Source organism: Malaclemys terrapin, chromosome 4, assembly GCF_027887155.1.
Source record: "Malaclemys terrapin pileata isolate rMalTer1 chromosome 4, rMalTer1.hap1, whole genome shotgun sequence".
NCBI lineage: Eukaryota > Metazoa > Chordata > Testudines > Emydidae > Malaclemys > Malaclemys terrapin.
In genome coordinates this window covers 41,498,082-41,625,218 of record NC_071508.1, presented here as the reverse complement: position 1 = coordinate 41,625,218, position 127,137 = coordinate 41,498,082, and the positions used below count along the sequence as shown (strand labels likewise).

Below are 127,137 nucleotides of genomic sequence, written 5' to 3'. Positions count from 1 at the left end.
TACAGGAAATAGAAAAGATGCCCAGCCCTAAACTGTGCTTTTTTAGATCCCTTGTGTAAATGCTTATTCAGAGAGGCAGTAAAGGAGAGTAAAAAAAAAAAATCAGAACAGCAGCAAATTAAGCATCAATAAAGTCAGGTTGGGAACTCTTGCGGTGGGGGAATCCAGTATCCTAATTGCCATTGGTTTCAATGGTCTCAGGATCAAGAAAAAAATTAAACACTGATATGCGTATAACTGGTGATGTGTTCCCATGTAGACAGGGCCTAAAAGTTAGCCTGTGCCCTGATGAGCTCACAGAGAAGGCAGATGAAAGCCTTGTCTACACAGGAGAATTTCTCCATTTATGCCAGCATAACTGTCCATGTGGACACTCTTATTCCAGAGTCAGAGTGGCTTTTTTTGCTTTAGCTTAACCCCCTTCCTAAGCCACATAAACTAACCCAAAAGAGACTTATACCATAACAAGAACAGCTACATAGGGATTATACAAATTGCAGCAGGAAGCTACACAGCTTGGCTTCAGGCCTATATGCTGCCTCAGTTTCCCTCACTCCAGCCAACCACTGGCAACCAACACTTTAGGTGCTGGGCACTAGTCAGACCTGTCATCCTCCCTTGGTCACAGGGCTCACCACATCACCTCACTAGATGACAATACAGTCTTTCCATCCTCCTCACACACAACAGCAGTATGGGGGCACCCACATCCACTCTCTACTACAGGTTCCCGATCCTGGGAACCCTCCATAACAGGGCTATCTAGCCTCCCTCAGATAGCCTCATTGTGGGTTTCCGATTTCCCAGGGCCTCTTCCTGGATTCACTCTCCTCCCACTCTTTATAAAGCACTAATTCCGACTTCCTCGGATCTCCCAGTTCTACTGCTGTTTGCAATTCCTCCCTGCTCATGCTCCACAGGCTGTTCGCTCTCCGGCCCCAACAAGCCCGGTTTAGTCACAGGCTCTTTGTCACATGAGTTCAGCACTTAGCTCCTTCATCTGGGGAGGAGAGCTAAGCTGGGACAAGTGCAGTGGCCCACAACTCTCTTAAAGGGCTAGCTCAATTTGTGACCCCATATCACAGAATCAAAGAATCATAGGATTGGAAGGGACCTCGAGAGGTCATCTAGTCCAGTCCCCTGCACTCATGGCAGGACTAAGTATTATTTAGACCATCCCTGACAGGTGTAAGTGTATTGGTTTAAATTCATACTTTAGGTTATACTGAAGAAAAAACAAACTTTCTGCTGTAGGCAAAGCCAAAGGAAACATTCCTAGCCACATTTTACAAAGGAGAACCGAGGCACAGAGGGTCACTGCCTCAACATCACATAGGAGTTGGGACTTAAATCCAGATCCCTTGAATTCTAGCTCAGTGCTTCAACCAAAAGACCAAATTTCCTCTCAGGCTAATGTTGCTTCTGCCTGTTTTTCTGCACCTTGTAAACTGCAGGGTTCAGTCTGTATCTGAGAAACATCTCCTCAGATGTTTACATCACTCAGTCTTTGGCCTTCAAGGTTATACGACTGAGGACTTATTATTGCCTGGCAAAATAGCACAATATTGTTATGATTGTTGCAATAAACAGTGTAAATGCTATTTTCTGGCTGAACACTTCCTGGATTCTTTAGCTGGTAAAAAAATGTTGGCAAACAAAATAATGGTGACGTTTTTCTCCCAGGTGGTAATCCTCCAAAGCCAGTGATTTTTCAGTAAGCAACCAGCGACAGGGAAATCTGTGTGACCCTCAAACGTGTTGTGTCAGCAGGCTTTACACCATTGCCTTTCTGACATGTTGAATGCTCATCAAAAACTGCATATTCATTCATGCCCATTGAATGCTCGGTATGCAGTGAGAAAGCTTTTTCTGCAACCTTTTCATTACATTCTTGTTAGTCACGTGGGTTACATACAATTAACATGATGCTATTATTATGGTACAGCACATACACAAACAACGTCGGCTTCTCTTTTTTATGACATTCATATGTTACAGCTTGACTACACAATGTTCCTTTAGACAATCCAGGGCCTGATCCAACTCTCATTAAAGCTGAGGGAAAGACTCCAGTTGACTTTCTCCCTATTTTAGGATTGCCTTTGTGCATTGTGACTGTGTATTAGACCTTCGTAACACAGCTCTGCTTTACTAGTCTATGCCAGGACAGAGTCTTTGCTTTCATAGTACGGCAATATTTGTTCTTACAACTACTTTTTCCTTTAAAAAAACAAACCCAAATTTAATGCAGGTAAGTGTAGGCTGGAGCAATAGCCTGGGGAGTCAGACTCACGCAAGATGGGCTCAAGCTACGGTGCTAAAAGTAGCAATGTGGATGTTGTGGCTCAGGCAGCAGCTCGGACTCTTAAGCTCACCCCACACCCTGTCTCTGAGCTTCTGTAGCTAACCAGTCTCCACCCCAGCCCCAGGCTCCACATTGCTATTTTTAGCATGCTAGCTTGAGTCTGTTCACCTGAGCTGGGAGGCTTGCTCCCAGGTGCACTGTAGACCTACCCTCAGTGACTCAATGGAGAATACTAATTGACTTGACAGATGCCACCACGGAGTCATCACTTAATTACTATTTCCAGTAGCACCTGGAATATACCTGGCAGTTTCCAAATAGAGAAGACGTCATGCTTCCTGCTCTGAGGTGCTCGCAAGAAATGATTTTCCGTCAGTGCTGAGCTGGAGTAGAATATCCCAGAGATGAAAGTTTCCATCTCTCACCACCAACCGTATTGGCCGAGCACTCTCCCTTGCTAGATATTTTATGGTAATCAGTTACCACCATAACCTCCAGGATAAAGATTTGGTTCTCCTTCCTTTCCCAATATTGTACCTTTGGAACAGAGCTTGTGCCATAGAATGCGCCAAAGTGAGCCCTGGTCCTGACATTGGGATACATAAAGAGAAAGGGATATCTTTAGAGGATTATAGTGTATACAATATACCACAACGTTCTGGGCCTTACCTGTGGTTTCAGTAGGAACAAGCCCTTGTCCTTATCTTTTAAAGCACATTTTACGATGATTCATGCAAGAAGCATTAGCACTGCAAAGAAGGAAGCTACAACTGAAAATACAGAATAACATCTATAGAGACAAAGCAATGGGCCAGATTGCTCAGTGGTAGACACCTGCTGAAGTCAATGGAGTTAGAACTATGATTAATTTAACCCAGTGCACTAGAGGAAGCTGATGGAGATTTCTAGACATAGCACTCTGATTATAAACCAGTTCAGTGTCAACTGGAAAGACTGGGAGTTGGGGAGAATAGATGAAAACACTTTGCTTCCTTGCTTGGAGTAAACAAGACAGACCAGATGGTCTGCTATTGAATTGTGAAACAAGCATGCAAACTTCCTACATACCTAATTGCTTAAAACATACATAAGTCCCCCTCCCTCTGTAAGCTTCATGGAATGTTATGTAAAGTGTATTGCCACCTTGAGGGTATTCTGGGAACTCCACCAATGCAGTATTTAACAAGTGCTGGTATGTTCAGAACACAGAAGTGGTCTCTGCACCCAGGGGTTTACCATAGACTAGCCACATGCTGCAGACAAACAGAGCACCAAGTGATCTGATTATATATTTATCACAAAGTGATGTGATGTAGTCAGTTGGTTTTTAAACACACAAACCTGAGACTATGCTTTCCAGGGCAGATTAGTTGCATAAGGTTTAGCAGAAATGGTGCATTTTCAGGAGGGTTTTGGAGTAGATGGTAGGTGGCCAACACCTCAGGTTAGGTTGATAGCTCCAGGCCTAAAGAACAGCGTGGGAGGACAGGTGAAGAATGGGAGAAGGACATTTGGAGTAGTTAGGCCTCTTGTGCAGAGCGCAGCTTATACAAAGGGCTAGACTAGGAGCCATTGAGACTTGGCTAGGCCAGTTATCAGCCTGTATCTCAGCTGCCTTTTCCGGTTACAATTATTGAACAAATAATGACAATCAGGTGGCCGTAGTACCTTTGGACACTTGTTAATTTGGGGGCATGGGACAGAGCAGCTTGTTACATCAGTAGATAATTTCCTGGCAATGGGCCAAGATTGCATCACCACCCTGACATTCTTAGAACTGCCAGCTGCCTTTGATACTGTTAAGTATAAGGTGTGTGGACTGAGTTGGGGGCTGTACCAGGAGTGAATGGGGTTGCTTTGGGGTGGAACCATTCTTGTATAAGTAAGGGCTCTCAAAGGCTGCTGGTGGGGCCCTCCCAGGGAGTGCTACAGGGTTCCATCTTGTCACTTGTCCTCTTTAGAGAGCTATGGGGCAGTTACAAGGGTCGGTGAGGCGGTGGAGATTGCTGTGCCTTTGCTATGCTGAGGGGGCCCAGCTCTTTTATTTTCTGACCAGGCAGAAGGGACAAGTGCCTCAGCTGCTGTTTGGATGAGAACGAGCTGGTTTACTGTTGGTTCACAGAACATAGAGAGGATACTGATTGTAGGGGAACAAGTGGAAGAGATGGCAGAGATAATATCACCTCCTTTGAGTGAGGGAGGGGCTAGCCGCTAGCCCAGCATTTGTGGGGCAAGTGAGCAACCTAGGAGACTGGCTGGCCTTCCAGCTGCTATTAGAAAGTTAGGTAGAGGCTACAGCCACAATCAGCTTTTTTCAATTACATACAAGCAAGAGGCTGTGCCTGTTTCTTTCATAGACATTTGCAACTGTCAACTGTGCTTTCATCCTCTCTTGTGCAACCACTGTAAGATGATCAGTGGTGCTACGTGTCTTAAATCTATCCAGAAACTGATGCCAGGTTCACTTGTTATGGACACCTCTTGCCTTGACACCATTGCAGGCCCTGGAACAACTGGCTATTTATTACAGTGGAACTGTAGCACAGTTAAGGTTGCATCCCAGATTTCAGTTCAACAGGAACTTAAAACCTTTATTTTGTACAAATCTCATTGAAATGGCAAAAAACGAAGTCAGTTATCTGTGAGCACTGCTTTATCGTCTCATGGAGGGCTGATGAAAAATGGAGAGAATAAAGTTAAAAAAATACCTCTTTTTGGCAAATTTCCACTCTTTTCTTTGTATCCTTTTATAAAAAACCCAACACTCTGGGGGCCTGTCCATTGACCACAATATTGGTCGTCTTATGCTGATTATCTATGAATAACTGATAATTGAGCAGTTTATGGAGTATTTTATAACATTTTAGCCTCAGAAAAGAGATGCAAAGCAGAACCAACCTACTTTAAATGAGTCAGACAGGGAACCTAGAGAAAAGGTCTGAGCTGGGAAAGAGAAAGTTATTTCAAAACCCACCTGTTTAAATTTCCATGCAATTTAAACTATCCTTAATATTAGCCAAGCTCACAAACTTTAACCTAGAAGGCAATCAAGGAAGAGCTGTTGAATTCCCCCTGTTTAAAATAAGTTAGCACAGAGCCTAGGCAAGGACGGTGCATGCATGAAACCTAGGTCTCTAATGGTAAGATTTTCAAGAGTGCCTAAGCAAGTTAGGCACCTAAATTACTAGTGACTGTCAGTGGAACTTCAGTGCCCAAGTCAGGGCCAGTGCTACCATTAAGGTGAACTAGGTGGTTGCCTAGGGTGCCAAGATTTGGGGGTGCCAAAAAGCAGTGCCCCCAATTTAAAAAAAAACAACAAACAAAACACCAGCGTTCCTCCCCCAGCGCGCGGTCGCCACTCCACTTCTCCCGCCTCCCAGGTTTGCAGCGCCAATCGTCTGTTTGGCACCGCAAGTCTGGGAGGAGAATTAGAGCGGGGACAGCGTGTTTGGGGAGGAGGCGGAGCAGAGGTGAGCTGGGGTGGGGAGCTGCTGTGGGGGGCCATGCAAGGTGGAAGTTTCACCTAGGACGTGAAGCTTCCTTGCACCGGCCCTGGCCCAAGTTACTAAAGACCTTTTGAAAATGGTACCATAACTTGACAATCCTATCCCCCACACAATGCTGCCTTTCATATTTGAGCCTGGTCTACAGACAGATTTTCTATCAGTATAACTATGTTGGTTAGAGGTATATTTTCCTGAAAATTATACATATATAATCCCTAATGTGGATGCAGTTATACAGTTGTAAAGGCATCTTACACTGAACTTCCTCCCCTTCCCATACAGGAATAAGCTCTACTGGTATAAGAATCTTTATACCAATCTAGAATTGCATCCTCTAGTGGATGGGTTGTACCATTTTAAATATACAAAGTTGTACATCTCAGCTATACCCGTATGTTGACAAGACAGCATAAGACTATACCTCACTTCAGCAATGTTAGCCACAATAACTTCCCAAACACATGGAATGCAAGTCAGTCAATCTGTGGTCAGAGGTTCTTAAACTTCATTGCTCTGCGATCCACTCCTAACAAAAATTACTACACGTCCCCTGGAGAGGGGACCAAAGTCTAAGCCCTGAGCCCCAGCAAGTCTAACCCCAGCACTGATAATCCCATTAAAATGGGGTCAAAACCCACACTTTGAGAACTGCTAATGTAATTGATATCAAAACTATGAAGTGATTTAAGATTTTATGTTTGCACATTTGATGAAGTTGAGGTATGCATTGCTTTTAGAGATCTGTTGGAGGTGGAAGTGAAATCCCTACAGAATGTGTTGCTGACAGCATTGTAGGCAATATGCAGGTGGAAAGGAATGCACAAGTCTTGGAATAAGATCCAAATCGGCAAAGAAATCAGTGCCATTTTGGTCATTTACAGAATATAATCATTTAGGAGAATTAGCTTTGAAGTGATGCAGAAGAATTTACAAGCTAATTCTGATTTTCTGCCCATTGGGCTTCACAACATGATTTAGCATCAAGTGCATGTTTAGGTACCTCAGAGTGGGGTTTCAAAGGCATCTAAGTGATATAGGAGCATAAGTTTAATTGGCTTCACCAACATGCAGAATCAACGAGGCTACTTAAGATTTTTTTTTTCCCCTTCAAAGCCCAAAATCAGATCACTGTTAGACAAGAGATGAAAACTCCAGGGGCATTAGGGTTATTATAACAAAACACCCCAACATCCATTTTAAACAAAATATTTTATTAGCTTCTGTAGCAAAAGTTTAGTCAAATAGGCCACATTCCATGTCGTTGTCAGATTCCTCCTTCTCCTCAGCTGCAGAGAGAAAAGATTTAAACAGTGTTTACTCTCATCTGGGAATATTTACAGTACATTTTGGACATTGCAGGTGTGAGAAGATCCCAAAACACATTCTCTTCATGGAAGCATATCTTCCAATTAAATGGACACAAGTCACCCCTTTAAGTTTCAGTCTCTATATCTACTCTGTGCAGTGCTAACGGATTCAGTTTCTTTTTAACCTATATGTTTAAAGATTAAGTGCCAAATTTTGCCTTCAGAGACATGCACAACTCAAATTACATCCACAGGAGTTGCATACACATACCTGAGGGTCCATTTTGGCTCTATAGACTTAAACCAGAACAAATTCATGAAGGTGAGGAGCAAGCAACTGTGTATAACTTACTGGTTGGCTGGTTTTACCTAACCGCCTTCTATGCACACCACTTTAACAGTTCATTCCCAGGTACAGTGCAGAGATTGTCTTCAGCACTAAACTATGTCAGTTAATATTTCAATCTCAGGACAAGAAGCCAAACTACAATAAAAGAAGGAAAAGCTTCCTAAATTTACATGATGGAAATTAAGGCACTAAGATTTTAATGTATACTCACCAGCAGCAGGAGCAGCAGAACCTGGTCCAGCTGAGACTGCTACAGCTCCACCAACTGGCATGCTGGCAAGTTTGCAGTTACCTGTAAGGAACAAAAGGGTGGAGAATAGTAATTAAGCACTCAGAGTAGACCTGGCCCTGCAAATACTGCAACGTGCAAAACCAAAGTTATGTAGTAAGATGGCACCTAGTCAATATGGTATATGGACATGTCTATGATAGGATGAAATGAATGAGAAAAAAAAATATAAAAATACATAAGGGATGTGATTACAGGCTAGCCTCTGACAAATTAACCCACACTAGCCACTTGCAAGGAACAACAAGTTGCCGGGTGTTTGTTTAAAATACAGCATATTCTACAACAAGATTCCAGAGTTTAAGACTGAAATGCTGGGCAGCTAGCCTACCAAAAAAATAAAATAAAAATCAATCTGGTGTTGACAATAATTTTGGGCAGAATTTTTTTGCCTACAAAATCCCCCAAAGCTCTCTAAATCCATATTAAAAAGTAAGACAACAGCAAGCAAACTTTACTAAAGAAAGAAAGGTATCCTTCGAGAAGAGCATTTCCAATATGATCTCTGCTAGGTCCTGTCTAGTCTATATTGTCTACAATGTGCTACAACCTTGGACTTTGCAGGAATGCAGCACTGTTTGGGAATATGATTAGATTCCCAGGTATAGAAGACCAAACAACATTTTAGCTGTTCCAAGGAGTACTGTGTAATAACCAGGCCCCTCCAACACAGTAGGAATTACATTACAGATGGGGACCTTTGAGATTGGTGAACTCACTTCTGCTTAATGTCTCCAATTTCTGGAAAGTTAGCTCTCTGCCTTTTCTCTTGTGAATACTGAGATTCCCTCTGCTTTCAAAGTTTGCTTACCCAGTCTTTTTGCTTGTACTCCATTTCTAAGAATCAATTTCTAAATAATTCCTTAGGATTTCAGATTCCTATAACTAGCAAAATAAACATGTTTTATAATCATGTCAGATATTCTAGGAAGCCACATACAGTAGAACCTCAGTTACAAACATCTCAGGAATGGAGGCTGTCTGTAACTATGAATGTTCATAACACTGAACAAAACATTATGGTTCTTTCAAAAGTTTACAACTGAACACTGACTTAATACATCTTTGAAACTTTACTATGCAGAAGAAAGATTCTGCTTTCCTTTTTTTAGAATAGTTTATGTTTAACACTGTAATGTATTTTTTTGTTTGTTTCTTTGTTTTTTATTGGGTCTCTGCCACTGCCTGATTACGTACTTCTGGTTCCAAATGAGATGTGTGGTTGACTGGTCAGTTCATAACTGAGATTCTACTGTATTTCTAAAATAAAATTATTCCATCAGCAGTCAACTAAATTATTTTAAGTCTGTTGGGTAAGTGCATGCATAATGGCTCTCTCAGATCTTTATACAACATTCACAGAAGTAGCTAATAACTGCTGTACTTACTGATAATCATTAAGGCCTGATTCTGTGAGCACTTAAGCAGATAAGCATGTGAGTAAAGTTACAAAAATAAGTGTTTGAAGGAATGGGGATTAAATCATTAGAGCTTTGGGCTACTTGAAGTATTCCACATGCTATCTAAAAACAACGTATTTGGTCAGAGCAAAATATTCCACAAGTGGAACATTCAAATTGTTGTGCCTTTCTAAATTCATATTTATTCATTTTGCACTGAAAATAAAATATGATTTTTCACTTCAGTGTTCTCTCTCAATAAGATTGATCATTTCTAGGTCTCCCTGAAATAAAGAACAGAAGGCTTGTGAATGAAGTGTTTAGTTCATGAAGTGACTTCTCTGCAAAAGAAAGTTCAAGAACACAATTGGGTAAACCAAGAACTACAATTTAGAATGCTAAAGTCTGGCTCATTCTCCCACCTAGCAACATATCCAGAAAACTCTTGTTACGAGCAGACTAACTGTAAACTCATATTTAAGAGCACTTTCCAGTTTAATCTGGTCCACAAGTGAAACCTAGCAGGTACTGGCACTGACCTGCAGGCATTAGGATGGACCCCTACCCATTATATGATTTATCCCAATTTGTATCTTAATTGAGAGCCCTCTAAAGCAAGTCTGATTTAACGAAGAAAAAACAAAATGAGGAAAAAACAAAATCTGGTAATTCTCTGCCCTTAAGGGTCTTTAAATTAGTAAATGAACTAGAGAGGCAATCATAAATGTCACCCCATGCCAACGCCATGAGATTTTACTTACCCTGAGCAATGACATCCTCTATATTGTTTCCGTTCAGTTCACCAACAACCTATGGAAATTACATACAAAGTATTAAAACAAATTGTTTGAATAACACTTAAAACAGCTTATCAATCAGGCTTCTGTGCAATACCACCTAACCAGCTGCTTGTAAGATTCCATCTTGCCCTGTTTCTCAGGAGAAACAATTAATAAAGGTTTTTTTAAATAACTTTTTTAAAATTTAATTTTAAAATTGACAACTTGTTAAGACCTAAACTTATGACCTATTAAAATAATTTAAATAATTATAAAAATAGTATTAAGTAGTACATGTTTGCTGTTGGAGGTTTTAAAGAAAGTTAACTCACTGAACTGAGGAAAAAGCACTGGTTAAGCACCAGGAACCAGAGTTTGTTGAAGCACTAAACCAGATTTTGACAGTAGGAGCCTCTCTCCAGAGAATATTTTCTTCATTTCACTTTATTCCCCTAGTTCAGATCAATGACTAGTTCATTCAAAGTTAAGAAACCAATTGGGAGCTGAAGAAGCAGGAAAACTTGTTCTCTTCTTCCAATCAATGAATAAAAGTTAGGTGTGACGATGAGATCTACTAGTTCTAAAAATAAGGACACAGTGACCAGAAATCAGTTCAATTCAACAACTATAGATAATATTTCCTATGTTTAACAAATCAGTTTTAACTGCAAAACATGTTTTGATAAACCTAAGGAAGAAAGTATCAAGCACATTCAAGATAGTTTTATTTTATCAAAAATTAAATGCTGTTTTTGTGTTTTTAAACTGAATTTTAATTTCCATCCAAATAGAGCCACAAGTAAAACATTAATCTAGTAAATAAAAACTGTGTCATCCATCATTTTCTAACATAAAAATAAATGCAAGTTGGGCTATATAACTGCTTATGTAAATATAGTGTGTCCACATAGTTAGCAAAGAGCAGGACCAAATTTAGTATAAAGCCTTCTACAAGTCACAAAACAGACCCTCTGCAATGGTTTGTTAGGCATTTATGAGACCGATGCTGTACCCCCCTTCCATGTGCATGCTCTGCAGCAGGGATCCTGAACCAGCATCCTAAGTGCTGTGTGTTCCTCAGTACTCTGACATATGCTAAAGCCCAGCTGATCATTTCAGCTTTTCACTGGAATGGAAAATTTTACTATCAAAGTTGGAGTCCAGGCTGGGAAAGATTAAACAGGAAAACAAACTGCTACCATCTCAGAAACAAGCATTAAAGGTCAAGGGTGCTGCAGCTTCTCCAGGTGTGTTTCAGCTATTGGATAGCAGTGCAGGATAATGGAGAGCCACAAACCAATGTAAACAACGGAGGCAAGATTCTAAAGATAGGAACTGTAATGTCAAAAGTACATTGCAGCTCAGCGATAGCAACATATCTAAACAACATTTTTCAACAACTAATCTCCTGCTCAAGTGAAGCATGCACTATATGAATTGCCGTGTTTGTGTTTATTTACTCTGAAAGATGCGTTTGAAGAGTCCTCTAGAGTTATATTGGAGTAAGATCCGGTCAGTGTTAACAAATACAGATAAGTCAATGATGACAAGAACAAATTCCAACGTAACATTGTGGGAAAGGGATGATCAGTGAAAGAGGTTATGAAGGCCCTGGAAACCATAATAAAAAAAAAAGTGTCAATTTGAAACACACAACTGAATAAGAACCTCTATTTCAGAGTGCAGAACTATATCCTAGTACTGCATGGATTCTGGTTGCACAGAACTAACCACTCTGTTGGTTGGCTTTCTGACGATTACAACTAGGGTGACCAGATGTCCCGATTTTATAGGGACAGTCCCGATTTTTGGATCTTTTTCTTATATGGGCTCCTATTACCCCCTCACCCCCATCCTGATTTTTCACACTTGCTGTCTGGTCACCCTAATTACAACTATCCATCTGAAAAACCTAGTTTCCAATATCATCTCGCAATGCAGCTCTTGTAATATCTGACACACAGTGTCTGCAAATAAGATGATTTCTTATTGGAAAAAATATTATAGAATTTTATCAATTGTTTTCTTTTCAATACCCTTTAAAACACACAAAGAATGAAAGCTCCACCACATTGAGAAGTATTTAAATCTCTCCTCGCTGACACTAACCCTGCAGAATCTTGTCTGTTTTTTCCTAGATATTGTATCATCTGGGTATCTCTCATTTACTTCCATGCCATTGCAGGGGTCTCAGACATTGGTCCACCTCAGTGTCTCCTATGCTCTGCCTGTGGCACACAATAGTTTGTCTCCATTTTTTGAAAGACAAACCAGGCTGTGCCATGGCAGCGCTTTAACGTGCCATGTGTAGTTGCAGCATAACGCTGGGAGAGAGCTCTCCCAGTGCTTAAAATAAATAAATAAATAAACCCCCACAACCCACACACCACACCTCCGTGAGCGCAGCTCCCAGCGCTGGTGCACTGTCTACACTGGCACTTTAGAGCGCTGCAAGTTTGAGCACTGGGGGGGGTGGGGGGGGGGAGGATGTTTTTTCACACCCCTGAGTGAGAAAGTTGCAGCGCTGTAAAGTGCCAGTGTAGACAAGCCTTAAGTGTTTCCTAATATCGAACCTAAACCTCCTTGGGTGCAGATTAAGCCAATTACTTCTTGTCCTACCTTCAGTGGATATGGAGAACAATCACAGTCCTCTTTATAAAAAGAGCATAGCTGAAGACTTATCCAGTTCCCCCTTTTCTTAAGATTAAACATGCTGAGCATTATTTAAGCTTTTCTTCATAAGTCAGATTTTCTAAACCTTTTAACATTTTTGTAGGTATCCTCTGGACTCTCTCCATATCTTTATGGAAGTGTGGCACCCAGAGTTGGACACAGAATTCCAGCTAAGGCCTCACCAGTGCTGAGTAGAGCGGGACAGTTATCTTCTCAAGTCTTACATACAATGCTCCTGTTAATACAGTCCAGAATGATATTTGCCTTTCACAACTGCACTATTCATTCAATTTGTGATCCACTACTGTATAGCAGTGGTTCTCAACCAGGGGTATGCGAACCCCAGGGGGTTCGCAGGGGTCCTCCCAGAGGTACATCAACTCATCTAGATATTTGCCTACTTTTACTACAGGCTACATAAGCACTAGTGAAGTCAGTACAAACTAAAATTTCATAAAATGACTTGTTTATACTGCTCTATTTACTATACACTGAAATGCAAGTACAATATTTATATTCCAATTGATCTCTCTCATTTTTACTGTATAATTATGAAAGTAAGCAATTTTCAGTAATAGGGTGCTGTGACACTAATTTTTGTCTGATTTTGTAAGCAAGTAGTTTTTAAGTAAGGTAAAACTTGGGGAAACCAATCAGACTCCTGAAAGAGGTACAGTAATCTGGAAAGGTTGAGATCCACTGCACTATAACACCCAGATCCTTTTCAGCAGTACTGCTGCCTAGCCCAGTTATTCCTCATTTTGTATTTGGGGATTTGAGTTTTCCTTCTTAAGAGCAGTATTTTGCCCTTGTTTTTATTGAATTTCATTTTATTGATTTTAGACTAATTCTCCAAATTGTCAAGGTCATTGACAATTTTAAGACTGCCCTCCCAAGTGATGACAACCCCTCCTAGCTTGGTGTCATCTGCAGATTTTATGAGCATACTCTCCACCCCATTACCCAAGTAATTAATTCATCATCACATTATCAAATCCAGAGCACCTCCAGTCATCACAAAGTCCTGGCAAGTGAGAGAAGAATCACACCCATAGTATTCTTATTTTCTGGAGTCTGGATGGCTGAAGGAATTGTTGACAGGATAAGAAGTTTAGTTTTCTGCTTCAAATCCATCTTGAATTAGCAGTAACTGAAAATTATCACCTCCTGATGGATGTGTTAAAAAAAAAGTTTGACTGTTTCTGGCCAATTTTCTAGCAGATAAGAATCCACATAGCAAGAACTGTGATTCATCATCATGGTTGGCAATCTTGGCAAAGAAGCTAAGGACTAAAATAGGCATGGAGACTCAGTTAATATTGCTATAACACGCAGAAGCCCCAGTTAAGCTTGAAACACAATGGTGGAAGTATTGCAGGGAAACATACTGCCACTGCTCATGCTGTACCTATCCTGGATACAGGAAACAATAAAACTGATACGCAGTTATAAGCACTTCCAAGTTACATGCTATTGGAACTAGGTGCCTTCTATAAGCAGCTCAGACACTGGACTATCTGACTGAAGTAAAGCTTCAGAAAAGCAACATGGTAAATTAAAACACACATTGCCATGAGTATGACTTCGTTAAAATCAGTGTTAGGGGCTGCAAGGGTCATCTAGTCTAACCCCCTGCCAAGATGCAGGATATGTTGTGTTTAAACCATCCAAGACAGGTGGCTATCCAGCCTCCTTTTGAAAACCTCCAGTGAAGGAGATTCCACAACTTCCCTAGGCAGTTTGTTCCATTGTCCTACTGTTCTTACAGTTAGGAAGTTTTTCATGAGATTTAATCCAAATCTGCTATGCTGTAGGTTGAACCTATTACCTCTTGTCCTGCCCTCTGCAGCGAGAGAGAACAACTTTTCTCCATCTTTTTTATGGCAGCCTTTTATTTATTTGAAGACCGCTATCCTTTTGCTACCTCCAAGATCATAAACCTTCCTGGAGGCACTGCTGAACCAATGTTTACCTTTGAACAGAAAGGGGGTGGGATCCGGGAACCATATGTCACCTGCATATCCCAGGTGGACAAACATTTCCCATTGCACAGCAGTACAATGGTGGCCCAGGGTATAGATGTGCTGCTCGGAAACCTGCAATTATAGGAAATCCTCCATTACATGCTACTTACAAATTGATAATAACATGTGCCATGGTTAGACTGAGTCAGAACATGGTATTATGCAGAGTTAACACCTGTCTGATCCAGGAAAAACCCTCTAGTAGCAACTTGGGTTTGTAAAGTTTCTTTTTTTCATGACAAAGTTTAAAACCGAAATCTACCTCAAAAATAAAAAAACATTTTATTTTAGATTGAAAAGTTCAAAGTGAAAATAATTTATCAAAAAAGTTCAAACTTCACAAAACAATCTGATTTCTTCAAATAATTTGTCAAAACCAAGTTGACAAAAAAAGTGTTGCTTTGCCCAGTTCTAATTGCAAGAATAAACTTGCAACCTTGCAATGTTTATAAAAAAGAAACAAGCAAACATTCATTTGAGGACAGAACTGCACCTTAAATTTAGGAAGTGAAATAGAAAAAAAATGCAATGTTGATTAGTACATCTTTGTTCTTTGACAAGCCTGCAAATAAACCAAGTGCAGTTTTGCTCTGAAGCTGCAAAACTGCTCTGTGGGGTTTATTCCTGCACTAAAAACTGGTCGGATTGGTTCATGACCAATTTGATGTGCAACATTTTTTGATAGAAAATATTTTCATTATTGTAACCCTTCTGCTCCTCTGAGTTGGCAGCAACAAGGGCCAGGTTCAGTATCTCTGGGTTCCGTTTCAATAACGCAATGCAACACCGGCTTGAGCCCCCACCCAGTGACCTGGGACAATTACATACCACCCCCCGGGCGCCTCTAGGAGGCAATACTTCCCCTCTCGCAAGCACAGACTCTGAGTGTAACAAAAGCCTTTTAATAAAGGAGGGAAACAATGTGGCATTATGTTGGGGAAACACCACAAACAGGATTCATAACACAAACCACAAGCAAAAGACCCACCTCCAAGTAAGTTTGGCAGTGTCCTTTTCCCCTCAGGGTCTTAAGTCCAATCACCCCAAAGTCCAACAACCCAAAAGTCTCTGTCTCTGGTCAGTGCCACCCCAGAGTTCAAAAGTTTCTGCAGAGTTTTACCCTCCCAGCCTAGGTGGAAATGGGGCGGGGGGGGGGGGGGGGAGGTACACACAGGGTGTTAAGGGGCACCTTACGTGGTCCAGGGCTGACTGCCCCACCACTCCGTGGAGTTCTACTGCAGCCTTCACCATGAACAGCTCCGCTCTACCAGCCGCTCCTCCAGCTGTTCCCACAAACTGCTCTGCTGTTCCGTGGGCCGCTCCAACCGTCTCACAAACTGCTCCACTCTGCCAGCCACTTAACAATATATCTTCAGGCTCCCCCACTAGTTAACACAGCACTCAGTGATGTCAGCTCAGTAATTTTAGCTCTTTTAGTGATTTCAGGTTGTGGTAGGGGAGCCCCAGTGCTGGTGCACCGTTGGTCCAAAGTGAGTTCAGCTCAGCAGTCTCTAGCTAGACTCTTAATGGAATCAAAATTAGCTCTGCTATTCAACAGTGAAGAGAGAAGATGGTGCAATTGGTGTTCCAAGCCCTCAAAGGGGGGGGGGTCCATACCATCAGGTACACATACCTCTCTCCATTCACTGGCTTTTGGACCATGTCCCTTGTCTAGCAAGTGCTACTTAGCTGATGGTGAGACTCTGTCATAAAATAGTTTCATTGTCCTTATTCACATAATCAGGGTAACAACACTTTATTCCTCCTGCCCCAATAACAGAGAAACTGGGGATCCCACAGCTGCCAAAGTGACCATTTTGGGCTGCCATGGGCTCATGCAAGGCGAGGTGGGTGTACCTATGCAAACGAGATCAGCCCCTAAAGTGCTTTTCCACACTCACCATAATTCACCACCAGATGTCAGGGTAGAGCTCATCCTGACTCTGCTTACATTATAGTGGAGTATTTTTTTGACCTACTAAAGTTAAAGACTTTTTTTAGACAAATTTCCATTTTAAAGGTTTGTCATGCAAAAAGAATCTTTGTGAAAAGCTTGGATGAAAGAAAAAACGTTCATTACTACATTTTCAGCCAGCTCTATTCACAATGATTTCCAGAGAAAGTTTGCTCACTTTACAAGTAAAAGCTGCTTTTTCTAACTGCCAGCCCTACAAACCAGAACTGCAATCAGCAGGTCCTTCCTGGACAATACATCTTGAATAAAGCCCCATTGTCAGACATTACTACCCCTGTGCAGCTCCCCTAGCTTCAATTGGGTTATACAGATAAACTTGGAGCAGGAGACTTGACATGATAATTGGAATTTAATTAACAGTCTGTAGATGATGCATGAGCCAGGACAGAATTCAGCTCCTGCTCTCAGCTAGGTGGCTCTGAAGAGTTAACATTAATTTTGAACCCTGAAGTAAACTAAACAAAGATCTGTTGAATAAGAAAGTAGCCATTTTATATAGGTCTGTTTCAGAGTAAAACAACAACAAAAGAAAAAAGAAGGGGGAGCATAAGGACCCTACAGAGTGGTCTGATGGCAGCATGAGCATGTTTCCTTGTGTAGGGGCACATGACTAGAGGAGCAGAGTTTTGTGGGAAAATTGAAGAGACCAAAATCCAGCTCTACTGGTATTTGCTACAGCTGCTTTAGCATCAGAGCACCTATTGACACCCTAGGAAGTGTCAAATAAAATGACTGCATAAATGAGATGTAGAGAAGAAGCATTTTGACCCCTGAATAGTGAATAAATACCTGTAAATAAACCACTTGCAGCTGAAGAATAGGTACAAGGGGTTGCACTTTGTATGTCAAATAGATTGAAAGTGGGCTTGGAAAGAGTTTAAAGCACAAACCCATACAGCTTATGTGTATTAACAGTGCACCTAGACCAGGGGTTCTCAAACTAGGGGTCAGGACCCCTCAAGGGGGCACCAGGTTATTACATGGGGGGTCCCAAGCTGTCAGCCTCCACCCCACACCCCACTTTTCCTCCAGCATTTATAATGGTGTTAAATATATAAACAAGTGTTTTTAATGTAGGGGGGGGGGGCAATCACACTCAGAGGCTTGCTGTGTGAAAGGAGTCACCAGTACAAAAGTTTGAGAACCACTGACCTAGACAATCAGACAAAGCACTGGTCTTTACAGGTAACACCAGATAGCCCTAGAATCTAAACCTGACATCCAATGGTGGGAACATCTTACCCTATTATCACAATCCACAAGCCAGGACAATGGTTTAATAAAAACCAAACCAGGCCCCCATAATATTGATATGAACTCTATGTATAGAGAGACACATAGAATCCCATTTAAGCCAATAGGGAGTCTCTCTACAAAGTACTCATTGCAAGATGCAGACCCAAGCCACTGAAGCTAAACACAAAGCAAATGATTTCTGACAGCCAGAGGTCAAAACAGTAAAGCACTCTTGAAGTCCTCTTCTTCAAATATACAGCTTTGAGCAAATTTCCTTCCAAGCAGTCTTACCATATTTCCCTACCACACAGGAAAATACATTACCTACATTAATACCACTCCAAACAAACACCACCAGCCTTTCCTTTTTATACTCCCTGAATGACCAATCATCTTCTTTACCTGAGACCAGTCTCATTCTTGCCACCTTCCCCTCATGGCTGAGTTGTTCCTGTTGCACTTGTTGTCCCTCTAGTCAAAGACAGAGTTTAACTCTCTCTGAATTATAACATCACATTGTTATATCAGGGCATTCACACTGTCCTGTACAAATATGCTCAGATGGCATTCTGGATTAGATTAGAAAGCTAAATTACATTGGAGCTGGGACCATGTTTTCCTGTGTATTTGTGCAGCACCTAGCACAGTATAGCCCTGATCCTGCTGGGGCCCTTTGGACACTATTAAAATGCAGAAAATAGTGTTATGCTGGAAAGTAAATGGCTGCCAATAATCATAGACCTAGTTAAAACTGATGAGTGTGCTAACAGTCTTTCATTCAGGCTTGATGGAAAGAGCAGTTAGGCCCCTTTATATAGTGATCACTGGGAACAATAGGAAGCCACTGCCCAAGGTAATAGGCTGCATTAGAAAACCTGAGCAGAGTTAAACCATGTACCTGCAAATAAAGGGGCTAGACGGGGATTGATTGTTTGCTTGCAGCTATGTGTGCCTGTATGTGTGAGAGGCAGAAAGCCAAGATACACTACAGAGAGAGAAGTAATGGTGAATGTGGCCCTGGAGAGAAGCTGTGGTATAGGGCTTATGGTACAGTACTTCCTGAAAAGGCAGATTTGGATTTCTGAGCAGAGAGACTGCCTTTTGTGGTTTGTTTCTATTTGTTCAGGGAAACAAGTTGGTGTAGATTCTTTGTGAATAAGCAGAGTTGCACCCAGAAATACCTGACTCATATCGTTAATTTCTCTCAGCAATACCCCCTAATATTGACTAACTGCTTGGGCCGCAGAAAGGGTACCAATAATAATGGCTGTTTCCCATGTAGGTGCATGGAGCTGGCTTATGAATATAGCCCATATGTCATTATGTATCCATATGTTGTCTCTTGTCTTATACTTACTGTGACAGATACGGCACTTCCCTGCACTATCCTGGACAAACCTTACTGAGTTACGTTAAACCTTACTGATTTAAGTTGAAATATCTTAGGAGTTCATTGTATTTTAAATGCAAATGTTTATATATTGCTGTGGGATTGTATGTAATTTCTTTAAGAGGGAGACAGGACTAATGTAAAGCTTGGGAAGTATTATGAGCTTCAAAAGGACTCTCTTGAAACAGACCAGACAAGATTTAGGGCTAGTCTACACTGACAACGCTAAAGCACGAGGACTTAAACATGGCTTTTGTGGTTGCGAGGGGCGTAACTACCGGCACTGTGAGCACAGCTACCAGCTACCAGCGCTGGTGCACTGTCTACACTGGCACTTTACAGCGCTGAAACTTGCTGCGTTCAGAGGGGTGTTTTTTCACACCCCTGAGCGAGAAAGTTGCAGCGCTGTAAATTGCCAGTGTGGACAAGTTTTTAGTTGAATGCATTTCCTAGGAAATACTTGAGGAGAATCCCATTGTCTGTGTAACACTCCCTCACTCACCCCGGGGGAGGGAGACCCCTGGAGGGCTGCGGTAGCCCACCTCCAGGCTGATCTCTGCTTAGCTGAGTACTGGACTTGCCTGGGCTCAGGCAGCCAGTAACCGCCTCAGTATTCAAGGTAGACTGGGGCCTGGGCTTACAGGGCTCAGGCAGCCAGCAAATAACCATCTCAGGGGGTTGGCTACAGCTTGGGCAGGGCTCAGGCAGCCAGCAGACAACAGTCTCAGGGGACTGGGGCTACTCCTCTTCAGAATGGGAGCTCCTTGCAGAGGAATGAGGGTCAGCCACCCACAGGGAGGGGTAGGGGGACACAGGCCCTCCCTACTCCACCGTGTCCCAGTTCAGGACTCTGGCAGAAGCAACACCAGCTGCCCCGGGGTCGGCGGGGATCACGCTGATGCTGGAGGTCTGGGCTTTGTGGCCAGCCCTACAGTAACTGCCCCTGGGCCACTTCCTGCCTCCCCTGGGGTAGGTACCTCTGGTGTCCAGGCATTGTCCAGCTCCTCCGGGTAAACAGTAGCGGGCACTCCAGACCAGTCATCATCTGCATTTGGGGCCGTGGACTGAGCTAGGTGGGGAATCCACTTCAGGCTGCTCTGGAACCAGCAGGACATCCTTCTCCTTTGCAGGTTTCCCCCCAAATGGGCTGCGGGGCTGGTCTTTTATACTTCCGGCCCTGCCCCTCTCCTTCTGGCAAGGGGGGCGGGGAGGTTTAGGCTCCACCCTCCAAGGGGTGTGTAACACTCCCTCACTCACCCCCGGGGGAGGGAGGCCTGTCCACCTCACTACAGTCTGGCTGAAACAATGAGGAGTCCTTGTGGCACTCTCTGCATATCAAAGACCCCAATTGGATAAAGGAGTGACTCAGATTCATGGGGGTGCTTGTTCTGAGCCAAGGCCATTGTGAATTTGTAACCACAGGAAAATCTCTTGGTGGGGTTTGAAGGATTGACTCCTATCAGAGCCCTTGCTGGAGTTGGGGTGATCTCTGGTAAGCTTATTAGCAGGTGGGTAACTTCTTTTATCGTTTTTCATATACACTTCTACCCCTATATAACGCGACCTGATATAACACAAATTCGGATATAACGCGGTAAAGCAGTGCTCCGGAGGGGCGGGGCTGCGCACTCTGGTGGATCAAAGCAAGTTCGATATAGCGCGGTTTCACCTATAACATGGTAAGATTTTTTTGGCTCCCGAGGACAGCGTTATATCGAGGTAGAGGTGTATTTTCTCTGTAATGCTTTTACATTGAGAATGTGCTTCCTTAGAAAGAGCTGTGTGGTAATTGAGCTGTGAGCAATTATATTGTTTACCATCTCAGAGGAAAAAAAAATAAAGCAGGTCTTACTTGTCTGACTTTACTGGGGAACTGTGCATCCTGGAAAAATCCCAGTGAAGAAGTAGAGATACACAGGTCACCACACAAGAGAGAAGATGGCTGTGGAGCCTAGAGTTGATGGCCAGTATGGATGGCTGGCCATTCTTATGTTCTTATAATGTCAGCAGATAATATCAATGTTTATTTTTAAGCATTTTTATCTATTTAAATTTTCACAGTTTGGGGAAATTATGGAGGATCAGACAATAATTATTTAATAACAGTAGATACTGAAATTCAAAAAGTTATACTTTATTATTATTAAAACACAAATTGTCAACATCACATGTCAAAATATAAAAAGTAAATAATATCCTTAAATCAAACTCTTAAGTTCTCAAGCAGTGGGTTTTTTTTAATTTGCCTATATGTAAATTTTGATGATCAATAGCAATATGTTTTGCTGGTTTGTGTGTGTACAGTGAAATCAATGTTTATTGACATTTACCAATAAAAATCAAGTCCTATCAAGCCTATTTATACTGCAGCATTTAATTTTTGTTTGTTTGTGGCCTAAAGAAAGAGAGAAGTGTGGAGAACGCATGCACATGATATGGAGTACGAGCAGGAGCGCCGCCAGCTTTTTTGCCGCCCTAGGTGGCGGAAGGTCCCACACCCGAAATGCCGCGCCCGACAGAGGCGGCAGAAGGTCCCACCCCCGAAATACCGACGATGACCGGGGCGTCCGAAGATCCGGCCGCTGCGGTCGCCGCCCCCCAAATGTTAGTACCTTAGGCGACCGCCTAGGTTGCCTAATGGGTTGCGCCAGCCCTGAGTACGAGAATTTTGTTTGCCTCTTAAGTGTTTGGTAAAAAACACAGATGTTGCTGTTTTTTCTCAAGCTCGGAAGCATGCAGGTGACTATAGAGACTGAGAAATTATCTCTGAACGAAGTTCATAGGAGATGTGTGTTTTAAAGTTGAAAACTTTAACTTATGTTGGAACCATGCATTTAAATACATGTAACAGCAACAAAGTGGGGCAAGTTTGTGATCTGATCTACACTACAGACCTATATTGGGATAGCTATGTTACTCAGGGGTGTGAAAAATCCACACCTCTGAGCAACCAACCTAACCCTTTTCTCCTCTGTGTGGACAGTGCTCTCTCCCCCGGGGTACAGAATCTTCATTAAAGCAATACAAATGCAATGTTTTAAGTGTAGACATGCCCTGTATAAGGCCTAGTAGACTTACTACCTAGCAGCTTTTGTTTAAAAATTATGCGTGAGTACTCCAAATACTATTTACAATGTTTTTGTGTGTGCTAATATTTGTTTACTAAGTAATTGTACTGTACACCACTCACTCTTTGCTGATTGCAAATTGTAACAGCTGCATTTCATTAATGCTTTCTGAACAGGCATAACTCTGACTTGTGCTACAGTACAGAGTGAAGCTGAAGTACAGGAAAAGTGGGAATGTAAGAGAGTTACACATGAGGTTGCCTCAGCACCCTCTCCCTGCTACTGCAATTGGAGTATGTCTACACGGGCAATAATAAAATGCCTGTTGGTCCATGTTAGCTGACTCAGGCTGTAAATTGCAGTGTAGCTGTTCACGCTGGGACTGGAGCCCAGGTTCTGGGACCTTACACTTCAGTCTAATCACTGGCAGAAAGGAGGAGGAGGAGGATGCAAACTCATTGCTGGCTAAATCAGTTTGGTTTGGAAGTGTAACTCCAGTGGTACTCCCCCCCCCAAATATAAATAACCCCCCCTGTGGGTGCTGCTTTAGGAGGGGGTGAGCCAACAGGCCCGTGCACGGTGACTCTATGCATCCGAAGAAGTGAGGTTTTAACTCACGAAAGCTTATGCCCAAATAAATCTGTTAGTCTTTAAGGTGCCACCAGACTCCTTGTTGTTTTTGTAGATACAGACTAACACGGCTACCCCCTGATACGGTGCACCAGCGTGTCTGCACATGTGGCCAAGCAAAGCTGCCTGTTTCCCGCTTCCTCAAGCCGCGAGCAGCCGCCTGGACCAGCCGGGAGGGGCCGATCCCCGGGACGCTCCACACTGGGCTGCAGATCGCCCCCCGGGGACTGTCCCTTTAAGAGCGGGGCGGGCTCGGGGCGCTGCCGGGTGCAGTCCCGGCCCCGTCTTCTCTCGCTGGGTAAGAGCTGCGCGGGGCCCCGCTCCCTGCCCGCGGCCACGTGGGGCTGTGGCGGGGCTAAGGGGGCAGGAGAAGCTGCTCCGCGCCGCCTCCCAACTTCCACCAAGTGCGCGGGGGAAGCGGGGCTCGGCAGCCCCGGAGCAGGAGCCCGCTCCCCTGCCCCAGGCAGCGTCGGGAGGCGGGGTGAAGTGGGGCAGCGTTAACGCCCCCCACCCCGGGCTCTGGCTTTGCCCCCGATCCCTGCAGCCGGGCCGGGCGGCGGGGGGTACAAGGGCCCTGTTCTCGGCCGCTTCCTGTGTCCGCGGAGCAGATGGGGCCACGTCCCTCCCGCCCTGCTGGGGCTGATGGCTGAGCTAGTTTAGTTCCCTCCCTCCGAAATTTGCCTTGCTTCTCCCAGCTGCCTGCGTCCCCTCAGCCTTAGGTGAAGCCGCGCTGGGTGCTCCTCCCCCAAGAGCCCATCGCGGCAGCTTCTGGGCTTGCCAGCGTGTTACCAACCAGTCCTATGGGGCTAAACTCCCCATGGCTATGGGCCTTGCCTAGGGCCGTGAGTCTCAAACTTTTGTACTGGTGACCCCCTTCACATAGCAAGCCTCTGAGTGTGACCCCCCCCCCTTATAAATTAAAAACACTTTTCAATATATTTAACACCATTATAAATGCTGGACACAAAGCGAGGTTTGGTGTGGTGGCTGACAGCTCGTGACCCCCCCATGTAGTAGCCTTATGACCCCCTGAGGGGTCCTGATCCCCTGTTTGAGAACCCTTGGCCTAGGGAGAGTCACATGCTATTCCTGGGTCTGCCATCGACCTGCTGGATGATCTTGGGCAAGTTGCTTCTCGCCCTGTGCCTCACTTTCTCCTTCTGTAAAGTGGGGCTAATGGTACTGACTTCCTTTGAAATTTAGGGCTTAATGTTAACACCTGTGTAACTGCTAGCAAAGTAGAATGACTAATTGCATTTTGCATTCAAATTACATGGGTATATCAGTGGTTTTCAACCTGTGGTCCATGCAACTCTGGCTGGGCTTGCAAACTAGGTCTAACATTTCAAGCACAGTCTGCACCTCCTTTTGTAGGGGTTTGCAATTGAAAAAAGGTTGAAAACCAGTGGTATAGATGACCACACAAGGTGAAGGGGACAAGGGAGAATTTATCCCACATTGGTCTTTCCCTCTTCTCCCACCCCCATAATGTGGAAGGCTGTGTGTGCTTCCCCCATGGCACTCCTGGTCCCAGCTAGTGTATAAATGTGGTGACCCCCCCCCCCATCACTGCATAGTTACATCACAAGTTGTGTTTCCTAGTCCTTGTGTTGATGTGAGCCAACCCACCTCTGCCTTTCTCTTCTCTGCAATTTCATCCCATTGCTCCTAATTACACAGTCAGTATGGCCTATTTGATCATGTACTGGCCTAGGACTTAGGCACAGAACTCAGGTCTCCTGGCTTTGCCCTTGGCCTGCTGGGTGACCTTGGGAAAGTTGCTTTGTCTCTCTGTGTCTTTGTTTCCCTGTCTATAAAATGGGAATAATGATACTGATCTCCTTTGTAAGGTACTTTGAGACCTACTGATGAAAGGTGCTATAGAAGAACTAGGTATTATTATTATCCTAAGCAAGCCTTCTCCTTTGATTACACCCTTTACATTTCTGGAGATGACTGTTTTCTGGCTAGATGCACCAAGGTGGCTGTTCTACCTCATTGCTATACCTGGCACATAGCTGATCTGCCACTGCTAGCAGCAAATATCTCCAATGCCCAGTGATGAGACACTACATGGGGAGGGTTCTAAGTTACTACAGAGAATTCTTTCTCAGTGTCTGGCTGGTAGGTCTTGCCCACATGCTCAGAGTCTAACTGATCACCATATTTGGGGTCAGGAAGGAATTTTCCCCTGGGTCAGATTGGCAGAGATTCTGCGGAGGTTTCACTTTCCTCTGCAGTAGGGTGACCAGATGTCCCGATTTTATAGGGACAGTCCCGTTATTTGGGGCTTTGTTTTATATAGGCTCCTATTACCCTCTACCTCCTGTCCCGATTTTTCACACTTGCTGTCTGGTCACGCTACTCTGCAGTATGGGGTACAGTCATTTGCTGGTTTAAATTAGTGTAAATGGTGGATTCTTTGTAACTTGGAAGTCTTTTAAATCATGATTTGAGGACTTCAGTAACTCAGTCAGAGTTCAGGGGCCTATTACAGGAGTGGGCGGGTGAGGTTCTGTGGCCTGCGATGTACAGGAGGTCAGACTAGATGATCATGATGGTCCCTTCTGGCCTTAAAGTCTATACCAACTGCCCCTAAAATCTGTAGTGACATGCTGTGTGTACAATCCCCATGCATCTTGTTGCGGCTGGAAGATGCTGTGTTTATAAGCTTCTTCTAGCCAGGCTCTGCAGAGGCAATAGGGCTTCACTGTGTGCTCATGTCCCCTTTCAGAGCATCCTTTCTCGTCATCACGGCTGCCTTGTGATGCTGCTAGTGCCTGCCTGCCTGGCAAGTCAAAACATGCTCCGGCCCCAGTGGACTAACAGCAGAAGATGGCAGAGCTGCCGGAGGTTGGGGAGGCTTTGGGGGAGGGCAGTTTGGTGACTGCCACACTTGAGGGCTGCCGCCTTGCAGACAGGGCCGGCTCTAGGTTTTTTGCCGCCCCAAGCAAAAAAAATTTTGGCTGCCCCCCGTCCCAGGACTGGGCTCCTTGACGCACCCCCCTGCTGCCCCAGCCCTGAGCTCTCCCCACCCACCCTGCTGCCCCAGCCCTGGGCTCTCCCCTCCCTCCCCCACCTGCACCCTCCTTCTGCCGCAGCCCTGGGTCACTGGTAACTCGCTCCCACGGCAGGTCATTCAGCATGAATTTTAGATGTGCACAGAACACAGAAAGGATTGGTTCCCATATGGTTACAGAACTGCAGTAAAGTGGAACAATTTTCAGCTTGTGTGATTGGAGGATATCTGGATGCATATTATAAGACTGTCCTACATAAATGAGGAAAAGTTGAGGTGCCTTTATTATTCTTTTCTTCCACTCTTTCTTGCTATGGGGAATTTGCCAATGCAATATCACTGTCTTCCTTTTAAACAAACAAACCAAACAAAAAGGCAATGGCTGTTGAAAATAGCAATTCCAGTCCTAATAACCACTGGGAAGCATGTCTTGCTCAATTTTATCCTACTTTTTCTACAGCAAGTTACAGTGGATCAGTATATTTGATTTGGGAGAAATGAAGTAACAGCTGCCCAAACTGAGCTTGAGCACTCCTGAATTTTGAGGTGTTCAAATCTGGAAGGCAGGTGCTGGGGGGGTCTGTGGCTCCGCGGGGGAGCACGGCAGCATGTATGCAGCAGTGTGTCTGGCACTGCACGGAGCCAGATATGCTGGTCTGAGTGGCACGGTAAGGGGGTTGGATGGGGCGGAGGTTCGGGGGGGCAGTCGGGCAGGGAGAAGGGGGGGTTAGATGGGTCAGGGGTTGGGGGGGCAGTCAGGGGACAGGCAGCGGTTGGATAGGCATGGGAGTCAGGGGATTTGTCAGGGGACAGGTAGGGGGTGGAGTCCTGGGGGGAAGTTGGGGCGGTCTCAGGAGGGGGCAGTTGGGGACAAGGAGAAGGGAGGCTTAGATAGGGGGTGGGGTCCCAGGAGGGGGTGATCAGGGGACAGGGAGCAGGGGGGGTTGGATGGATTGGGGTTTCTGTGGGGGGCAGTCGGAGGGAGTGGATGGTGGCAGGGTGGGGCTACCCTCTCTGTGGACTGTCCTATTTTTTGAATGTTAAAATATGGTATCCCTACCCTTCAGAGTGCAGCTCTCCATTCATAGCAGGCTGCAGCATGAGGTCTCAGCTACCTCACTCCCTCTCCCTCTTTCCTGTTGGTAGTGGCCAAGGGAATGCTGGGAAATGTAGTTATTTCCCTGCTCCAGGGCTGGCTCCATAGGCAGGGAGCTAACCAAGGAACTACAGCTCCCAGGGCCCCCTGTTGGTTCTCAGCTCCCATGCTTGATCCCTGCCGCCCCTGCAAATGGGCTGCCCCAAGCCCCTGCTTGCAGGCAACAGGCTGAACCTAGATGTGTACCCTAACGGCTGTTGCCAGTTCCTCGAGCTGTTTGAGAAACGAAGGGAAGAGGTGGCCCAGGTGGAATTCCTGCGGCTGAACTGCAATGAGGCCCTCATAGACTCCACGCTGAGCAGCCTTCCTGTCCTGAAGTCCCTGGTGCTCAAAGGTAAGACATGGAAAAGCATCCCTGCACATTCGTCTGGGCTTGGCTCTTTCCATCTGCTCCTACGGGATGGATGCGCTTTATGGTTTCCATTGTGCACTAGTGCCCCTTGCAGCGGCTTTGGGTCCGTTAGCCTTACGGGGAGCAGCATGCAGATTCAGCAAGATCCAGCACAGGGGCTGTTATTCTCATCCTTTGTTTCCACAGCTGCTGGGGACCAATTTCCTCACTTGATTCAGTCTGACAGGTGCAGCCTTTTATTTGACTGTCACTTGAATGGAGACTGGTTGGATCTTTAGTTGTGGAGAGTCTGATTGAAATTATTTTTGGTGATTATTTCCCACCCCCTGTCCCCTTATGAGACGTAATGATTCCTTTCACTGTGTTTCCTTCTGCTGTACCTTTCTGAACAGACCCTCGTCCTGTGCCCTGCAGCACAAGCTGGGAACATGGTTTGAGAATGAATAGCAAAGAAACTAACTTATCAGGAGCAAGTATTGGAGTGGATATGCCTATGATTTGTAGCCCATGGCACGATGACATTCAATAAATACCTGTTGACCATTGTATTGCTTCTTTGGCTTCCCAGTTTTTGTATGCTAGGAGGCTGTGAATATGAATGGTGTGTCTTTACTAATTTTGGAAAAATGTTGAACCACCTAGTCTTCTGGGGGAAACTGTATGTGCATGTCAGAGAGGAAGGATGGTCCAGTGGTTAGGACACTAACTTGAGAATCAAGAGACCTGGTTCATTTCCCCTGCTCCACCAGAATGCGACGTTAGGCAAGTATCTCTGGCCCAGATCCACAAAGGTATTTGAAATCAAGGGAAGCTAGAAGTCTAAATACCTTTGTGGATCTGGGCCTCAGTTTTCCCATCTGTAGAATGGGCATATTAATACCTCCCTACCTCCACAGATTTATGCTGTGAAGTGCTCAGATACTCTGAGTATCCTGAAAAAAAGTAGAAAAACTTGGTTCGCTAAGAATTCCTTATTTAAGCCCTACTATTTGCTAATCCAGGGTTTCTCAAATATTAATCTTTCTTCTATTGTACAACAAAAAAATCCAGTGATATCCTCTAATGTAAGCATTTAAAATTGCACTGCAGGAGGGTGGTGAGTAGGAGGGAGGGAGGATATTGGTACATTTCTGGAAGTGTGAATTTAAATAATGTGGCTGCCACATTTTTTTTTTCCCCTCTCCCACGAGTCACTTGCCCTGGTAGTCTCAAGCAAGCCAGAAATCTTTTGAATATGCTGGATTTGTTATTTGGAGCACACCTCCCATCAAACCTAGAATTGTTGAAGTTAGAGATGGGGAAAGCTATTAGACCATGCAGTCCCCCTCCCTGCCAGTATGGGTTATCACCGATGTACTGCTGTCCAGGCTAGTTTTAAATGTCCCAAGCAGTGAAGCTTCTATCATTTCCCTTGGGGAAACTGTGCCCAGCCAAATATGGCTCCCTCTCAGAGAAATTTCCCCATCTTCAGCTAAAATTGCCTCTTTCATAAGTGCATCCTATAACTCCTAATTCTCCCTTCTCCCACTGTGTACCAGATAAATCTCTCCTCTCCTCCTCGGCTGTTAAAACACCAAAATTTTAGGTGCCCAACATCCAGGGGTCAGATTGGACCAAAAAAAAAAGAATGACTGCTAAAACAGACCCCTCATACATACAGTGCAGATGCCCTGCTCCACAGAATCCCCCCGCCCCATACAGAGCCCTCCACAATTGATATAGCCCATTTTACAGATGGAAAGACTGAGACACAGAGAGGTGAAGTCATACAGGTGACTCACCCACCCAGTGACAGTGCTGGGAATAGAACCCAGGTCTCCTGAGCCATACTTTAGTGCACTAGCCCTTAGGCCATGTATACATCTTGCTCTTGTAATCCGCGTGCATGCACCAATCCCTCCAGCCCCCTGTTAACATTGTCCAAACTTCCAGTTTGCCATGCTGTCGATTTCAGAGCGAGCTGTATATGCCTATCTGATGCTAGTTTAGCAGAATCCATGTAACATGGACTCCTTTTTCTCTGTTTTTCCGTGCCCCCAGGTGGGCATGCCCAGGATGAATTTGGTGCTTGTCAGCAGGGTTCCCTGACAACCTTGCCACAAGATTTTGGGAGTCTGCTATGTCTCACTCATCTGGATCTCAGCTTTAATAGCTTCTCCAGGTTGCCCAGCTGCGTCACTGACCTTGCCAGCCTCCGTGTGCTCTTGGTGTGCCACAACAGCTTGGTGGAGCTGCCCGAAGACTTTGGCCAGCTCAGTAAGCTGACTTTCTTCTCTGCCATGAAAAACCAGCTCCGGGATCTACCACGGAGCATCGGGGAGCTGGCAGCGCTGCAGAGACTGGACCTGTCTGAAAACACCTTGCAATCACTTCCCAACGAGATTGGGAGTCTGTATAGCTGCATGGAGCTGGATCTCTCAGGGAATCAATTGATGGGCGTCCCTGATTCACTTGGTAAGAGGTGCACCCGGAAGAAAGAGAGAATGAACATTCCTAGCTCCTGACATGGAATGGGTGGGTTTTAGGGAGTCTTTGAAGAGGAAGACATGTAAAACCTAGCCTTTAAATGGGATTCGGTGTCTGTCACTGCCCCGCTTGCTTCATCACCCCCAAGCTGGGCTGTGGTATCTCTTACACGACTTGCTAGGAGCAGGATATTGTCTAGATGGAGCCCTGTCAATTTAGTCAGTGAGCAAACTGGGCACTTTGAAGATTCAGAAGACTCTGGTCCAGATCCTGAGTTGTTATAAATCAGGATAACGCCATTGCCTTCAAACTGACCTACACCAGCTGAGGATCCAGCCCTTTGGCAGCTAGGGCACTGGCTCCTGGCAGGATCCCAGCTTCTCTGCAGTTGCTGATGTGAGGCAACACACTGAGGGCTAATTATATTGATGGGTTGTTCGGTTTTAAATGACATCTGTGTTGAGTCCAGACCAATCCAGAAAGCCGTTCAGTGCTGGACTCTGAGATCTCAAACCTGTATTCTGAATGGGCCTATTTCCACAGCTTTGATTTTTGCATTACTATGCCCAGGTTTCTGCCGTGGTTGTTACATTGCCGTAGCATCTAGAAGCCCCAGGCATGGACCAGAGTCCCATTGAGCTAGGCTCTGTACAAACAGAACAAAAGGACAGTCCCTGTTCCAAAGAACTTACTGCTGTCCCAACCTGCTAATTCTCTGAACCCACGAGCTTTGTGCCTCTCTCATGATTGATTTGTGTCTGTGTTTGGGGGTCTGGTGCAGGCAGGCTGGGGTGGTGCTCTGGGTGCTTGCTGAGGGGAATTGGGGATGGATGTGTATGATGTTGGGGGTTGTTAGAATCACTACTCATGTATTTACCGAGTTGGGGAGGGAGCAATTTTTCTTCTTGTTCTAACTTGCAGCCAATTTGCGGTCTCTGCAGCAGCTGCATCTTCACAGCAATCTCCTGGTGACTGTCCCCGCATCCCTTGCCAGCCTTCCCAACTTGTCCAGGCTTGACTTGCAGAACAACTGGCTCCGCTCCATCCCCCCCGAGATCCAGCGCTCTCCCTTTGTGCACCTGCGGGGCAATCCGCTAGGAGAACCTGAGATCCCCCTGCAATCTGGTAATTGAGTCCCTGGCTTGACTGCATCTCAGACAGCTGCTCCCAGGCTCTAGCAAGTGTCACAAGCTGGTGTGTGAATGTGATTGTTGGAGATGAGGGGGAGAAAATGGATCATTATTCATATGGCATCATTGCAGGTATATTTGGCACTGCACAGACACACACAAGTGAGCTCCTCGCTCAAAGAGTTTACAATCTAAGTTAGATGTGGGCTTCCTTGTATTAGAGGGTGTATAAGGGAGAGGAGGCTATCCAGAAGTTATGACACTAGGTTGCCAGTGTCTTCAATTACAGGCTGTGCTAGTTCTGCGGGAGGGATTCTAATTTTTTGAGTCAGTTCTAAGGTGTAAAAAAAAAATCTCTGGAGATGCTTTTGCTCAGCCTGATCATTGGAAAGGTCTTGCTGGTGATGCAGAAGTGGGGTTGTGGGAAAGTCAATGGGCAAAAGGAAGTCAGCCTCTTGGGAAAGTCCTCAAGCTGCAAGCAAAAAGATCCCGAAAAGCATCTGCTATTTAGATCATAAACAGGCAGCGACGTATTATCGCCTAGGCTGACAAATTTGCAGGGGCGGCAAATTTGAGCACCCACGGAGAAGCTCCCCTGCTCCAGCTCGCCTCCTCCGTGAGAGTGCTGCCGCGTCCTGTTTCTCTCCCCTCCCTCCCAGCACTTGTGCCGGGAAACAGCTGTTTCACGGGGCAGGGAGGGAGGGGGGTACGAGGCACGCTGGGGAAAGAGGTGGGGCCGGGGCGCGGATTTGGGGAAGGGATCCAATAGGGGCAGGGAGGGGGCGGAATTGGGGTGGGACTGTGGGGAAGGGGTTGGAATGGGGGCGGGAAATGGGCGGGGCCAGGGGCGGGCGGGGCGGCAATTATTTCAGGGCTTAGGGGCGGCAAAATCATTAATCTGCCACTGTAAACAGACAGAGGTAGGGAAGAGTCAGCGATGCCAGTACAGCCCAGCCAATAGCTGCTAAGTGCAGGAAAAGAGATGCATCAAAAGTTCACTGACCTCTGTCCATCCTCCCGTGGAACCCGATACAAAGCCCATGGGGGGGATATGGAAAATCTCGCATTGACTTCGCTGGAATTTGGATCCAGCCCCTGATGAGCACAGTGTTGCAAGAGGAATGCTCCTTTATCACCTGCACCCCTCAAATCAATGGACTGTCTGCCTCCAGCCTGCCTGCTACCCACCCCTGTTCACTTCTCTTCTTCTGATTCACTGCAGATGAATCCAGCTCAGGAGAGCTAGGAAGAGTGTTCCTTGTACCCAATGAGGACAGGTATTTCACGCAGTGTCTCTGTTATTTTTGTTACTATTTATTATTTTGTATTGCAGTAGCACTTAGATGCCTTAGTCAAGATTAGGGTCTCATTTTGCTAGGTGCTGTACATACACATTATTAGGGATAGTTTCTGCCCCAAATTGTTTCCAGTCCAAATAGACAAGTCAGAGTTTTACTCCATTACATGCAGGTCACGAGACACAGGAAAGCAAAAGTTTAATGGCGTGTGATGTCACTGGAAGACAAGGTGGGTGAGGAAATATCTTTTATTGGACCAGCGTCTGTTGGTGAGAGCAACAAGCTTTCACGCTACACAGATCTCTTCCTCAGGTCTGGGGAGTGTCACAGCTACATGCAAGATGGAACAGATAGCTTTTTAGCAAAAGTAGTTAGTGCATATTCTAAGGGACCAGTCACGTTGAAGTGGCCCATTAACACCCCTATAGTCATAGGATAGAAAGGGGGGTTAGTGCGTTACAGATTAAGTTGATCCAATAAAAGACATGACCTCACCCACTTTGTCTCTCTAGTATCCTGGGACCCACACGGCTCCAGCAACACTGTATACACCAATGCGAGTCATTGCAAGATGTCATTCATGCATCTCTTCTTTTTCATTAGCTTTACTGTGACCCCCGATGGCTGCAAAGTCATCCTGACCTGCGGCATCCAGTTTTACTTCCCCCCGGGTGCTGCCACCTCCTCAGTAACGATCCATTTCCAAACGCTCTCGCCTGACCCGCAGTGGGTGAAACTGAGGCACCATGACATCCTGCTGAGTGAAGTCCTGGAGCTGCGGCCTCATGGGGTTGTATTCCAGCAGGAGGAATTCCACGTGAGGGGCAGGACGGGGCTGGGCAGAACTCTGTGTGTTATAGCCCATCATGGGTTCATATGTGCAAATATGACGGGCCAGAAAATCCTTGTTTGTGGCCTGAAAGGATCATGTTGTGGGGCTGCCAGGCCTCAGTAAGTTGACTGCTGGGATCCCTGAACCACAAATCGCTGATTGTAAATAGTCCCAAGGATCAAATTTGAAAGGGATTCTCAGCACCAGGGCAAATCCCCAAAAGGCCAGTGTCTTCCCTCCAGCAGCACGCTGTCCCCGCACCTTCCCCATCCCTTCTGCTACGATGCAGGCTGTTCTCTCAATGAGAACCTCCTCCCTCCCAGCTCATGAACTCCTCCTAGGGGGAGAGCCGGCCCCTGGGGGTGATCTCCGTCTGCCAGAAAAAGGATTTGTGCCCGATTGATGGACACTTACATGAGTAGCCCAGTAAAGCCAATCATGGCCAACAGGAGCTCACTGGCCTGTGCATGGAAAATCCTCAGCTTTCTTGGAGGCCATTGCACAACATCCCCACCTGAGCATTGTCCGGAGCATAGTCAGGGAACTGGGGGCAGCGGTTCTGGCGGAATCTGGGGCTGGTGGGCTGCAGGAGAGATCAGTTTTCATAACCACCCCCCACTCTCTGCCTAAAATCTGCCTGTGATGGATTGCACTTACTCCTGTGACCGTCCCCCAGTTTCTGGGCGTGGTGTTGCTGCTCTCATCAGCTCCCAACATGCCTGGCAGGCTGTCAGCCTTCCTCTGTGGGTCTTCTGTGGCTTGGCCGGGTCACACAGCTCAGATCCCTTCTAGGGTACAGCCAACTTGGATAGAAGCAGTCCCTTGCCCTTCAGGGCCAACCATAAATCAAATGGTTTCTTACCCTTCTGGGGCTTAATTCCCTTCCCAGAATTAAATCAGCAGGGTTCTTCCTGAGCCCCACCTGCCGATTTGTGGCCAGCAATGGGCCCTGGCCCAGTGTGGTTCCTTTGTCTGTAACCTAGAGAGCATCTCTCCTCACACCACGGTCTCCAGCCAGGAACTACCTTGCTAGCAGCAGGCAGCTCCTTTTCTTTTGGCCTTGTTTGGGTGTTGCTGGAGAAGAAGCTCTCCATGGTTCCCACAATGCCTGCTCCTGCGATGCTTCCCTAGGTAAGCCTAGAGATCTAGTGCTCACTGCTCTTTTCCTCTCAGAAAGCTGTTTCCAGGGGTGGTGGGGAGCACGGAGGCTTGCCACACCCCATCACATTGGCCTCCCCTGCTTGCCCAGGTAAGGGAATGTCTCCAGAGTAAGGGTGCCGTTCTGTTGGTGTCTCATGGAAATGCCCTGTTGTCCCCTCCAGGAAGTGCAGATCTGGATGCCTTCCAACTCCCCTCTGACACTGCGTGAGCGAGAAGTGGTAGTTCGGACCGTCAACGGGCAGAGCTGGAGCGACCTGCAAACCAAGGTGGAGCGGAGAGGAAAGCCGAAGGTGAGCAGGTTGGATTAACTCCTGGTCATAGGCAGGAGATCTGACTTGCCCTGCAGCAGGGGGCAGGACTTGACTTTGTCCAGTCCCCAGGGCTCGCTTGGAAGTTTCTCATGAACCTGAGATGTGTCCAGTTGGTATAAAGGGATTGCACCTGCAGCCCTCATCTCTAATACAGAGGCGTGGCTACTAGAGCAGGGGTTCTCACAACAAATTTTTTGATGGCCTCAGAGTGCGGCCACCAACTCTCACTGGTGGCCACACTGACACTTATACTTAATTAACTTTAGGAAAAACAATTAAATATGCACAAATTCACATCCAAATCATTGTAATGCGTATTTGTAGGGTTTTTTGACAGACTCAATAACAAAAATAATGCTGCCTCCCCTTTCGGCCCTTCTGCCCCATCCAGGGTTTAGTGGATCCTGGGGCTTGCTGTGAAAAGTGATATTTGTATATTTGTTAATATCACAGCACACTTAGTAGCTGCCTGGAAGGCTATGAAAAGTGATCAGTGATATTAACAAACATACAAGTATCACTTTTCACAGCAAGCCCCAGGACCCGTAAAGCCCCGGATGGAGAGGCCGAAGGGGGAGGCAGTGGGGGTCCAGGGCAATGGGGCAGGGATGGAAGCAAGGTCAGGAAAGCAGAAGGGTCCGGGGTGTGGAGGAAATGGATACAGGGCCATGGGAGGTAGTGGGGGCCAGAGGCGATGGGGGTAGGGGATGAACCCCACTGTTGCATGGCCAGGGCCTGGTCCCTGCGGCCAGGGCCGGGGCTTAGTACCCGTGGCCAGAACCCGGAGCTGGGGACAGGAACTGCATGGCTGGAGCCAAGGATCACAGCCTGCTGCCATGCAGCCGGAGCTGTGGGTCAGTGCCCAGGGCTAGTGTCTGCACCGCACGGCCAGAGCCCGGAACTGGGTGCCGGAGCCCAGGAGAGCATGGCTGGAGCCAGGAGTCGGCACCCAATGCTGCGTGGCTGGAGCCAGCGCTCGCTGCTACGTGGCCAGGGCCAGGGGTTGGCACCCAAGGTCAGCTCCCGCCACCGTGTGGCTGGAGCCCGGGAACAGAGCTATGGGTCCTCGTTTGCTGCCTTGCAGCTGGAGCAAGGGATCAGCACCAGGGGCTGGAGCCACGTGGCTGGAGCTGTGGGTTGGCGCCTGATCCATGCAGCTGGGACAGGGGATCAGCACCAGGGGCCAGGGTCGCATCGCTGGAGCCCGGGACCAGCACCCGCCACCGCACGGCTGAAACTGGGGGCTAGAGGCCAACTGAAGCTCCGCAGCTGTAGCCAGGGGTCAGCACCTGCTGCCTTGTGGAGAGAGCCAGGGATTGGCGCTCAAATCCCCATGCTTGGAGCTCTGTTGCCCTGCGTCTGGGGCTGGGAGTTGGCTGGAGCCGGGAGCCAGCGCCTGCCGCCACGCAGCTGGAACTGGGGGCTGGAGGCTAAAGCCGTGCACCTGGAGGCCAGGGCTGCATGGCCAGAGCCAGGGTGGGGTCAGTACCTGGCGCCGCGGTCAGAGGCCAGGGCCTCATGGCCAGGTTCCTGAAGTCCCACCACTGGAGCCTGCTGCTCAAATCCCCTCCACCCAAGATGGGTCAAGAACTCACCTTGCTCCTGCAGCGTTGTGCCCAGGAGCAACAAGGAGGAAGGGGGAGGGGCTGATGCTTTGCCCCCTCCCATCACCACCCAGGAGGCTGTCGTGGCCGCATGAAAAGCCCCTGGTGGCTGCATTTGAGAAACGTTGTCCTAGAGACTACAAGCTCCGGAATGCAATTTTCCATCTCAATTTAGCATTGGACTGAAAGATCTGCTGGGCTGCAACCTCCTCTTACTCCATGTTTTGTGAAGTGCTGTGGGGTACTGTGCTAAATTCAATCTGTGCTCTCCCTACCACCTTACCAGCAATCAATACCAGGAGCACATGTGCTGCAGGTTCTCGTGTCCAAAATGTCTAGGCTGCTTCTGCAGTCTGTGCAGTGTGACTTATACCAGGAGTGGGGTATGAAAAGTCACCTCAAATGCCAGCTCTGATGGTGAAAATATCTTCTCAGGTATTTAAGAAAATAGGCTTTATTGGTGGTGCTGCTTTGCATTTAAATGTGTGCAATACATCTGCATATATAGCGATGAAACATTATGAGCCATTGATTTTTTTTCAGTGACTCCATTGACTTCAACTGGTGTCAATCAATGTGTCTGAAAGATACTGTAACGTGTCACTCAGCTGTGTTTTCTTTGTTCCCCACCTTTTTGTAACAGAAACACATGGCTTGCTGTAGTATCCTCACTTCTCCTGATTCCTTGTCGTCTCTGCATTTATTCTCCACAAGCCGAGTGTCCCATCAGAGGGAACGTGGCTCTTTTCCACAGTGGATCCAAGCATCAAAGTGACCTTCCCTCCTGGAGTCACAGAGGAGACTCGGAGCATCACATTGCAGGTGTGTATACATGTTAAAACTAAAACACAAGCTCTGGTATTACTGCTGGCCTATGCTGGAGATGAGAATAGGCAATAGGATACATGCACTAAATGAGAGAGAAGGATAGGCCAAGCATCAGCCTGGGAACTGGGTCTGACTTGGCTTTAGGCACATCACAGAGCCTCCCTGCCTCAGTTTCCCCCACTGTGAAATGGGCTGGGTCATTAGCTGTCTGGCAGGGGTTAGCACTCACATAGGCCATATGTGAAGCATTGTAATCTGTTAGGTTTCTCCCAACAAATTTTTGGTGGCCTCAGAATGCAGCCACCTACTCTTGCTGGTGGCCACTTGACAATTTTTCCGAAAAACTTAGTTAACTTTAGGAAAAACAAATAAATATGTGCACATACAAGTCCAAATCATTGTAATAATAAGGTGTTTTTTTTGCAGACTCAATAATAATAACAACGTACAGTTGTCTCTATTCTTTACTGGACCTAAACAGAATAGAAACACAAAGAAGGTGCTTTGCATGTTCTTGTCTTTTTGTTGCTGTTGTTTCTTTTGCTTTTTTGGTTGCTGTTTTTTGTTTGTTTAAGAATTGCTAGCTAGTAGGTCTGCTTCTGTGAAAAGTGATATTTGTATGATTGTTAATATCAATTTTCACGGCAGCAGACTTGTTAGCTAGCTGGGAGCAGTGAAAAGTGATATTAACAAACATACAAATATCACTTTTCACAGCAGACTTACTCAGCCCTGGCAAGCTGGGGGACAAATTAAGCCTTGGATGGGGAGGTGGGTAGGGAGGCAGTGGGGGCCAAGGGTGATGAGGGGATTGGTGAGCCCAAAGACCAGCGGCCGGAGCCTGCTGCCTGCCACCACAGGGCTGAAGCCAGAAGCCTGAGCCCCACCGCCCACAGGAAGATGGGGAACTCATGCTGACTGTCTGCTCCTCCGGTGTTTGTGATTCCAGAGGGGGTTAAGGGCCCGTCCCCTCCTTGCAGAGTCTCCCATCCCCTCCCCGCTCGTTATCGCCCAGGCGGCTGTGACGGCAAGAAAAGCCTGTGGTGACTGCATTTGAGAAAGGTAGCACATCTTGCAGAGGTAGGGCCTGATTTAATACCCAGTGGAGTCAATAGGTGTTAGGTTGGGCCCTGAGTACCTCACTTCTCAGAGTGCTGAATGCCTGCAGTTGCCACTGACCTCAGCTGGTGTGCTGGGTGCTGAGGAGTTCTGCACTCATGCATTATGGCAATAATTTGCAATGTTCTTCCCTTTGTGTCCCCCACCTCCTGCCACATTCCCCAAGGCTTTGACCTTTCCAGGCTATAAATATATCTGGGCGGGTCACAGTCTGGGGCTTGTGGGACAGGGGAGTCGGCAAGACCAATCCTGTACCCTGTTTAAAAAAACATAAACAAACCTGTCTCTTTCCCCTCTCCCATACAACCGTCCTTGATACAGTCCTGGCCCCTCTGTCCTTCTGTGGGGAAGGCTGAAGGGGGTTCTGCTCAGAGCCCTGCTACCAAGGCTCTCGATAAGCCAGCAGGCAGCACTGTCAAGGGACGTGCAGCTTTAGCCTCTTGCTCAGTCTCCAAGAACGAAAAGCATGACAGACCAGCTCAGCGAGTGAGATTCAGAGGGTTAAACTTTACTCTTATTCGTGCTGTTCTAACTCTGAAGCAGCCCCATTAAAGTTAGGGGGGTGGTCATGGTAGCTGTTTAATTAAATGTGTGACAGTAGCACCAAGAAGACTCAATCTGGATCAGGGCCCTGTTTGCCAAGTTTACACTAGTATAACTGAGCAGAATATGGTTCAGTGATTAGGATTCACACTCCCACTTGGCAGCCAGCCAGTGCCACTGAGTCAGGCCTGGCATTTGAGCCGTTGGGGCTTGTAACCGTTCCTTCTTGGGTCACAACTGAGAGTGCCAAATTCAGGACACAATGCTGAGAAATACAGCAGATACACTCCAAGACTGGTGGCTAATCCCTCATAGGATATACCAAACTGGCAACAAAAATAAACTTCTGTTTCACCACCCTGGCTAACAAGAAGTCATAAAAGCAGTTTCCTCAGGCATTCCAGTCCTTGTATTACCACCGAAAACACTAGACTTAGAGATGAGTGGTTCTTTAAAACCAATCTCTGCAAATAAAAGGTTCTTCGGATCCCAAAGGACCAGCCATACCCCCAGGTCAATATATAACTTAGATCTTACCCAAAAATCACGCTGGTTCCAGTCCTTAGTATCTAAAGGTTTATTCATAAAAAGAAAGAAAGGTGAGAGCTAAAATTGGTTAGAGGAATCAAATACATAAAATAAATGAACCTCCTTGGTTCAGGCTTGCAGCAGTGATGGACTAAACTGCTGCAAGTTGGTAAGCCAAGTCTCTGGCTGCTTCCAAATCATTGGAAAGTCCTCCGTTCATTGGTTAGAATGCTCCCATTGGCATAGTCCAGAGGTTTGGGCAGTAAAGAGGCAAAATGGAGGAGTTTCCAGGGCCTTTTATCTCTTCTGCCATGTGGCGGGAATCTCCTTGTTCTTACTCTTGAAAAATAGAGTAACAAGATGGTGATTGGAGTCACATGGACAAGTCACATGTCCATGCATTTCACCTAGTCATTGCAGGAAGCCATTACCTATACTTCAAATGGAATGTCTGCAGGATGTAGATGGGCGTCTCCCATGGCCCATTGTCAGTTAAGTGTTTCTTGATGAGCCACTTAATTTGAATAGTCCCTCCAAGATGTGCTGGCTAAATATCTTGTGGGCTTAACCCCAGGAGCAAACATTTGAAATCCAGGTATAGAGCCAATACTCATAACTTCAAATACAAAAATGACACATGCATACAGATAGCATAATCAGAACTAGCAAATCAGAACCTTTTCATAGACGCCTCACTTGATGACCTTTGTACAAGATTTGTTGCAAATATATAACAGTGGTTGCAACAATGATTGATGTGGTCATATTTTAATCAGATAACGTCACAGGGCCATTGCCCTCTTTCTGCCCCAATGAACTCAGGTATTCAGGCATCAGACGTTAAGCTGATTTGATTATTGTTCAACCGCCAGGTGTTGCCAGTGTCGGCAGAGGAGCTGGCAGAGATCACAGATGATCCAGAGTCCAGAGCCGGTCCCCTGCTCTGCCTCTCTCAGAATTCCACTGTGGATTTCCTCAGGCCAGTTAAAATTCAGCTCCCACTACCTCCAGGGGTCACAAGTTAGTATATGCCCAGAAATGGCAATGGAAAGCTGTGCTAAAATCATACTACTTGCTAGGTTATTTTTCAATTTCCCCCAGGGAATTGATGTAATAAACTAAACTGTGAACAAACGGCACCTTTCAGGGTTTGTGCATTGGACCCTGATATTCCTAACCACAAAGCTTAGTACATCAGTAGTAGTAGAACTGTAATAGGCTGCTAATATTTCCCACTGCTTTCTGAAGAGTGTTGGTGGGATAGGTCCTCTTTCATCATAAAGGAATACTGACACCAATGCCATCCCATGAAAACAAGATATTCCTCCCTCATTCCAGAGTAACGGATCAAAAGAGGTTGGGGAGGTGGGAAAACACTTATACTTTGCCATCTACAGAAAATGCTCCCTTTTGATTTAATGCCTTCTGGCTCCCCAAATGCTTCACAAATATTACATGCTGTTTAAATGCACAAGAGTAAATGAAAGCAACGGTAAGGTTGTAAATTTGGTGTCTGATTCCGATCTCGGTGTGAATCATGAGTGACTCCACTGGAGTTGCAAGTAGAATCAGGCTTTCCAACGCTAGCAATTCAGGAAATGTAAAGATGTAGGTTCCAGCAGTGCGCAGAATATGGATTGATTATATTGTGAACCAACATCAGAGACTGACAAGCTGCTCTTTAGCTGCAATATTCGCCTAATAAAGGTGAAGCAAAACTGGACTGGGTACATCCTGGTGATGCTTGGGAAGTGGTCTTTTTTAATACAGGATCTAGACCAATAAGGGTGATCTCTGGTACATTTCACAACGTATTCATCAAAAATATTATGGCTGTTTTGGATTCCCAGTTCCCATTGATTTTAAGCAGTGCTTTAATCTGTTTTGAAAATCTCCGCCCATCATAGTAGCCAGGCTTACAATGTCTATGCTCCAGTCTTCAATAGTTGGTCATTTTTTTGGATTTGCATTTTTGTAGTACTAGCCTTTGAGCAATTATTAGTGCTCTGCTTACCACAGTTTTTCAGGTGCTTCTAGTTAACATCCATTAGGTTTAAAAGTACATGTTTAGCTGGTAACCCAATTTTATTTCATTGGAAAAAATTAACTCTGCAATTAAGTTCTGCCCAAAACATACACATTCCCAGAGCACACGGGTTAAATTAGCACCTGTTGAACCACAGCACCAGCATTTGTCCGACTTAGTGGCACCTGTTTTGAACAGTTAGGGAGTGATCCAAAGAATCCTCTGTATGATTTTCTGCTGGAATAATCTTAAATGAAGGTCCAGGGAAGAGTTTGAAGCACTGGCTAAAATTCGTTTCCATTGATGAGCAGACAGTAATTGGCCTAGTTCCTCCTCCAATTGAATGTAAATTTGCTGGCCAAGTGTGCATATAGTGTTGTGCCATAGGTCTTGGCAATTGGAGTAATATTTGGAGATATGAAAGCAGTTCAGGTGGGTCAGAGGCATCGCAGATATCAAAGGCCAAACAGATGGGAGATGGTGTGTTTAAGTTGGATATATTGCCACTCCTTCTTAAACTCTAGATTGAACCTTTCTTTTAATATTGATAGTCAAAATCCCTTTCCTAATCCAGACTTTCCAAATGATGGGGTTGCCTGCTAGAGTTTCAGGTTAGATAGAGACCCTGGTATGTAGAAGGGGGTTGTTTTTAAATTCAGTAGACTTGCTACGCCGGGTATTTTTGCCTCCACAATAGCTGGTAATTGTTCTTTAGCGAATCGGTAGTAATGTGTGTGCAGCACCATGGGAAAGGGAAAGAGGAAAAGGAGCAACCAATTCTGCTTCCAGCTGGAGCCAGTCTGGGGCTTGACAGCATGAGGGAAGGAGCCACTGTGCTGCGTGGCTAAGAATGTTTGCCTGATGGTAAAGTTTAAAGTTGGGAAATCTCAAACCACGTGTTTTGATCGGGAGCTGTACTCTTTGCAAGGCTACTTTAGTTTGTTACCAGCACCCCACAGAAAGCACCTGACCATGTCGATTTTGGTAAAATAAAAGGGAAGACTATGGATAAGGAGGGAATTCAAAATAAAAAGGCTCCTGAGAAGGGCATCCATTTGAATTGTTTATTTTCCCCCCAAGGGGGAGAGGTAGTGCCTGTCATCTATTTAAATTGCTTATTATTTACATGGTTAATGGGGTGAAGTTATCCTTGACTGTTTTTAATTTCCTTTGGGAATAGGATGCCAAGATATCTGAGGTTTGTCTGTTAACATCTATATGTCCCTATAGGAGAAGCCACTTACAACTAGATCTCCTGGGATCTTCACTGCTTCAGACTTATCCCAATTTGTACTGGAGCCATAGAATTTGCTAAAATTGATCATTTGTAGGATGTTTGGAATGGATCTGGAATTTTTAATAACCAGGAGAATGTCATCGGCATATAGAAATATTTTTATTTATTTATTTATTGTCGTTTTGTCTCCTGAGTCGCTGATTTGATCTCTTGAATCTCTTGGTGTTGCTAGTCTTGGAGGGGCAGCATCTCCTTGCTCAGCCATCTTGACTGCCAGAGGGTTGTCTGACAGCTTCTGCTCTTGGGGATTTTATAGAAAATCTGGAGATGGAGCAGCATCCATAATGGTATTAAATTAAAAGCAAAGAGTTGTAGAATAATCTCTGATGAATATTAGATGGGGGGAGGGGAAGTGATTCAATTGCCAATGGTTGTGGACTTTAGGAGGTGAGGGGGGAGCTGTAAAGCTATGCAGCCACCATTCCCCCAGTCTAGAATTATTATTATTACAGTATCACACAAGGACCCCAATTGAGATTGTGCTAGACACTGTCCAGATGAGTAATAGGAGAGACAGTTCTTGCCCCAGAGCATTAACAACCTAGCTAGAAGCCAATCTGCAGGTTTTCCCAGAGTGCCTGTTGCTGTCTGCATGGGGGTATAACGTGGTCACTATTCATCGAGGCTCAAACCTCACTTCATGTAGCTTAGGACAGGAAGTGAGGCCTAATGCAGCCAACTGAAATGGCACACAAAGACAATTGCCTTGACAATTTAATTTATCTTTGGTTAATTTATCTTTGATTTCCTGCTCACAGAGACATTTTTCTGGATGAGATGGGGGTGGTGCGTAGGAGGGGATGCTGGCAAATGGAGTCGTTTCGCTTGTCTAAGCCTATTAATTCCGGTTTTCCTTTGATCTCCCTTGGCTTTCTTGCTGTTTCTATTAGCATAGCGCACAACAGGCTGTGACGCTTCCCAGAGGTACTCAGGGTTGTGAGGCACCTCGCTTCCCCCTGCCCTTAGTGTGAGGAAACCTTGTCTGTATTTGCTATGGGTCAGCTCCCCAACTCTGCCAGCCATGGGCAACACAAGCACTTCCCTCTCAGCCCATGTGGGCTCTGCTGTCCCTCTGCAGGTTAGCGATAGTGATACCAGTCAGCCCTGTATTCTTGGGGAACCAGGGTGCAGTATCCAGCCTGACTCATGAAAGACATCCCCCCCCAGCCTCTGCTTAAACCAAAATCCATCAGAGGAAAAAAACTTGCAGAGAGCAGTGAAGGGCATTGGGAGACACATCTAGACCCCTCCTGACAAGGGTGACAAGATTAAGACATCTCCATTTGCATACAGAATGAAGAACAGAGACAACTCCCCTAGCCTCATCTGCATGAAAGATGGGACAGGGAGACATCTCAATTTGCATACAGAATGGAGAACAGAGAACCGCACTGAACTCTGGGACCAGAAAAGCAGGGACACACTGCATCATGGGAATCTCTGCTCCAGATGTTAATGAACCTATGCCTGCCGACACTCAGCTCAGCAGTTATCAGACCAATTCTAGTAAGGAATCCTTGATTGATATCTAAAATACTGAAGTAGCCTCGCTGCATTGTGAGCTCCCTGGAAGAAAACACCACCCATAGCCAAGAGTGACCAGCTCCTATTTTCTAGCCTAAAGAAAACCCTTGAGTCATCAGTTTACCTAGAAACAAATCTAGTGTTCTCCCTTGAACCACTGTATTTTCTCTACAAAAATTCCTACTCACTCTCCAGTAAGTGTTCTGATGCTTAGATCCAAACTCTGCATCAGTTCCACTGGGACTCCATCTTCTCCTGACTGATCGTGCTGGGGGCTCTGCCTGTCTCCAGCATTCAGGACCCTGAGCTGCTACCACCACCATCTGGGACCCCCGACCAGTTCAAGCCTTATGGAGTGCGTGAGATCTCCCTCTTTCTCTTTCTCTCTCTCTCTCTCTCTCTCTCTCTGTTTTCCTTTCTACCTTAGGTATTAACCTTTAATAATTTATGTTATGTTGGTTTAACCCTCCTTGTGTAGTTATCACTATTATTTAATAAATAACTTTTGTGGTTAAGTTGGTTGCTTCTCTCTCTCTCTCTCTTGCTGAACTTTACTCTTTTGTGTTTTTAGCTTCCCCCATTCACTCTACAGCAATGCTTCTTTTACCTAAGCTAAAGATCCCTGCAGCACCCAAAATACTGTGGGGTTTGCTCATCAAGTAGGTTACTGCCAGTACAATTGTGATGAGAGAGTGGGGATAGGGACGTGCTGAATCTGGGACACATAAGGGTAACAGCTTGAAAGTGCTGCTTGACCCAGTCCATGGAGCCCAGGGGCATATAAGGAGAGGCAGCTTGAAAATGCTGCTTCATCCAGCCCAGTGAGTCCAGAGACATAAGGGGTCAGCTTGACACTGCTGATTGACCCGGTCTGCTCAGGCTTGCTCTGTTAATATACGTGGGTGTGGATGTGTTCATCCGGTTCTGGAGCTGGAGAAACCCAGCCCTAGGGAACCTAGGTCCTGCAGGATAGCTCCATTGGCAGGGGACTTGCAGAAGGGAGAAGTAGAGCTCTGTATGAGAACACAAGTGACACAAGCAGTACATTGATCGAATTACAGAACCCCCCTCTTCCCCTCCCCAAAAGAGTAACCCAAATAAATGAGCATATCCCAAAGTAACGGGCAAATCTGTAACAATAGGCATACACCAGCCCCTGAGTCCTCCAAGTGTCCCCCTGCAGTGTCCAACCCCTGTTCCACTGGAGACTCACAGAATTCACAGATCCACTGCTCCCAAAGGAACAGTACCCCCCGTCCTCCAGCTTGCCAGTTCCACCTCATCTCACAGCTCCACTTACCACACAGCACGTACCGATGATTACAGTGAAAACAAGTACAAGTGTATTTAACACAGAGAAGAGTCACATGATAGCAAGTCTCAGCGTATTAGAAACAAAAGGTTGTCTATATAGTAAAATCATAACTCGCATTCTAGAACCTAGACTTATTTAACTAGTTACTTTTATGTCTTCTAGAGCTAGGCTCACCCCAAATCCTTCCAGTGTATTTCAGCCAGGCTTGGCTGTGCCCTTCAGTTTGCCCTCTCAGTGAAAGATCCTGGGTGCACCTCTGTACCCCCAGTGATACCTCCACGATTCCATTTATAAACTTATAAACAGGATGCTCCCCATGCTGATTGATTTTTTTTTTCCCCCTGTGAGTTTTTTTTTTCTTGTCAACTTCACAATCTCTTAACATTTGGTTCAGTCTGTAATTAGTTCTCCACAAGGACACGGACAATACACACATGACTAGACAGATACTTGTCTCTTCCCTCCTGCCTGGTAGGAGCATGTTTATCACCTTCTGGTGACCTGTCGTAACTTGCATATCTTAGGAATGTATTTTTCAGTATGGATACACAACTCCTTAAATAGTATTTGTACATACATCTCACAGTGATTAGGATGACCACTGTGTTACTGGTTGTTGGTAGAGACTTTATGTGCCACCCTTTGGCACTCTATTATGTAGACATCGGGCCCAGGGAAGCCCTTTTAAAATCCTAGGCATCTCCTGTGCCCCCTGCCATTTGGCATCAAGAGGCCCCTGGGACACATGGGGGGCCCCCATCAGGATTGGGGCCTCTTTGTGCCAGGTGCTGTACAAACATAAAGGAGTCAGAGGTAGAAAAATACCTCTTAGGTCATGCAATCCATCTGCTTAGGAGGTAATCAAGTGGCTGACACGTTAAGGCTAGGAGTCCCACTGGAATAGCAATTCAGGATATTTTTCAAAGAAGTGCCCTGGATGAGCTGGAATTTGGCATTTCCCAAATGTAAGCAATTGTGGCTTAAAAAAAACAACCCCCCCCCCCCCCCAAAAAAAAAAATTTACTTAAGGCTCCAGCTACTTTGCACTTGGATTTGTAAAGCAACAAGCGAGGCAAAAAAATCCATGTTCATCTAAAACTAAACAGGCTTGTGTCTCTTGATTTTTAGGTCTCACCCTAGATCGTTCCAGGCTGCATCTTCTTCACGGTAACCTGCAAGCCCAAACCTGGGATGATATCACCAATCAGGTGGTGCTGGAGTTCACCCACCTCTATGCACGGTTTGAAGTCACCCACTTCTCCTGGTGAGCTCTGACCCACTCACGGACAGTGTTTGAAGAAGAGGCTAGAAGGTGTATAGCTGCACCTTTCCCCAGACCAGGGGCCGTGCTGCCGCTGTTCCCAGTTTCCCTTCCAGCGACTTGCCAGGATTGCTCTTTCCCCTTAAGAAGGATGGAATGCCGTAGCTTTATACCTCCAGTTAATGCTCCCAATTCCTCGGCACACAGTACAGCTGCACTGGGGAAAAAAGCTGGTTTTGTGTCCCGGCAGGGTTCTATTTCTCCTCACTTCATGTCCCACCGGATTGCAGTGAGCAGATTCGTGGTTGCCCTTGTAGGCCAGGTTTCTTTGAAGGGGCCATGCTCAAGCTAGTACATTCCCACTCAGAACCAATATCCATTCAATAGTGAGGTTCCTGGTCACCACTCCTCCCAGTTGCCGGAATCCTTCCCTCGTCCATAGGCTGCTGATGCAACCTTTGCCCCTCATTTGAAAGTTCTCTCACTCACTCTTGGGCTGGGAATCTGCTTTTTGGAGGATAACCTGTGTCAAGGGGACAGGATGGTGCCTGTGACTAAGCTCCCTTGAAATCCAGATTTTCCTAATTTTTGCCTTTCCCCATTGATAAAAAGGAAGCGTCACTTTAAGATCCACCCCCTCAGCTTTCCATCCGTGCCCTTGGCTTCTCTGCTGGCAGACGAATCCCTCCCTCATTTGCTCCCTTCCCCAGGTACTGGCTGTGGTACACCACCAAGACCTACATCGGCGGCATCGCCAGGAAGGTGTACGAGAGGCTGCGCCTGTACCAGGTGAACTTCATAGCGCTGCAGAGGAAGAAGGACCCTGAGCAAGTTTTGCTGCAGTGTGTCCCCAAGCACAAGGTACTGCACGTGCTGCCCTGCCAAGGGGCCTCAATCCAGAGCTGTTGGAGAGTGGGTGATGGGAGCAATTGTGCCTGGCATATTCCCCAAATGTCTCTGTCCCTTTAGCCCTCGGCTGTTTGATTGATTGAAGGTTCTTGTTGCAATGGTGGTTTTTGTGCCGGGGACACCAGCATATTTCACACAGCTGTCTGGTGCAACAATCACCAGTCTAGTTCAGCCTGACGACTTAATGGTGAAAGCTGTGCTGTCCCATTATAATCCCCTGGGCTGGTCCCACTTATGTATAATTCTTGTGTATTGGGCTCCAGTATTGAAATAAAACACATTGATAAACACCGGAAGGGAAACATCAAGCCTTGGGTGTCAGGGGTGAAATCCTGGCTTCAGTGAAGCTAAAATAGCAAGACTCCCGTTTGACTTCAGTGGCGCCAGGAGTCTGTTTTCCTAACAAGGAAGTTGGTCCCAGAGGGTTCACTGGTAGGATATTACAAATCCATGTGCAGGATGAGATAGGCTGCACAGTATCAGCCTAACTCAACCGGTCTTTGAGAAGTAAGAGCTTGTAATCTTTGGGTATTTGCATGCTGCTACCCTAGGATGAGGCTTTCAGCAGAGACACAACAATCCTGGCCTCAGCTAAGTGGCATTGCAGCACAGGAGTTATGTGTGGAAAATATCTCCCCACGACTAAACGTTCTGGAAAAAGGAGAGTGAATAACTTCTTGGTTTTGAAGGGTTACTGACAGGTTAAGATCAATCTGCTCTAACACCCAGACACTACAGTTGCTAATGATGCCAAAGGACTTTTCAAACTCTGATTGCAGCATTGTTGTAATCACATTGGTCCCAAGATATATGAGAGACAAAGTAGGCATGATAATATCCTTTATTGGACCAACTTCTGTGGGTGAAAGGTACAAGCATTTGAGCTACACAGAGTTCTTCTTCAGGTCTGGGGAAGAAAGTCGAGAGAAAAATAAGAATCCAAAATAAATACAATGAAAGTTTCTGTCAGTTACTTATTTGTAAAGGTATTTAGGCTATAAAATTTGTATTTGGAGTATTTTTAAACATACTCTGATACATTTAATGTCAAAGAGTAAAGGCCTCCGATGGTCAACTTGTTGATAAACTGGTGATAGCCTTTGGTGGCTGTATGCAATTGTTTAGTATTTAATTCCAAAATGCAACCCTTTTGCAAATTTAAAAGAGATGTTTCTGCAGAGATATCTTCTGGGCCCTCCATTAACAATATTTATTGTGGGGGTAGCATGGGTTTGGTTCCAAGCTAATCTATGACAAAGAAGTGGAGATGAAAGATAAACTCAGGAAATGTCTTTTTTTTAAGAAAAGAAAGGCTTAAAGATGCTAAATGGCACACCTGTTCCCACAAGTTTAGGCTTTGATCCTGAAAACACTTATGCATGTGCTTAACTTTATGACCTATGAGCAATCCAATTAACTTCATATAAACTTTTTCTTATCAGATGTGCCTAACCCTGTGACAACTCTGCTGGGACAAATTTTCCCAATTCCAGGTAAAGTGGATCTCAATGAACAACAGGTGAGGAAGCCTTTTAAAAAAAAAAAGAAGAAAAAAGTAAATATACAGTCATATCTTCTCTTAGGGTTTCTCATTTATTCATAAAATGGGATATTCATTCGACTTAGGGAAGTAACCAATACATTGTAAATTCTGTAAAGACCCTTTAAATCGGAGTATCTAGCTGTTATGTACATGTTATTGTATAATGCTTGGCTAGCTCTGCATCCAGTGTACAATAATCTTAGATATATAGGGGCCTGTGATTTCAATATCATTTTTGGAAGAATGAAGGTGAACCCAGTGTTAAGAACATACCTTTTAGCAAGAATGTAATTATTACAGTGTCAAGATCTTGAATTTGGTGTTCATATATGAGCTGTTATAACTGGAAAATGTTTCAGGTGTTGTCTACACACTGCCACAATCTGGACTATTGGTGTGTGATTTGTAGAGCTTTTTGAAGTGTTCCACTCTAACTGCTCTGTGACGACCCTTCTGGCTTTCATGATCTAAAAGTTATCTACTCTGAGTTAACATAGCAGGGCCGGCTCCAGGGTTTTGGCCGCCCCAAGCAGCCAAAAAAAAAAAAAAAAAAAAGCCGCGATCGCGATCTGCAGTGGCAATTCGGCGGGAGGTCCTTTGCTCCCAGCAGGAGTGAGGGACCATCCGCCGAATTGCCGCCGAATACCTGGACCTGCCGCCCCTCTCCGGAGCGGCCACCCCAAGCACCTGCTTGCCAGGCTGGTGCCTGGAGCCGGCCCTGTAACATAGTCCTGTCTGAAACAGGACTACATCAATGTGAACTAGGTACCTTTTAGTTCATGTCAGCAGAGTTTACACAGGGTAGTCAGAAAGCAACAGTTTAGTGTGCTCTACAAATCACACACCTGTAGTGGCACCATACAGACAAGGTGTTAGAGACTTGTTTCTGTTTGTAAATGAAATCATAACTTCCTGATTTTTGCCTGGAAAGGCGGAAACTCTAACTTTTCATCCAGAAGCTTTGAAAAGAGAACATGAGCTAAGAATAGCAGTCTGAAAATTCACACTTGTGAGGTGCCAATTACCATTCAACTCCCATTCAAATCTGTCAGAGTTGAAGGTGGTCAGCACCTTGGGGGATTGAGCCATAATTGGAAGAAATTCCCACCATATATAAAATATGAAATGGTTTTGGAATTAAAACTCACTTTTGCCTTCTGTGTGCGTGTGTGAGTGTTTGTTTAAAATGTCAAATTTTTAAATGGAGCAATCACAACCCAATGCATAATACGTATGCTGGGCCTTAATTTTTTCTGCCATTGTAAGCACTCTGGCAAGCATCCTCCGTTGTACTTCAGTAGGATTTCCCTCTCCTCTACTCACCCTGGTTAGGACTTAAAATGTTCATTGTTATTACTCTTTATAAGTATTCAGGTTGTTATCCTTGTTATTTATCTATTATCACCGCGGTAGTTGTTAGAACAGTGTGTTAGTTTAAATAAAACAAAGGGACAGAAGCCTGATAAGAAGATAGAAAGCCCTGAATTTCTAGTCTGTCAGTACAAATAGAGTTAAAATCAATAGTAACTGGGAGTTATTACCTGATGACGTGTGATTTGAATGATATGAATTTGAATGAAATCTGTCAGATGAATTTGTGGCTCAGGCGAATTCCTAGTGGATAAATGTCTATATCAAAAAAGAGAGGAGAGAAACCCCAAGCACTGAATGGAGTAAGGCGCCTGAAGTGTTCTCTTATCATAAAGATGGTGTCTGCAGGTCAGGGGTGAGACACACTGGAAATGTGGTGTAAAGAAATTTGCAGTTTTGTTTTCCATATCTTTCTGTATCCTCTATATTTCGATGTAAGCAGAGTCAGGATGAGCTCTACCCTGACATCTGGTGGTGAATTATGGCGAGTGTGGAAAAGAACTTCAGGGACTGATCTTGTTTGCATAGGCACATCTACTCTCCTGGCATGAAACAACAGCAACTGAAAATGGTTACTTTGGCTGGTGGGGATCCCCAGTTTCTCTGTTATTGGGGCAGGAAGAATAAAGTTTTGTTACCCTGATTCTGTGAATCAAGGCCAGTGGAACTGTTGTATGACAGAAGGACTGAGTGAGTCCTTCACCATTACCTAAGTAGCACTTGCTTGACAGGGGGCATGGGTTACAAAACCCAGTGAATTGAGAGAGGATGGGGACAGGTATTTGTACCCAAGGGCTTGACACACCAATTGCACCACCTCCTCTCTCCACTGTTGAATGTCAGAGCGTGCTGAGCTGAATTCACTTTGAGCCAATGGTGCACCAGCACTGGGGCTCCTCTACTATGAGCTGAAATTGTTAAGAGCTGAAATCACAAAAGAGCTAGTTATTAAGAGCTGAGATCACTGAGTGCTGTGTTAACTAGTGGGGGAGCCTGAAGCTATATTGCTAAGCATCTGGCGGAGCAATTTGTGGGGATGACTGGAGGAGCAGTGAGCGGCGCGGAGCCTGGTGGGGCCGGTTGCAGCGGCCCAAGGAACGGCGAGCGGAGCTGTTTGCGGGGACAGCTGGAGCGGCTCACAGGTCGGTGAGCGGAGCGGAGCAGCTTGTAGAGCGGAGCAGTTCGTGGGGCGGCAGGAAGTGGACTGGCTCGTGGTGAAGGCTGCGGCGGAACCTCACGGAGAGACGGCCGGCCGGCCTTGGATCACGTAAGGTGCCCTTTAACACCCTACGTGCCCCCCTTTTACTCTGGGGCTGCATTGACCAGGGACAGAGACTTGGGGGTTTGTTGGACTTTTGGGACTTTGGGTGGTTGCTGGACCCAAGAGACTTTGGGGCTGTTGGACTTTGGGGACTCTGGGTGATTTTTGGTTTGCTGGATTCAAGACCCAAAGGGAAAGGACACAGCCCAATTTGCTGGGGTGGGTTTTTTGCTCATGGTTTGTGTTATGAATCCTGTTTGTGGTGTTTTTCCAATTTAATGCTGATGTCGTTTACCTCATGTTATTAAACATTTTCTGCTACACTCAAACTCCATGCTTGCGAGAGGGGAAGTATTGCCTCTTAGAGGCACCCAGGGGATGGTATGTAATTGTCCCAGGTCACTGGGTGGGGGCTCGAGCCGGTTTTGCATTGCGTTATTGAAACGGAACCCCTAGATACAGAACCCGGCCCTTGTTGCTGCCAACTTAGATGGGCAGAAGGGTTACATCTACATTCCTTCCCATCCTCTTCTTCTCAACAGTTCCCTGTTTTCTCCTTCCATCTGTATAACCTCCCAACATAGCCCCAGCCTTTCTTTCCCTGATCCTCTCCAAAAAAGGTCCTAACCGTTGTTTCTCTTTTTAAATTTCACATTTTCTGGGGTCAGTCAAAGGGTTTATTACATTTAAACTCCATGGAAAACATCAGTGGCAGTGGCCAGTGGCTACTGACTGCTGGAATTAAAAAGAGATTGGACCCAGACTAGACAGCAGCATGAAAATACTGGGCCAGTGCTGAACAGCATAAATGAAACTTACTGCTAGTTCTCTGTAATAATGAGGACAAGGGTCCTGGCATATCGAACCTTTCTAAAGAATGTGATTACATATTTTCCCAAGATCTGTGCCTCCATTAGTTTTATTAGTAACTTTTGCCTGATTAAACCAGACCACTGTTCTCTGTCTCATTCTCATAGTCACAGACATGATTTGTCTTTATTAAAACTTAGCACAAACAGAATTTTGCTTATTATTTTGAATAGCTTGAGAATGGATCCTTACAATCAGTAGCTAACAGTGCCACATTCCAATCAGAAGTAAATCTTCAAGGGCCAACAAAAATGACTTTAGTTGGGTAAGAAACACAAAACCTTTAATTTTCTACTAATTTCAGTGTCAAGTTATTTTGTTTCAGAGTGGTAGCCGTGTTAGTGTGTATCAGCAAAAAGAACGAGGAGTACTTGTGGCACCTGAGGGTACGTCTACACTACCCGCCGGATCGGGTAGCGGATCGGCGGGTAGCGGTCGATCTATCGGGGATCGATTTATCGCGTGTAGTGTAGACACGATAAATTGATCCTCGATTGCTCTCCCGTCATCTGCTGAACTCCAGCTCGGTGAGAGGCAGAAGCAAAGTCAACGGGGGAGCGGTGGCCATCGAACCCGTGCCGCGAGGACGCGAAGTAAGTGATTCTAAGTCGATCTAAGATGTATCGACTTCAGGTACGCTATTCTCGTAGCTGACGTTGCGTATCTTAGATTGATCCCCTCCCAGTGTAGACCAGGCCTTAGAGACTAACAAATTTATTTGGGCATAAGCTTTCGTGGGCTAAAACCCACTTCATTGGATGTATGCAGTGGAAAATACAGTAGGAAGATATATATACACAGAGAACCGTCGTAATATTTCTTGTCATTTTGGAGAGTTAACTTCGAGCACTGTTATTGTTGTTCTTAATATGTCTTTTCCCCTCTCTTCTTCAGCAAAACTGAAACTAACAGGAAAGTGAGGCTTTGCACTGGGGAAGGGGCAGTGCTCCAATCTTTAAAGGGACAGGCATCACATTTCCCCACCCTACTTTAAAAAACTTCCCTAATCTATGTACATCATCATGTATGTGGCTAACAGGAAACACCTTAAAGACTTAACAGTGAGCTTCACTGACATGTTGCTCATCTGTCCAACTTCTTTTTCAAAACTTTGGAATGTCTGCCCAGTGTTTCTTGATTTCAAGTTGCTTTTGTTATCACCTTGATCTTAATCCAATTCACCTTGAGCATCTCAATTCAAGATCTGCCTGAGAATGGTGGATACTTTCCTTCAATCACATACAAGGGTAAAACAACTGATTGTCCATGAAGGTTAACTTTCATCTGGAGTATCCCTTTGGGGACTAACTTATCTCCAGTATAAGTCTTCAAAACCACGGAGGTGTCTTCCAGAGCAGGGGTTCTCAGCCTTTTTCTGAGGCCCACCTAACATGCTCTAAAATCTCCATGGCCCACCTGTGCCACAACAGTTGTTTTTCTGCATATCCAGTAGATTAAAAGCTACGCCCGGAATTAGGGCGTAGCAAGCAGGGCAATTGCCTGGGGCCCCACACCACAGGGGGTCCTTTGAAGCTAAATTACTCAGGTTTTGGCTTCAATCTGGGCAGTGGGGTTCAGGCTTCAGCTTCAGCCCGCAGACCCGAGCGAGTCCAAACTTTATGAGACGAGGGCCATATTAGATTTTTGAAGGGGCTTCGCGGGCCAAAGCGACTGTGAAAAAATTAAATATATGCAAAATCGTTAAAAAATATATTATTTTAGGATTAGTGAGAAGTATGGTACTGATGTTTTTCTGACAAAATTGCATTTAGCTGTGGTTCAAAGTTAGTGTTCCGTATCATCAAAATTGATTGTAAATGTTCATCAGACAAGGTTGATCTGTAGTTGGATTTCACATATTTCATCATCGAAAATGTTTTTTCACACACATAAGTAGTGCCAAACATGAGCATATTGATCACTTGGCAGGCATTTATAGAACTCTACCAGATTTCCTTCCTTATATTTGTCCTTCAACAAGTCATTGGATTTCAGATCAATCACTTCCATTTGAAGTTCAGGTGGCAGTTTTTCGAGATCGCAATCAAATGGGTTTTGGAAGATCCATATTTCTCCTTCATTCACATCAAGGTCAGAGAAACACTCCTAGAACTGTAGTTTCAGATCAGAAATGATTTCTTGTGCAAACCTAGTTGGGAATTATGATTCAGTTTCTTGGTTGAACGTTTCACAACGCATAAAATGAGCAAAGCAGTCCCTCATCAGTTGGGACTCGAAAAGAACTAGTTTTTGCCTGAATGCTTTCACCTGGGTGTACGTGTCACAGATAAGCCCGTTTTCCCCCTTGTAGTCTAAGACTGAAGTCATTCATGTGCTTGGTCTAGTCTACAAAAAAAAGCTAATTTCCAAAGCCATTCACTGTGAGTAAAGGTAGAGGTCGTTTTTTTTTATTTAAGAACATTTCAATTTCAGTTCTAAGCTCGAAAAATCGTGACAAAACCTTTCCACAGCTAAGTCATCGAACTGAAGTGTGGTAGGGCAAATTGTGATATTCTGATTCTATTTCCATCAGAAATGCTTGGAACTGACGATGGTTAAGTCCATGCAAGCGAATGAAATTCATGGTCGAAACTACGGGTTCCATAACACATGACAAATCCAAATATTTCCCACACAATGCTTGCTGATGAAGAATGCAATGAAGAATCATAGGCTTTCACAAGCTTTGTAGATTTGTCCAACCAAACTTTTTTTTGAACTGCACGTTTCTACCTCCATCAGTTGTAACGCACTTCCGTTGTTTCCATTGCAGGTTGTATTGAGAAAGTGACTTTTCAACTTCTTTGAAAATCTCTTCACCTGTGGTTGTTCCATGCATACTATGCACAGAAGCTAGTTCTTCTGTAATTTCAAAATTACTGCAGACCCAGCGAATAAACAACAGCAGCTGCAACAGAAACATCGGTTGACTCGTGAAGTGTGAGGGAAAACCATTCAAACTTCTTAGCCTTTTCATTCAGCTGGAAAATTATATTACTGCTAATGTCTTCGAATCTGCGAGCAACTGTGTTCGCCGAAAGACTAATTGTCTTAAATAAATCTACTTTTTCTGGGCATATTGCTTCGGCTGCTTGAATCATACATATTTTAACTAGCTCACCATCAGTAAATGGTTTTCCTCCTTTTGCTAATAGGTGTGCCACTTGGAAGCTGGCTCTTGTTGCAGCTTCATTCTCAGTTTTCTTCTTCTTAAATATAAACTGTTGTGACAATAAGCCACCTTTCATGGATTCTAATTTATCTGAACGTAGCTTTCACATAAATTGAGAGTAGTTCGACAAGTGCTTAGTTTCATAATGTCTATGAATGTTGTATTCTTTTAGCACTGCGATAGTTTTGTTACATATTAAACACAATGCTTTACTACCTGATTCGATAATGAAATAGTCCACACTCCATTGTTCTTTAAACACGCGACATTCAGAATCAACCTTTCTCTTCTGTCCTTTTCCCAACATAATCGCCCCAATAGCAATGGACTAAAACACAACAAATATATGTTTGTCACTAGTCTGACATGCGCTTGCCAGCCGGGGTCCCACCATGGACTCCTGCCAACTGGGGTCCCGCCTCCCGATGCGATATTGGTTGGGGGGCCGGACAAATCGATATGGCCCACGTATTGGAGACCCCTGATGTAGGGCATCACTTAATGTTTGTTGGAACTGATAGTGTTCTGACAACATCCTGAGAGCAGCAACAAATTGTGCTTCCAAATCTCCACTTCCCTGATGTCACTGATGGAACTAATATTACTCTGCTTCATCAGCGGGGTAGGAAAAAATGTTCCTGGATTGCTGCAGACGTGGCAGTTCAGGGCACAGTTGGAGACAGTAGGTCATACAGCAGTCCATATGCCTTTGAACCCATCATTGTCAGCAAGATTGAAACTCTTTGCATGTCTGAAATGGAGTTGCAAGCAAGAAATTGCTCAAAACGTTCAAGGTACACTACCCATGATTTCTGGTTTTCATCGAACTCACCAACATTGCCCACAAGAGTTGCCATTTCTCTGCTCTCCTGTTGGACTTCACATTTCCTGAAGGTCTTCTTTCCCACAGTGAAACTTTTTTTTTCTATTTTAGTGTACACGAGCTGCACTTAATCCGCCTCTTCTGGCTGTGTCTACACTGCAGAATGCAGAATTCTTCCTGTGGTTGCGCTTGGGCTCCCTCTCTGCTTGCTTCTCCCTCACTGCTTTGTTTGCACAACACCAGCTGTAATTGTAGAACCCTTTATCCTTTGTTCAATTTTATTTGCCTGCTTCTCCCTCTCTAGCTAGCTGGCTCTCACAGTCCCAGCAGCAAAAAGCAGCAGTTTGTCACTTTGTGCCTCTGAGTCTAGATTAACTTTTTTCCTTTTGATGATGATGATGATGATAATGATAATTGTCTTCTTCAGGCAAAGGGAGCACTAGACACTCATGGGATAAAAATTCCTCATCACTAATATGTTCTATTTGAACCCAGCACAGAAGGAGATAGACACAGAGGGAGCTGATAAAAGCACAGCTTCCTCTGTGCTGCTCTATTTAGAGCACTTAATTTCAACCACTGTTTGTCATACTCTCCAGTACTGTATTGGTCCCATTGATTCCCAACATTCTGTTTGCTTTTTTGACTGCCGCTGCACATTGAGTGGATGTTTTCAGAGAACTATCCACAAAGACTCCAGGATCTCTTTTTGAGTGGTAACAGCTAATTTAAAACTTAACATTTTGCGTGAATAGTTGGGCTTATGTTTTCTAATGTGGATTACTTTGCATTCATCAACATTGAATTTCATCTGCCATTTTGATGCCCAGTCATCCAGTTTTATGAGATCCCTTTGTAACTCTTCGCAGTCTGCTTTGGACTTAAGTATCTTGAGTAATTTTGTATCATCTGCAAAATTTGCCACCTCACTGTATACCACTTTTTCCAGATTATCAGTTCAGATCCCTTGGTGACCACTATTTACTTCTCTCCATTCTTAAAACTGACCATTAATTCCTACCCTTTGTTTCCTGTCTTTTAGCCAGTTACTGATCCATGAGCGGACCATCCCTCTTATCCCATAATGGCTTACTTTACTTAAGAGCCTTTGGTGAGGGACCTTGTCAAAGACTTTCTGAAAGTCCAAGTACACTATATCCACTGGAGCACCCTTGTTCATATATTTGTTGACCCCCTCAAAGAATTCTAATAGGTGAGGCATGATTTCCCTTTACAAAAGCCATGAAACAAAGCTTGTTTTATTTTGAGATTTTTTGGATCAGTACATATATCTTCTCCCTTCTTCACTCCAAACTCTTTGCAAAACTCTCTGTAGTGCTGCAGATTTATCCCATACTCTAACTCTTCAGTAAAACCCTAGCTGAAAACTTCAATAAAATCCAGATTCTCCTCTCTCCCCATCACCTTTCCGTAGGCCCAGTCACATTTGGGGTTCTTTCCTTTCTTTCAACTCTGAAATATTTCAAGAATTTGACATTCCTTTATTTCACGCTAGATTTAAAAAAAAAATGAAAACCTACATAATATGCTTTAAAAAAAAATCTGTGTTTATCTGACATCTCCTAACCTGTCCCATAGGCCTGGTTACAAGCATAGTGCATGCTAGGCATCACTTGGAGTCAGTGATTTGGACTTTGGGGACCTGAAAGAATAAAATATGTCAGTTTTAAAAGTTAATTTATATGCTGATAACTCTAAATCTAACTATGGGGAATTCACCATATAATTCTATAGCTAATGAATTTTCTTAATTATGCTGTATTTGCAAATCATCTTTAAATAATATTGATACCTGATGCTAAAAAGTCAGTATTTGTGGTTTGGGGAAAAATAATCATAATTAATTTTCATAAGTTTTTACATTAAAAGATCATCTAATATCTTTTTTCTTTTTTAATCTTTATAGATTGCCTCTTAGTTCATGGGATACAAAGTCTAAAAAAAGTGTAACTGTACCAAATCTCAGTGTTTGAAATTGTTAGTAACTAACCAACTAGCATTTATTATGAAATATGAGCTAAGTTTATTTTCATAGATTCATAGATTCTAGGACTGGAAGGGACCTCGAGAGGTCATCGAGTCCAGTCCCCTGCCCTCATGGCAGGACCAAATACTGTCTAGACCATCCCTGATAGACATTTATCTAACCTACTCTTAAATATCTCCAGAGATGGAGATTCCACAACCTCCCTAGGCAATTTATTCCAGTGTTTAACCACCCTGACAGTTAGGAACTTTTTCCTAATGTCCAACCTAGACCTCCCTTGCTGCAGTTTAAACCCATTGCTTCTGGTTCTATCCTTAGAGGCTAAGGTGAACAAGTTTTCTCCCTCCTCCTTATGACACCCTTTTAAATACCTGAAAACTGCTATCATGTCCCCTCTCAGTCTTCTCTTTTCCAAACTAAACAAACCCAATTCTTTCAGCCTTCCTTCATAGGTCATGTTCTCAAGACCTTTAATCATTCTTGTTGCTCTTCTCTGGACCCTTTCCAATTTCTCCACATCTTTTTTAAAATGCGGTGCCCAGAACTGGACACAATACTCCAGCTGAGGCCTAACCAGAGCAGAGTAGAGCGGAAGAATGACTTCTCGTGTCTTGCTCACAACACACCTGTTAATACATCCCAGAATCATGTTTGCTTTTTTTGCAACAGCATCACACTGTTGACTCATATTTAGCTTGTGGTCCACTATAACCCCTAGATCCCTTTCTGCCATACTCCTTCCTAGACAGTCTTTTCCCATTCTGTATGTGTGAAACTGATTTTTCCTTCCTAAGTGGAGCACTTTGCATTTGTCTTTGTTAAACTTCATCCTGTTTACCTCAGCCCATTTCTCCAATTTGTCCAGATCATTTTGAATTATGACCCTGTCCTCCAAAGCAGTTGCAATCCCTCCCAGTTTGGTATCATCCGCAAACTTAATAAGTGTACTTTCTATGCCAATATCTAAGTCGTTGATGAAGATATTGAACAGAGCTGGTCCCAAAACAGACCCCTGCGGTACCGAACTCGTTATGCCTTTCCAGCAGGATTGGGAACTATTAGTAACAACTCTCTGAGTACGGTTATCCAGCCAGTTATGCACCCATCTTATAGTAGCCCCATCTAAATTGTATTTGCCTAGTTTATCGATAAGAATATCATGCGAGACTGTATCAAATGCCTTACTAAAGTCTAGGTATACCACATCCACAGCTTCACCCTTATCCACAAGGCTCGTTATCCTATCAAAGAAAGCTATCAGATTGGTTTGACATGATTTGTTCTTCACAAATCCATGCTGGCTATTCCCTATCACCTTACCACCTTCCAAGTGTTTGCAGATGATTTCCTTAATTACTTGCTCCATTATCTTCCCTAGCACAGAAGTTAAACTAACTGGTCTGTAGTTTCCTGGGTTGTTTTTATTTCCGTTTTTATAGATGGGCACTATATTTGCCCTTTTCCAGTCTTCTGGAATCTCTCCCGTCTCCCATGATTTTCCAAAGATAATAGCTAGAGGCTCAGATACCTCCTCTATTAGCTCCTTGAGTATTCTAGGATGCATTTCATCAGGCCCGGGTGACTTGCAGGCATCTAACTTTTCTAAGTGATTTTTAACTTGTTCTTTTTTTATTTTATCTGCTAAACCTACCCCCTTCCTATTAGCATTCATTATGTTAGGCATTCCTTCAGACTTCTCGGTGAAGACCGAAACAAAGAAGTCATTAAGCATCTCTGCCATTTCCAAGTTTCCTGTTACTGTTTCTCCCTCTTCACTGAGCAGTGGGCCTACCCTGTCTTTGGTCTTCCTCTTGCTTCTAATGTATTGATAAAAAGTCTTCTTGTTTCCCTTTATTCTCGTAGCTAGTTTGAGCTCATTTTGTGCCTTTGCCTTTCTAATCTTGCCCCTGCATTCCTGTGTTGTTTGCCTATATTCATCCTTTGTAATCCGTCCTAGTTTCCATTTTTTTATATGACTCCTTTTTATTTTTTAGATCATGCAAGATCTCGTGGTTAAGCCAAGGTGGTCTTTTGCCACATTTTCTGTCTTTCCTAACCAGCGGAATAGCTTGCATTTGGGCCCTTAATAGTGTCCTTTTGAAAAACTGCCAACTCTCCTCAGTTGTTTTTCCCTTCAGTCTTGATTCCCATGGGACCTTACCTATTAGCTCTCTGAGCTTACCAAAATCTGCCTTCCTGAAATCCATTGTCTCTATTTTGCTATTCTCCCTTCTACCCTTCCTTAGAATTGCAAACTCTATGATTTCATGATCACTTTCACCCAGGCTGCCTTCTACTTTCAAATTCTCAACGAGTTCCTCCCGATTTGTTAAAATCAAGTCTAGAACAGCTTCCCTCCTAGTAGCTTTTTCAACCTTCTGAAATAAAAAGTTGTCTCCAATGCAGTCCAAGAATTTGTTGGATAGTCTGTGCCCCGCTGTGTTATTTTCCCAACATATATCCGGATAGTTGAAGTCCCCCATCACCACCAAATCTTGGGCTTTGGATGATTTTATTAGTTGCTTAAAAAAAGCCTCATCCACCTCTTCCACCTGGTTAGGTGGCCTGTAGTAGACTCCTAGCATGACATCTCCCTTGTTTTTTTACCCCTTTTAGCCTAACCCAGAGACTCTCAACACTTCCGTCTCCTATGTCCATCTCTACCTCAGTCCAAGTGTGTACATTTTTAATATATAAGGCAACACCTCCTCCCTTTTTCCCCTGTCTATCCTTCCTGAGCAAGCTGTACCCATCCACACCAGCATTCCAATCATGTGTATTATCCCACCAAGTTTCAGTGATGCCAACAATGTCATAGTTGTATTTATTTATTAGCACTTCCAGTTCTTCCTGCTTATTCCCCATACTTCTCGCATTTGTATATAGGCATCTAAGATACTGGTTTGATCTTTCCTCCCAGTTTTGTCCTGACCCTCCTTTCTCTCTGACAATATAGCCCACACTCCCTCTCGTTTCCGACCCATCTCCCCGGTCTCCATGTTCCCCACTTACCTGTGGGCTTTGCTCACCTGTCCCCGTCGAACCTAGTTTAAAGCCCTCCTCACTAGGTTAGCCAGTCTGTGTCCAAATAGGGTCTTTCCTCTCCTCGAAAGGTGAACGCCATCTCTGCCTAGCAGTCCTTCCTCGAATAGCATCCTGTGGTCTAGGAAGCCAAAGCCCTCCTGGCGACACCATCTTCGCAGCCAGGCATTCACCTCCATGATGCATCTGTCTCTGCCCGGGCTCCTACCTTTGACAGGAAGAATTGAAGAGAATACCACCTGCGCTCCAAACTCCTTCACCCGTACTCCCAGAGCCCTGTAGTCACTCTTGATCCGCTCAGTGTCACACCGCGCAGTATCATTTGTGCCCACATGGATGAGTAGCATGGGGTAGTAGTCAGAGGGCTGGATAATCCTCGACAATGCCTCCGTAACGTCTCGGATACGGGCTCCCGGCAGGCAGCATACCTCCCGAGATGAAATGTCAGGGCGACAGATGGGCGCCTCCGTCCCCCTCAGCAGAGAGTCTCCGACCACCACTACCCTACGTTTCCTATTCGCAGTGGTGGCAGCAGACCTCCCAGCCTTAGGGGTACGAGGCTTCTCCTCCTTTACTGTAGGGAGTGATTCCTTCTTTCCTGTATCAAGAAGAGCATAACGGTTACCTATTACCACGGCAGGAGGGTTCGGAGCAGGGGTGGAGCACTGCCTGCTGCCAGAAGTAACCAGCTGCCAGTGTCCACCCTGAGCCATCTCCTCCTCCACCAGTGGTGTATCAGCAGTCCTGTGTACTGGGACAGCTACCTCAGCTGTCTCCACATGGACACTGTCGAGGAATTGCTCGTGGATTCGGATGCTCCTCAACCTAGCCACCTCCTCCTGTAGCTCTCCCACCTGCTGCCTGAGAGATTCCACCAGCAGACACCTTTCACATTGGATGCCCCCCCCCCAGCCTGGATATCAGTAAGTGGAAATTGCAAGTTACAGTCTCTGCAAAACCACACCAGGATCTGGGTAGAAGCATCCATGCTCAGGCGCTCTGTCTGGCTACAGGCACAGGTGGAGGAGACAGAAGCAGTGCTGGCACAGGTGTTGCGGGTCTTCCTAACCATCGTAAGCCTCCCTCTGTCAAACTCCTGTCTGCAGCCCCCTGTCCGCTGAAAGGGTTGTTTAAGCAAGAAGTTTTGAATGTAGTTGGTTTATAGGTATTAAGGGGAATAAAGAGAAAACAGATAGAACCGGCAAGGGACCCTCGCCCCCTTCCTGCTCCCCTTCCAAACTCCCTAGCGAAACTCCCTGATAGCAGCCCCTGTTCTCAAAAGCGAACTTTTGCCTTTTGGAAAAGGCAAAGCTTAGAAAACATGAAGTAGAATCCATGCATGTTCCAAAATACACAACTAGTATGTTGGGTTAAAACCAGAGAGGGTCAGATCCTTAGTGGGTGTAAATTAGTGTAACCCTGTTGTGGTCATTGTAGCTAGGCCTGTTTACACCGCCTGTGGATCTAGCCCAGAGGTGTACATGACTACATGTGGTCCAGAGTTTTGAAGACTAAAACTTGAAACTAAATAATATTGATTATAATATGTAGCAAAAACAATATGAAATTGTATCAACCTCTGTATACTTGAGGCTCACTCCTCTCCATGTGTGTGTGTGTGTGTGTGTGTGTGTGTGTGTGTGTATATATATATATATATATATATATATATATATATAAATTGTATCAGCATCTGTATCTCTCCCTATATATATAGGGAGAGATACAGATGCTGATACAATTTAATTATGTCATTATGTTTTTGGCATCTATTATAAAATGTGTGAGAGAGAAGTAAGCATCAGATATAGTGTGTGTGTGAGACGTATATGTTTCTTGTTTGGTTACCAGAAATTCTTTCTTGAAACAGGAGAATGATGAAAAATAGTTAATTTTTATATATTTTTGCTTTGTTAATCACAGATATTGCGATTGCTTTGCCAATGGTGATTTTTTGCAACAACTACAACTGTAATAATTGTTACAACAATCCACTTCATGAAACCGAGTGGTTTAAAGCTATTAAGGTAATAAAAGTACAATATTTATCTAGTTCAGACAGGAAAAAATATACAAGTGTTTTTGTTTGTTTTTGGTTTGGCTTCAAAAATTCTGTAATTTAAAATAATCTGATTTAAGACCTAGATAGAGTAAGTGGAATATAGTCTCTATATTGTTTTTAAATAAAAAAAGGTCATTGCAGTTAAGAAATTTCATTCACTTCATAGGACTTTTGATCCTTTTGGGCCATAATCAGTACTATTTTAACTGAACTGTGATGTATATCCTCAAAAAAATTGGAGACAAGTGGAGCATATCAGAATTTAATTTAAGAAAAGGTTTTCACTTGGAAGAAAAAATGTGTAATGTCTCAAAATCAAACAGAAGAAACTGATATCCAAGTTGCTATCCAGTCTGACAGACCTCAACTGCTGAGAGGAATGGGCATCTCACAGGGCCCTTTTGTTACTCTTTCTGTATGACTCATGCAGTAATGTAAAGGCTCTTTAATGGCAGCCATGTTGAACCTGCTCTCTTGGAAGGAAGGTTACCTCCATATATGGAGCCATTGATTAACCTTTGAATGGAATAAAAGAGTGAAAAATAGAGGGCTAATTGCTATGCAAGAAGCAATATAGTATATCTGTCTCAGCTGTTATTACGGAATTATATTATCTAGCTAATTTTTGTAAAATTTGTAACATAAAAAAATCTATTCTCCAAAGGTAGGTGCTTTGTAATAACTCTGTATTACTTGGTCTGTGCTCCTAGAGTGCAACTGTTAGGAATTCCTCAATATGGTTCTAAGCACTGTGAATAGTGGTAGTATCTGATGCTGATCTCATCAGACTGAGAGTTTTGTCACATCTGATCACACAAAGCCATGACACTTCATTGCGTCATACCCTTGGACTTCTTTCTGTGTCAGCCTGGCTCTTTGGATGGTAAAGCTGGAGAGGTTTGGGCTCTCCAAGCAGTTGCCTGAAGTCCTCCTTGCTACTTCAGATTGCATCCCGGAGAATATATTTGGGAGAGTACATTTGGTTGCTGTTTCAGTTTTGTGTATTACCATGCTGAAGGCAGACCAGTTTCTCTGCTGTCCCTTTTCCTCAGATTCATGAGGGGCTTGTTACATTTAAAGCCTGCCTTTTAGAAGTCCTTGGTGTCATGAAATCTTAAGGCCTGATTGAAAACCCATTGAAGTCAACTGAAAGACTCCCATTGTCTTCAACAAAAGGGCTTTAGATCAGGCCCTTAGTATGATATTTATAAATCTGATGAAACCTCCTCAGATAAATACCAGTGACTTCAAGTTTCTTACATGGAATGTTATATTTCTGGTGAAAGTGGCTTCAGTTTGCACAGTGAGTGAGCTTTGGCATTTTGTGATTGAGCCATATTATATTAAGATTATTTAAGAATAACGTGTTGTGTACCAGACTGATCCTAAGTGAGCCGGAGAGAGTAGGAGTCACTAGAGTTTACCATAAGAGGGAGAGCACGTGGTACCCTTGGTGGAGCCCTGTCAGCTCAGAATTTTGAGTTATAGGAATTCCCACTTACCTTACACTAGATATCCAGACTCAGAGGTGTGGGTCTATTGCACATACCTCAGAGAATAAGAATTACAGGTAAGTACTTTTTCTTTCATAAGCACAGTTGATCTTGTATTTTACATAAAGAAAATATCTGTGAATGTCTCACATGCCAATGTTTTTTGCTCTAAGCTTGTCTTGATTGAAACCCAGAAGCTTTCCTACCAAAGATTGGGAAAGGGAAACTGGGGGATATTAAACCTCGCCACAACAAAGGATGTAATTGCAAGCGCTCAGGGTGCCTTAAGAATTATTGTGAGTGCTTTGAGGTTAGTCAAGTGACCTTTCCTAGCATTAATCATGTTCTTAATAGAAATGGATATGTTCTGATCCAGCTGTTTTTGCATAAATAATATTAGACATTAAAAATAAATATTTTTCTTCCCCCCCCCAAGGTTGTTCATTCTAAATCTTATTCAACTTAGGGGGACAGATTCTTTCCCCCTGATCTGGCTGTGGCTCACCAGCTAAGAATTTCCCCATGGGGGTGGAGGAGCCCTCAGCCAGCTCCTATGCCAGGTGCACTCTTTGCTCCAGTGTAGGGGATGGGAAAAGGCTTTGCTCCACTAGTTCTCAGTTGTTGTGTGGCTCCTTAAGGGGCTTGCCCCACACCTGATCCAAAAGTATTTGAAGACAGAGGAAAGTTTCCCATTGGACTTTTGAATCAGGCCCCAAGTGCAGATTTTTCCTGTCCATGTGGAATGGTGGCTCAGTTGCTTCTGTGACATTGCCCTCCCATCTGATCTAGCAAAGTCCTCCACATGTCTAGAGTCCATGCTGGGGGAGCTGAAGGAGACTAGGCAGGCTAGAGGGAAGGAGTGGGTGGGCCATGTGCAGGGTCGGAGGCATACACATTCCAATCATTCCCCTCTGTGGCCCCACAGAGAATACTTGGAAAAGCTGATCATAGCCCCTTGCTCTATTGACTTTTCTCTAGTCTCCCATTGGGAGTCTCCAGGACTGGAACAGCCAGGGTGAGTCTGTGGTAGCATGGCTCCAATGGATAGTCTTATGTATGTTTAGTAACTTATGATTTTGGTGTTTGTTGTTTTCCAGGCAAAAATTATGTGTTCTTCTATTTGCAAATGCATTGGTTGCAAAAATTATGAAGAAAGCCCAGATCGAAAAACACTAATGAACATGCCCAACTACACGGAAATTAGAAATAATGAAGAAAACATCCTTTTTTCAACATCTACATTTGAAATGTTATCAAAATCTAGAAGAGACAGGTGAATATTTGGCATTAACAAAATCAAGTCCATCTATCTGTCCAGCTATTTTAGATTTTTCTGAAGTGCCCATCACTGGGTTATCTAAAAAATAGTGACTAATATTGATTAATGGTTTGTATAACAGATATCTGTAGATCCACACATAATTTTGAATTTATAGGATTAGAAAGATCATTTAAGACAAACCATTTAGGAATACACTATGCATAGCTTAGGGTTTATAAATATTACACCTGCTTACCAAACTGCAATTACTTTTTTACTGATTGAGGGCCTGATCCTGCCCCCCCTTCTGTCCTCCCCGTCCCACTCACTTTCAGCATCCCTTCTCCCTTCATTTGTCTTTCGATTTAGCTAATCCCCTTTTAACAAAATTGTGGCCAAAGAATTTTTTTAAAATGGCATTTACAAAATGTTTGCAGGTGATCACGTTGTTCACTCTGCTTGTATGTTATACCCTCTCCCCTCTGCCTGTTGTCTGTCTTGCCCAGATAGATTGTAAGCTATGTGGGGCAGGAACTGTCTGCTGCTCTTAACAGTGCCCAGCCCAACAGGGCCCCATCCTAGGGACCATCCTAATAAACATCATAAACATGAATAAGGATCCAAAGCCCATTGAAATCTATAGGAGTCTCTCCATTGACTTCAATGGACTTTGCATCAGGCCCAGAAGCTTCTATGCAGGATGAATTTTTCTCTGCATCAACCACTGCTTTTTGTTTGTTAACCTTCATATATATATATAGTTAAAAAATGTATTATTAATTCTGTTATAAAAACTGATTGGTGACTTATTTTGATTAATTTAAATAGTTTTTGTAGGCTTGCTGTTTGTGCATGTGCTTGTGAGGTTGGTTAATTAGTTAGTGAGTACTGTCGGAGAATAACAGAGTTCTCACTTTTTGTTTGGGTACAGCAAATCAGATACTTTGAATAGAGGGAGAGAGCTAAACAGGTCTCTCAACAGGTAAACAATTACAGCAAGCATTTATACCTTTTGTTACAGACAATAATGAGCAACAGCTACGTTTTGTTTATACATATGTCATTCTGATATCTTGTTTTGCTTACTAATGTAGACTCTTAGTCTACATTCCATATTATCTACACAAGGTCGCAACAACTTCTCACACAGTTCTTTCCCACTCACCTCACACATTCCTCGCTTCTACAAATCTCGCGTTATTAGGGTTACAGTTAGCCTAACTCTTGCTAATGAACTGTCATGCATTGCATCCCCTTCCTGTCAGTTCTTTCTCTGCTTCCACAGTACTGTGACAGACCCAGACCAGTAGGGTACAGGAGTCTGGTAGAGGGCAAATATACTGGTCATTGGATGAGTAGTTTTCTGTTCCCTGAGTGACCAGAGCAGGGGGTGCACTAGAGTAATCAGGAACCTGCTAGAACCAGTTAAGGCAGGCAGGCTAATTAGGACACCTGGAGCCAATTAAGCTGCTAGAATCAATTAAGACAGCCTAATCAAGCCACCTGGGTTTTAAAAAGGAGCTCACTTCAGTTTGTGGTGTAAGTGTGAGGAGCTGGGAGCAAGAGGCGCAAGGATCTGAGTGTGTGCGCTGCTGGAGGACTGAGGAGCACAAGCATTATCAGACACCAGGAGGAAGGTCCTGTGGTGAGACTAAGGAAGGTGTTTGGAGGAGGCCATGGGGAAGTAGCCCAGGGAGTTGTAGCTGTCATGCAGCTGTTACAGGAGGCACTATAGACAGCTGCAGTCCACAGGGCCCTGGGCTGGAATCCAGAGTAGAGGGTGTGCCTGGGTCCCCCCCCAAACCTCCCAATTGACCTGGACTGTGGGTTCTCCCAGAGAGGAAGGTCTCTGGGCTGTTCCCCAGCCCACATGGTGAATCTCTGAGGCAAGAAAATCTGCCAATAAGCGCAGGACCCACCAAGATAGATGAAGAACTTTGTCACAGTACTAAGTCCTGCCATTACTTGCTTGAGTCATGCTGCCGGGGGAGTGGAATGATGGCAACCATATGGTAGTTACAAGAGTCATCCTGTTGACTTGAAGCAAGATGGTTTGGTGTGCCAGGAGAGGACACTCCCTGCCTTTTCTAGCAGAATATGTTTCCAGCTAATGTGTGTTGCTTCCTGCAACATATACCATGGTGCCTGACTAGGCCTCTTAAATGGTAGACCATCTTCCTTGACTGCAAAGGTGGGAATCTGACTGTTGCTTACAAAAGAGGAAAGAAATTCATTGCTCCATCGTTCCCAACTTGTACTATGTGTACAGCACTTGGATGCACTTATCCCTTAGTGTGAACACTATCTTACATGTGATTAATTAGGAGGATTCAGAAGCAGCTTGTTGGCTTCTAGAGCTGTTACAAGTAGAGGAGTAAGATGTCCCACAAGAATATGCTATCTAGAAACAGTGCAACTACTGTGACTCAGCTCTATGTATTTTCAGTTTCAGTAAGTTTAGTAGAGTGTAATTTGTCTTTCGCATATTGAGTGTTTACTATTCAAATATTTTATATTGTTGTTTTTTCCTGACAGGCAACCTACTGTATGTATATCCTGGGAAGTGGTTGAAGCAACATGTGCTTGTCTCCTGGCACAAGCTGAAGAGGCAGAAAAAGAAACTTACTCTGTTTGTCTAGCAGAGCAAATGATCTTGGAAGAGTTTGGGAGATGCTTGTCACAGGTTCTGCATTCAGAATTTAAGTCCAAAGGGCTGACAGTTGAGTAATGTACAATGTTTTCTAAAACTAATGAGTGTTCACTTTATTGAGCATCACTATATTCTGAGTACTATTATTACTCAGTGGCCTGATTTTGATCTCACACTGACTTAACTTCATTGACTTTAACTCAGTTGATTCTGAATTACAGTGATTTAAGTGAGATCAGAATCAGGACCAAAACATTTAAGAGTCATCTAGAATATTTTATTTATGTTAAAGGATTTTCCATAAAACAACATAATTGCTTTGGGCCAAATTCTGAAGTCTTTACCCAAACAAAACTGCCATTGAAATCCAAATAATTTACATGGCTTTGAGAGGAGTTTACCTAAGTAAGATATTTAAGTCAATGATTTTTAGATTAAGCCCCAAAAGAGGCCTGATTTAGGATTAGGCCCCTTTTACTACTATGAAAGCACTTAGTAAAATCAGAAGAGTAGAGAGCTACCTTATAACTTGTAATATACATCTTTTGGTGTTTTCTCCACTTTTCCAGTTTGGGGAATAAAATAAATATTAAAACCAAGATTTTTAGATATGGCCTTCATTTTTGCAGTTGCAATTTTGCTCCCACAAATCTGATAGTTAGATGTAAATGATTGATATTTATATGTGCAGTTCACTACAGCTGCCCAAAAACACCTGCAGAAATGGAGATTGGATGGAGGCGCAGCTGAAAACTAGGGCCTCAAAGTTTTCTCTAGACCTATCTCCACACCTGCTCTTCCAATTACAATGAGTAGAGCTGCACTAGTTTAAAAAGGATTAAACAGTCACTGCCCATTTTTGTGGGAGTTTTGTGAATATTTGGTTTTGGTCCATATATACTGTACCTGTCAATATTCAATCTACCTGCTGATAACTGTATTTTGAAGGTGTTCACATTTTTGCATCCTCACTTAGGTCCATCTTTATTCACACAATAAATATTTAATCAATTTATTTCCAAGTTTTATATATTATCACAAATACTAATGTTCTAAAAACCCTTCCACACTGCTCTATACTGGAGTTTGATATGACAGAGCAGTGTTTTTTATTTCATTTGTTTTTTCCTATTTCTCATAGTATTCTTCCACTATGTCCCTGGTCCTGTGAAACATTTAAATATGGGCTTAAATTTAATCACCTGGGTAATCCCATCACCTTCAATAAGGACTATTCACATGAATAAAATTAAGCAAGTTAAGTGCTTTGCTGGATGGCAGCCTAAATCTTCTTTCCAATGTCCTTTTTTTAATTTAATATAACTTTGTTGTGAACCCTATGTATAAAAAAGCAAATAAAACATATTTTTGACAATCAGTAGCTTATACTGCTTATAGGTAATTTACATGCTACACCATTCTGTATTTTGAGCAATTTCTAGAATCAGTGTTTGAAATTAACATCTTAATAGCTTAATTTATCACAGGGTTTGTCTACACAGCTTGATAATGCATGCTAGAGGGTTGTGAATTCTAAAGCACACCGCATGCTGCACACCAACTGGCCCACGTAGAATAGACCCTGCTGGTCAGAGGTGAAAGTAAGCTGGTACGCCCCGGTACGGCATACCAGCAAGAGCCGGTGCGCTGTACCAGAGCGGATTGGCTTCCCTTGGCGGCAATTTAAAGGGCCTGGGGCTCCCAGCAGTGGCTGGAGCCCCAGGCCCTTTAAATTGATGCCAGAGCCCTGCTGCCGGAGCCCTGGGGAAGAGGCAGCGGGGCTTGGGTGGCGATTTAAAGAGTCCGGTGCTCCAGCAGCCGCTACCGCCCTGGCCCTTAAAATAGCTGCTGGAGCCCCGCCACCGCCTCCCCAGGTCTCCAGGAATGATTTAAAGGGCCCGGGGCGGTAGCGGCTACCAGAGCCCCGGACCTGTTAAATCATCCCTGGAACCCTGTTGCTGGAGCCCTGGGGAAGCGGCAGTGGGGCTTGGGCGGCGATTTAAAGGTCATGGGGCGCCTGCTGCAGCTACCGCCCTGGGCCCTTTAAATCGTCCCGGGAGCCCAGGAGTAGCGGCGGCGGGGCTCCGGCAGCTATTTAAAGGGTCCGGGGCTCAGCCACCGCTACCGCCCCAGGCCCTTTAACTTGCTGCAGCAGCCCTGCCGCCGCTACCCCAGGGCTCTAGCAGGGCTCCAGGGACGAGGAAGTAGGCTGCCACTGCTACCCGGGGGCTCTGGCAGCGGGGCTCGGGAGGCGATTTAAAGGGCCCAGGGCTCCCACTGCCACTACCCTCTGGGGCATTTTAAATCGCCACCCAAGCCCCGCTGCTGGAGCCCTGGAGTAGCGGCGGCGGGGCTCTGGCGGTGATTTAAAGGGCCAGGGGTTCCCGGCTGCCACTACTGCAGCAGAGCCCTGGTCCCTTTAAAGCTCTGCCAGAGGCCGGGGCCTGGGGGTAGCAGCGGCAGCCAGGAGCCCCCTCCGATGGTGATTTAAAGTGCCTGGGACTCCAAAGGCCCCGCCTCTTCTGGTAGAGGCCCCGCCTCTTCAGGTGGAGGCCCTGCCCCCTCCTAAGGACTCCGGGGTACCGGTAAGTCCTTTTAAGTTACTTTCACCCCTGCTGCTGGTGTACACTAAATGTTTCCTACTGCGCGTTAACATAGTTACTGATTCAACAGCACTACAGGAACATGCACTAGGGAGCATTTAGTGTGCGCCACCAGGGTCTAGAGAGGCCAGTTAGTACACAGCATGTTGGTGCTCTTTTAAAATTCACACCCTTTTAGTGGGCATTGCTACACCATGTAGACAAACCCTCTGAAGCAAAAATTCTTCAAAAAGACTTTCTCAGGATGGCTGTTTTTGCATCATATCCAGTTGCACTGCACTAATAGGATATTTCAGTTCAGTATTGTACAGCACAGTTCCAATCCATCCTTTATCAATCTATATACAGATACTGTATATTAAGCCTAATTCTCCTCTCTCATACATCAATGTAACCCTACTGACTCCAATGGATTTACACTGGTGAATCTGAGAACAGAATTTCACCTATTTTATTTAGACATAAAGCATTTAAATTAGATAATCAAAGGGGAATAGTCTTATCAAATCATGCAAATATTTAAAATGTGCAAATATTTAGAGTTTTGAAATATCAGCAATTATACTAGCAAAATGAAAACTACAGTAATTAATATACTTAATTTCATAAGCTGATCATCAGCTGAGGACATGAAGGGATTCCCTCAATGGCAGGGATAGGCAACCTTTCAGAAGTGGTGTGCCGAATCTTCATTTATTTTTATATCATATACTTTAATTTAAGGTTTCGCGTGCCGGTAATACATGTTAATGTTTTTTAGAAGGTCTCTCTCTATAAGTCTATACTATATAACTAAACTATTGTTGTATGTAAAGTAAACAAGGTTTTCAAAATGTTTAAGAAGCTTCATTTAAAATTAAATTAAAATGCAGATCTTAGGCCGTCAGCCTGCTCAGCCCGCTTCCAGCCTGTGGTTCTGTTCACCTAGGCCTGCAGCGGGCTGAGTGGGGCCTGTGGCTGGGACGCCAGCTGGCAAGGGGCCGGCAGCAGGGACCCCAGACCTGGGGGCGAGGGTTCAGGGCAGAGGGTGCAGGGCAGAAGGCTGGGTGTTGTGGGGAGGTCAGGGCAGAGGGCTGGGGTGTGTGTGGAGGTGCAGGGTAGAAGGCTGGGGGTGTGGGGGTGCAGGGCAGAAGGCTGGGTGTTGTGGGGAGGTCAGGGCTGGGGGTGTGTGGGGGTGCAGGGCAGAAGGCTGGGTGTTGGGTGGAGGTCAGGGCAGAGGGCTGGGTGTTGGGGGGAGGTCAGGGCAGAGGGCTGGGTGTTGGGGGGAGGTGCCGGGCAGAAGGCTGGGTGTTGGGGGGAGGTCAGGGCATAGGGCTGTGGAGGTGCAGGGCAGAAGGCTGGGTGTTGGGGGGAGGTCAGGGCATAGGGCTGTGGAGGTGCAGGGCAGAAGGCTGGGTGTTGGGGGGAGGTCAGGGCATAGGGCTGTGGAGGTGCAGGGCAGAAGGCTGGGTGTGGGGGGAGGTCAGGGCAGAGGGCCGGGGGGTGCTTGGCTCGTGGGGGTGCTCCCAGCCCCCTGCCCTGAGTGGCTCATGGCAGGGGTCTGGGAGGGATATGCCCTGTTCCACCCCCTTCCTCAAGGCCCGTCCCTACCTATCTCTGGCTGCTCTACGGGAGCAGCGAGCACCAGGGCCGGCTCCAGGCAGTAGCCTACCAAGCATGTGCTTGGGGCGGCACCTGGAGGGGGGTGGCGCTCAGTCGGGGAGAGCGGAGCCGCAGCAGGCTCGCAACCCTCTCCCGGCGCTCTGGCCTTTCGGGGAGAGTGGGGTCCTGGCCAGGCTCGCCGCCCTCCCCTGCCGCGCTCCCCGCCTGGGGGGGCGGCGGGAGGCTTTTTTGCCTGGGGTGGCAAAAAAGCCAGAGCCGGCCCTGGCGAGCATGCTGCCGCTCGGCTCTGCTCCACTCCAGCGAGGGGGAGGGGGAGGGGAGGGGCCGGAACGCACCACGCTGGGGGGAAGCTTGGCTGCAGCAGGCCCAAGCTTCTGCCTCCTGCCCCCGCAGGGGAGAGCAGTGGATGGGGGGGCTGAGTGGGGTGTGGGGCCGGGACCCCCCCACCACCGCTCTCCCCTGCGGAGGCAGCAGGCAGAAGCTTGGTCCTGTGGCAGCCAAGCTTCCCTTCTCCCCCGCTTCTTCCCCCAGCATGGCGCTTTCCGGCCCCTCTGCCCCTCCTCCTCTTCCTCTCACCGGGCAGGCAGCGTGCCACTCAAAATCAGCTCGCGTGCCATGTTCGGCACGCGTGCCGTAGGTTGCCAACCCCTGCTCTATGGTATAGTACTGCACCATTATTATTATTATTGTTGTTGTTGTTTATTTATTATTAAGCTTCAACAACATGGGGATTTTACACTTTCTTCTGAAACTTATAGTGTTGGCAACTACAGAGAAAAGGTACCAAACTAGTTGAACCTTTGGCCTGGTCTGACAATTTCTGTTACTATAATGTCTTTCTTCCTTTCTGCAGACTTTCCTTATTCAGCAAGTTAAGCAGACTTCTCAATGCATTTTGGTATTTAACATTGAATATCATGTGTTTCAAATAAATGCTGAAACCTCATTTTCACAAAAACCACACAAATATCCAACCACAATGCATTCCTATGACAAACATTGTGTTGAGTCCACTCCTCACAAAAATAACAGAGGTGGGGGACCTTCCCTCCCTCTGCTCTGAACTGTAAATTACATTTGAAAAGGACATTATAATTTACTGTTTAAATGTTCATAGCATCATAATTTAAGTGTATTTCCTGAATCATTTATTCATGATCCTGCACATAATTTATTTTTAAAACTCTGAATGTCTTTTATTTAATTCCTCTCTCTGTCTCCCTCATATAGATGTTGATCTGATGGAGTTTCTTTTTATGCTATGCAACGTTCAGTTTAATTTCCTTAAATTACAGCAGGCCTAGTTGCTGCCATTTTTCAGTAAAATAAATTCTGTTCTTCTGAATGATTAGTGGGATTAAGAATGGCACTAATTAGAATGCAGGCTATATCTGTATTACACAGTATTTTACATTGGAGAGGGATAGTCTTATGACTAATGCACTGAACTGGAGGTACTGAACTTAGGAAACCTGGGTTCAATTGCCAGTTCTGCCACACCCTTCTTGTGTGGCCTTATTAATCTTTCTGGCTTGGGAGGGGGGGTGTTGAGGCACCTTACACACTCCACTGCTCGGGCACTCAGTCCTCACCCCAACGGCCAATTGCCACGCCTCTCTGCGGGGCTCAGCTCTGGTCCGCGCCACCAGCCTCCCTGCTGGCTCCTTGCCGTGCCTGTCCACCAGCCACCCTGCTGGCCACTTGCTGCACCTCTCCACCAGCCGTCCACTCACCAAGATGTCTTCAGGGCCCCCCACTTAACACAGCTCTCGGGGGGACATCTTCTTGGGCAAGGGATGGTGAGAGTTCTTTTGAGGATCCCTTGCCTACTGGCATAGGCCTTTGCATCTCTGATTCTAGTAGTGGAAGGTCCAAGGCATCCAGGATACCTTCCACCTGTATGTCTCCACTGTCCAATAACCTAGATGTGTCATCATAGGGCGGTCTCATTGGTGGCATGGGTGTGTCAGCAACTGGCCTAAATACTTCCGCCATGGGGTTTAGGGCTGAAGAAGTGGCACTCTCCCTCGGTTCAGCTGATCGAGACCGAAATCTCGTCTCCATTCTAGGATACACTATGGTAGTGTCTTCCTCCTCAGACTCGCTCTCAGGTGTGCTGAGTAGGGGTAGGTTAGCCACGGGGGGGTCCACTGTCCATGTTGGATGATGGCTTTGGTCTAGCACATTTGTTCTGCCCAGTTGCCATGTTGTGATCCACTTCGTAAGGGGCGCCTACCAACTCCCCCACAGGGAGTAAAAGGTTTCTATGTACTGTCTTTAGTTGCCCTGGCCCCACTTCGGATTTAATCTTGTAGACTGGCAGATCTCTCAGTTTTTCCACGACCAGGTAAGGTATTGCCTTCTGTACATATTGGGTTCTGGGAAGTGGGCGGGCTTATGCCCGCCCACTGCTAAAGGATCCTCCCCCCAGCCTAAGGGGAGGACCCACAGGGCCTGGAACTCAAATAATTACGGGGGACAACTAATGTAAAAACAGGGACAGGAGTGTGGTCAAAGGGTCAAAAGAAGAGAACCAGACGGGGACACCGAGCAGAGAACCCCGGACAGCGCCCACTGCTCCTCAAAGGCGTCAAGGGAGCCAGTGGACGTCGCCCAGAGGAACTCTGCCCGGATACGTGAACGGACAGAGGATCGGAAACAGGCCCCACAGTCACAGGAACCTCCATCGGCCAACCTCCTCTCCCTGGTTTTATAGATGGCCTGTTTAGCCAGTGCCAAGAGGAAGTTGACCAGGAGGTCCCGCGACTTTGTGGGGCCACGGATAGGGAGTGCATAAATGAGAAGGTGAGGGGAAAAGTGTAACCAAAAGCACAATAAGATGTTGGTGAGGAGCCGGTGTAGGGGCTGCAACCTGGCACACTCTAAGTAAACATGAGCCAGGGTCTCCCTCAGGCCACAGAAAGGACAGGTGTCTGGGACAGGGGTAAACCACGCCCAGTACACGCCCGTGCTCACGGCCCCATGGAGGAGCCGCCAGCTGATATCCCCGGTGGGCCTCGGGACCAGGGTGGAATAGAGGCTGGCCCACCGGGGCTTCTCACCCTCGACAGGTGGCAGGAGGTCCCGCCACTTCGTATCGGGGCGGGACACGAGGGTGAGGAAGTGATATTGCCTTCTGTAGTGGGGCAACTGCCCCACTCCCTGAGAGTATGGGCTGCGGCAGGCCAGTGGGACTGCGCAGACAGGGAGCCAATGGGGGAAGGGCTTATTGGGAGCCAATCAGGACCCAGATTGGAGGCAGCCAATCAGGGCCAGGCTCAGCCCTATAAAAAGGCTGCCCAGGGAGTGAGCAGTCAGTCTGTTCCAGGCCTTTGAGAGGGGAAGGACTATCTCCATTGCTGGGAGCGCAGCGCAGCGCAGTGCAGCGCAGCGCAGGCCCATGGGAGCAGCAAGGTAACTCCAGCCTGATGTCTGCCAGGCTGCAGGCCCTGAGGGGAAGGACCTAGCCGGTGCGAGGGGCCGAAGGGGAAACGGCCCAGGGACGTGGACAGATGGAGAGAGAGAAGGAGGGCAGGATGGCTGCCACTAGAGGGTCCCTGGGTTGGGACCCAGAGTAGTGAGCGGGCCTGGGTCCCCCCCGCTTTCTCCCTTGCAGTACACCCAGCCATCGGCCGTAGGGAGCGGCCATTGTAGACCCGCCAGATCCCTGACAAGAAGGGATTAGACTCAGAGGGTGTGATTGGACATGGTGGCTGGAATGTAGGACTACTGATCACCCAATCCCCAGAAGGGGATGTGGCTGGACTAAGGGGCACTGCTGAAGGGCAGTGGTCCTGAAGAGGATGCCGCAAGTTGGTGAGCGATGTGGGCTCAGACGCCAACTGAGGGCAAGACAACAGATGGGACACCACCAGGAGGGGGTGCTCCTCTGGACAGAGCTAACTGCCAGAGTAACCAGTAGGAGGCGCTGCGGTGGTGAGTTCCAATCTTGTTACACCTTCCATCTGTTGGCTACCTTGTGTTTGCCAGCAACACCCAAATTTGACAGCAGAACTCTATGCCCCAGCTGGAGTTCCTGCAAACACACCCTAGCAGCATACCAATGCTTGTTATGGTCTGAGTTTTTCTGAGCTGCAGACATAGCTAAACAATAAGCATCCCACAGCTTTTCTCTTAGTTGGGATACATATTGCTGATGAGTCTCATAGCTGTCTACATCCTGATATGGCAAAGCACAAGTCTATGGGTAATCTTGGTTCTCGCCCAAACATCAAGAGATAGGGGGTGACTCCTGTAACATCGTTCTTTGTGGCGTTGTAGGCATACATCAAAAACACAACATGCTGGCTCTAGGTTGCCTTCGGCTCTCGCCGTAAAGTCCCCAACATATCTAACAGACTTCGATTAAACCTCTCTGGCTGAGGATAACCTTGTGGGTGATAAGGTGTTGATCTAGACTTTTTAATTCCTGTTATCCTCAGCACCTCCTTCCGAAGGTGACTCTCAAAGTCCTGCCCTTGGTCAGAATGTATCCAAGCTGGGAATCCATACACTGAAAAATATTTCTCCCACGTCACTCGAGTGACGGTGGTGGCCCTCTGGTCACGTGTGGGATATGCCTGTACATACTGTGTAAAATGGTCAGTCACTACTAAAATATTCCTGACATTCGTCTTGTCCACTTCTAAAGACAAGAAGTCAATGCATACCAGCTCCAAAGGTTTACTGCTGGTGATATTCTTCAGATATGCAGCTCTAGTGGGCAGAGTTTTCCATTGAACACACTGAGTGCATGTCTCACGTTTCCTATGAACAACTTCCACCATCCGGGGCCAATAGAACCTACTACAAATAAGTTCCAGGGTTCTCTCCATTCCTAAATGTCCAAAGTCATCATGCAGTGCCCTCGTGGCCAGGGCTCTGTACTCTTTTGGTAGCACTAGTTGCGTTCATTGTTGTAAAGGGCCAGTGGTAATTCAATGCAGCACTCCCTGAATCAGTTTTAGTTTGTTCCATTCTCTCAATAGTAGTTTACCCTAAGGGTAAAGTGGGATAATCGCAGTGGGACTTTGCCCCTCCCTTTTGGCAAGTAGTGTATCACAAATTTAAATATCTTGCAGCTGGGCTTCTTGCCAGTCAGCTGCATTGAGCATGGGCAATGGAGATTGGTCCAACACAATATAATTCACTGAGGCAGATGGCATGCTTTCAGGGGGCAGACCTAGATCTTCTGCAACACACCCATGAAGACTCATGGGCCTCTGGCTCTCGATGACTCACATGGGTCTCCTTCAGCTGGCTGCTCTACCATCAATGCCCCTTTCACATCTCTCATCTCACCGTGGTCCAAATGGTTCTAAGGGGCCATGATGTCTCTGCTCGGGAGCCTTTGGGGACCTCCCCTTATTCCCCATACCCCTTATGTGGTACCTGGGGGACCTTGCTGGTAGGTCCCCTGGGTACCAGTCCAGCAAGATCATTCAGGGGTTTTACAATGGTAGCATAGTTCTTTACAAATCTGCGGTAGTAGCCATTAAAGAAAGGTCTTGAGTTCTCTGAAATTACTTGGACGTGGCCATGTAGTGAGGGCATCACACCCTCTTGAGACACAATGTGACCCATGTACTTCATTGAGGTTCAGCAGAACTGGCATCTGTCAATTGAAAGCTTCAACCCATAGCTTCCAACCGATCTAGAACTTTAAGAAGTCTTTCTTCATGCTCCTCCAAGGTTCTTCCAAATACAACCAGGTCATCCTAATAAACTAACACTTGCAGTAAATTCATGTCTCCCACAACTTTCTTCATAAGACACTAAAACTTAGCAGGTACTCCAGAAATCCTGATTGGTAGCAGTCTGGAGTAGGCAGCTTCCACAGTGCAATTGCCACATGCTTCTCCAACTACAGGGCAGCTCTCATTCTTGTGTCCTTGCGCTACAGTGCTGGGGCGAGCTCATCACACAGTCCCATGAATGTGGCTTTCCTCATGTGAAAGTTCTGCAGCCACTGCTCGTCATCCCAGACGTGCATGACAATATGATCCAACCACTCTGCTTGCTTCCCGAGCCCAAAAGCAGCGTTCCACTGTGGTCAGCACCTTCGTGAATGTCACAAGCAATCTTGTGTTGTAGCTACTACACTTGGTGAAATCAATGTTGAACTCCTCTTGCCTTTGTAGTTTAAGGAGTAACTCCACTGCCACTCGTGACGTGTTAATAAGAGCGAGCAGCATATTGGTCAACAGTCATCCATTCCTTCAGACCGAAGAGGCAGAGCACACAGTACACAAACTGTTGAAAGATGGCACCAAATGCAGATGGAAGCACAGGGATTGCTGGGATGCGAAGCAATGCATCACGGGGCATTGGGACAGGACCCAGGATGCCTCACGACCCCCTCTGCCTTCCCACAACTCTTAGCGGCAGAAGAGGAAGAGATGTTCTGTGGGATAGCTGCCCAGACACCGCTCCGAATACCGATGCAAGTGCCACAAGTGTGAACAGGCTATTGCACAGGCTGCTGTTGTGTGTTCACACTGTCAGCTGTTTCCCCTCAATGCTCTCTGAGCAGCGCTGTACCTGCCAGTGCTGTAACTCTGCCAGTGTAGACATACCCTATATGTATGTGCCTAGCACAACAGGGCCCCAATCTTGGTTTGGGCCTCCAAGCACTACTGTAATACAAATAATAGTAATACTATTCAGATATTAGGCCCAGGAAGAGGCATGTAGGGAACTTGCAAAAGCAAAAAACAGTCCTCTGAGCATACCACAAAATAGTGCTTTCATAAATCTTAATTATAATGTGGATATTTGGCATTCAGTATTATCCACTTCAGAGACAAATATGACTCAGTATTAAATTACTACAATCTGTGCTGATGTAGGAGTAACCCTGACACTATCTCTTTGAGCCATTTTTGTTAGAGTAATTGCATTAGTAATAGCCAATTACACAGCAATCTTATGTTCCCACAAAATTAAGGTAATTACTGTAACTGGAGACACATCCCCCATATTCCATCCTAACAAGGAAACTGGTTAGAGGCAATGTAATGTTTCAGTGTCTATAAAAGAGATTCACTAAGGTGTAATTATATTATTGGAAGTGGGGAGGGGAAAGTCTTTACATTTGGAAAGAGCATGGAAACAAAATTACAGTTGGGGATACAAATGTCTGTTCTGAATGCATGCAGAACAGGAGGCATTTATATTTAGGTGCTTTTCTCCAACAATATAGAGGAAACGTCTTAGGAACATGTGAATGGAGTTCTGTATTTTGAAAGAGGTAGATGTATGTGTTTGAAATAGATTTATTGTGACTTACATAAATGTACATTCTTCTCTGAACTGAATTACCCAGAGCACAGAGAATCTTGGGTTCATTTATTTTAATACAGTAGTAAATGTGTCTGAACATTTACTTTAAGCAAACATTCCGAGTGCTACATTCAGCTCATAATTAGTCCATATTAATGTAATGTTGTTGTATTTTAGCATTTACCTTTCTTTAGATTCCCTGATACCTGTACAGAGCTCTGGGCACCTCTCAGAACTTTAAACACGAGGTTAGCTATTTAAAAATGACCACACAAAACCTTAGTTCATCATTTTTTCCAAGTACTATATTAACAGACTCTCACAAGAGCTAAAGTCCAGTGATATAAGACACCACCTAAATTGTCTTTTAGCTTTCAGCCCTCCAGAGAAATACCAGTGAGAAAATAGGAGCACTGCACATGCCTATAAGATTAACAAATCCAGGCTCTGTCAGACCAATGGGGAAGTGAATTCTATAGGGTCCCTCAGAGAGAACCTGTCACACTGCCTTCTGAGACTCCTGCTAGGTTAGTACAGTTTATGCATCACCTCTCATTCAGGGCCGAGCACTGAGCCTAAAGTCACAATCTAGCCTTTATGTATTTTGATTTGGAAAAGATGGCAAATAATTTAACAGGCATGCACCTTGTCAGCAATTAAAATTAGAATTTCATTAATGTCATAAAGCAACAATTAATAAACTGCTCACCCACCACAAATACCCAGCTCCCCCAAAGCTACAGAAAACAAGTAACCAATAATGCTTCAAATAAAATATAAAACCTCCCTTTCCCCTTCACACAGCCTTCTCCCCAAGACCTGGGAGCAAAGATGGGCCTTGCAATATGTCCAGCAGATTAAAGGGTCACTGTCAACTTGAAGCCTATTCAATTTTAAAACATGAGTTAACAGTAGTTTCAGATACTACCCTTGTCCCTGAAACTCCCTACCAATCTATGTGGTTTTAGTCATGCTTTCCTATTTGTTTTTCTCTCTTGTTGCTAAGTGAAAGTGCTGTTAAATGCAAAGTAAAATGGGGAGAAAGAAAGATACACTACTGTTTTCCTCTGAACTCTTTCAGTTATAGTAATCTTAGGTGTTCCTTAACAATATAAACAACGCTCTCAGGAAGGGCACTCCACCATGTACTCTGAAACACAAAGTAGTCCTTCCCATCCTCAAGAAATCAACACTTGATGCTAGTGACTCTGGCTATTTTTCAGCAGGGACCATATAACATCAGTAGCCAGAGAATTGCCCTGGTTTCCTACAGTTTACAGAAGTTCAAGTCGCTGTATGTTTTAAGTCAGAAAGTCCTAAGTGGCACAGACCCTGGCTTCCTGAGGGGCCACTTATTTTATGTTGCCGCAGTGGATATCAGTAGAGATGCTCAAGCTGGACGTCCCTCATTATAAATGAGAGGAAATCATGGCAGGACATTCTCCCTGAGGAGAGGTTGGCTATGAAATTCACTTCTCTCCTTGGTCCTTCAGAGTCTGAACAATCCAAGGTATGCTGCAAAGCGCATCTTTTTGCACAGGCTTTCAGGGCTGTTAGAGTTCATAGATAGAGGGGTTGGAGAACACAGGATGAGGCAGGTCAAGTCTTTGGATATTCCCATATTGATTGAGTTTCTTTGGTTTCTGTGTGAGACTATTAACTAGATATTTGGTGGATCCTAACAGCATATTGAACATTTTTAGGATTTCAAATGCTGGGTCAGACTCAAGTGATGTAAATCAGCAAGGCTCCATGGAAGTCAACAGATCTATTCTGACTTATACCAGCTGAGGATCTGGCCCACCAGAGTGTTTTAATATTTGGGAGCTACCTGGAGTTCTGGATAAGCACCAGGGAAATCGAAAGAATAGAACTTTGAGATCTTTGGTGGAAGATGCTATAGAAATGCAGAGTCTGGTTATTATTTATTATTAATACCTACAGCAAGGGAGATGGCACCACTGCAATTATAAGAAACAAGAAGCCTCAGGGGCTTGGAGGATCACAGTGTCCTTTATTTATAAAGAAATGACAGACCATAGTACCATATTTAAGTGCAAACCACCCTGGGGCAATTGGAAGTTTCTGGAAGCCTCCAGGAAAGTGTTGAAAGTTTTCACTGCAGAGGGCCATCTGGTGGCAAAGACTTTGTTGCATTTGGCTCTGGACATGGCAGATGCTTCATCCAGAATTATGGTATCAGCTGTAACCATGAGGAGAGCCTTGCGGTTGCAAAACATAGAGGACTTACCTTCTGAGAGTCATTTTTGTTGTCAGAAAAGACTGATGAAACTTTAAATGTGTTTAAGGATCATGGGCTACTACTATTTGTGGCTGAGGTATAAACTCCCAGGAACAAAGTGACATCACTATGAGGGTCAACAGCAGCAGTAGCAGTACCACTCACAGAAGTTTTTCTGCTAATCATCCTTTTCTGTGAGGCAGCAAGATTTTTTCCAGAAAAGGTCAGAGATCTCAGAGGAGGAGGTCTTCTGGGTCCAGTTTCAACCAGTTACCGAATCCTTCTCCAGCAAGCACCCATTTTGCCTTGCCTGTCTAGGGCAGCATTCTAGTTGTGTACCGCCCATCTCTGTCTTCTCAGTTTGGAGACTAGTTGTCTCACTTTTACTATCATTACCATGGACAAATGAGTCCTAAGCATCATGAGGTCGGGTAATGCCATACAATTCTTAGCCATCTCTTCTCAACACCTTCTATCCCGTCCCTCTTCAGGGACCCTTTTTACAAGACATTGTTCCTGAAGCAGGTCCAGACTCTGCTTGTGCGAGAAGCTATAGAGGAGGTTCCCCTACAGCAATGGTTCTCAACCTATTTATAACTGTGGGCTGCATATGCCACCCATCAGATGCTATCGGTATGGACTTCACTGAGGCAGCCTACCTCTGAGGCGGCGGGGCCGTCTGGTACCGTAGGTACCATGTCAGCCGAAGACCCTAAGCGGGCAGGCTTGGAGAGAAGCGGGAAAGAGAAACATCCCTTTCTCAGCACCGCCAATGCTGCTCAAACATGGTGCACTGAGCAGCACTGCAGTCTGTGGCACCACCTTCTGCCTCTATAGCACATAGTGTGGAATCGTCGGTACTGACGACTGCAGTAATTTCATGGGCACCACCAACGCTTTCCTCAATATCGATGCTCTTGGTACCGCAGCGATTTCTTTGCTACAAAGACCTCCTAGTCTCGTCTCCTCTCCTTGGTACCGATGTTACTCCAGCAAGCTTGGTCCCAAACCAACTTACACCACCATCCAGATCAGCTCCTTCTTTCTCCAGCTATGAGAATGATGATGAGGAAGGGGAGATCTACTCATCACATCACTCCTCACCCATCCAGACAGCCACCAGACCGGGCCCCCCAGCATAACCTGGATACCACCCCAGAATGGAAACCCAGGGGTGGTATAGACATCCATGGATGCCACACCAATGCCATTCCTGCCACAGTGGCCCTACTGGCATCCATGAGGCAGCATACTGTCACCACTATTATAAGCCTCCCAATACTCACAGGGAGAGATTGAGACATTCTCCATCATCCTCAATACTGGGACCCTCTGAACCCCCGGAAGAGGCACCCGGAAGAGGACCAGAGGAGACTTCTGACCAGGAAGTCACCCCAGCTACCAATTTTTCTTCCTCCTCTCTGTATGAAACCCTCATGTCCCCACCACTTGCAATGGGTGATGAAATTAAACAATTCCAAGAGCTGTGTAAGAGGATTGCGGACTTGCTAGATATACCATTGGAAGAAGTTGCAGAGTCTCAACACAAATTGTTTGGACATTCTACTAACAGCAATTTCATCCAAAATTGCTCTCCCGATAAGATTGACACTCATGGACCCAGCCAAGACCATCTGACAGACCCCAGTAGCAGTTCCATCCACTTGTAAAAGAGGACAAAAAACACTACTTCCCTCTAAGGGAATGGAATTTTTGTTTTAACACCCAACACCAAACTCTCTGATAGTAGAGGCCATGAATGAATGGTGCAGACAACATCACTCCAGATCCACTCCGTATGATAGGGACTGGAAGCAATTAGATTGGGTGACCCTACAATTCAGGATTGACAATTATGAAGCACTGATGGCTAAATATAACCACTCCAATCATTCAAAGATATCTGAATTTATTGATTATTTCCCTGAGGACAAAAAAAGAGCAATTTTAAAGCAGTCATCTTGGAGGACTACCTTCTAGTTTGAGCAGCCTTACAAGCTTCACTGGATTCAGCAGACACAGTGGCACAATCCATCGTCAGAGCCAAAGTCATGCTGCAAGCCTCCTGGCTCCACCTCTCTAGTTTCCCCAAAGAGGTACAATCCACTGCAGAAGATCTCCCAGTCGAGGGACCGAAGCTGTTTGCGGCTAAGACCGATGAGTCGCTTCACACCCTAAAAGACTGCAGGGTGACTCTTCAATCCTTAGGCATCTATATGCCTATACAAAGAAGGAAGCAAGGAAAATACTACTCCGCACAAAGAACAAGATCTGCAATAGACGTACAACCACAGAGGCAATATGATTCCCAAAGACGTAGACAGAGGCTCACAAGACGGAGGCCACTACCATCTCGGCTATCGACATCCTAGCAAACCCCCTCTAAATAGCAATTTTGAGGGTTTGGTCGAGGACCTGAGATACTTCCTCCCTCCATTTTCAAGTGCTTGAACCATCTACAACTAGCCATCCTTTTTGGAGACCATCTGACCCCATTCCACCCAGCATGGCAGACCATCACATCTGACAAATGTATATTAAAAATCATTGAGACTGGCTATTCAATCCATTTCTGCCCCCCCCCCCCCCACACACACCTCCCCGTCCTTATTCAGGGACCCTTCTCACAAGCACCTACTATGACAGGACGTAAGCCATCTCCTGCATAGGCACCAGCTTCCTCCGGGCCCAGGGGGTGCTCAACCCCCTGCTCCACCCCAGGTCCCACCCCCATCCCACCTCTTCCTGCTCCTGCTTTGCCCTAGGCCCCACCCCATCCTTTCTCCCAAGTCCCCACCCACCTCTTCCCCACCCAGTTCTGCCCCCTCCCCTGAGCGTGCCCCATCCCTACTCTTCCCCCTTCCTCCCAGAGCCTCCTGCACACCGTGAAACAGCTGATTGCAGTGGGCGGGAGGGAGGGGGAGGAGTTGAATGGCAGGGCCCCCGGTGGACAGGAGGCACGGGGGGGAGGGTGGAGCTGGCTGCCAGTGGGTGCTAAGCACCTGCTAATTTTTTTCCATGGGTGCACCAGCTCTGGACAAGGGATCATAATATTCTCCTATCTGGATGACTGCTTATTAAAGCCTGCATCCGAGAAGATGCCTTGGAAACTATCCAAAAGACAAAAGCTCTCTTCACACAACTAGGTACATAATACACTTACCTTCACAAATAGAAGATATTCCATATATGGTGCCCGAATAGACAAACATGGCGACTACCTTTCCTTTACCAATGGTATTAGATTATATCCTGGAACTCAAAAAATCAGACCTATCAATGAGCTCAGAGTATACTTTGTGGCAATCATGGCTTTTCATCACAAAGTTGACGAGTTCTCAGTTTTCACCCACCCTACCACTAAATGATTCCTCAAAGATATTTGTAACCTTTATCCATGAAAACTAAGGGCCCAATTCTACAGTTTTAGTATTCGGCATTTAAATACTATAGTGATGGACACTATAGAAAACCTGGATTGGGGGGGGAGGGAGGGGGAGCGGGTGTACACGGGGGGGCAGGGGGAGATTTCCTGCAGGCAAAAGTCCTGTTGGCTTTAATGGGAGTGCAAATATGCAAATCACATTTTTTTTTCTATTCTATTTTGAAGCAGTGTTTGCTTCCTTAGGACAGGATTTTTCAATGTTTCCAGTTGTTTGCAAGTAGCTTGTCTTCTATTGTACAGTGTACTTGGCTTTATCACTTGCAGATCCCCTTTCCTTGCTTTGTGTGGTTCAGAGCACATATAAAAGTCAGGCTACCTGAGTGCAACAAGAGAAGTGTCAAAAAATTTTCACAAAATTTCACTTGAAAATATTTGTTCCATTTGGAGAAATTTCGGGATCTTGGAATTTCATGCCCAAGCAGGATAGTGGCCATTTCTTAAAATTTTGTGCACTGCAGGACTTGATTCATATGCTAGTGAAATCAGTGGGAGGCAGGTGTTTGTTCTGGCCCTCTTGCCCGTGTCCAAGTTTCTTTTCCCCCAGATCTAACCCAGTGCGTCCTCACACGTAATCAATGGTCTGACTGCTAGTCGCTTGCCTGTTGTGAGGTGAATTGTTTTACCTACACAGTTCCCCAAGTTAGCCAAAAAGAACAGCAATAAATCAGGAGTCAGCATTTTTTTCCAGCTTTGGTGAGGCATATACAGTAGAACTTAAGCTAGGCAGGCAGGACACAAAATCAGCATCACTTAAACAACGAAGTTCAAGAACAGCAGAACTGACAGCACAGGCAAAGTTCGGTTGTGAAAGTCAATGCATACTTTCACACTCCAAACAATATCTTCAGCAGCAACAACAGCTTGTTTTTAGTCACAATTCACCTAATCATAACTGTTTCTTATGATCTATAAACTGCACACAGATAGTCGCAGGTGTCATAGTGAAAATAAAGGTCTATTAAAAGTATACTAAAATATTAACCTCAGACAGGAGCAGCACCAGCCAAACTAGATAGAACTTGTGTTTGTACAGTGCCCATAGAATGTACACAGTGAGGTCCTGGTCAAAGCCTAGGGTTCCTAGGCACTCACATGATACAAATAATAATAATAATAGACCTGTCGGCTGGGTCTTCAACTCTGATCCCGTCTCAGTGTTTTAGATGTGTATAGGTATGTCTACACGTATGGTGGCGTATAGAGTACAGACTCTGCACGCCTCCCTACCACGTGGATAAATACAGGGGAACCCCACTTATCCGATCTAAGTGGGACCGGAGCCAGATCCGATCATCAAAAATTTGGATAATCCGGCGAATGGGCAAAGAGCTTCAGCCCCGGGTGGCAGGGCACCTGCTGTCAGCCCCAGTTCAGCTAATCCGGAGAGCTGGATAATGGAGGCTCAGCTATACAGGGTTCTATTGTACTATGTAGATGGTGAGCATTGCTAAGGGAAGTAGAATAGAGACATGCCAGAACCTTAGAGTATATACCCCAAATGGCTCTCTCCACACCCAAGCGGTGCCTTCCATGTCTACATTGCTATTTTTAGCAGAGTAGTGTCCCCTGTGGGAGCCTGCCCTGCTGCAGTGAAAGGCTCTGGCAGTAGTGAAAGACTCAGGCAGGGCAGAGGCAGTGGGGAAAGACTCCAGCAGTCTTAGTCTTTCCCTGCTGCCTTCCCCCACCGGAGCCTTTCACTTACATGTGTAGCAACACAGTGCAGCATAGACACAGCTTTCCACCGGTGTGTGTAGCTACACATACCCTACATGTTGCAAGTGCACACAAGGCCTATGTGTAACCAAAGCATTGCACAGATCTGACCGTTGCTCTCCCAAACTGAAATATTTTCCTTCTCCCCTTTAAAACAATTCTTGTCCTGCTTCTAGTACTGAGAAGGGAATAAAATGAAAAACATGCAAACCCATTACCGCAGGCAAACAGCAAGTAACCACATGCCATAAACTAGCATCAGTACAGTGACACCAGTGATGGGGAACTTCAAAACATTCAGAGTTCAGATAAGCACCCAGAAGTTTTAGACGACTATAAAAACCTACATTGCCTAAGCTGCCCACAGACCCCAGATTATGCTGTCACTGTTTGCCAGATCATGTTGATATTTATTGGAGAGCATATGGATTATCTGATCTCACGAGTGATAAATTCTTCTGGAAGCAGTTTACTGTTAAAATAAGCTAATGCCACAGGATAACTCTTGTGTCGGTGTACAGTGTCACCAGGCATACAGCAAATATTATAAATGACTTAGTTGTTTAAATACAAAGGCTACAATACCATTTTCAGAACAGATGTCCTCTGTCAGTGTGATGAGTGAGCATCTGATGTAAAATTTCAATGAGTCATTTAGCAAACACGGCATTTGTACCAGAAAGATCAAAAGCAGCTCACGTGAAGGATGCTGTTGTGTTTCATAGCTCTTACACAAGTACCAAACATATCCTAGCACAATATTTGTGAAGACTGCATGTACAAAATCCCACTTCAGTCATGTTCAGATTCCTGAACAAACTTTAAGAAGCCAGTGATGTGTGAAACCTGATAAAGAAAGCAAGCTAATAACTTGATTGCAGTAAAATCAGAAAAGCCAATTACCCACAACCAAAACAGATACATCGATGAGGTACAAATGCATTGCCGTCTTGTTTAATCTATGTCTTAAAGGTAGCGTGGTCTTTTACATGTGTGATGAGAGGCAGCAAGTGCTCTTTCTGTCGGACCAGAGAATTGCAAAGGAGGCAGCTCCAGCTATACATTTCATTCTGCTTAAACACCTGGCTGATGGGGATGACTTTGTGGAGTGGGTCAAACACAGGAGGACGTTTAATGTGACTGCAGTGGAAGTGAGAAGCACAGTCAATGTACCAGTTTTGGGGAAGCATGTCTTTGGTGAAAGCAGAGAGAGACACCTGTCTTGTGTTTTGAACACTGCTACTTTGCAGATACCTGGGAGTTGTAAACTTTGCTGTTGCTTTTTTACATTGGATATCGCTCCTAAGAACATCAAGCCTTTAATGTGTTGTTCACCCTTTAGCTTCCATGACTACCAATTTTAATTTTACTAACATAAAATGAAATTGTTACTAAACCAAACTGATTTAAAGTTTACCAGCCTTTAATGGAACTTTTCACAGTGACATTTACAGTAACTTTTTAAGTTAACATAGTTGTTTTTATTTTTACAGCATGATGAGAAATTAGCAGCAGGTAAAGTAAATCTATTTGTTCTATTCCAAGTAGTTAATGTCCAGATTTTGAGCTGTTAATCTTCTTTTGATGTTCATAAATTTCACTGGTGTTGAATTTTTATAACCTAAATTCAAAAAATATATATTCACTACACATGTTCCGCCTTTCCCCAGTCCCACCTCTGCAGACTCCAGGATGTGCAGAAGACTGTTACCTGCCTTTTTGCCAGTCCAAAAATAAAGCCTTTTTTATTTAAATTTTTGCGTTATGCTATGAAATGGTCGAACCTCCAGTATATACCTGGGATTTTCCACTGCACTCCATGCTGGCCTAACTCTGCTCCCATCAAAGTCAGTGGTTCACTGGCAGCAGGGTTAAGGTAACACTAAACATTGTGGAAAATCCTGCCTGTGTTCAGTCTTTTCCCCTTGATTTGAAGTGAATTAGCAAAGCAGGGGACAGATCCTCAGCTAGTGTAAATTGTCCAGTGGATCTATGACAATTTACAGCAGCTGAGGATCTGCCCCAAGGGTTTTGCCTGCATCCCAGACCGAGAAATTTATTTGTCTGGGTAACATTTTAAAAATCGACATATAAATGCTTATGGCAGATTTACTTGTATATTATATTTTTAAAATTACTTTTTAACACTGCATTCAAGTCCTCCAGGTCAAGCTTGTAATATTGCTCTTCACTATCAGAAGCATATCTTCTACCATCTGTTAAAAATGAAAAAAAGAGAGAGAGAAGTTACCAGTGAAAATGTTTTATCAATACATCATTCAAAACAAAGCACAGGTCTGGATGGTTTATTATAAATATTCAGTATGCGTGTGAGAAAGCCACACTGAATCCAGACAAAGATGTGATTTGCTGAGCTGTGTGAGGGAGCTGGCAACTCCTGAATCTTGACACTGACTCCTCCTTTGGTGTTGGTCAGGTCACTTAACTTTTCTGACCTGATCTCTACTAGTCAAGAAGGCATTGCAACAAACCATTCATTGAGCTTGCAATGCCTGTACAATCATAGGTATGCACAGCACATTTCATTAGGATGTGCACCCAGGGAATATTTTTTTTTAGAGGCAAACATTTATTGAAAACTCAATCGTAAAGGACATTATTTTTATTCATCAAACAAACTAAAGAAACTAAAACTTAACTCAACTTATTTTTTTTTAATTAAGAACTAAACTTTACTTAAATTAAAACACAAAGCCACTTTTTTTGAGACATTAGGGTGTGCCTGGGCACACCCAGCACACCCCGCATGCACGCCTATGTGTACAATGCCTTGTGTCCTCATAGACAGCAGCTGTCCAGTGTTTTGCAAGAGCTTCTTGTACTGGTTGCTTGCAGTTCTGGGACAAAGTTCACCCCTACAATACAGTGCTTTGCATATGGAAATTACTCAGGCATCTCTGCTGCCAGCAACACTGCTCCATGTTATGGGAAAGAAGTTTCTGTGGCCCTAGAATGCACTTGGTACAGTACAAGCATAGTTGTAAAGAATATTGCATACGCACCAAAATGGTTTAGTTCAAAAATATTCCTGTGTGGAAATACCAGACCATTGCAAGGACAAGCAAGAAAATGAACTGTTTCATGCAGTCATATCTCTGCAGTAGTTTCTTTGCTTCATATAAACACATCTTCTCTGGAAAAAATTCTGGACTCCAGCTGATGATCTCTTAAAATTTGTCAAGAGAAGCAGAAGTGCAAAAGTGATTTTAACTACCTGTGAGTTCCCTTGATCCTGGGCCATCTGGATGTTGGACAGCTTCTCTGGCATAGATTAGAGTAGCTTGAAGATTTCTCTAACTTGTACCCACTGCCAACAGCCCTACGAGGTCATTATGATACCTGGGGATCGCTGGGAACAGGGAAACTGTGCTAATCCCCTCTTTCCCCCAGCTTTGCCCCGTGTACTGGCCACCAGGAGGAGGCTGGGTTGGAGTAAAAGCCATTATGGTGGCCTTATTGGTTCTATGCCATCCAAGAATCCCCCTACACTGGGGAATATTCCTGTGGCTGGTTAAACCAACCTCATAGCCATTGCCCATCAGTGAAGCAGGGCCAAATTGTCCTAGTGGTGGAAGGATCTAGGCCTACAGCTGTGATCCACCTCTGAAATATTTTGATTTTTAATTTGATCCACTCCAAGATTATTATTTATCTACATTAACATCTCAACCTATAGTCACAGGAAATAAAACTTCTTAAGTAAATCAGGTTTTAGAGGTTTATGAATCTGAGAGCTTACAGTAATTATGAATGAACTCTTTGGTCATCACTCTCCAGAAGCATATTGTTCCCACAGTATCATTTATAAAATTCTTCCAAGCCTGAAAGAGCATTTCAGACCTTGTCACAGTTATCTCTTTTTGCAAATGTCATCTGGCTAATATAGGACAACATTGAGTAGGTGTAGTGCTAAGTCTCAATACTTCAGGTACCTTTTGTCACTTCTCGTCAATTAAACTAGTTTGTTTTCAAAGATATAACTAAATAGTGCTGTCTACTCTGTGACATTCTGTTGTCAAACAATGGCAAACTTTATCAGATTGCCCTCCGTTGCTAGCTCTTGTCTTTCTCTCGTTATTTAATTAAATTAGATGATTGCATACTTTATAGACTCCTCTGAGAATCAACAAAACAAAATACTTGTTTACTTACCGTAATTTAAAAAATCTGAATTGAAAGTTAATTTAAAATCCTGCACTGGAATGCATGGTTCGTTCTACAGGTAGAGACATTTGAATGCTCGGAGATTATTTGTTTTCAAGACTGGACACTAGCAGTAAAATTGGTTAAAAGTAGACAGTACAATATATAATTACCACTTTTAATCAAACTGTTTTTGGGTTGACTTTATAACAAGTACATGAAAATGTACAGACATCACAAAAATTAGAAACACAATCTTATTTTTCTGCCAATAATTATTGTACTATTTGTCCAAGGCACTAGTATTTGTAATTGTAAATAATATGTTGTGTAAAAGAAAGACATGACCGTGGTATTAGTAGAAAAATAACATATCAGAACTTGTACGTAACACAAAAAAATTACCAGTACTTTGGTATTAGGATATCCTTACACAGAAAATGTATTTGTATATTTCACGGTGGTACAACTTTCATATGATAAAACAGCTTTATTAACTTACCAGTGTTTTTTTTTAATGTGGTATTTTAAAAAATACATATCAATTCAATTTCATAACTATTTTTTAGTCCAACTAAGCATTTAATCTCACTGTGCAAATGATAGGCTACTGAATCTAACTTACATCGTCCTTTGAGGTATAGCATTGATTGTGGGCCCCAATTTCTTGCTATGAGTTTGTTCTGCAAGTTGCAAAAACAAAGTAGAAATTATTCGGCTAGAAATGAATCCTCTCATAAAGTCCTGCAGAGACATTTTTAACCCAAATTTTACCTTTGGAGCACACCAAGATTCAACTATAAGAAAAACCATGAGGATGGCACAGGCGCAAACCACTGCAGTTTTAGTTTTCTGTAAGAAAATAATAATTTAAAAAAATATATTTTGTCTTTCATAATACATTTAGCAAAACGGAGCAATGAATATTATAGATCAAAGTTCATGCACACTCTGTATTCGTCTTACCATTTTAGCACGTCTGCTGCCGTCACTCTTCTATCATCCAAATGCTGTCAAAGATTTGGTTTGCTACTCTCTCACTGGAAAAGAGCTTGAGCAGCTGATGATCATAAAACATGCAAACCTCAGTTCAGCTGGGCATGTTTTTTTCCAGCAGTCAGTTTTAAAGGTGACAATATATAGATGCAGTTTAATATGCAAAAATTAGGTATACAGAACCTACCTTCCTTTGTGATCAAAACAACAAAATTATTGTGTCGGGCTCTTTTATACCAGGGTAGTTAATGACAGTTGTCCCCGTGAGATCTGGAAACAACCTGTACCCAAAGGAAAAAAAAAATACAAGAGAAAAGTTGACTAAATGTCAAGCATTCTCAGTAGATGCTGCATATGTGTAATTTGCATCTTCCGCCCTGTTTTCTACCATGGTAAACACCTGATAATGGGGAGGGTGGAAAAGGAAAGTTTCCCTGTTCATTGACTATTTTATATGCTCCTTTATCCATCACTCTCTTCTGTTCTCTTTAGTTGGTTGTACCGTACTCATTACCATAGCACCTATGTAGAGCTACACATTTTATTTTACTTGTATGTACTGTTCCAACCCTTCCTTGCAGTTGTTACTTGTTTTTTATCCTATATGCCATTCATCCTGTATGGCATATAAAATATACGTTCAGAGTATTTTATTTCATCTCTCTGGTGTGTTGGCTTAAGTCCTTTAGATCATTTTATTGTAAAGTCAAACACTCTATACATTTACATGCTCATTTCAAGGGTTCAGATTCATTAGGAAACGAACTAGTCCCTGGTGTATCTGTTCCCATTGATTACACAGAGCTGGGCATGCCACTCTTTCTTTTATACTTTTTAAGCGTATTAATGGCAAGATGAAAAGCAACAACACGTACATGAATTTCCTACATTTACAGGACTTTCCAGAATGAAAATTGTGTTTTGACCACCAAAGGGAAGAAGATTGAATTATTCTAAACTAGCAAATTAAACCAAATGTTAAGGATTCTAGCAAAAGATGCAGGCCAGAGTAAAAGAAAGTGAGGGGACTGAAATTCAAGTTGTAGAATCGGACGGATTTTATTTCCTCTCCTCTTCCTGTAACTATATGCAGAAATATTAGCTCTGGGCTGTGTCTGTGTACTTTACCAATCTTTAGGGTTTACGTATCACATATGGGTCCAATTCTCATTAACACAAAGGCCACTTTTGTACGGCTCTAGCAGTGTAAAGGGGCTATAAAGTGGGTGTATATATCTACTCCCACTTTAAAGTCCTTCTATGCTGCCAGTGTGGGGTAGAGTTATCTCAATATAAATCAGTTCAGGCCGATATGTGATTATAAAAAGTTAGCTGCTCACTCAAAACTCCCTTGCAGTTAACTGGAATTTTGGATACAGAAGGGTCCTGAGAGAATTAAAAGGAACGGTGGACCAAATTTTGCACTGATTTACATCTTGTGCAATGCTGAAGTCACCAGCATCGTGTTACCTGGAAATCCGCACTGAATTGAGCTGTGTTTGTTCAGAAGCTGCAATACCAACAAATGGAATATCAATCAGTAAATTGACAGATTCATCACGTACATTAAATTAGATAGAAGTAAGAAATGTTGGTGATGCAACAACTTGTATGAATTTTAACAGTACATATGACCAGACCTGACTTAACTGAATCTTTGTTTCTGTGCAGTGATCTAATTATTTTGCATATAGGAACAAATTCTGATGTCAACTGCAGGTTGAGAAACTGCACCAATGAGTTCCACCACAGTTTGTGGGCGAGCCACTTTATGGTAGCCCATGCAGCTCCTGTGCTCCTGCTCTGTAGCTGGAGCAGTAACCCATGGATCTCCATAGTCTCAGACCCACCAAGCCCCACTCCTACCCTATCCCACCTCTGCCCTCAAAAAGTAACCTGTGGGCTGGGGCACGGGGAACCTCCACAGAGCTGTGCTCAGCAAAGCAGGTATGTCTCCCCTGCATAGGCTCTCCAAATCCTGCCCTTTTTCCCATTGGAGTGGAACTGCACCAGTTCCTCTGTCTTTTGGACTCTCCTCATCAGGACCTCCAATTTGGCAAAGCACTTAAGTACATGCTTTAAGATAGGCACATGCTTTAGTCCATCTCTGTTCAGCAAAGCACATGTTTCAGTGTAACTTCTGTCAGTGAGTCTAAGAAGCAGATTTGCTACTTAAAATGTATACATTCCAAAGTTTTCTTTTGGGTTTTGGGAGTTTTTTAACTTTCAACTGAACTGTCGGAGAATAACAGAGTTCTCACTTTTTGTTTGGGTACAGCAAAGTCAGATACTTTATTTTCTCAAGCAATTGGGTAGAGGGAGAGAGCTAAACAGGTCTCTCAACAGGTAAACAATTACAGCAAACCTTTATACCTTTTGTTACAGACAATGAAAAGCAACAGCTGCATTTTGTTTATACATAGGTCATTCTGATATCTTGTTTTTCTCACTAATGTAGACTCTTAGTCTACATTCCATATTATCTACACAAGGTCGCAACAACTTCTCACACAGTTCTTTCCCACTCGCCTCACACAGTCCTCGCTTCTACAAGTCTCACGTTATTAGGGTTACAGTTAGCCTGACTCTTGCTAACAAACTGTCATGCATTGCAATCCCCTTCCTGTCAGTTCTTCCACAGAACCATCCATAAACATGTATTGAATAACATTTTTTTTTCAGTTCCCTAATTAGCTTACATCAAAGTTATATCAATTCAAGACTGTAAAATGTGAATACATGTGCCCTTCAGTTTTAATATTGCTAATATTATGACAGATTGCAGTTGATGCTAGTTACGTAATATTTTTCTCTAGCACTGATTTTATGTAATGTACTCCTTGTTTTTTGTTTTTTGTTTTTGCTTTTGTTTTAACCAAATGACTTGCTTTATTCTGTGTTCAGTTACAGCTCAGAGAGTTATTATCCAGTCCATGATAACTGAAAGGCTAATCTTTGCGTAATCTGAAGCAACTCATTGAAGCTGTTCCAAGGGAAATGGGGTGAATTTTACAACAATTTACCACTCCAATACAGAGTTTTTATTTGAAAAGGTCAACTTAATGGCTTTACCTCTTTGCTCATTATTAAAAAGTATATGTGTATTTAATGTATTTTCTTTTATAATCCCATGTGCTGCTTTTAGAATGTTTGATTTACAGAAGTTAAATCTAAACTAATTATTGTTAAAATAATCAATATGAGCCCAACTGTGCAATCCTTATACTGTCCTCTAAAGCAAAACTCCCACTGACTTTAGTCGGATGCTGCCTGACTAAGGACTGCAGGATTTGAAACAAATGGACAATAAGTTTTTAATGGCTTTGACTGAAGAAAAGGACAAGGCTTCATTTTTAAAAGTGAATTGGGGTGCGTAGCTTGAGATAGCTTAAAGGGGACTGATTATGAGAGGGAGACACTCAGCACTTTCTGCAAATCAACTCCTTTTAAGGCTTTTCTTTTTTTAAAGTTAGGCTTATAAGAAATTTGCTTTATCCACATTGTCAATAAATAAGATGCACTCTGTTTTTGAAAAGAACAGTCCTAGAGACTGTTTCATTCTACATTTGTTTTGAAGTTATAGGCAAAGAGTGCAAAACACTAAAATATTCAGAGACCTCTACTTCAAAAAGGTTAGGGCCTGATTTTTAAAATCTGGTATCCTTTATTTGTGCTCACAATTTGTGCCCACAAATAATAAAGATCACTTAAAAAATCAAACCCTTAAAATCTTCAAATGTTTCCCTTTCTCATCAGTTGATCTGCATACTCCACAAGAGAAACTGTCAAGCTTGAATACCTTATTGTCTAGAATGTGTGTATTAAATTAGATTTCTTCAGTCATTAAAATACTTTGAGACATTTCTTTGAGGATCTGTCTGTCTCACTCCATAGGTTTATATGGCACAGTATGTTAGACAAAAAGAAACTTTAACTGTGTAAGTTCATATTGGTGCATTTGGTCCATGGAAAGCCTCCCATTTACTTCAGTGGGCTTTTGATCAAGCCCATTGTGTTTAACTTGTTAATAGAAAGTTTATTTAGATGCATAAGTTCCATAGTTCATTTTAATACATTTTAAAGGGGCAGCTCAGTAAGACTTGGTAAAGGAGCTATTGGGTCCCACAGCTTCAGAAGTGAATGAGGTTGTTAACTGTGGCGAGGCATCCATTTAGCTTCCTGGAGAGGGTGGATTGTCAATCCCTGATTGAGCTGCTTAGTTGTCCCTTGAAGAGAAGACTGGCTCCAGATTCAGCTATCTTCCAGGCCTGCTAACCATGAAAAAGTGGATAAGAGAAGGTGCTGGGAAGATGAATGCCATGTAATGACCCCCTCTAGTTCCCACAAAGATTTGGTCTAGGTGCAGTTGTAGGGATGGGTAAAAGTTCTTAGTTTTTCCAAACTGGTTTGCCCATCCCTGCTCGTAGTATAAATCCAGCAAATTTAAATAAACAAAAATAATATCACAAAGGAAAAAATTGGGTCTTTTTACCCAGCTCTAATGATTTACAGAATTCAAGCTACTGGAATATAGAAAATCAATACAAATAGCATAGAGGTGTGCCCTGTCGCTATTGCTCAGAACATCATTATGTTTGTGAAATGGTCCTTTCTTTCCTGAATAAGCCTTTCCACAGCCAGGCTGATATTTCAGAAACTAATTGACAAGATAAAATCTGGCCTCTGACAAGTCTCCTAGACTACAGATAATAAAAAGAAGATTTACAGATGGCTTTTCAGGCATTCAGCTGTTTCTTAAAGAGAAAAATAATAGAGGCAGTCTTGGAAGCAGCTGTTACATGTCTTGAAAAGTGATACATCACTCAGGCTAGAGCCAGAAACACTGGAAAATCTGTAGCATAAATTTACTATGAATTAGGTGATTAAAAGCTAGGTTTAGAGCTGTGAAGCTGCTTAACGCTTTGTTAGCTCAAGGTGTTCTCTGAAACCAGTGAGTTTGTTTCATACTAGTCATATAATACTATTGTCCTTGTGGCCCAAACAGTTACCCAAAATTTGGGGCCTTAAAGGGTTGTTTCTATTAGATTGAAAAGTAGATTGTATAGGTCAGATATGTTCTTGGTGTAATCTTGTTTATTGATAAGTAGTTTACATGTAACGCCCACAGACCCCGGTCATCATCGAACTTTGGACCTCTGGAGCTAACTGCATGTGCCTATACTCCATGAGCTAAAAGCTACCTGGCCCTTAGCTAAGGCTGTAGAGCAGACTCACTAATCTCTAAGTGGTCTCGGTGCCGCTACAGTGGACAGAACACCACACCCAGGAGGTGTGTGGGTTACATACTTCCCCTAGCTGAGGAAGCGTGTCCCAAGCTTCAGAGACTTCCCAGTTGAAATCCCGTATGAGCCCCCACTTGTAACACTGATAGAACCTAGTCATCAGGATCAAACCTGAGCTCTCTGGAGCTAAATGCATGAGCCTCTACTGCATGAGCTAAAAGCCACATGGCCCTTAGTTAAGACTGTAGAACAGACTCATTAATCTCTAAGTGGTCTCGGTGCCACTAGAGGGGACAGAACATCACACCCAGGAAGTGTGTGGGTTACATACACAAAGTCCTGATTCCCTGAATGTAATAGAACAAACAACAAAAGGAAGTTTCCTTGTTCAAAAATCCCCAAATGTGCCCTTCCAGCAGCTAGTTCAGTGCTCAAGAAGCTCTGGCCCTCTGCTTCCTCTCAGGATCACACACACTCACAACTCCTCCTCACATCTGACTGCAGCTTAATTTACCACTAATATCCTAGCCTAACCCATGTGTTTGCAACCAGAGAAATACCTGTTAATCTGACTGGTTTATCATTTGCTCTCTAATACGTTTGTAAGTATTTAACAACCCCACTACCACCACTAATACTAATCTAATTTAAGGAAAATGAAGGCCTTCCCCATCCCCACATCCTATAATGCCACCCACTCACAAACCACTTTCTGCTTTATTCATTTAAATTCTCCTCTTTTGATGCTATTGATGCTGAATTGCAGGGATTTTGATTATGTTTGTTATGAAAACAGAAAGAACAGCATATGAATTGTGTTAAAGAAAGGTGTAACTTTCTCCCCAAGTTTCCTGTGACTAGCTGTGTAGTGTATCTATACCATGACTACCTTGTGGGACAATAAACAGAGTAATGGTGCTAATAATGTTGCATGTTATAAAGGTTGTTCACAACACAAAAGAAAGCAATGCATGGCACAAAAAAGTGTGGCAGCTAGTAGGCATGCGCAAAATGTGCAGTCACAAGGGGAGTGGTGAAAACACTTGCATCCCCCTAATTTTTGTCAGAAATCGGTTACTGGCTGCTTGTCTAAGAATATGTCTTCACTACAATTAATAAGAGTTACTCTTTTCAAGTTAGCATAGCTCAAGTGAGACCGGCTACACTGCAAAATAACATGAGCTGCTGTGTCCACACTCCCACTGCATTTATTTGTGTGAGGCACTAAGACCTGTGGGGGATCAGCCCTGGATCTCAGCACAGCAGTAAACTGAGCTGCTCTGTGATTTTTTTCCCCAATGAATTGTGGGAGAAGTTATCGTTCCTTTCTGAACACACAGGGGGAAATATGGAAGGCTCTGGAAGACTAATGATACTCAAGTGAACATAGGCTACCTATGTCCACCCTACAGAGGGGTCATGTCAGCAGTTAACAAATTTTACTAATTAACGCCTGGTCTATACTAAAAAGTTAGGTTAACCCAGCTATGTCACTCAGAGCTGTGAAAAATCCACACCCCTGAGTGATGTAGTTAAACCAACTTAATCCCAGTGAGAACACTGCTATGTCAACAATATTTTTCAATATTTTCATTAATGACTTGGATAATAGAGTGGAGAGTAAAATAAAATTTGCAGATGACGCCAAGCTGAGAGGTTTTGCAAGCACTTTGGAGGACAGGATTAGAATTCAAAATGACATTGACAAATTGGAGAACTGATCTGAAATTAACAAAATGAAATTAAATAAGGTCAAGTGCAAAGTACTACACTCAGGAAGGAAAAATCAAATGCACAACTACAAAATGGAGAGTAACCAGCTAGATGGTAGAACTGCTGAAAAGGATCTGGAGGTTATAGTAGTTCACACGTTGAATATGTGTCAACAATATGATGCAGTTGTAAAAAAGGTTAATATCATTCTGAGGTACATTAACAGAAGTGTCATATGAAAGACCTGGGAGGTAATTGTCCTGTTCTACTTGGCACTAGTGAGGCCTCAGCTGCAGTACTGTGTCCAATTCTGGGTACCACACATTAGGAAAGATGAGGACAAATTGGAGAGAGTCTAGAGGACAGCAACAAAAAATGATAAAAGGTTTAGAAAACCTGACCTGTGAGGAAAGATTAAAATAACTGGGCATGTTTAGTCTTGAGAAAAGCAGACTGAGGGGGGACCTGATACAGTCTTCAAATATGTGAAGGGTTATTTATAAAGAGGACACTGATTAATTGTTCTCGATGTCCACTGAAGGCAGGACAAGAAGGAATGGGCTTATTCAGCAGCAAGGGAGATTTAGGTTATATATTAGGGAAAACTTCCTAACTAAAGGGTAGTTCAGCTCTGAAATAGGCTTCCAAGCATGATTGTGGAATCTTCATCATTGAAGATTTTAAAGAACAGGTAAAAGAAACAACAACCAAGGAGGTTCTAGGTATACTTGGTCCAGCTCAGCAGAGGGGCTGGACTAGGTGACCTCTAGAGGTCCCTTCCAGCCATTATTTCTATAATTCCATTATACTGGCAATTCTCAAGTGTCCTTGGAAAAGTTCTGACTGACTCTGCTCACAAGCATCCAGCCCACCACCGTTGTTGTCTAACTTACTCCATAAGTTCTGCCACCCTGAGTGTGAACATTTATTCTTACAGACCTGTGACCTAATTACCCAATACTAATGCCTGACTAAATCCACCAGGCCCTGCTAAAAGATGCTTTTCAGGGGTGAGGAGCACACATAGCTCCCATTGGCTTCAATGAGAGCTGCAGGCACTTGGCCCCTCTGAAAATCAGCCACAGAGGTAGACTTCCTCCAGATTTACTGCAGCATAACTGAGATTAGAATCTGATGTCTGAGATATCCCACTTCATAGTCCCCTCCCCACCCCTGTGCCTGAGAGTAGGCCACTTACCCCTTTTTGGCAATAGGTGACAATCCATTTTAAACCATAGGGAAATTAGAATTCTTATAGAACTGACTGGGGAAAAAACAGTAAAGGTTATAGAATGGTCACTATAGCAGAAGAAAAATAAGTAATTTTGGAGTGGTAGGATAGAGGTAATATTTTGTATGGGAGGGTTGTTTGTTTTTGTTTTTTGTTTTTTTAAAGTCTTGTAGGAAAGGATAGTAGATGTTCTCCTGCCATCTGCTTAAATAAAAAGCTCCTTGTAGCACTACAAAAGCAATGTGCCATGGGACAGATGTTGTGATAACCACTCTCTGCTTTTCACAGACTTGCCACTTTGTTGAGGTGAATTTCAAAAGGATCATTACATTATTTGTTCTGCCTAAAGTGAAGTGAACTTCCTCATGAATAGTGAGTGATTTATGACGAGGATCCTTATGATTAAGAGGACATGGAAATGCACTCATTAGCCTCAAGAAAGATAACTGGAAAATGACTGAAATATTATTGTTGTTATAATTCAGTAACATAATTACCATAGATAATTGATGCAATCATTCTGCATCCTTTGGTCAAGAATAAAAGGCCTGATCCTGAAAACCCTTTCTCACTTGAGTCCTCTCTGCTCATGCAAATAGTCCCACTGACTTCAATGAGGCCTTGGCTACACTTGCAGCTGTACAGCGCTGTGAGGTAAACCTGTCTTCATACAGCTGAGTAGGGAAAAGCGCTGCAGTCTGTCCACATTGACAGCTGCCAGCGCAGTGGCGCAGCCACATTTGCAGCAATTGTAGCAGAATTGGGAGCGGTGCATTATGGGCAGCTATCCCTCAGACCACCTCTTTCCATTCTGGCGCCATGGGTTGTGGGAAGGGGGCGTGGATGCGGGGGATTCTGGGTCATGTCCCAACGCCCCGTGATGCATCGTTTTGCATCCCAGAAATCCCTTTGTTTCCGTCCACCTTTGGTGCCATCTTTCAACGGTTCTGTGCAGCGCGATCTGTCTGCGGGAAATGGAGCCCAAACTGCTGAGGCGTATGCTGACAAGTCTCGCCAGCATGTCACGTTTGGCTGTCGAACTATTCCTTAATATCCAAAGTGACAGTGAGAGTGAGGGTGAGGAGTCCGACGATGCTATCGAGCCGCGTAACGCGTATGACACGAAATTACTTGTGGTATTCACGGACATGCTCAGCACCGTGGATCGCTGCTTTTGGGCTCGGGAAATAAGCACTGAGTGGTGGCATCACATTGTCATGGAAGTCTGGGATGATGAGCAGTGGCTGCAGAACTTTCGGATGAGAAAAGCCACTTTCATGGGCCTGTGTGAGGAGCTCGCCCCCACCCTGCGGCGCAAGGACACGAGATTGAGAGCTGCCCTGCCAGTGGAGAAGCGGGTGGCTATTGCAATCTGGAAGCTGGCAACTCCAGACAGCTACCGGATGGTCTCAAACCAGTTTGGAGTGAGAAAGTCGACCGTTGGAATCGTGTTGATGCAAGTTTGCAGGGTCATTAATCACATCCTTCTCAGAAGAACCGTGACTCTGGGTAACGTGCAGGAAATAGTGGATGGCTTTGCACAAATGGGGTTCCCTAACTGTGGAGGGCCGATAGATGGGACGCACATTTCTATTCTAGCACCACCCCACCTAGCATCCGAGTATGTTAATCGAAGGGGTATTTCTCTATGGTTCTCCAGGCGCTTGTGGATCACCGTGGGCCTTTCATTGACATTAACACAGACTGGCCAGGAAAGGTGCATGACGCATACATCTTTCGGAACACTTGGCTGTTCAGGAAGCTGCAGGCCGGGACTTTTTTCCCAGAGCGGAAGATCACAGTAGGGGAAGTTGAAATGCCCATTGTGATCCTTGGAGATCCCGCTTACCCGTTAATGCCATGGCTCATGAAACCCTACACAGGGAGCCTTGACAGCAGCAAGGAACGGTTCAACTACAGGCTGAGCCGGTGCCAAATGACTGTGGAGTGTGCCTTTGGCCGTTTAAAGGGCCGCTGGTGATCTCTGTATGGGAAGCTGGACTTGGCCGAACACAGCATCCCTGCGGTTATATCCGTGTGCTGTACCCTCCATAATATTTGTGACGGGAAGGGTGAAAGCTTCACTCAGGCATGGACCTCCGAGGTTCAACATCTGGAGGCTGAATTTGCACAGCCAGAGAGCAGGGCTATTACAGGGGCCCAGCGCGGGGCTGCAAGGATTAGGGATGCCTTGAGGGAGCAATTTGAGGCTGAAAACCAGCAGTGATATCTGGTGCCCTGCACAGGAGTGAAGTGCAGTAGTTCCAATCTTTAGGAATCAGTGTTTGCTAAGCAGACTTACAGTGCCTGTTTATTTCCTGGGCTAAGGAATCTTTTACTTTATGAAATAATAAAGAATGTTTTCAAAGCCAAAAAATCCATTTATTGAAAAGAAAATTTATTTATTGAAAAGAAAAACAACTGCTTGGGAATCAGAAAGGGCAAGGGGGTGGAGTGGGGAATGGTACAATTACAGATTCGCGTATGTCCTGTCTGGTGTGCTGTGCAGTGAGTGCTGCACTTCAGGACAGCTATACTGCATGGTGATGGGGGTTGAGTGCAGAGGGTAAGGGTCGTGGGTTTCAGGGCTGGGTGGTGAAGATACTGGTGTTGGAGGCAGCGGGTGGCGTGAAGAACCCGGAAGTTGGGGAAAGTGGGATGGAGGTAGCAGTGGGGCACAAGGGAAAGAGTTTTGGGACAAGGGCTGTGGAGGGTGTGGGGGGGGTTGTGTTTGCAGTACTGCTCCTTCTGCATGGCTACGAGCTCCTGGATATCATCTGCTTGGCGCTCCAGGATGCTTATGAGCTAATCCGTGCTTTGCTGCCGGTGCTCCGTGCTTTGCTGCAGGTGCGCTGCGTTTTCCTGGCGACTCCTGCTTTCTCTCTCCCTCCAGTTCTGTGCTTTTTCATTCTCTTTAATAGATTGCCGCATCACTTCTTGCAGCATGTCTTCTTTGTTTTTTCGCGGTCTCTTCCTGAGTCCTTGCAGTCTCTGAGCAGGCGATAAGAGGGACGGCTGAGGTCTCAAGGTTGTTGCAGCTGTATAGGCAAAATGCAACATTTAACAGGCAGCATTGTTTATACCAGAAAGAGTAATGATTTCCCCCGCACTTAAGGAGGACACACACACCATCTACACAATAGCATAATTTTCCCATCCCAAACCCAGAGCAAATATAACCCACGGGAGCCTCAAAATGGTGAGTAAGGGGGACTGATTGTTTCAGGGCTGTACTGTCCTCTGGGTTTCTGTGCCTTGGGGAGAGCCAACAGCTTCAGGGGGCACCTACACTGAATACTGTCCCAACATTTTCCACAGGAGTTCGTCCTGGGTGACCTGGAAAGCAAGGGAGGGTCTTCTACTGCAATGCAGCTTCCGCCCTGGCCCATATGCAGCTTGCCTGTGTGCAGCAATGGTCCCCCCGCCCCTCACTGCACAGTGACACGGACACGTTAGCCTGGCTGGGACAAGGACCATGGTGGCTCTCCCGATAAACCTGCGCAACCACATTGCATACGTTCTGGATGAGACATTCGAAGAGCTTACCGAGGCTGATTACCGCGATGTGATAAACCACATCAATGCACTATTCCGCATCTAGGCAAGCATACCTAACCCTCCTCTCCCAAAGAGCCCGCACCGAAAAAATTCCTTCTAAAAAAAAAACCCGCTTACCGGGAACCTGCTCTTCTGTTTGTCCTCCACCAAGTACCGGCAACTGCGACTGGCTACCTTCCTCCTGGCTCGAGAAGAGCTCCTGGCTGCATGCCTCCAGGGATTCCAGGGTGTCTCCATACACCCTACCACCCTCACTCCCGTTTTCCTCCTCCTCCCACCCCGGCTCTGAAGTGTCCATGGTGGTGCTCGGAGTGGAGGTGGGGTTAACCCCAAGTATCACATCCAGCTCTTTGTAGAATCGGCAGGTCGCGGGGGGAGCACCCGAGCAGCTGTTTATGTCGCGGGCTTTGTGGTAGGCACTCCACAGCTCCTTCACTTTAATCCTGCACTGCAGGGCGTCCCGGTCATGGCCCCTTTCCATCATGTCCTTTGATACCTTCCCGAAGGTATCGTAATTCCTACGGCTGGAGCGCAGCTGGGACTGGACAGCTTCCTCCCCCCAAACACTGATGAGGTCCAGCAACTTGCCATTGCTCCATGCTGGGGCTCACTTGGCGCGTGGAGGCATGGTCACCTGGAAAGATTCGCTGATAGCACTCCACGCCACGCCTGGCTGAGCAAACAGGAAGGGGATTTTTTAAATTCCCCGGGGAATTTTAAGGGAGGGTCACATGGTTGGTTACCTGAGGCCAGGGCAGTAGAGTTTGAACTGATGACCAGAGTGGCTAGAACTTGCATTGTGGGATACTGCCGAATACTTCTGGAGGCCAGTCACAGTGCATTGGGCGGCCACACTGGCGCCACAGCGCTGCAGCAGCGGCGCAATACACGCTATTCCTCTCTGGGAAGTGGAGTACATGCAGCGCTGCAACCACGGAGATACAGCACTGCAAATGCCTTGCCAGTGTGGACGGGGAGTGAGTTACAGCGCTGTAAAGCCGCCCCCAGCGCTGTAACTCGCAAGTGTAGCCAAGGCCTGAGACTACTCGCACAGGATTAGTCTTGTGTATAAGGGTTTACAAGACTGGGCCCAGAGGGTGCATTAACACTGGGAAAATTCAGACCCGTAATTCTCTACCTGGTCTGCTCAGAGCAAGGGTAGATGGCATAGCATCTGCACTACAATGTCCAGCATTGCTAGCACCGGTAGAGAATTACAAATCCAGATTTTTCCCATGTAGCCCCAGAAAGAACAAGTTGAATAAGTTTTAAATTTCATCAAGGTTGTTTTTCATATATCAGTGTGTAATCAGTATGAAGGAAGTGTATAAAAAGTACTTCCCAACGCAGCTATCTCTGGGCTGCTTTATTTTCCACGCTTAGGGTGACCAGATGTCCCGATTTTATAGGGACAGTCCCGATTTTTGGAGCTTTTTCTTACATAGGCTCCTATTACCCCCCAACCCCCATCCCGATTTTTCACACTTGCTGTCTGGTCACCCTATCCACACTTGAGATGAACTATCACTTTGTGTGTTGGATAGTCAGTGCTCTGTGTGGAACAAGGTGCACTTTCATTTTCCTGACATTCATTTCCCCCACAAAAATGCATGGAGCTCTGTTTCTACTTCCAAAAAGTCCCTGGATGAGATGGATTGACACACTGCTCTAAGGACAAATTTCTCAGTATTCATAGTAAGATTCAAAATGGCTGATTTCTCCGACTGATCAGAGCAATGAGTATTTCCCAGTACTCTTTCAGTAATACCAGCTCCAAGCTTTCAAAAATCATCAGCCAAGCTCCCCCAAATACTGAGATTTCTTTAAAAATCATGGGATTTAAACAAAACACATTGGGGCTTTTTTTTAATTTACCTTAGGGTTTTGAGCACTTAGGGTACACTCAAGCCTTTCTCCACAACCATGAGGGCTGGCAACATGCTTAAAAAAAATAAAAAAAAGCTGAGTGTCTCACATATTCACATGACTGAGAACCTGGGGCTTCAAGAAAAACACGTTATCACAAGACTCAATAAAATCAAAAGCATTGGCAACACTGGTGTTTCCTGAAGGTGTTGTAGGTTTCATAAGCCACGATGTCATTGCATCTAATGCCAAGCAGTGACTAATCTTACATACTGAAATGGCTGACATGACTTTATCATGGAATTACTTGACCATAATTTACAGTTTTGCTCCTGAATCCAGGACCTGGCAGCTGATATCACTAACAACCTTAAACCAAATGATTAGATTACGTCTGGAGCTACCACCCAGCCTTGACAGCTGAGCACAGCAAACCTTTAAAACTGAGTAGTGGGCATTCCTGTGGATGACAAGTCCTTGGCTCTCCTTAGGCTTCAACATACAAAACTAAGGATTTCACTTTATGGTATTAGCTTTCAACACTTTTCGTCCTCTCTTTTTCTCCGTTAGGTGAGCTGCATGAGGAACTAAACTGAGATCACCCTGTCAGGAACAGGTTTGAGCCTAATCAAGTAATTCACTTTTCTTATATATGAAAATCATTGTTGTATCTTAGCTTGAGTGGCCCCTTTTACATTTCTGTTTCCAGTAGCCCCTGCCATATCCTGGCCTCACTTATTCCTGATAATATGGCTGGACATCAGTCATTCTGTTACTCAGCTAGAATTTTCTAGCTCTGTTCCTTTGCGCAGATTGTGTTACTAAATGAGGAAGATTCGGAGACCAGAAAATTGAGTTTTCAAAAGGATCTCCTAATTTTAAGTGCTTCAGTTTTTGGGTGCCCAACTTGAGATACTTCAGGCCTAATTTTCAGAGTGCAGAATATCTAAAAACCAGAGTCTAATTGTCTTAAATTGGGCACCCAAATGATGGAGGCACCCAAAACCAAAGGACGCTGTTATAAAATTAGGCTTTAATAAATAAACATACATGACTCAGAATCAACACATTTTGGCAAATTCTTTGTTACCTTATATAATGTATTGTCATGACTTCTGACCATAGAATACAATTTAGAGTGATAATGCTTGCTACTATTCATATGCATAATATGTTGTATCTCATGTCTGCATGGAGAGCTGAATCCCAGCACTGTAAAATAACTACATATTGTTACCCCTTTCTTGCTTGTCTCTGGGGCTGCAGCTGTACCAGGAAAATGGAGACCTGTAATTCTCTATCTGTGCAGATCTACCCTATATGACAGTGTATAATTTCTGGCTTTTGTCCATGTCATGTGATGGGCCAGGAAATACAGATTGGTCTCTTATGTGCACTCGCATTTTATGGCAAATAATATGCGAAAAGCTAAAGGGGGAACAGTTTCATTCAACAGAAGGTGTTTCTGTAGCTTTACCAGTGTAGGACAAATTGTTAGCACTATTTCTGTTTCTTCTGATACACAGAGAGATTTCCTTTGTGGATTTTGGATTAGGCCCATAGGCCCCAGTCCAGTAAATTAACTACGTGTGGATAGCTATAGCCACACAGAGCACAATCGAATCTCCATATGGGCTCAGACGTGTGTGCACGCACAATGACGTGCAGGATCAGAGCCTTAGTGCTTAATATAGGTTCCCATTCTTTACACTTATACAATGAGTCTGATCATGTTTTTTAGCCTACAGTGTGTACTGTGAAAATCCTTGGTAGGTTTCTTTGCAATTCTTCTACGAGCTACATTAGCTATTCGGATATAAAGTTCATGAAAGTGCATACTTTTATGATATGTTATGTGACTATTGTCCCACTGGTTCTTTAGTACCTTCTTTGAGTTTTCTAATTTAAATCGCCCCAAGAAGAATGTGCTAACACAATTTACCCTGTCCGATTACTATTACATATTCAATATGCTTGCTTAATTAAGGTAAAAAGAAGTTTTCTTGGAGTACAGTTCCAATGCAACCCTCAGGTTTTATGCAGTCCTTTTTAGCTCTTGCCACATCCATTATGCTGAGACAGTGTAAAATCAGTGTAAAATAACATGTGCTAAGATATGTGACAACTTCTGAAATTCATCCCAGATTTGCTTTCCTAATTGGCTTCTTTCCAGAATCCAAAGTTGTCATTAATAAAATGTATTTTTAAATGTTTGCACTTTCATCAGATCAGTACCACACTGCAGTACATTTTATAAAAAATCACTAAAAATGAGTCTTGAGTTAAATACAGTCACAGGAAAACCACATTGGGGGCAGTTCTTATTTGCAATAAGGCCACCACTCTGACAATATAAAGGGAACTTAAAGTGGGCATAAATTGCAGTTTCTGCCACTTTAAGGCCTGTTGACATTGCCAGAATGGTATAAAGGGGCCTTAATGTGAGGGTATGTCTACACTACGGGATTATTCCGATTTTTCAGAAACCGGTTTTTGGCAACAGATTGTATAAAGTCAAATGTATGTGGCCACACTAAGCACATTAATTCGGCGGTGTGCGTCCATGTACCGGGGCTAGTGTCGATTTCCGGAGCATTGCACTGTGGGTAGCTATCCCATAGCTATCCCATAGTTCCCGCAGTCTCCTCCACCCATTGGAATTCTGGGTTGAGATCCCAATGCCTGATGGGGCCAAAAACATTGTCGCAGGTGGTTCTGGGTACATCCTCCCTCCCACTCCCTCCGGGAAAGCAATGGCAGACAACCGTTTCGTGCCTTTTTCCTGGGTGAACAGTGCAGATGCCATACCGCGGCAAGCATGGAGCCCGCTCAGCTCAAGACAACAGTCATGAACATTGTAAACACCTCGCGCATTATCGTACAGTTTATGCTGAACCAGAACCTGCAAAACCAGGCAATGAAGAGTAGTCTACGGCAGCGCAGTGACGAGAGTGATGAGGACATGGACATGGAATTCTATCAAACCGCGGGCCCCGGCGTTTTGGAGATCATGCTGTTAATGGGGCAGGTTCATGCCGTGGAACGCCGATTCTTAGCCTGGGAAACAAGCACAGACTGGTGGGACTGCATAGTGTTGCAGGTGTGGGATGATTCCCAGTGGTTGTGAAACTTTCGCATGCGTAAGGGCACTTTCATGGAACTTTGTGACTTGCTTTCCCCTGCCCTGAAGCGCCAGAATACCAAGATGAGAGCAGCCCTCACAGTTGAGAAGCGAGTGGCAATAGCCCTGTGGAAGCTTGCAACGCCAGACAGCTACTGGTCAGTCGGGAATCAATTTGGAGTGGGCAAATCTACTGTGGGGGCTGCTGTGATGCAAGTAGCCAAAGCAATCACTGAGCTGCTGCTACCAAAGGTAGTGACTCTGGGAAACGTGCAGGTCATAGTGGATGGCTTTGCTGCAATGGGATTCCCTAAGTGTGGTGAGGTGATAGATGGAACCCATATCCCTATCTTGGCACCGGAGCACCAGGGCAGCCAGTACGTAAACCACAAGGGGTACTTTTCAATGGTGCTGCAAGCACTGGTGGATCACAAGGGATGTTTCACCAACATCAACATGGGATGGCCGGGAAGGGTTCATAACGCTTGCGTCTTCAGGAACACTACTCTGTTTAAATGGCTGAAGCAAGGGACTTGCTTCCCGGACCAGAAAATAACAGTTGGGGATGTTGAAATGCCTATAGTTATCCTTGGAGACCCAGCTTACCCCTTAATGCCATGGCTCATGAAGCCATACACAGGCAGCCTGGACAGTAGTCAGGACCTGTTCAACTACAGGCTGAGCAAGTGCAGAATGGTGGTAGAATGTGCATTTGGACGTTCAAAGATCGCTGGTGCACTTTACTGACTTGCTCAGACCTCAGCCAAACCAATATTCCCATTGTTATTGCTGCTTGCTGTGTGCTCCACAATCTCTGTGAGAGTAAGGGGGAGACCTTTATGGCAGGGTGGGAGGCTGAGGCAAATCGCCTGGCCGCTGATTATGCGCAGCCAGACACCAGGGCAATTAGAAGAGCACACCAGGAAGCGCTGTGCATCAGAGAAGCTTTGAAAACCAGTTTCATGACTGGCCAGGCTACTGTGTGAATGTTCTGTTTGGTTCTCCTTGATGAAAACCCACCCCCTTGATTGACTCGTTCTCTGTAAGCAATCCACCCTCCCCCTTCGATCCCATCTTGCTTTCAAAGGAAATAAAGTCACTATCATTTAAAAATCATGCATTCTTTATTAATTGATTATAAAAAGAGGGAGAGAAGTGAGAAGGTAGCCCGGGTGGGGTTTGGGAGGAGGATAGGAGGGAAGGAAAAGGCCATTAAAAAAGTTCAAAGTAATGACAGCCTTTTGGTTGGGCTGTCCACTGGGGTGGAGTGGGAGGGTGCACAGAGCCTCCCCCCCCGCGTTCTTACACGTCTGGATGAGGAGGCTATGGAACATAGTGAGGGGGAGGGAGGTTATACAGCGGCTGCAGCGGCACTCTCTGCTCCTGCTGCCGTTCCTGAAGCTCCACCAGATGCTGGAGCATGTCCGTTTGATCATGCAGCAGCCCCAGCGTTGCAGCCTGCCACCTCTCATCTCGAGCGTCCCTCATGGCCTCACGTTCACTGGCATCGTTCCTGTACTTTGCTATCGTGTCCTTCCACTCATTCAGATGAGCTCTTTCATTGCGGGTGGATTCCATGATTTCCGAGAACATTTCGTCTCACGTCCTCTTTTTCCGACGCCTTATCTGAGATAGCCTTTGGGACGGAGGAGGGAGGCTTGAAAAATTTGCAGCTGCGGGAGGGAGGGAAAAAAGGGAGAGAAGTATTTAAAAAGATACATTTTACAGAACAATGCTTATACTCTTTCACGGTGAACAACACTATTCACATTACATAGCATATGTGATTTCAGTACAAGGTTGCATTTTGCATCTTAATATTGAGTGCCTGTGGCTTTGGTGTTAGAGAGCACAGACGAAGGTCCGGGCAACAGAATTCGGCTTGCATGCGGCCATGGTAAGCCATTGTCTTTCGGCTTCTGCAGCTTTCCTACAAGCAGCACCCTCCTTTCCCACATACCAAGCAAAGCCTGTTGAGTGCTGTGGTTTTCCTGTTAACGTGCAGCAGCAGAAACCAAACTAACCCCCGCCCCATCCAATTCTCTGGGATGATCGCTTTATCCCTCCCCTGCACCGTGTGGCTGGTATCAGGGAAGATCCCTGCAGAAACCAAACTAACCCCCCACTTCCAATTCTCTGGGATGATCGCTTTATCCCTCCCCCCACCGTGTGGCTGGTATCAGGGAAGATTCCCCCCCAACCCTCCCACTTGGCTAACTACAGGAAAGGATTTCTTTTCAGCCACAGGCAAACAGCCCAGTAGGAACGGCCACCTCTGTCCCCTTAATTAAATTCCCATATTTCAACCAGGTTACCATGAATGATATTACTCTCCTGAGGATAACACAGTGAGATAAAGAGCGGATGTTGCTTGAATGCCAGCAAACACCGGGACCATATGCTGCCAGGCTTTGTCATGCAATGATACCAGATTACTTGCTACTAGCATGGCATGGTCAAGTGTCCTACCATGGTGGACAGAATAAGGCTGCACTGTCAAGAAACCTTGTGGCAAGGCTTTTGGAGTACCTCCAGGAGAGCTTCATGGAGATGTCCCTGGAGGATTTCCGCTCCATCCCCAGACACGTTAACAGACTTTTCCAGTAGCTGTACTGGCTACGAATGCATCCCAAGTCCTCAGGGCAAATTAATCATTAAAAAACACTTGCTTTTAAACCATGTTTTATATTTACAAAGGTACACTCACCGGAGGTCCCTTCCATGGCCTCATTGTCTGGGGGTTGGGAGGGTGCTTCAGTCAGGCTGAGAAAAAGATCCTGGCTGTTGGGGAGAACAGAGTGCCGTGTGCTCTCCAGAAGCTCGTTGTCATCCTCCTCCTCCTCTTCTTCCCCATCTGCAAAATCCTCAGGCATGGCTGAGATTACCCCCACCTCGGAATCCACGGTCAGAGGTGGGGTAGTGGTGGCGGCTCCCCCTAGAATTGCTTGCAGCTCAGGGTAGAAGTGGTATGTCTGCGGCTCTGACCCGGAGCAACCGTTTGCCTCCTTTGTTTTTTGATAGGCTTGTCTGAGCTCCTTAACTTTCACGTGGCACTGTAGTGAGTCCCTATTGTGGCCTCTCTCCAACATGCCCTTGGAGATTTTTTCAAATGTTTTGGCATTTCGTCTTTTGGAACGTAGTTCTGCTAGCACTGAATCCTCTCCCCATATAGCGATCAGATCCAGTACCTCCCGTACGGTCCATGCTGGTGCTCTTTTTCGATTCTCGGACTGCATGGTTACCTGTGCTGATGAGCTCTGCATGGTCATCTGTGCTCTGCGCGTTGGGCAAACAGGAAATGTAATTCAAAAGTTCGCGTGGCTTTTCCTGTCTACCTGGCCAGTGCATCCGAGTTCAGATTGCTGTCCAGAGAGGTCACAATGGTGCACGGTGGGATAGCTCCCAGAGGCCAATACCGTCGAATTGCGGCCACACTAACCCTAATCCGAAATGGCAATACCGATTTCAGCGCTACTCCCCTCGTCAGGGAGGAGTACAGATATCGATATTAAGAGCCCTTTATATCGAAGTAAAGGGCTTCGTTGTGTGGACGGGTGCAGGGTTAATTCGGTTTAACGCTGCTAAATTTGAGATAAACGCCTAGTGTAGACCAGGCCTAAATAAGGCTCAGTCAGTCTGATGGATTGTAGTAGAGACACTGACAGACAGCACGATATGAACATGAAGAGCTTGCCACCATACCCTTTGCTCCTATTTTAGGGTTTCTGTTTCAATCATTTCAAATTCCATTGGATTGCTTCAAATTGTCAAAGGGTTGTGTTTCTTTTTATCTGTGTCTTGTCAACTTCCATGAGAGATGCAGGGCAAAAAGTCCCCATTCTGAGCACTCCAAATACAGCCATAGGTTAGCAGTGAGATGATGTTACTCAGCCAGTCAGAATTTGTTTGCTTAGCTGTATCCCAGAATAATCTGAACCTCACAACAGTGGTTCACCATGAAGTAAGACACCACCCCAAACCTCCTTCTAGACTCTAGAGCAGGCCTGCACAATTCGTAAAGCGGCGAGGGCCATATTACTCCAAAGAAAACAGCTGAGGGCCGAACCCCACCCCCGGCCTTGCCGAACCCTCCTCCCCCAGCGCTACCCAGCCCCCCCGAAACACAACACCCCCCACAGTGCCACCCGCCCCGCGGAAACAACCCCCAGCACTGCCCAGCCCTCCCGAAACTCCCCCCCTCAGCGCCGCCCGCCCCGCGGAAACAAATCCTCCTTCCCCAGCACCACTGGGGAAGGGGGGGAGGGATAGCTCAGTGGTTTGAGCATTGGCCTGCTAAACCCAGGGTTGTGAGCTCAATCCTTGAGGGGGCCACTTAGGGATCTGGGACAAAAATCAGTCCTTGGTCCTGCTAGTGAAGACAGGGGGCTGGACTCAATGACCTTTCAAGGTCCCTTCCAGTTCTACAAGATAGGATATCTCCATTAATTTAAAAAAGAGCAGTATTGAACCTTTGTAATATGTTATAGTGGGCTCCTAAGGTAGTATAATTAAGGTAAAAGAAAAATGTCTTTTTGCTAGAAGTAGAATAAGATCTTCCCCCCACTTTGTAATCAATTGCCCTGTTGAATGAATGAGGTAGGCATGGAAGGCAGCACCTACAGACAGTTGCAACTCTTGGAGAGGGGATGGGAGCCAGACCAGATCAGTAGACCAGATCAGCCATCAAGTCACTGCTTGCCTCCTCAACCCCCCTCCCGCACCGCCAGCTCACCAGTACCTCTGCCACTGCCTGCCCGCTCACCTCCTCAGCCCCCCCTCCCCTGCTGCCAGCTCGCCTGCCCCTCCACCACTGCCCGCCCGCTCGCCTCCTCAGTCCCCACCCCCTCGGCTCGCCTACTCACCGCCCACCACTGCCCACTCGCCTCCTTGGCCCCCCTCCCTCACCCGCCGCTTCCCTACTCACCCCCCGCGGGCCGCACAGTGAGCCCACCTACTCACCCCACGCGGGCCGCACAGTGAGCCCACGTGGGCCGCACACTGAGCCCACGCGGGCCGAATGCGGCCCCCGGGCCGCATGTTGTGCAGGCCTGCTCTAGAGAGTAGTAAATCACAGAATTCTAGAGAACCATCTGTCAGTGGTATGGAAAGTATAAAGATATTTTCTCCTTAGATCCAGGGTTTTCGACCTTTTTCTTACTGTCAGCTCGGCTACTCCACAGACTGGACACTCAGTGCTTGAAGGAGGTAATGGCTCTTGCAATGATTCCAAGGAATTTTTTAGGAACTGGCACATTTTTTATTGGAAGCTAGTGATTTCTGAGTAGGACCTGGTTGTATGCAGCTGAACAATTCTGTTTGTGGGAAGACCAGAGGTAAGGAGTGACTGCAGGCTCACAACTTCTGTTCCCTCTAAAACAATGCCTGGTCACCTCATTTTGGGGTCATGACCCACACACTGATATACACTAATCTTTTATGAATGAAATAAGAGTCATATTTTCAGTTTTGGGATTTGTTGACTAAAGTCTTGTTCACGCTACTGGGAGTCATGCAGCCAAGACATTGAAAACTCTCTCCTTGCAGCATGAGTACAATGAAACCACCAAAAGTATAACCCCTCAAAGTCCTACATCTTATATTATTAATAAACCTATTAGAGATACCCACCTCTAAGCAGGCAAGTACCTCTAATGAGATTTTAGCACGTGTATGTCTACACTGCAATTAGACATCCGCCAGTGGCCCATGCCAGCTGACTCGGGTAAGGGGCTGCATAACTGCAGTGTAGACTTCTGGGCTCAGGCTGGAACCTGGGCTCTAGGTTCCTGTGATGCGGGAGGGTCCCAGAGCTCGGGCTGCAGCCTGAACATGAAAGTTTACACTGCAATGAAACAGCCCCACCGCCTAAGCCCCACAAGTCTGAGTCAGCTGACATGGGGCAGCAGCAGGTTTTTATTTGCAGTGTAGACATAGGACCGGGATCTTGGGGCAAGCTCAGTTGTAATATTATTTTATTCTTGTTAACCAAATACTTTTTAATGCAAGAATATGGACCACCCCCTTTTTCTTTATTTAAACTGGAGGTTTTGCTAGGATGTTGGAAAGCTCATTCCAGTGCAGCTCACTTTAAAATGCAAATCTGCATTCAGTCTGGTCAAATAATTGGGGGGCAAATATTCATGTATAATTACTGATGAAAAATGTCCAAATTAATAGTGATTTTTATTTGCAGTGCATTATTCTATTCATCTGCTCTAAACAGCATAAAGAGATTTCCATTCAGAGAACTGTATAGTGGGTTGGGTGAATTTTTTTTAGTAAATAGTAAATTCGCAAAATATATTTTTGGGGGCACTGAAATAATCCATTAATTTTGGTCAAATTTGGCAGGTAGCTTTGGCCAAAAAAACCAATGAATACAAACATTTTGAAAAAATCTAAATGAACCGTTTAGAAATGTTATTTCAAAATAAAAAGTTGAATTGAAACATTTTCTAAACATTTTGTTTTGAGCCAAAAACATATTTTTTTCGTGTTTTTTGTTTGTTTTTGTTTTGTTTTAGTAACAAAAATGAAAATAATCAGTTTTGGTTCTAAGTTAACCAATTTTTTTTTTTCCAGTTTAGCCACTCAATTGAAAAATCAATAATTAACTCAGCTCTACTGTGTACTTAAAAGTTGTAAACAGTGGATTGGTCTTTGTTCTCACAATGTGGATATACAAATGTTGTATGATAATCTTAAGATTTTTATTTCCTGACTGTTCAGCAATTAAATTTTTAACTTTAATGTTGCATTAATGGATATTTTGTATTTTAATAACATAGTTTACATTAGATATTGCTCACTTAACTAAAATACATTTCTTTGCAGGTTATCCAACGCACAATACTTTATTCTTTGCTTTCAATTGCTAGTTGGTAAATACATGCTACTGGCCCTTGTAATTGCACATTTTTGGAAATTAAGAAGTTTTATGTGGGATCTAAATTGATATTGTCTTTGCTAAAGATGCTTTTAACTTTTTAGAGTAGCAGCCGTTTTAGTCTGTATCCGCAAAAAGAACAGGAGTACTTGTGGCACCTTAGAGACTAACAAATTTATTAGAGCATAAGCTTTTGTGGACTACAGCCCACTTCTTCGGTTGCATATAGAGTGGAATAAATATTGAGGAGATATATATATACACACATACAGAGAGCATAAACAGGTGGGAGTTGTCTTACCAACTCTGAGAGGCCAATTAAGTAAGAGAAAAAAAACTTTTGAAGTGATAATCAAGATAACCCAGTACAGACAGTTTGATAAGAAGTGTGAGAATACTTACAAGGGGAGATAGATTCAATGTTTGTAATGGCTCAGCCATTCCCAGTCCTTATTCAATCCTGAGTTGATTGTGTCTAGTTTGCATATCAATTCCAGCTCAGCAGTCTCTTGTTGGAGTCTGTTTTTGAAGTTTTTCTGTTGTAAGATAGCCACCCGCAGGTCTAACATTGAATGACCAGACAGGTTAAAGTGTTCTCCCACTGGTTTTTGAGTATTATGATTCCTGATGTCAGATTTGTGTCTACGCAAAAGAATTAATGGAGACTGTCCGGTTTGGCCAATGTACATGGCAGAGGGGCATTGCTGGCACATGATGGCATATATCACATTGGTAGATGTGCAGGTGAATGAGCCCCTGACGGTATGGCTGATGTGATTAGGTCCTATGATAATGTCACTTGAATAGATATGTGGACAGAGTTGGCATCGGGCTTTGTTACAAGGATAGGTTCCTGGGTCAGTGGTTTTGTTCAGTGATGTGTGGTTGCTGGTGAGTATTTGCTTTAGGTTGGGGGGTTGTCTGTAAGCGAGGACAGGTCTGTCAGATCTTGGGAGTGAAGTCACCTGTTGAGCCTTAGTATTATGCCATATGTGATCACATGCTATTCTGAGACCTTTACAATATCTCTGTACAACAGGGTAAGCTGAGGTTGAAGTGGCAGCTGGGTAGCTTTGAGTTTCCTTGCTTTTGTTAAGTTCACATGTAAATTGTAACATTCATTTAAGACTTATTCTTTGCTTTAAAAAAAAAAATCAAGAAATGACATTACAGCTAAAGGTCCCCCATCCTTGATTCTTTTCCCCCCCTCTTCTCCCAAATTTGGATGACTTTGAAGAATCAGGCCTGCTGTGGACTGTGGTGTAGATGCAAGCACTGCAACTGTCCTACAGTCATATAGTATCTCAAATGCAAAGCTGCAATTCTCTGATCTGAGGTTTGAAGAACAATGTGGAACTAGCTATTTTACGAGATGTCTAGATTTCATTCCTGTAGTAACAGAACTGGTGATAGGAAAGCAGGAAGAGGTTTGTTTTTTGGTGTGTGTGTGTGTGTACACAGCTTAAATTGGTTAAAAACTCTAACTTTCAGTACTCAAGTGTTTCAAAAATGTTAGACTGCCAACCTGTGTCATAGAGATTTTTTTTTTGTTTTAAAAAACCCCATGAATAAAGCTACTTTAAGAGAAATTACTGCTTTGTCCAATCCGAAGAGCTATGAGATCTTTGCTCACCAATTCTCATTTAGTATTACAATCTATTATAAATAAAGTGCATTTCATTGATTGATTTTAAAATGAAATTAGTAACTGGAAAAAATGACCAGTATTTTTTTAAAACCTGTGACAATTATAAACTACTGTAATCTGTCATTTACTTTCTAGAATCTAAAGTATATCTAAGGATAATCTAAAGTTCTCCTGTGAAATGCCGGCTGTGCAAACCCTTCCGTGGCTGGATCATTCTTGTGTTTTTATTTTAAGTACAAAATAAATATGTATAACGAATTTAAAAGTATATAATTAGTAATTTGATATGTCGGGTGGCGCCTTTTTTTATGTGTTCGCTCCCCCTGATGTTAGAACCTGGCTATGCCACTGCATACCAACCCACAGAAACCTTCCTACCAACACTACAAAAAGAAGAATTCTGCATGGACTTCTCCTGAAGGTCGAAACAACAGACTGGACTTCTACATAGAGTGCTTCCGCCGACGTGCACAGGCTGAAATTGTAGAAAGGCAACATCACTTACTCCATAACCTCAGCCGTGCAGAACACAATGCCATACACAGCCTCAGGAACAACTCTGACATCATAATCAAAAAGGCTGACAAAGGAGGTGCTGTCGTCATCATGAATAGGTGTGAATATGAACAAGAGGCTGCTAGGCAGCTCTCTAACACCACATTCTACCTTTGCCCTCTGATCCCACAGAGGGTTACCAAAAGAAACTACACCATCTGCTCAAGAAACTCCCTGAAAAAGCACAAGAACAAATCTGCACAGACACACCCCTAGAACCCCAACCAGGGGTATTCTATCTGCTACCCAAAATCCATAAACCTGGAAATCCTGGATGCCCCATCATCTCAGGCACTGACACCCTGACAGCAAGATTGTCTGGCTATGTAGACTCTCTCCTCAGGCCCTACACTACCAGCACTCCTAGCTATCTTCAAGACACCACTGACTTCCTGAGGAAACTACAATCTATTGGTGATCTTCCAGAAAACACCATCCTGGCCACTATGGATGTAGAAGCCCTCTACACCAACATTCCACACAAAGATGGACTACAAGCTATCAGGAACAATATCCCCAATAATGTCACAGCAAACCTGGTGGCTGAACTCCTGCATGGCCCTACAGTATGCCAACATTTTTATGGCTGACTTAGAACAACGCTTCCTCAGCTCTCGTCCCCTAATGCCCCTACTCTACTTGCGCTACATTGATGACATATTCATCATCTGGACCCAAGGAAAAGAAGCCCTTGAGGAATTCCACCAGGATTTCAACAATTTCCATCCCACCATCAACCTCAGCCTAGACCAGTCCACACAAGAGATTCACTTCCTGGACACTACAGTGCTAATAAGCGATGGTCACATAAACACCACCCTATACCGGAAACCTACTGACCGCTATACTTACCTACATGCCTCCAGCTTTCATCCAGACCACACCACACGATCCATTGTCTACAGCCAAGCTCTAAGATACAATTGCATTTGCTCCAACCCCTCAGACAGAGACAAACGCTACAAGCTCTGTATCAAGCATTCTTACAACTATAATACCCACCTGCTGAAATGAAGAAACAGATTGACAGAGCCAGAAGTCACCGACTACAGGACAGGCCCAACAAAGAAATTAACAGAACGTCACTAGCCGTCACCTTCAGCCCCCAACTAAAACTTCTCCAGCACATCATCAAGGATCTACAACCTATCCTGAAGGACGACCCCTCACTCTCACAGATCTTGGGAGAGAGGCCAGTCCTCGCTTACAGACAGCCCCCCAACCTGAAGCAAATATTCACCAGCAACCACACACCACACAACAAAAACACTAACCCAGGAACCTATCCTTGCAACAAAGCCCATTGCCAACTTTGTCCACATATCTATTCAGGGGACACCATCATAGGACCTAATCACATCAGCCACACTATCAGAGGCTCATTCACCTGCACATCTACCAATGTGATATATGCCATCATTTGCCAGCAATGCCCCTCTGCCATGTACATTGGCCAAACCAGACAGTCTCTACGTAAAAGAATAAATGGACACAAATCAGATGTCAAGAATTATAACATTCAAAAACCAGTCGGAGAACACTTCAACCTCCCTGGTCACTCAATTACAGATCTCAAAGTCACAATACTCCAACAAAAAACTTCAAAAACAGACTCTGACGAGAAACTGCAGAATTGGAATTAATTTGCAAACTAGACACCATTAAATTAGGCTTGAATAAAGACTGGGAGTGGATGGGTCATTATACAAAGTAAAAACTGTTTCTCCATGCTAATTTTTTCCCGTACTGTTACTCATACCTTCTTGTCAACTGTTGGAAATGGGCCGTCCTGATTATTACTACAAAATTTTTTTTTCTCCTGCTGAAAATAGCTCACCTAATAGCTCACTTTAATTAATTACTCTCATTACAGTTGGTATGGCAACCCCCATTTTTTCATGTTCTCTGTGTATATATATCTTCCTACTGTATTTTCCACTGCATGGATCTGATGAAGTGGGTTTTAGCCCATGAAAGCTTATGCTCAAATAAATTTGTTAGTCTCTAAGGTGCCACAAGTACTCCTCATTCTTTTTTCAGAAGAACAGTATTTCATAAACACAGGAGACCTGACCTAAATTGGCAACCCTCTGCCTTACTTACACTTGAAACAGTACAAACGTAAGATGATGAAAAATGCTACAAATATCACACCCTATTAGAAAATATCATTTTAAAAACCAAAACTCTTTCTTTAAAAATTAGTTAAGACACTGATTCTCCAAATGCTTATGCACTTGAGTGGTCCCACTGAAGTTTGTAGGACTGCTCTTGGGCCCAGTAGTATGTTTCCATGGAGTTCCTGGCAGGACCAGGCCTTTGTGTGTTCAGTACGGACAGTGCAAGATGTGGGCTGTGCCTTTCCTTGGGGAATGATGTGACAGGTAAGTACTGTGTTGTCACTTAAAAACCTTAACTGATTTCTGAAAGAAAGATTATGTTTTTGGAATTTTCCAAAGGGTTGGTTTTTTCAAAACATCTCCTGTTTTGTGTAGGTTAATGAAGATACAGTTATCTAAATGAGGTTAATGAGTCATCAGATTAATTAAAAGAGTGAGCTAATGATGGCTGGAAACCACCAAATATGTTTCCCTGTAGTTTTTAAATTGTTGTGGAAAGAATGTGGAGACAAATTGTTTGCCAGCAATACATCATCTTAATGTATGTGTTAGAGTTGTGGAAATCACCTATTGACAAGACCACATTTTGTAGAAGCAATACATCTCCCTGGGATCTCTGCTTTGGTAAGTAAAAAAATTCATCAATGAGAAGGGTTATCATCAGCTTTAATCTCTGCTGGCATTCCTTATTTCCATCACCTTCAATAGTGAGATTTGTGCCTAGTTTTAAAAATCATTTTCTCAAATATTTTACTATCCCTGCCCTTAAAAATGGCTTTTTACATAAATCAAGGTGAAATATGAGCTACACTGGCATTCATAGAGCGGTAGGCACTGTGGCACTATTCCTGCACACTCTCTGCAGACTGAGCAATACCAGTGAGGATGGCTGGGAGTAGACAGTAGAAGTGAAATGTGGTTACATTACACTGACACACCCAGAGGAATTTTAGACACTTCATAAATATTTCAAAAAGACCAATTTGAAGTCTTTTAATCTCAGATAGTATCACAATTTTTAGTTAAAAAGGGAATCAAAATTAGCCGGAATCATGGAAATGTTAGCACTAGAATGGGTCAAAAAACACTACACTTACCCAAGAAAAACTGTGAACAAAAATTTTTAATGGGAAATTTCTCAGCAGATTTTTTTGTTTTGATTGAATTTTCAAAAAAATTAGGTCCTGGTTTTTAATCTTTTTGGATGTGGGTCTTTCCCCCCCTCTCTTTTCTCTCCCATTTTTACTTTACCCTCTCTTTTTTCAAACTGGAAAAAGATTTTTAGAAAACCAGAGAAAGTAAGGACCTACTTCCTTTCCATTTTTACTTTTTTTCCCTCCAAATGAAAAATTTGGACCAAAAAAAAAAAAAAAGAAAGATTTTTCAAAAGTGGGATAAAGTGAGGAGAAATCCACATTCACCCTTTTTTACTTTTTTTATCCTGAAAATTCTGAAAAATAAGTTTTAAAAAATGTTTAAAAACTGACATAAAATAACACTTCGTCTCATTTTTTCACGCTTTTCCAGTTGAAAAAAGTAAACAAAAAGTGTGAGATTATTGTCCCGCACTTTACTGCACATTTTAAAAAAATCTCCACCTTTTACCAGTGGGGGAAAAAAGGTTTACAAAAAGACAAAGTGAGTTTTCAACACTTTCTTCCAGTTTTTTCCCCTTTTCCCTTCTTTTTCTAGTGGAAAAAGGGGGTAAAGTGAGAAAAGGTAAGGGGAAATCCCGAATAAATTTTTAAAATTTAAAATGCAATTTAAAATAAAAAAATTCTTTTGATTTGGAAATATCTCAATTAAAAAACAATCAAAATTTTCTCATTATTTTTTTAAATTAAACTCCATTTTTCATCAGGAAAATGTTTTAGTTGAAAAACTTTCATAAGTTACCCTTCCCTGCTGCCACCTAGCAACACACAGCGCTGGAAACACTCATCTGTACTTCCTGAGCTAACCGACAGTCTTCATTAGCTACTGCTTATAGAGGATCCTTTTGGTCTATCTAAGCTGCAACCAGTATACAGAGAAAAACATAAAAATATAGAGTGCCCGTCCTGCTACCCTTAACATCAATGGGGAAAAAAACTTTCCACTGACATCAGTGAAAGCAGAATTGAGGCCAAAATTTTACGGCAACAAATCATTAAAAACTTTGCTTAATTGCAGCTCATTTTCTTTTAAAATACGCTGCAAATATATTTTCAAGATTTAAAGGAATACGCTGTTTTGAGTCAGAAGAACACAGAGATACTAGACGAGTGATATTCCCTAATCAGCTAATTTTTAATGATTTGAAATTCAAACAGGGTTTGACCAATTTTCTCTATACTTTGCAGAAACATTCTCCTTTGCCTTACAAGCCAAACCAGTTTTCCAAATGAAAGTGTTTGTAGATGGCAGAGGCTAATATACAGCTTTGTAATACAAATAATTAAGGAAACTGGCTGTAACCTTAACTACAGGGAAGCTAATGCCGCTCCATAATATTACTGGAATGCTTATTATCCTTAGTTATTTTACTATAGTGGGATCATATGGATGCCTTTGTGTATTATTATGAGAGTTTGCTGTATGTGACCATTGATAAAATGAGGTGTTTCATTAATTGGAGGGTGGGGTTAGCTCAGAGGTGGGCAAACTACGGCCCGCGGGCCAGATCCAGCTCCTGCCCAGCCCCCGAGCTCCTGGCCTGGGAGGCTCGCCCCTGGCTCCTCCCCCACTGTTCCCCTTCCCCTGCAGCTTCAGCTTGCTCGCTCCGCCGCTGGCGCAATGTTCTGGGCGGCGTGACTGTGAGTTCCTGGGGCAGTGCAGCTGCAGAGCCTGGCCTGACCCGGTCTCTGTGCTGCGTGGTGGTGGCGGCGGCACAGCTGTAGCGCCACCAGCCACCGGTGCTCCAGGCAGCGCGATAAAGGGGCACGGAGGGGGGGGGGGGGTTGGATAGAGAGCAGGGGAGTTCGGGGTGGTGATCAGGGGGCGGGGGTGTTGATAGGGGTTGGGGCGGTCAGAGGGCGGGGGAACAGAGGGGTTGAATGGGGGCAGGGGCCCCGGGAGGGCAGTCAGGAAGGAGGGGGGGTTGGATGGGGCAGCAGGGGGAAGTCAGGGGCAGGGGTTCCCGGGGCAGTCAGGGGACAGGGAGAAGGGGTGGTTGGATGGGGCAGGGATGAGAGGAGGGGTTGGATGGGGCAGTGGGGGTCCAGGGACGGTCAGGGGACAGGGAACGGGGGTGTGTGGATGGGGCAGGAGTCCCGGGGGGGGGGAGCAGGTAGGAGGTGGGGGTCGGGCCATGACCCCCTCCCCTAACCGGCCCTCCATACAATTTACGAAACCCGATGTGGCCCTCAGGCCAAAAAGTTTGCCCACCCTGGGTTAGATTCTTGAGTGGTCCTGACTGAGGATAACTAGGTCTGCTGTCTATAAGTTATTGTTCCTGGACATTATAGTACTCCTAAGAGTACATTTTTTTCAATTTAAAAAAGAAATAAGATGAACCCCAGGATTCTTGCTGGTTGGATATTGACCCTTATCTCATATCATAAACATAACCTGCAGAAGCAGAATATTTCTGTGATTCTGATTCCAGAGGAGATATTGTTTAGGGAGCTAGTTGTACATGGCCTCCCCAGCACCATCTGTGGATGAATGGAGGAGAAAAGGCTGCTAGTTAGAAGATCCAACATATAGTCATTGTAGTGCTGCTGTCAGTCACATCATCTGCAGCAGCAGGTGTTGGCAGCCACAAATGCAGAGCAACAGCAATGGCATGTGGTAATGCTCACCACTGCAGCAGAAGACTGTGACGACACAAAGCAGCATCAGCAGGCAGTGCTCAATGACACAGAACAGCAGCAGGAGCAAGTCAGTGGTGCCCAAGGAGCCAGAGCTACATAGCAGTAGAGGGCGATGGTGCCTGAGGATGTAGAATAGCAGCAGTCGGTGCCAAAGTCCATCAGTGGAGCACAGCAGCACCCAATGACTGTGTGCAGAACATCAGCAGGAGGACACAGAAGAGGGTGGGCAACAGCAGCACCCAACAGAGGAAGAGTGGAAGCAGCTATAGCAGTTGGCAGCACTCAATAATATAAAGGAGGGGCAGCACCACCAGGAAGATGCAGATTATGGTCTGGTATGTTGGGCCTCAGCTCATATATATTAGTCTAAATGTTGCTCTTAATACCTACATATATTTTAATACCTACATAGCCTTCTGATAGTATGTCTTCCAAAATCCAATCACCCCATTATGACTTTTAATATAAATTATAGTGACTAATTGAATCAGCAAAACAACAAAATAAGTAACAGCAAAATAATCCTGTTAGCAAAGTGAGGAGTCCTTATTTATAAGCAACACTCAGTCCGCTCCATTTTTATGTTCACTCTTCAGGTTGGATACTCAACTAGTGCAAATCATTAATGCTCCATTGAAGTCAATTGAGTTTTGCAATTTATGTCCGCTAAGGCTCTGGCCTTTAAGATGCAACAACTTCCAGCTGGTCTTTTTAACTCTGCCACACAGCTGTTCCCGTCCTTAAAGTGGCAGTAACAACACACAGTTGCCAGAGTTCTTAAATCTCAATACACTACTACTATCAGTGCAGATTAGGCAAATTAATTAAGTGTGGCCTGTGACTCTAAATGTTTATATTGCCTTCATGGTGACACTGAACATCAAGTCCAACATTCATGGGCTGACACCTGCCCTGACTTGGGGCTATTTTGAGAAGAGATGTTAGGGTGAATAGGAAAGCCGTGCAGTGCTGTGAGTTAAGGATGGAACGTTCACATCCACTATGAGCTGCCTGGCTTTTGTCACAGTGTTAACATAAATTAAACCTGTATTTTCGTATTTCTGTTTTTAAAGGGAAGTATTTCGCTAAAGGTTATTATTAAGTGATTGCTATAAACTGCAGCTGTGTTTGGTTTTCTTTTGGGGGGGAGTAGGGGTTGGCTTACGTCTAAATAGAAACAGGCCCCAAAAGTGGGTTTAGCAGGCCAATGCTCAAAGCACTGAGCTATCCCTCCCCCAATCTTAGTTTTCACATGTAAGCTGCCTTTCTGCTTGGCTGACAAAATGTGGCAAGCATAGGCCTAGTAGCTATTGTAGATCAGAGAAGGGGAAATGTATTTATATTTTTAACACTGCTCCCTCCAACTAAAAAGTCTGAATTACCAACACTGGCATGAGTACATCTTGGGAGCTACTGATGTAATAGGCTAACAGAGTGCTAGACCCAGAACATAATAGCAATAAAATAATCATCACCATGGCAAAAGAGCTATGTCCTGTCAACATGACTTTTGGAGACAGATGTTTGAGGCCTGTGGGGGGAGATAAAGTATTGTCTATAATGTATGGTGTAAAAGAAATGCAAATGACTATAGAACAAAAGCAGCGAGAGGATCTGATTATTTTGGTCGAAATAACTTATTGTGTATGGTTTGTACTGCATAACAATAATTAAGGTTGCATAGATTTGGGAGTAGTAGTGTAGTAATACAGAGAAATAGAATCATTTCTCTAATGGCCTTCTTGATACAGAAGAGAATTCTTAAAGCACAAAATGACAGAGGGAGTTCATGAATAATGTACTTTGCAGCAGGGGAGAAGGAGGAAAACAATTTATGGAATGAGGGTGACTAATTTTTTTTTCTAAAATTATATTGAATGCAAAATCTGGGATTACAAAACTGAAGTGTTGTGATGGCAATGCTGTAAATAGAGTGGGAACTCAGATGTGAAATGTAAGAGAGGAAATGGAAATATAGGGCCAGATCTTCAGCTAGTGTAAATATCCATAGTGCCAGTGACTTCAATGTAACTATGCCAGTTTACACCAACTGAGGATCTGACCCATAACGTTTAGCTGTAAAGGACTACATTTTCAAACACTGCTATGTACAAGTGTAAGCAGGCGTCAATACAAAATGTGCGTGTGTAATTTCTGAGGCTTTGTTTGAAAATTAAATAAAAAATAACA

The 127,137-nt window shown here is 44.5% G+C and overlaps 1 protein-coding gene, 1 non-coding gene and 1 pseudogene across 2 annotated transcripts; 1 reads left to right on the top strand and 2 right to left on the bottom strand.

Annotated features, from left to right (window-relative positions):
- Window positions 1–7,032: 7,032 nt before the first annotated feature.
- Window positions 7,033–20,348, bottom strand: LOC128836113 (60S acidic ribosomal protein P2-like). Its single transcript, XM_054026130.1, has 4 exons — window positions 20,211–20,348; window positions 9,918–9,966; window positions 7,679–7,759; window positions 7,033–7,097 (listed from the first exon to the last, which is right to left on the bottom strand). The coding sequence occupies exons 1-4, from the start codon at window positions 20,346–20,348 to the stop codon at window positions 7,045–7,047; spliced, it is 321 nt and encodes a 106-aa protein (XP_053882105.1). The 3' UTR covers window positions 7,033–7,044.
- Window positions 9,585–9,717, bottom strand: LOC128837535 (small nucleolar RNA SNORA52). Its single transcript, XR_008444973.1, has one exon. It is a non-coding gene; the product is annotated as a small nucleolar RNA SNORA52 (small nucleolar RNA).
- Window positions 20,349–27,118: 6,770 nt separating the features above from the next.
- Window positions 27,119–70,676, top strand: LOC128835372 (p53-induced death domain-containing protein 1-like; annotated as a pseudogene).
- Window positions 70,677–127,137: the final 56,461 nt, after the last annotated feature.

Coding starts and splice junctions, on each gene's coding strand:
- LOC128836113 (XM_054026130.1), bottom strand. CDS start 20,348: ATGTCCTGCTGGTTCCAGAGCAGCCTGAAGTGGATTCCCCACCTAGCT. Junction 7,760..9,917: donor AGAGGATGTCATTGCTCAGG/GTAAGTAAAATC, acceptor TGTTCCTTACAG/GTAACTGCAAACTTGCCAGC. Junction 7,098..7,678: donor TTCTGCTGCTCCTGCTGCTG/GTGAGTATACAT, acceptor TTCTCTCTGCAG/CTGAGGAGAAGGAGGAATCT.